This window comes from Motacilla alba, chromosome 1 (genome assembly GCF_015832195.1).
Source record: "Motacilla alba alba isolate MOTALB_02 chromosome 1, Motacilla_alba_V1.0_pri, whole genome shotgun sequence".
Lineage (NCBI taxonomy): Eukaryota > Metazoa > Chordata > Aves > Passeriformes > Motacillidae > Motacilla > Motacilla alba.
Window position 1 is genome coordinate 75,083,514 of NC_052016.1, and position 121,896 is coordinate 75,205,409.

At 39.8% G+C, this 121,896-nt stretch overlaps 2 protein-coding genes across 12 annotated transcripts; both read right to left on the reverse strand.

Moving 5' to 3' along the window:
* Positions 1–4,202: 4,202 nt before the first annotated feature.
* On the reverse strand, positions 4,203–103,371 carry TBC1D4 (TBC1 domain family member 4). 6 transcript variants are annotated; one of them, XM_038128869.1, is made up of 21 exons: positions 102,709–103,371; positions 46,356–46,958; positions 44,930–45,019; positions 41,598–41,702; positions 38,929–39,061; positions 37,092–37,183; positions 36,189–36,299; positions 35,378–35,497; positions 31,731–31,805; positions 30,535–30,761; positions 28,518–28,667; positions 22,337–22,497; positions 21,210–21,419; positions 19,276–19,278; positions 17,444–17,602; positions 15,928–16,086; positions 15,235–15,479; positions 12,297–12,456; positions 9,916–10,085; positions 8,046–8,222; positions 4,203–6,445 (listed from the first exon to the last, which is right to left on the reverse strand). In XM_038128869.1, the coding sequence occupies exons 1-21, from the start codon at positions 103,186–103,188 to the stop codon at positions 6,218–6,220; spliced, it is 3,858 nt and encodes a 1,285-aa protein (XP_037984797.1). In that variant the 5' UTR covers positions 103,189–103,371; the 3' UTR covers positions 4,203–6,217. The 6 variants fall into 6 exon arrangements, with proteins under 6 accessions (XP_037984797.1, XP_037985139.1, XP_037984970.1 ...); XM_038129211.1 differs by lacking the exon at positions 102,709–103,371 and adding an exon at positions 53,122–53,408; XM_038129042.1 differs by lacking the exon at positions 28,518–28,667 and having other exon boundaries at positions 102,709–103,370.
* Positions 70,568–120,342, reverse strand: COMMD6 (COMM domain containing 6). Of its 6 annotated transcripts, XR_005256057.1 has the most exons (9): positions 120,266–120,342; positions 120,007–120,065; positions 119,456–119,521; positions 119,214–119,290; positions 117,765–117,933; positions 116,533–116,685; positions 115,367–115,506; positions 96,669–96,768; positions 70,568–71,375 (listed from the first exon to the last, which is right to left on the reverse strand). XR_005256057.1 is itself a non-coding variant. In XM_038129407.1 (7 exons), the coding sequence occupies exons 1-7, from the start codon at positions 120,312–120,314 to the stop codon at positions 115,456–115,458; spliced, it is 624 nt and encodes a 207-aa protein (XP_037985335.1). In that variant the 5' UTR covers positions 120,315–120,342; the 3' UTR covers positions 112,709–115,455. The 6 variants fall into 6 exon arrangements, 2 of the variants coding, with proteins under 2 accessions (XP_037985335.1, XP_037985568.1); XR_005256062.1 differs by lacking the exons at positions 70,568–71,375; positions 96,669–96,768 and adding an exon at positions 112,510–112,682; XR_005256049.1 differs by lacking the exons at positions 70,568–71,375; positions 96,669–96,768 and adding an exon at positions 112,709–113,493.
* Between the last annotated feature and the right edge of the window lie 1,554 nt (positions 120,343–121,896).

A 121,896-nucleotide genomic window follows, 5' to 3' on the forward strand; every position in this document is an offset into this window, starting at 1 on the left:
CTTTTCAAATGATGGTATATTGCACATGAAGTGCACTGGCCCTGCTTTAAGCACCTTCAACCCATTAGGCCCATCTATAATTTGGTGCTTTTAGAAAAGCAAACGCATCATAGAAGAGCTGTGGTCTTTTTTGCTTATGCCCAGTGGTCCCCAGGGAATTGATAATTACCTGAGCATGGTTTGAACATGGGGCTCTGGTTGGGAGGTAAACATGACTTGTGATTGTTGTCCAGATGCATTTGGGAACAGCTGTGTCTGGGTGGTTGGAACATCACATTATCTAAACATGTCCTCACATTTCAGGGTGAGCTATGAAAGCAATGCCATTGGAGGGAAAATGTGTTAACTGGAAAATGGAAGCAGTAAATCACGTTTTTTCTGTAGATCTAGGAAAATTAGGAGCAAATTTTCCACCTTCCTTTTGACCACTAAAACCAGTAAGATAATTAAAAAGAAAACCAGGAAAAAAGAACTGATTAGTCAAGATTTAGTGGATATGGGGAAGCTTATTGCAAGGAAGCCTTGTTTTAAAAAGACAAAAACAGGTTAAGTGTAAAATCAGACAGCAGTTAGATCAGATCAACTCGATGCTGCTTTCAAGAAACACAAATTCTGCTCAAACAGAACAGGTGAAAAGAAGACACCTGGGATCAGATTGCTAGGAACAATATGTGCCTGTTTAAGGGTGAAGCGCTTCCGTAATTCTCTTACACGAGAGCGAAGATGAAACACTACAAGACATTCATTTCTGAGAAAGCCCGGTATGTCATTTAGTAAGTCCTCTCATTATAATAAAGCCTTTGACCACAAACATCACACTTTATTACAAACAGCATGCAAATAGAGCATCATGCTTCATCAGACAGAGGGCCAAGTTCATACTCCTCTCTAAAGTAAGAGCCACAGCAACCACCAAACTGACACACACACACACACGAGCTGCATGTACAAAACCAACAGTGACACCTCGTGGGCAATATTCAAGCACAAATCTAATAACTATGATTTCTTCCAGAACATCAACTTTAGGAGATTGATCATTAAAAAAAAAAACGAAGGCATATGTTCTTTTGTAGCACTGGAGAAAAAAAAAAAATCACCCTTTACTGAGTGCTGCAGAGGATAATGCAGACAGCCCAGCAGCTCCACACAGAACCAGTCTTGTATCCTGCAGGAGCAGGAGCAGTACCAATGGAGTCCTGACTGGCACTGGGGGCCTGTCCACAGCAGCAGTTTGAATTAGACTCAGGTGTGCATTTCAAAGGACATCTCCCCATCATCCTACTTTCTCCAGTCTGGTTTGCATCCCAGTGCTGTCCCAGCCTGTAACACTAAACTGGAAGACGACATTCAGGAGCACAAATTGCATGGGACAAATGGGCACGCAGTGTACAGGCCAGGCTTGGCCTCACCTGCAGCAAGGAGCCCGAACATGCAGCATGGAGTGATGGCCAGCCTGTCCAGGGCCTCCATAGGCTGCTCCTGGGTGTTTAGCAAGCCAGGCTTTGGTGTTATTATGGTGTTACTGTGGTGTTACTGTGGCTGGTTCTGGGCTCCAGTTAGCCTGGATCTGCACGTCACACTGTCCCCCAGGGTATCTCTAGTCCCCAGACTGCTGGTATCAGACTTCTGGTCTGCTGCTGGTATCAAACTAGGAGGAGGAGTGGGCTTCCTCAAGGGTAAAGAGATATCTGGATAGACTACAGAGCTGGGCAACCACTGACTGAATTAAATTTAACAGGAGCAAGTGCTATATTGTGTACCTAGGTTGGGGCAATTCTGGTCATTTGTACAAACTGGGGATGAGAGGCCACAGAACAGTCGTGCAGAAAGTGATCTACAGGTTTGATGGCAAGTTCAGTTTGAGCCAGCAGTAGCCATGACAGCAAAAGGGCCAACCCTTTTGAGACACAGCTAGGGTGTATCAGGCACACAACACTTTTCCCCAGCAAGTTCCAGCAAGAAATTATATATAGCACTTGTGTCATCTCTCAGCACACACTCCTATCAAAAACAAAACCTATATAATAAAAAAACTTCTTACTTTCCTTTATTAGAGTGAAGACTTGAGTAAGCTGCAATTTGAGCACAGAAACAGTCTGGATAAGCTCCAGAAGTTTTTTTAACGGTAAGACTACAAACAACAATTCCCAAAGCTCTTGTTAAAGGTGGCTGCTGAGCAAGAGCTCTGAAGAGAACAGTTAAGGACTGGAAGACTTCTGAACTCAAAGGAAACACCAACAGAACATTTTGGTAAAGGAGCACTGCCAGCTCCTTCATTTGCTCCACAGTTAAGGTCAACATTAAAGTAAAACCCAACAGACCAAGTGCCAATCTGTGCAGATTCTACTACACTGCAAGCCAGTCAGCACACAACCTGTCAGCTGCTCAAGGCACATCATAATCTTTGCTTCACTGCCCAGCTTTTTAGTGTTACTACATAGTTCAACACCCTTTCAGACAGAGTGAGCTAACATGTTAAACTTTAGGCATATAAATGCTCTCTTGCCCACTGGAGCAAGGATATAGCTAAACATTGGGTATGTCTTTTTTTCAAAAGAGCATTCATTTTTTCTAGTCACTAGAAAGACTGAGGACGGAAAAGTATAGGTCAAATTCAAGAGCTAACACTGACAGTAAAAGATGAAGCACAGAAATACAGAATCAATTACAATTCTTCCAAAGGATGGTATAAATCTTGACATGTTACAGCTTGCACATGCCTGTCAACACCCATCTGTGACTACAAAGACTGACTGGATAATCACTGTTAACACTGCCTAGGGTTATTCACCTCAGCCCAGAAAAGGCTATTCACACTAATACCTATGTGGTTTCAGGTTTAGATAAGGTGTCCAGATGCAGACCCCCTGGATCACAGTAGTAATATCAAATTCTTGGATAAACTGCTGGAATTCTTTTGTATGTTACAAATTGTTCAGCTTTCTTGTAGCGATACTGAGCTAAGAAGCATCGTCTTGAAGAGGGCATAATCAAATCACTTCAGATTAACTAGATTTGTGATTTCAAGTAAGGCCGATTTTCTGTAAAATCAGTTTTTTTTTTTTTAATGAAAGCGAACAAATGCAACATTCAAGCACCTTAAATAAACATTCCTGTTTTAAGGAGAGAAATAAATACTCTACTTTGTAGGAGAAGAAAAAAAGCCCCAACAAACAACTTTCTGGCCAGGTTTTCCATCCATAAAAGAAGTGAAAACCAGAGTCTCCTACATTAGCCCTGCTTACCAGACTGACTTATTTCAGCTCTATTCCTGTCAAGTGGTACTCTTACACTTACCAGGCAGTTTACATATGTGTTCCCAGACTGCAAAAAAAGCCCTCTACCAGCAGAAAGCAGTCTAAGTCACCTGTTTCTGAAAATAGCAGATACTTTTCCCTCAAGAGTTAGTTCTCCAGAAGTTGAGAGCAAAAACTAACAGCTCTGTTGTGCTTAGCTCAGAGAGAACAATAGCTTTGTTATGAAAACTTTTTTCCCATCAGAAAAACAAGATCTAGAAATAGAAGAACAATTTTTCTGATCCTGGGAAATGCCCCTTCTCCCAAGCAATTATCTTTGCAGGTCTGCCTCTGGCCCACTGCACCTTCAAGACCTCCCTCCTCACAGCTGCACAAAACAATTGTAAAGCTGTCTATATCAAACACACATCCAGTTCAGTCTTCTAGATCATCTTGCTAGTTACTCATCAGAAGATGGTCTGGAGGATACCTGCTGAAGTGCAGACTTTAAGCTACATGGCCTAGAGATGCCCAGTTAGGAGGCACTCTTGAGTTCAGCATACAAACATTATCAGAAGTGTCCTGATGCCATGAGGCACTTACCCCACTGTGGTTTTACTTCTGTAGTTTATTCCCATGTGTTGTTTCACTCTTCTCCCCCTTCAAAGCTAGATACACAAAGTTCATCAAATTACTATTCTCAACATGCATATATACTAACTGAACTGCTACAGAACAAAAATACCTTTGAAACTTTCATCTTCAATTAAGAATGATATAAGATTATTCTCCCCAAGAAGAATATCTGCCCTTGTACTCTTGTACTTCTACAAATTCTGCAGGTTTTCTTCCCCACAACTAGAAACTAAAGCCAGATCCTTTTCATATTTCATGTGAATGATACTATTGAGAATGAGATTGGTACTTGAAGTGTAGAAAAATAAAACTAGCCAGAGGCTATGGGAAATGCAGCAATGACATTTATTGGAATTTCTCCAGGCATTACATGAAAAAATTTTAAAGTGAAACAGAGGATAAAGCTCATTCAGTGCATCTTTAAAAAAAAGATGTATCTGAATAATCTTGGTTCTTTGTAACAGACGCTGCTGCAGTTCCTGGGATTAGATTTTTATGTACACATCAGCTAAAACTCACTCTGAACAAAACTGCAAAGAACTGCTTTTTTCACTTGGCATTTCCCCATCTAGTACAATACAACATTCTTGAAATATCTAGACAGATTCCACATAACTTTATACACAGTGTTAAGACCTTTCACCCCAAATGTAAAAAGAGAGACTGTTAAGTAAATCAGTATCTTTAATCAAATAAAACATCATGGAAGTAAAAAAAAAACAACAACAAAAAACCCAGGAGAGCCGAAGCCCCTGAGTTCCACAGCGGTGTGCAGCAAGTGTTGCTGTTCCTCACTTTTATGGTAACATATAGCACAATACTTAGAAAGCAGTGATATTCAGTCCTTGCTTTCTAAATTGCACAATCTGATGTGAAAAGACACTGCTGTATTTGGCACTTTGCTTAATTGTTTTTCTTACTAAAAAGAATAAGTGTTTCCTGAAATGCAGTATAAACGGAAAGGGATAACACGAGCCACTGTAAAATGCAATTAAGGGTTCAGACATGCACTCCGAAATACTTGTCTATTACACATTTGTCTAAGCTTTCTCAAAAATTCCACTCAAAAACATTTTCAAATCTATATGCAACTTTTTATACCTCTATAAACATAATTTCTCCCTTGAAATGATCAGAGTTTATCCCACCTTTTGTACAGAACACACTAATTAATGACTTTCATTTTAAAAAAAAAGGACCACAAAGTAGTATTAAAACAGGAATAGCCTGGAAAGTGTTATTAAAACTGTGCCTGTACTTCAGGATCCTCTTTGAAATGTATAGCCACTGTATATGTGAAAACTGAAAGGTACATAATATCTGAGACTTGCTTGGTCCTCTCTTGTGCACTCACACTTGACTTCCTGCAACCTACCTCAACTTTCTTCTCAAACAAAATTTAAAACGGCTTTCTGCATCCCAATAGAATTAGACAAGGCTTCTTGCAGCATTTCTTTGGTTAAATGAGAGCCCCTGACACACCTATCTCTTAAAACAGGCAAGTCTCCAGTGGAAAATTAACATCAGGATAAATCCCATCCCACTGTTGTGCTTCCTTTCTCTCCTCATCACCATCAACCCCAGGACAGGTGGAAGCAAAGAGGCCAGGAAGGAAGTGGCAGTCACTGCTAGCTCTTGCTTTGCAGACACCTATTCCTTAGCTCTGGGTTATGGAGGCGGAGCTATGACGCGATGCTTGCTTGTTTCCAGTCCCAACATGCACGTGGAATTACGCTGCTGACTGGCGCAGCCCAGCAGCCGATGGCACTACAGCTCTTTCTGTGCAAACTATGTCATGATACTTTTTCTGCTTATTGGTCTGTGCTCACAATGTCAGTAGAATTAAAAGAGAGGCACGCATGAGTTCACACAGGTTTTCCACAGAAGATGTGAAACATGCTGCTCTTTGGAGGGAAAATTACATTCTCCTTTTCTTTTTTCTTCAAGTATTATTCAACATATTCAATATACATATATATAAAGAAACACTATCCTCATTTCACTACAAGACAAGCACATCCAAAGTGAATTTGCAGATCACCGTTATCTTTGTGTACTCAAATTTCTCCTTTCCTTTAGGTCAACTCTAAATATACATCTACTCATCATAATTACATATGAGAATCCTTTATTTCCCCCTTGTGATTTATTTACATAATCATAAAAAAATTAATAGCCTGAATTTGCATTCTGACACTTGAAGGCCCATCTGTAGCTATGAGTGTCCCAGCACTATTTTTGGGTAATACCATTGCCTATTGCTAAGTAGCTATTGAAAGCAGCATACTCATTTTTTCATTCCCTTTTAGTTTTTGAAGAAATGCTGCCTAGAAAACCCTGGTTTATGGCTTACTCCATATTTTATTATTTGGGTTGTAGTTTACTTCCTTCAGGAGCAGTTCACAGTCAGACAACACTTCCGCTGGCAAATACTTCACTATCTGCTCAAGAGTCTTTTGATATGTTATCTTCTCCTGTTCCAGGGACTGAATTACAGTCTTCATTTTGTTCTCTCGTGTCAAAACAGTCTCCAGACTGGCTTCCAGACTCTGAATTTTAGCGTGAGCAACCTGTAAACAAAAGCATTATCATAAATTGATAAATTATGAATAATTTTCTTTTACTATTATTATATAGTATCATAATATTAAAATTATTTTGTTTTTACATAGCTACTTCTAAAAGACATCTGTGTGGGCAGGCAATACAAGGAATGCATACTGTGTATCATACACAAAATCTCCTCATAGTGACCAGATCAATCTGAAGAATTTCTCAAAGCTTTACAGAGGGAAGGAGACACACAGATTGCAGCAAGCAAGGGACAGCTGAGAGTCACAAGGAACTGAAGCCAGAGGAAGAAAAAGGAAATCAGCAGCTGAAGCAGCACTGGAAGACATGACCTGTCTGACAGTGATGGAACAAGGGGAACCTTCTGTGATAAAGTAAGTTAGAAGGATGAAGAGGTTGGAGGGAAGGAGAAACTCAACATTAAGTCTAGAAGCAGACTGTGTTCCCTATTCTCCAATTAAAAACCTACAGCTTCCTCTGACTAGTCAAAGAAACCCTGGACCACAGCAGGAGCAGTTCCATCTGTGGGTACTGGAAGAATTCTGATTGCTCCTAGGAAAGGATATAAGCAGAGGAATGAAGAAGTTATGCAAACAAAAAGGTGAAGAGGGGGTTAAGCACTGAGAAAGATGCATTATTGTAAGGCACTCTGAAAGAGCAGAAAGGCTTTGATAGAGACTTTCAAATCAGCCACACAATTATTCTATGCCTTTGGTCCATTTTCAGAACAGAGGTAAAACCCACAGCTGCAGTAAATAAATAAAGAAAAATAAGAAAGAAAATCAGTAATAGTAAAAAGTTCAAGTGATTCCTATTTTCAGTATCAAAAGAGCACCCTTAGCCCGTAAAAACAAAAATAGTGAGGACTTGATCTTCCCTTTTTTCCTTCCATTTTCCATTTCAGAAGCTGGAAGTGCTTTCTGAGCTCTTTGCAATGCTTATTCAAATTAACAAAAATAACAAGAAATAGCCCGATGATGAAAAAAACAAGACTTTATCTTTCAAGAAAATGCAAGACAATACAACATATTGCAACTTAAACAAGTCTTGGCCAAGCTATGAGACAAAGGGTAAATAGTGAAGGAGGAAGGGCTTTTTTAAAGCACAACTTCAACAGGCAAAGTCTGGTGGGTTTTCAGATGTAATCAAGTCCACTAGGAGAGACCACCTTCCAAAAATAGGACTATGAGTATCAGCAGAAGGAAACAAAACTACACTGCCTACAAAGGCCTGGACCAAACAAGTCTGCTGCACTATGGATTATTTCTTAAACCTTTCCAACAGGGAAGCAGAGAGAAGAAGGGACAGAGAACTCACTTTTCAGTAAGATAAACAAATTTTGCCAACAGATTTTATGGCAGACAAGGGTAGAGAGATTTTGAGAAAAAGTAAAACTAAATCAAGAAGAAGTTGAAGGAATGACAAAGGAGTTAGAAGTATGCCTAGCAGAAGTGAATCACTTTAATTAAGAAAACTGCTCAGCTACACAAGGTCTTGCAGTAAGAAGACTTCTCACATACACTTAAAACAATACTTTTTCCTCTATTGGCTGAATCACAGAAATGACTTCACCATGAGTTTGTAGCCTAAGTGGTTTACCTGTAGCTTCTCCAACAACTCCATATTTTGCCTCTTCAGATGATTGTTTGCCCTCTCCAGCTTCTCCAGAGGTTCACCTTCGTCACAGGGACTCACGTTTTCCTGCAGTTCATCCTGAAGAACGTGGTATTCTACTTCATAGGCATGGAGCTGTTTTGAAATATCCATCTCAAAGACCTGCCATGAGAGAAAAGACCATTTTTGATTACAACAGAAATTACTTATTCCATGTGAATGTTTGAGTAAGAGTCAACTCTTCTTGCTAATGCTTTTCCTGTTCCCTTCAAGAAAGTATTTTAAGGGGATGTCTACAGTAAGAGCATTATAACAGAGTTGTAGCCATAATAAATCATAGACTTCAAAATAAATTGGATCATGCCTTTCACAATTACCAAATACCATCTCTTACTACGAGATGTATCAGCAGAAAAGTCTTATTCAATCAAAGAATTTTATAATATGACAAAGTTTCATTGACTGTTGCTCAGGAATATTAAGAAGTTCAAGACAAAATTTTTAAATCTGAGATTCATCAGATCTCTGCCTTCAAAACTGGACGCCTTGCATCCAAGAAGTCATTTACAGACTTCTGTAAAAACATTCTTCATGGTTACAATTTCCATGTGCTCTATCCCTGCATGATGCACACTACTTTCTTATTGGGATACATTAGGGACAAAGCATTGTGAAGACCACAGAACAGAGCTTCTAACACTGATGGGACACACGACCCTGATCTGTTTACAAATCTAGTCACAGCCTCTCAGCTTTGGAAAATCACCAAAGATTTTAGACTAGGATTGCAAGGATATCCACAGTGACATCAATTTTCTGTTCCTTATCCTAGAGATCACGAACATTCCACCAACACAAGACACACACAGATTCCCTGACAAAACAAGTTCTGTATTACTTTCACTGTTCTATTGTATATAAATGTAGTGTTCAAGCTCACTAAGTACCATTTTCCTCTACATAGCTACCTGATCAATCATCTGTGCATTACAGATCTGCAAATTGTCTACATTTTTCTTTCATTACCCATTATAAGGTGATGGTCCTGGGAACTACAAGACTGAGCCAAACAACTGCCCCTGCAGCCAGGCTAGGTAGCAGCACAGGATGCAGGCAGTCTACACATGCATGCAGATGTGGAAGGCTGCTCAGCATGAGAGCACATCCCCGGCCAGCAGAGCTGAGCTGAGCTGAGCTGCCCTGCATGTAACCACACTCAGCTCTGCAGGCAACATAACCCATTCTTACTCTATCAGACCTGCCTTTGCACAAAGCCATTTCTACCCTGCCCACACAGCAGGGCTGCTCTGCAGCCCATACAGAACACAGAACAGATTTAATGTCTAAGAGTATTAAAAGTGTTAAACTACCATCTCTACCATTCCCAGAATCAATGAGTTGTGAAAGACACCAAAGTGCCTGACACAAGTTTAGCATGGCAATGACAGTCCATGCAATGAGGAAATGAAGATTCACATTGTCTAAAAATATATTCTTATCTAACAGCACCTGAAAGAGTCAAACCTGAACAAGCCACAGGAATGTACAAGTGCTTACTCCACTCCTGCACACGGACAGGGTTTTCTAGAGCTCTTCTGTTACCTCTGAACTACCACCTGCAGGGGGAGCGCTGCTCGCAGTTTCACAATTAAGGTACTAGACCGGCTCATTCTCAATTTGCAGCTTCAATGCGGAGGAAATTAAGTTACAGATATGAAGATTCCAGCCCCTGACAGCATTTCTCAAGAAGCTTCACATATCTTCTTCTGAGAAGACTTTTGCCTATAGTGTAGGCATGATCCTTTTAAAGTAAACTAAATACAGGGGGAAAACGTAAAGTGAAAAATATCCTTACCTGAGTAATAATTTTTTCCATTTGAGGTTTAGTCATATCTGGAATAGTGGTTTTAAGAAAATCAACAATGTTCTCAAAACTCTCACATCCCATTATAGATGTCTCTTGACTGCTAAGTAGGCTCAGTGCTACTTTAAATATGACTTCTGTTCCTTGAAGAAAAATTATGTCTGAAAGAGAAAATAATTAAAGTATCTTGAAAATGGGAGCTAGAGTCATTGGATTAATACATATATTTACTGGGATGTTCTTTGTAATCAATCACAGAGCAGATGTATTCAGCTCAGAAGTGCAATCTGTCTTATTTCAACACGAGGATAAAGCATGAATTTTCTTTCATCTTACAGACATGAGAGAGCATTAAGGAAAATACTGCATACTTATTACGTCTGTAGCACTTATCTGCAATAAGCATTTCATCACTGTCTGTCGGAGACTGTTAACCAACTGCTAACTGGTTTGAAGTGCTCCTGTGACTGAAAAGCAGCTGGGGGGTAAATCCCAACACAACTGTTTTCTACAGGCAGAAGACAGTCCTTAAAAAAAAGTTATTTAGATTCCATAACCAGTTATATTATTTCCAAAATTCATAGTGGCGCTCTTTCTGGCTACAATCTAAGCTCCAAACCCTTACTTTGAGGTATAATTACATGGATAAGAGAGCAAAGTCTGGGCTCTGCAGGTCAGTCGATACAGACTGTACAGAAATGGGAATCTTGAGGACAGTAAACAGAGATTCTGCCTCAGAATCAGTGGTGGACTAGAAGCTACTGAGATGAAGGCAGCACATGGGCATTTCAAATAAACTTCCTGAGCTGTCGGCTCTGTCACACCACAGGGTGTTTGTTCAGGGCTACACAACTGAAGAAATTCAGTTCCTGATCCTGATACTCAAGAGGTCATCCCTGGCCTATTCCAGGATCACACAGCAGCACAAGAACACTGATGAGGCAGCCATCTCCCTCAAATGCAGCTCCTGAAATTTTCCCTTCTCAAGTTTACGATGGACATCCAAACAGCATAAATGTAAGTATATAATTTGTGAAAGGCAGACAATAGCCATTTGTTCCTGGCCCATAAAATACTGAAAATCCAGGAATGCAAAGCATTAAGAAATAAAACAACACAGTAACTTCTCAATTTTAAAGCGGGAACATGCCTTGCTCAGCTTATTTACAGAGAAGTGATCACTGAACCTCCTTCCCATCTTCCCCATCCATAAAAAATTCATTTAGGAAAGAAAAAAAAACAAGCAACAAAAAAGACAGAAACATGAAATGCTCAAGTGTCCCAGAATTCAGAAATCCCACCAGGAAACAGATATTCACATGACTGGTACACCACTGAGAAAGAGATACACCAATCATTTCTTCACCCAGACAGCAGCCAAAAAGTGTTTGTTGTAAATGGAAAAAAACCTCCTGCAATTGAGAAAGCACTGGGTAAAAAAAATTTAAAAACTTAAAATCAAACCCAACTAACACAAACACTCTTCCTTCCCCCAAGCCAACACGCCACACAAATTGAGAACCTAACACACTCCAGTATTAAAACATGAGACAAAGTCAGGTTGAATTTCCTGAAAAAGGACAAAAGGTGCCCCCTGAAAACAGAAAGATCAAAGGGGGAAAAAAGTATCTGATTTATGAGGAAGTACCTTACACGTGCATTTAGATTCTTGGTGCATATACAAATACAGTGAGTTTTGCATTAATAAGTAAATTTAAATTAAAAAAAAAGGTGCATCACTAGAGATTTGACAAAGCTGGAAGTTCTTATGGGTAAGAAAAGAACACAAAAATAATTACTTGACATCCTGATACTGTAAACACTACCAGGAATAATCAATATTTAGGCTTCTGTACTGGATGTTACCTGAAGAGGAGTTTTTAATGAAAAAAACTATCTAAATAAAATCAGAGACATATTATAAATTAGAAACTGTTCAATATATAAGTTAATACTGAAGCCAGCCATTAAGTTCAAATTTGCTTGAATTTTTTTAGAAAGCACTTTAGAATCAGAATTCAGAAATGCATTTTCTTTTTTCAGTTCACAAGATGAACTTTTCTATTGATATAAACTGAATACATTTGCATAAAATACATTTGTAACAATAAACTTTCTGCTGTTTACACTTCAGAAGTCTCTTAGGTACTAAGAGAAGATATAATTATTTGCTCAAGTCTGATGTTTCAATAAATACCTTTTGGATCTTTCTTTTAAGAAGGAGCTGACATCCCACCATGAAAAGTGTTGCTATTTGCCACCCACAACAGTCACCCCAAATGTCCCCAGCATGTAGAAAACTACCCCTGGAGTGTTTCAAAACACAATGGATATTGTTCTGTTTATTATTTGAATAGGATAAACTTTCTTACCAAACACTCTGGCTACAAATCCTAATGAAAATTGAGATGCGAACAGTGTAAGAAACCACGGTGCAGCATAAAGACTGGGACTGATTTCATTCTCTTCAAGATGATTATACAGGTCTCTGTGATAATCATGTAGAAGCCTTGAGAGCTGATACATCTGAATCTACAGTGCATGAGGGGATTGGAGGGGGGAGAAAGTAAAGAAACAAAAGTTCAGCTTTACTCAGTTTTCCAAATTATTCTTATTTCATTCAAGGGAAATTAACTCCAGTACAGATGGCACAGTAAAATGAAGCTTAATTGCCTCCCGGGGCCTCAAGTGGTATTTACTCATGTATAAACAACCTGCCACTAATGAATTAAAACCAACAGGGCAGTCAATAACAAAGAACAGTTTGAACCTGATTATTAATGAAGTATATTTCAGATTCACAGGCTTAAGGTAAGAAGGGAATACATTTCTCAACTTTGTCAACAAACCAGAACTTTCAGTCTTGCAGCAATGAAAGTAGTTTTACCTCTTCCAAGATGTCCAAACTCTCCATGAGTTGTGACTAAATTTACACATTTCAGCTTTCATTCTTTGAATTTTGGCCTTATTTTTACTACATTTAAAACTCCAATGCTACAGTCATCACAACTTTAGACAGTTTCTGTGCCCTCAGAATACATTTTACACAGAGGTGTACCACATATATTTCCCAGCACATCTCCCAGTGGGTCCTGTGGAATTTAAGATAATGATGCAAAAAAGTGTTGCTGTCCAACCCATAAAAGGTTGCAAGGGAAAATGGTTAAAAGGTGCTCTTCATGGCTAAAAATATCACTCTGTGGTAAGTTATTTCCTTGCAACACTTCTCTCAGAAAGCAGAAAATGAGAAGCAGACATATATTGATTAGTTGTCAGGTCCAATTTTATTGTCAGTAGTGCTTTATGCTTAAGGTGAATCTGCTCCTCAATAAGAAAATTACTTTAGATTCAGCTATTTCCCTATTTCAGAGTTCATGCTTGTTCCCTACCGAAGGTGAGTGCACTTGAAGCTACCTGTTCATCAGCACTGTGCACAAGCAGAGATCACTTTTGTTTAGGCAAATCAGCTAAATTTGTGTATGCATTTGAGTTCTTGCTTTAATTGAAAAGATACCAATTAAGCCCAGTTTGGACAGTGTCAATACAAAACACATGTGTGAAGTCAGAATTGCATCACAGAGCAGTAAAACAATTGGGATAGTTCATGATGGACTAAGGATCTAGATTACTAGTTTTTCCAGACAACAACTAAAACATCTAAGTCTAATAAGTTTTCATTATCCTGAAGAATCATCCAACATTTTTCTTCTACAGGACTGAAGCCAATTCTGCCTATAAGCTTGCTTGTGTTTTACTTGTGTTTTGTGTAAGTCCAAAAGAATTTGCAGTACTCTATTCCTATTAGAAAACAACCCAAATATAGTAAGATCCTCTAAGTCTTCTTGCCTAGTTTGTCCTGAGCAGACAAAACTGTAACAGAAGAACAGAAGCAAACTGTGGGGAAAGACAGGTCATTTAATTTAAAAGGCAAACAGTACTACAAGTGGTAAACTTTCTCAAATTTAAGAGTGCTCTTACTAAGAGGTTCTGCCGATGAAACAGTCACACTCATTTGAACTAAAATGTCAAATCCTGGTATGTTAAAGCTCTCAAATGATCAGCTGTTGGAAGTCTACAACTGCAGTATAACACACATTAGCTCAGAGAGCATCTACTGGGGGAAAAAAAACCTCATAAACATTCATTTATCACACTTTTACCCTCACTGGTTTAAAACAAATTTGTGAGGTGAAATGGAACAAGAGGAGGTAAAACAATGCTTTTTATGGCTGTTCACTCTTAATTCATCAACAACAAACTTGTTAGAGCATACTTACATCCACAATCCTCTATTGTCTCTAGAGTAAGCACATACAGTTTTCTTTAACTACCATCTATTCCATTGCTCTGGACATTTGCCAAATAAAGCACCTGAAGTGATTGGCCATGAAAAGTGGGACTAAACTCTCCCTTTAGTTTTACTTAACTATAAGTGTTTGCTATGCAGCAGCATGGGAAAAAAAAAAAGGAGACTCTTCTATCTGCTGCTTTGTTTTCTCTTCCTCCACTGTGGATTATAAAAGCTTTAACTCATGAATGATGATGAGTCCTTTATAATATAAAGGGTTTATAGCATATTATAAATATTCAAATCAGGGGATGGTTGCATGTCAAGATGAAAGATTTCTCAAACTTTAAACACTGAAATTTAAACAGATCTGAAAAATTTTATGTCTCCCTCCTAAATTGTCTTCAGCATCTATAGCTAGCTGTTAAATAATATCGCTTCATTGAACAAGATAATTAAATTATTAAAGATTCATTTGTTTTCACTCTCTGTTGAGGGTGATGGAGTAGAAGGCAACGAGAGAAAAAGAGCTGAAATGAGGAGTCAAGGCAGAGCAGCCTCAAGTACAAACGCCTGCAGAATACACTGACTGGCCACTGTGTGTCACTATTGACTTGACTTGGCCTTACAAGAGAGAAATTTACATGCAAGTGCTCATTGACTGAAGAAAAACAAAATCTAATTAATTTTTAAACTCCGTCCGCACATGACAAAGCATATCAGTTTTTTTCTGGCATAAGGAAGAGAGAGCAATGAGGAAGAGAAAAAGAAAGGCAAAATAGCAGAAAGCGGAATTTCTGGAGAGATGACAGGGCTGTGTGACAGGAAAACCTCTGCAAATTTTAAACTTTTCTGTTTGCAAATTGAAACACAGAGAGGGCCTTGGCAGTAAAATATACGTGTACCTCAAAACTTCCAAAAAAGTATAAGAAGCTTCATAAGGCCCTGGAGAACCTAAGCAAGCCCTATAACGGTTCAAAAGTAATTTAAAACTCTGGTTTGCTCCAGAAGGACTGACTTACCTGTAGGGACATCATGTCTGGTCTGTACTGTTTACGGAAGCCAAGGTCATACATGAGGAATTTCAGCATTTCAAAGGCCTGCTCTTCACTCATATGTAGAAGCAGCACTCCAGCTACAAAACTTATACCTTGACAATAACCAACTTCTTTGTCCAGCAAAGAATACGCTTTCAAGAGATTAAACAGTGACAGCTGTCCTGCTCCCAGATGTGTGGAAAAGTAAGGATGTGTAGGGAATGTCCGTCCTGACGTAAAAAAGAGAAGAACAGTGGATATTCAATTCTTCTGAAGAAAAACCCCAATCCATCTGACAAACTGCACTTCTCCTCCCTCTGACAGCTTCTCTTTGCTTTCATATGCAGTTTGCCTTCAATCAGATCAATCTGTATCTTACCACTGATTTTGGACTGTACCTTTTGAACCCACTTAATATTCTCATCTGCACAGAACTTGCAGAAGCAGCTGCCTGATTTCTCTTTTCAGACAGATGCAGAAGGGCATAAATATGAATGGCATAGCCTAAGAAATCATCTGCTTACAGGACTCTAAGGGGCTTACACAGAATGTATCCTGATGACATAGAAAATAGAGCTCATAGAGCAGCATCTATCTTCAGCAGCAGCTTCTATTATGACCACTGTGTTTTTCACTCAAAGACCCACAGAACCAGTGGGAAAGAACAGACAGACTTACCTAGATCTACGAGGATGGCATGCTGTTGAGCAGTCAGCTGTTTCAGAAGTTCTTTGTAAGAGATGTCAGGAGGCTGCTGCTTGTTTGGCAGCCTGTGCCTGACTCGGTGTTGCACAGCCAAAAATTGCCAAATTTCTCCCCGACGACTTTTTGGTACACCTGCAGGTCAGTCAAAAAACAAGAGGCCTAAGCAGAGAGATGCTTTTAGCGCTTCAACAAAAGAATTTGCTTTTAGTGCTACAAAAGAATTTGCTTTGTCATAATTTTGGCTGAACCACTCTGGAGGATCCCTTACAAAGTGAACTCCACTCTGCAGTGTGTTCACTCAGTAGCCACGGCTCAGTCCCACAAACAAAACATGAACTACAAACTTAAGGGCAATTAGACTGAGCAGTATCCTGAGCAACTGAGGTACAGACATCCCTTACTTTGACACTTCTGAGCTGTTAGTCTCCAGCAGCAAAAGATGCACAACTGCACTCAGAATGTAGAATGACCTGTTTAGAAAAGCTGAATTAAATTCACAGGTGTAAAATTCAGGGAAGTCCAACTCCTCTTCCCGTTTGCAAAGGACTGCCCATGTCAGTCCATAGATGTGGGGAGATACATCCCCCTTTGGTATCTGACTCTGTAAACCAACCTTTGAAAGTCAAAATGTCAACTCTGCTAACACCTTCTAGCTAAACAATTATTTAACAAGAAGACCACTTAAAAACCATATCCTTGTTTCTGAACTGCAATCCAACAGCAGAAAACAGGGTATCAAGGTAAATAATTTGTTGGCAGACTTCTGCAGGTCACTAACAGGAACTGTTTTATATCTACAACAATTTACTTTAGTAGCAATTTAAACTTCCCTTCTGTACCACAGCCAGATTACACTGAATTATTTTCCAGCATCTGTAACACAGATATGAGATTCTGTGGAAGAGGGCAGAGCAGTGCAATCAGGCCCTACAGCTGCATTATACTAACAAGACCCTCTGGATACCCTCTTGGCCTATGGCTAGTCCACAGGAATATCAACTTCAGGACAAAATTCCCAGCCTTTTACTCCAGGAAATTAAATACAAAGTGACCATATTCCAGATTCTCCAAAACTTGGCTCTGATTCCTCTAGGTTTTGGGCACAGTCCACAGACATTATGGTGCAGCTGTCTCAGTAAGCACGTAAAATCAGAACATCTGACACTCAGAATTGGATCCACTGAGCAGAAACCAAAAGGTCATAGCTTTGGCTGCAGAGGCTCCAAGTTCAATCTTGAATGTAATGACATATGGAAACAAGATGCTGCTTTCAGGAGTATGACTATACACGTTTCTGCATTGCTGACATTGCAACCTGCAGACACAGCAGAACCTATTTTCTGTTCTGCAGGAGAAGGCAGCACCTTTGCGAAAAGAAGGCAACTTTTTGCTACTGGAAAAAGTATATTGCTGATTTCTGTTGGTGTCAGAAGGGAAGAAAAAATACAATCTTGAGACTTCAGAGCTAAAAGCCCTCCTACATAAATACCTTCTTTTAAAGTGGAATGAATATCTTCCATGTCACATCGGATTTTGGCTCTGCAGTTTAGTAACTTCTTATCCCAAATATTTATGGCATCTTTCTGACATGTGCCAACTTCATCATAGTCCAGTTTTACTTTTCTTGATTGGAGCTCATCTCTGCTTGCTGGAACACAGAACAAAAGAGAAGAGCACATGGAAAAGCAGAATATCAGAAAATTACAGGATAACAATAAATACACATACTCCAATCAAGTTAGATATATCTACCCAAAAATCTGACTGGTGAAAAATACATCTAGAATTCCTTAGTTTATAGCTTAGTTGGGGCCAGTTGTCATAAGATGCTGCATATAACAATTTAACTTCTCTTACTGGGTCATGAATATTAGCAATTCATGAAGAACATAGAAATATTTTTTAAAGCTTGGGGCAAAAAAAACCCACTCAACAAAACCTCACAGCACCTGCTCTTCAAAAACACCTTTGATTGTTTTATTCTTGTTTTTATTGAACATTACAACTGTTTTGAGTATGGAAAGTCCCAAACATATGAATGTTTGTATTAGAGATTTAGGCAAGCAAGCTAGGCAAGTCTTCTGAACTGCAGTCACACTGATTCCAGTTCTTACATGTCCCTTAAGAGAGTGAGAAGAGCTCTTGGCACTGGCTTCATCAGGCGGACTAGTGCAAACAGAATGAGCCAGCAGGAACCATATCCAGAAAGACACTTTTGTGCTGAAGCTCAGAACTCTAGCTGTTATAAACTTAAAAGCTTTGCTGCATAGGACTACCTGGTACAAGGTCTTTATTAAGCTACTTCTGAAATAAAGGTGCATTGTCACCCTGGCATTTCATGGAGAAGCAGCTTTCATTTCCATTATTAAGAAATTAACTCTGGGTATTTTATTCTTCATGATGCACATGCAGAAAAACACTCCAGTTCCTCTAACTACTGGTACAAAAAAACTAAAACCAAGACTTGAATATGTCTTAATTTAGAGAGATTTGTTTAACTGTCACTGGAGTGAACTGTACATTTCACAACATCACCTCTGAGCTGCAATTGAGTTTATCCCAAATTCACCTTGATCTGTGCACACTACTTCTTGCAGAAGCCCCCTTTCTCTTACAAATGTATCCCCTTTCCCACCATCACCTCTAGGTGAAAGCAAACTCTCGCTCACATTTTTATACATCCTGCAACACAAGACCATCTGTTCCTTCACCTACTCATCTCACTTCAGCTAGAGTCAATACTGGATCAATCCACATGACCATTGCCTAGCCCACTCCAAAAATGACAAATTATTTCCAACAGCCCAATGTTACACCTCTGAGATCTTACCCATTCAAGACTACAGGGGCCCCTGCAGAAGAGGTATTATGCAAAGTGCAGTGCACTTCTGCCATAAAAAAGGGAGTGTGATCTTACCACAGGAATTTGCAGTTCAGCTGGGGCAATTTCAAATGCTGCCCCACTGCTGTATGATTTCACCCAAGAATTCTCACTCTTGTAAGCAGCACGCAACAGATCCAAGACAGCAGTAACACATTTCAGTGTGACAACAAACTCCTACATTAACTGTGCAGTTAGCCCTAGTGAAAGCCAGCAAGTTTGCCTGTTGATCTGATCATACGTGCCCTCCCTACTACCCCATCCTTCGTTGTTTTCAACCATCCTTGTTAACATTTTTCCTAATCATTGCTAGGTGACCTGCTACTTTTTGCAACTCTTATATTTCTAGGTGACCTACTGGAAAAAGGATCTTCTAGCTTCCCTGAAAAACAGACAGGAAAAGATAAAGAAAGCAAGTTTGTGCAATTGACAGAACTTACCTTCTGTAAAATAAAGAACTAATAGCATTCAAGTCTCCTCGACAGCAGAAGGAATAGGAAAAGAGGTTCTATTAATATTTTGTACATAGAAGTCAACAAATGATTAACAGAAATCCACTAGAAACAGTTTCACAGCAATTTCAGTCTTAAACCAGTCTAATACATACTGATAATAAATTCACAGCTAGGAACCTGGCTTCAAGTAAAGAAATTTCTGCATTTGTGTTACTACATTTCCCTTTTCTGAGATGTACATTTAATTGTAGGCTAGGATGCAAAGAACCAGCTGAACCTACACTTGTTTGGAATGTATCAGCTCTGCCCATGTCCTGTCCATAAAATGGCCCATGTTATAACAGCCCACAGGAAGGAAACCTAGAGATAGGAGTTAGAACAATTTACTTTCCACCCTTTGAAAATAAGATGATGAATTCTAACTAGCAAGAGCAGCAGTTTCAGCAGGGGTACTCATGAACCTGAATACAAGAATGGAGACATGCTCCTGAGAGCATGAACCAAGAACGCTGGCTGGCAAATGTGTGCCAGTTTGGCATCTCCACTGCCAACACTCCTGTTTTCACCATGAATTATCAGGTAGGAAGAACTTGATTTCTACATAACTGCTACAGAATGGAAGCAACTTGAAACTGAGTCTTAAGGAACTGGAGTGATTTAACAGTTGTCAATACCCTCAGCAACACAGGGTAAGTATAGCAAAGAGTTTATCCCCCAGCAGTTTGAAATATCAGAGGGAATAACATTAAATTAGTCACCACAACAGATCTCCAGCTTCCTCACCTCACAAAAATAGACTATTTGCTAAAATGGTTTATGAAATGAAGATTTCAGCTGAAGTTCTCTCTAGATGTTCCCCATGAATCTAGGAGTTTCCACAGAACTGTGTGTCAAGAGGGAGACAAACTGTAGAGAGAAACAGCACCAAGAAATATGCTAAAAGTGTAGGAAAAACATTCAAGGATGTACACTTGTAGGGACATGGAAAGACTTCTGTCCTGATGCTTTTCCTTCCTCTCCCTGCCTTCCCAGTAAGCTAGCCTAAAGAAGGAAAAAGAGTTAACTGATCCTAACAAGATCATTATGTTTGAAGTAGTATGGTAGTGTGAAGAATCAGACTACCATATGGGTTATACAGCATAAAGGAGAAGATGAAGGCAGCAGCTGTAGAGAGGACACTTGGAATTTACAACTTGCACCAAAAGCTTGTTAGTCTATTATACTGAAGAATTATTTATGCTAGGATAGACATTGCATCTCATGTTTTATTTGTGTGAGTCTTGACCAGCCTTAATAAAATATCCTAGCCAGAAGCTGAGGCAGTTGACAATCAGAATGCTCAACTTTAGATCCCTCACTAACAGCACTCTATTTTCAATGTACAGTGCTCATGTTCCAAAAAAACCCAGAACTTTCTGACATACCTCAAGAGCCAGTTGCTCAAAAATCATATTTGGATTCAAGCATTAATAAATTACCACTGTGATGTGGTTAATGAAGAACAAAAAGCCTGGAGAGAAAGGCCATGAGCTGCAAAGGACTGAAACGAGACAGAAAGGGTAAGGTTTACTATATCTAAGTGTTCACACAGCACCTGTTCTCCTCACTCCACTTCAATTAGAACTCCTAGACTCAGACAGATAGAACACAGACTGTAGCATCTTTTGTCTAACAAGCTACCAAAAAGGAAAATTTATCACTTTCTTCTGTCACTAAGACTACTCATTTAAAGTCAGGTAGACAGAGAACCTGGTTGAGTGGGAGACAGGACTAGGAAAACACAGGTTTTTTCCTAGTACTGTTGACTAAAAAAATTACAGAACCACATCTCTGTTTGAGGCGCCCAACACCAGAACAATTTTCATCCTCAGGCAGCAGAATCTGCAACAGCTTTTAGGGGTATTTTCTAAATAGCTAACCTTCCAGCTTCTGGTTTTCTTTTTCCATTCGAAGTAAAAGAATTTGTTGATGGATGGCTTTTCTCCAGAGACTTTGTAGCTCTTCTGAGTTTCTCCTCTCTCCAGTTTTATCTGGACCATCCTCATTTTGCAATACTAGAACAAGAGGGTCTTCCTCCAGGGGTGGAGCAAGAGGGGATAAGGGTAGCAATTCACTTCCATCATGACCATCTGCAAAGAATCAGAAAGCTATTACAGCAAACTCAGATTGTTTGACATATCATGAAAATCTTATGTCATAGCAGAACAAAAATAGCTGTCTTTCACATTCAGCAGTGACTTGCTGATTCCAAAACCAGAGAAAAGGCAGTGCAACAGTAGAGAATTATTTTTAAGTGTTTTGTTTACATTAATAAAGTTATATTTAAATTAAGTAGAGTTAGATAAAGGGTCACCCAGTATTTCAAACCCTTCCCCTGCCAGCTCCTTCCAGTTACCACAAGACATTTATCCATAAAGCCTCCTTTACAGTTGAGCTTGTTTACTGCTATGATTTACCATGGGTTCTACATTAAGGCTACTTTTTCCATCTGCTAACCTGGACTACAGAGAGTGCCATGGCACTTTGTGGTCACTAAATATAGAGCTTACCATTTGCCTATGGTTTTGATTTCTGCCAAATGGGACTTTATGAATAGCATGATTTCAGCTATTTCAGGAGTTTCTACCTTAAATGGCTTAAAGTTGTAACACAGAGTTGTATTAACACAATCAACAGTTGCTATGTGCACAATAAGGACAAGATATAAAACTTACCAAACACTACTATTATGAACACAGGTCAGGGTAAAAATTTCCTAACTGTTAAAAATATTATCTTTTTCAGCAAGAGACCTGTCTTAGTTTCATTTGCTACAGTAGCTATGGCAGATTGCAATTCATTTGATTTTGATGCCAAAATTCTCTCTTCAAAGCAACAAAAACCTAAATAGTCTAAAGCCAAATGAGCACAACCGCTCTCTGGCAAGGTTCTAGCATGAATTGTACCACACTCACTCCCTTCTCCCTGTCATATTATCACATGTTGCAGTTCACTACAGTATTAAGTAACAACTGCTTGTTTATTTTCTTTAAAAGCACACACAGACCTGGATGCTGCATCTTGGAAGGAGATTTATTCATAGGTGAAGCTACCTGCAGGAATATTCTCCGCCGCCAGGAGATGCGGCGAGGTGTGAGCGTGGCCCCCGCAGCATTTAGAGATTCACTGCTGCAGAAGGTTGATGTTCTTTTCTTTCCCTCCCCATCACTGAAGGAAAGAAAAAACAGATGGGGTATTTAAAGTCAGTATTCCTTGTAGGGGAAAAAAACCCCTTTATTAACTCTGTCTAATGTATAACCAAACCTGCAGGAGCATTTGTGGGGAAGCTTAGGAAGGCAAAGCGTGCTGTGTGGGAGCTTCACCTTGAATGCTGAAGTGCCCAGTTGTTTTCTTGTGCACAGTGCCGTGAAGTTTGCACTATATACCACCGGGAAGCATTCACAGCATTCATACAGGGCTCAGCTGGAAGCTCAGAATAAAAGCTTAACTTTTTGAGAAGCTAAGAGAGAAACATGGTAATACTTTGCCTCTAACTTTGACAGCAATGGGTTTTGTTTTGCTATACATCAGTCTTCTGGGAGCGATCTGATGTAACACCCCTAAAAGCAGAGATGGTGCTCCAGGGGAGCACAAGACTCCATTTAGTGCCATTTTAAATGTCCTGCTGAGCTCACTGGTGAATGTTCCATTGGAGACAATGTTCTGCCTTCTCATACAGTCTCTTTCCTAAGCTTCAAGAAGTGGATGCTTCACTTGGATAAATGGGGACATATGTCCTCATGTTTCATCAGCTGTAGGAACAAAGACCCTGCAAAGAGAGGGCAGATCTTCTCCCCCGCTGCCACGTAGAAATATAATTACAAATTAATTTTAATAGCATCTTATGCTGCTGGAAGAAACAAGGAAAGGATACAGGAAAGCTTTACAGGGAGGACACACCAAATACACCCTTCTACTGGCTACGGCCAGAGGAAAACTTTAGCTTTTATAAGTACTTGATCCAATTTCAGAAACATTTCAGAATTTTGCATTTGTGGTAGTAAATGAGGTGCACAAATATTGTATAGAAATGGGCACATTGTTTATCTGCCACTAATCCTTCCATGTAACGCCAACAGCACAAGGCACAATTACAAGCTTTTAGGCAGAGAGCATCAAACAGAGGGAGCTGTTTCTACAGCTTCACTCACCTTCATCACAGGGAAAACTGCTATATCAAAACAGTAGCTACACTTAAACTTCATCCTGTAACAAATTTCAATGCTATAGTGCAACGATCCTAAAAAGTCAGATGAAAGGAAAGCCCAGCATGTTTGCTATGTTTTTGGTGGGAGGGCAGTTGCAGGTGATGGCAGTTTGCAACTGGAGTCCATCCCTCCACATCTGGCTTGCACAGGAGAGATCTGCAAGGGAGGACTATGAAGTTTCAGCTACACCAGTCTACCAGCTACACTATCTTAATCAGCACTTCATAACTAAAACTCTGTGCTCAATGAATGTGCTGAATTCACCAAGCTAGGACTGGCCTTTTTGGTCACCAAAGCAGTCACTACACTAATGATCTACAACAGCTCCCTGATACTTGTAAGCCTGAGTGACAACCAGACTCACTACCATACCAAGGTATCAGACCCTCCTTCTGTACCCTGGCAGAGAAATAGCCATCACTTCAAAGACACCTACCCAGCACAAGGCACCAACCCCTGCTCTCCTCTAAGAACAGCTCTACCAGCTGGGAGCCCTGAATGACACATTGTCTGAACTGTCCTCCACTCCTGATTTAGCTTCTGTAGTGCCCCAGCTCCCTGTAGCATCACACTATTGGTGGGTGGTCTCAGTGGATCCCCGAGTTGCACTCACCTAAACAGCAATTGTGACAATCTTCTTTGTCAAACTCTGTGTCTTTGGTGATGATTACCACTGCTTGTGGTAGCCAAACACAGACTACTTAGACTGTAACACTCATTCTGAACCTGTAGGTGCTGTTTTTCAAAGGTATTTCAGTCTAACAGCTCTTGGAAATGGGATACTGTTTGCATATATATAATTCTAACTTATGCTTCTATAAATAAATGTAACAGAGCTACTTCTTACTATTTCAAGTTTTACATATCATCACATGTTATAACACAAAAACTGAGTCATTCCAGGGCTTACTAAACAGATGCTATGTAACAAGGGAATGAAAAGTTCTGTTCTACTGCTATGTACAAAAATCTACATTCAGCTACTGTGCTTCTAGATAGTCCTAGGAATAGTGTTCAATTTACCATAGCAAAATTCTCAGAAAAGTCAGAATAAGAAGGTGGCTGGTTTAGGGTGTGAAACTAACCCGTTTACAACGTCTGAGTCATGGAGTTTACATTGGGATGAACTAATCACATACGCTACCTCGTGAAGCATGCAAATCATACTGTTCTGAAGACCTGTATTTCTCCTGTTAAATTCTCCCTCCACAAAAATCCCCTGTCACTTTAAGCAACTAATACTAATCACCTTCTCTTTCAAAGAGCTGTCCAGTAAGTGATTAGAGGAAAACTTTTGCAACGCTCAGAAACACACCTTGTCATAGTAACCCAGGAAACACCAAGACTTACAAAAGGAGGGTAGAAAGGGAGCTAAGAGGGTTTCCTCATTTGAAGACAGACAACTCCTAGCTTAGTATCAGATCTGAAGGTGTGAAAAAATACCCTACAGAGCAAAAGCAGGAAGAAGTCAGAGTAAAATGGTAGTGTCTCCTACCCTAATGAAAAGATTCAGGAGGTTGGTAAAAAAAAACAGTTTCTCTAAACAGGGTGGAGGCAAAGAAAAAAAAATAGCTATCAGCTCCCACAGAATGAAGAAGTTTATTAATGTGAGCGGAGAGACTAAGCCAATGCATCTCCAAAACAGGAAAAACAACTTCTTAAAGAAAGCTCAGTCATTGCCACCGAAAAGCAGAGCAGAGTTTTCACTACCACCTACACAGACATCTTAGGTGGACATCTTCCTATCTACAAGGGAAACATACTGCAAGGTCACCAAATGGAAGCAGCACTGTAAAAAGATAACAATGTAATATTCTGTATTTAACACCTATGCATCACAAGTCAGTCTGGAGAATAATGGTTCTCTGCAGGGCTACTTACCCTACACTTCTGAGCCAATACAGAAACCAAAACACATTTATCAGCTTGTATACAGTAAAAAGTGCGCAGCTGTAAATTCAGCATAATGCCTCAAATATTTCAGTCTCTACTTTCACCCTTAAGCTATTTGAAGCAATATCCCAAGTACTCGAGAGTACAGAGTACTGATCATGTAAGGTTTTATCTCAGGTAACCAACTCAGTTTCACCCATTCACTATTCTGTCAGGTAATGCACAGCATGAAGATGAGACAGCTACTTCAGGGGAAGAAAATAAAAAGGAAAGAAAGAAGAAATCTCAAAAATCTTTTCAGATTACAAATATTCTCATTTCTTGGTTTTAACTATCTAATTCTCTTCCCAGAACTGTACTTTAACATGCTCCCAAAGATTGATATTTTAAAAAACACAGTTTTACCTCCCCATTTCTTGTGAACTCTTTACATAATACTTACCTGAATTATTTTGATCTTGATTCCATGAAAGCCAAATGACTTGTGAATAAATACTGTTGTTGCTCATGCTAAGACTTGTACTTTTTCCAATTTTGCTTTCATTTCAGTATCTCTTCTTGATTGCTCTAAGTAGCAACTGAATAAATGCAACCTACTTTACAATTTGGAGGCTGAGATGGTACAAAATTCCCCAGATCAAGTACAGAATTCAACTTCCCAGCACTTAAGCTGGCAGAAACCTACACGTAAGACTACTACATGAAGCATTCCTCCCATCTGGGAAGAAGAAAAACCAGTTTCTATCAGCTTACATCCCTCTACTGGTTCTCACTCCTGTCATATATTTTTATTCTGAATAATTACTTTCTGCTATTTTATTTAAAGAATATTCTCAAGTATTTTACTTCCTTTATGAGACATGAAGCTATTTTTAAAAAAGGAATCTGTTCAAATTCAGCTTAAATTATCCTTGCACAACAACACAATGAACAGAGAAATTGTGGGCTAGTCAAATCTACACTGAAGATTGTTCCATTTTTAAAAGTGCTGCTTTTGTGTTTATATTAAAAGCCTTGTTTACCTTTATGTTGACCAGATTTTTTAATTCTTATCTGCAATTCTGTTCAATGCTGCGCAACACACTTGTCAAAAGTCAAGATTATGTGGAGGCCATTTTCATCCCAGCCTTCTCTCCAGAGAAATATATTGACAATGCCATAAAAACATTCTGAAGGCACCTATAAATATTATGTTGATGCCAAAATTCACTATACTGCTGATTTCTTAGGGGGGCTGTAACTAAATGATCTTATGGTCCCTTCTAACCCAAATCATTCTCTGATTCAATAAAAAAATGCTAAAAAACAAATGAAAACAAAAAACCAACCAAAAAAAACAACAAAAAATCCCATGCCATTCTATAACATACTCTTTGCATAAGCCCATCTGACTGCTACAATTCAAAAAAATCTTTATAAAATGAATTCCAACTGAAATTGTCCCTGCTCTTGCACATTGAAGTTTGCCAAACACCAAGAAAAGGTGCCTGCTGCATCATGTGCAATCTCAAAGCTATATGATAAAGAAGTGAGACTCTACTGAATTTTTCTCCTGTGCAATAGGAATTCCACACTTCATGAATGCATAGTAACCAGGATTATTCTGGAAAATGCACTGAAGTTTTAATTAGGGTTCCTAACAGTCAAACAGTTTATAGTCTGCAGATTGCAAAGCACCGACACCGTGCTAAATTCCAACCTATCATACACCACTCACATGAGAATGCCAAGAACACCTCACAGTGATCCTATTGGCATAGATGGTGGTCCTCTCTGAGAAAAAGAATCGAAAGGAAAAACCCCAACGAACCAAAGAAGAAATCCACAAGAAAAGACACACTGTAAAAAATCGGAACTTCCTCTTATTCCTAAACCTGATGGCATAACACACATTTGCAAGTTTTGGCCACTGTCAGTTGGACAATATATTTCATTCTCCATTAGCCAGTTGAGGTGATGGATTACCTCAGTGACCTTTATCACACCAGCATTATTCACGCAGTACTTCTTTCTAACCATATCTGTTGCATTCCCTTCATAAACCCAACTAGATGCTACCAGTGTACTCTTGCTATTGCAATTCCCTCACCATGACAGCTCAGGCCCACTTGCTCCCAGAAAGACCTGTAGCTAGAGAGATCCCATTTTCACAAGAGTCTCCACACAAATTAAAGATCAAATGGTATCAGAAATGTGCATACTGTAGACCTTAGTAGAAATATGGTAGTCTTCTGGGAATTACCCCTTGAAGATCTCCCCATCCCAAGAGTTCAAAACTCCACTACAATGAAACATAGCACATTGAACTGCCTGCATAACCAATTCCAAAAGCAGTATCTCAGGAATTTCTGTTTGTCATTAAAATACAGTTTTCATAAAATACTCAATCTTTCACTCCCCAAACCCGGAAAGCTGAGTTTAGTGTTGTCCATTGCCTGCCAAACTGAGCTGGGCATTGGTTCAGCTTGGACCAACTCTGCTATCTAAAGGGAACACAGAAACAAAGTTGGACTGGAACCCAAATTAGAGGTAGTCCGTAAGAGACGGGTTTGGGGGGTTTCTTGCCACGTTTCATACCTTTGCTTCTTCCCAAATCCTCTTCAGCTGGAAGTTATTTGTTAATTCTCTCTAAACATCTCACAGTTAGTATCACCCAGTTAACTTAGTGCTTCCCCTTCCTCATGCACAGGCATCCCACATTAGTACTGTACACTTTTCACATTGCTCTTTTCTTATTTTCACATGCCAGTGATCATGGCAACACATGCTGGTTTGCATTCAGCAGAGAAAGCATTAAATTGGCATAACACTCCTAAAATCCATTGCATTTCATGTGACAAACCAATGCAGCAGATTTGCAACACTGCAACAGAAATAGGGGACAGCTACTTGACGTCAGCATAGAAGCCTCTAGTTTTAACAGGCTTTTTGATCCAAAAGCCTGTTTGCCCATTTGCATCACGGAAGTCTGTTAGAAATGCAGGAGCACAAGGCGAAGTGGGAGAGATGCCATGTGCTGCATTCCACTGGGAATCCTGCTGTTAAGCTAGTGGCACTGGAGAACTAGGCAGGAGACAACGCTCTCACCTCTTGGAGAGGTCACTTTCTGAGGGCTGGAGCAACCTTCCCGAGCCCTGGTAAAAGGTTTTCAGGAAAGAAGGGGCAGAGAGAGAGGAGGGGAGACCAGGTGACGCAGATTCACTCTCACTGAGAGCGCGCCGAACCCCGACCACAGGACTGTGCAGGCAACAAGAGAACACAGCAGATGGGTCAGCACGGATTTGGATACAACAACAAAACCACCAGATTAGAGACACTGGCCAAACACCTCATCTGGGCTTACATTAACGTTGTTTCCCAGAAGACAAAATGTACCACGTACATTCTTGGGCAGGTTCCCTGGGGATATCGATTTTGCTGCTACAGCTGATTTCTATTAAAAAACTTTCCAATGACATTGCAGAACAGGGAGACCACCTTATTTCTTTAGCTTTATTTATTCCCAAAGCATATTCAAAAGAAGACTCTCTTAAACATTCAGAAAATATCCTTAGAAACCTTCTTCCAATGATATAAACCGCATTGTTCCTTCTCCTTCAGTTTTCTTTTACTTTTGTAAACAACACATTAGGATGTAGAGATTATGTAAATGCAGCCCTTCTGGATAAATTTTTGTGAAGTAATTAAATTAAGAAAGGTAGTTCTACTCCACAGTTAAACATTATTTAGTAGTAGTGACAAGTATTGGAGGGGACATAAAATTACTTCAGTTTCTTTTGCTTAACATTTATGACTAATCCTCAAAAGGAAAGAATGAAAAATCCTAGCCTAGAACCATGCTGCTACAAACTGTTTTGACTAAAAATCTGCTGATGCCACTCATCAGCGACTTCTTACAAGTTATTACAAAGTAATACAGTCAGCAAGTCCTTCACTTTGAACTGTCAGGGTTTCCTGTTTGCATACAACACAGTCAGTGGGGAAAAAAGTTAATCTCAGTAAAAAACACATTATTTATCTCTCTAGAAACACAGTGTAACAAAGGCTACTTTCTTACCCTTCACTCCCTTCCATTCTCTTAAAACAGAATAAAATTTGTTGCCCTCCTCCAGTAGCTGGTACAGTCTTCACACTGATATTTTAATGTAGACATCAAATAGGTGACAAATTACTATTTAGAGCCATTTTTAGAAAGAGCCCACAAACAACAGAATTACAGCCAAGCACTGAAAGAGACAACAGGTTGGAGAATGTGATCCTCCAACAGCAAAAAATTCAGCTCATCTGGACCTGAGTTTTGTAAAGGGCTTGGAGTTTGTATAGTCACTTACTGCAGGCAGCCAGCACAGAGGAGAAAAAGAAGGCACAACCAAAGAGGCCCACAATGAACTGTGGGGGCATCTTCTGCTGAGTGAGGGAACTCCTGAAGGAACAGTGTTCCATATGTTAATAGCTGGAGAATCTCCAAAAAGGAAGCAGAAAGAAGTTACAGAGGGAAGCTACAGAGAGAGGGAAGCTCTGGAGAAGGGCAAATAGGGAAATCACAGGCCTCAGAGTTCAGTGGATGTGTCTAATCCTGATGTCCTTTTGCAAGACTCCTCACCAGTTTTAATGCTGGACGTACTCTCTGTGAGATTTGACTAACACAGCTACAGACATTTGAAGCTGTTAGTGCCTTTTTCATCCTGGCATAAAAGTTTCAGGCTGCCATCTCTGCCACTCAAAGCACTGAGAGCCTGTTTTCCAAAAGGTCTGACTAACAAGCCTGCCAAAAAGGCTCAAATAAATAAATAAACAGATTGGTGCGGGCATCTGGCTGAATCATCAGTTTGATGGATTGATGCCTCCCCTACCACTAATTCAGGGACTATGAAGCTACTGCAAAGCACCAAACTTCTCCGAGGCAGAGAAGACAGGCTGAAAATAAATAAATAAATGAACAGACCAACCCTGCAGAAGTGCAGAAACCCACCTGAACTAAGCTCCTCACGTACTTTTTCAGAAGCGGGGCTGCTGCAGCCTCCCCAAGGAGGGAGGCGGGTGAGGCTGGAGCCCCGGGCGGGCAGGGGACGGCGGGCGGGTGGCATGGCGTGCCCGGACTCACCTGGGCGCATCCACGCCGTTCTGCCGCAGCAGCGGGGAGCGGGCGCTCTGCGACCTCCCGTTCTGGAAAGTTATCCTCCGTCTGGCACTGCTGGGCGGGTGGCTGAAGGTGTGTGCGCGCCTCCTGAACTGAGGCGAGTCCGAGCCTTCCTCGGGAAACGTCTGCCAGGCCGAGGACACGGGAGACGCTGGAGGAGTAGCTGGTGGGGAATCGCCCGGAGAAGTGTCCTGAAAGGAAGTGCTGGCGGAGTAAGGCCTGAGGCTCTGTGCCCTATGAGAGCTCTCACCTAACCCACAGGCAGCCAGCACCAGGGCACCAAAGCCTCTCCCCCTTCTGGGTCACGGCCTATTGTATGCTAATTATCACCCAAAGCAGACATCCTTTGAGAGTTCACTCAAACCAGCAGCGTCCTTCTTCCAAAAAGTGAAAGCGGAGGGAGGAATACAACCGTATACGCAACACGAACAACATACTAATTACTCCAGGCATCCTCTCACACAGACTGGCATTCCAGCTACCAGACTTCTGTCTCTTTCAGGAAAACACAGGAATGGAAAAGGCTAAACTGCTTTTAGCTAGTTTCCTCGACATATCGCGAGCATACTTCCTGTATCGTCACAGCGACATCCTGGAAGAGAGACTGTTATTACACAGCCAGTTTATGAGTAACTGTAGCAGGAAAACCATAACAGAATCTTCACCTCCTGGGAACACCAGCAACCAGCCCTCATGCGAGGTAAAACTTTAAAAACAGGAAATAAAAAGAAAGTGAACAGAGTTCCGCCCTCTTGCTACCATACAGCATCCCCAACAGCTGGGCTTAGGTCAAAAATTCTTACTTCCCTAAAGCAACTATTACTTACAGAAAGGATTCTTCACCTTCAGAGCACTTCCTTTTGTTGAGACATGACCTTACTTAATTACTTCACTAAAACAAGGCAGAAACCAGAAATTCCTTGTTTTTTGTAAAAGCAAGGGAAGTGTAGGAAAAAAGGACTGGCAATCAGACTAAAGCTGAAGCTTCGAGTATGCATAAAGCCCAGCTTTCTTAAGCCCTCTGCCTCCCACTGGAAACATCTTTGAATTTTGTAAGTTGATGTGCTTTGTTCTACTTCCTTCAAATTAAAGCAGAGTGCTTTACGCTCCATTGACAGCTGTGTATGAAAGTGCCAGTTTGAGCTGAGCTCCTTACGTACTCTGTCAGAAGCCAGGCTGCTGCAGCGCTCAAAGCTGTCCACGCTTCCCAGGCGGCCTCGCATTCTGTTGGCTCCCTGTGAGAAAAAAGGCAAGAAAGTTAATCTGGTCTTCCTCCTCTTTTTCTGAAGGTTAGGCAAAGATGGCAACACCAGCACAGGTGAATACAGGACAGTTCAGGCATGTGACACGTCTGACATAAGACCAAAGATCATGGGTCAAGCACTGGACTTTACAAGAAAGGGATATCTTTACCTGGCCAAAATGCATCTTCTCCCACATTGCTCCCAGGAGTTTTAACCCTGCACTCCATTGTTTGAGGCAAGTGAGTATTTCCTGACACTTCTGAGGCAAAAAAGCTAAGTCGGCTTAAACAGCTGAGTTCAAAAAGCTCCAGACTTCAGTACTGTGCAAGCACTGCTCCTGATGGATGCCTCTGACACACTACAGTCCCATGAGATACAGTTTATCAATATCTGAACATTTCAGACAAATTAAGTCCACCCGGGAAAAAGGAGTAAAAGTACTAAAACCAGGGAGAAACACTCTCTTGGCAGCAAATCCAGCCAAATAGCACCAGACAAGACTTTTCATTTATAATGCAGATAAACCTGATGCAAATGTGCTAGAAATTTATGCTAAAGGATCTTTGCTGAATTTTTAACAGTCCTTTAGTTTCACAAGAAAAGGCAATAGATACACAACACTTTTGACTAGCTTTCACTCCTAATGTTAACTCCCTGATTATGTTTGCCGTTGGACACTTCTGACTGCTGCAACAAGTTGCTTTCAGTACTTCATCAGGAGAAGAATAGCCTAGGTTTTAGGAAAACTTCAGACAGAGCTCCTCTTGGTATGCTTGCAACTCCAGGGAAAGTTTTGTCAACATCACCAGAATTTATTCAGCCTACTTTTTTCCAGTAAAAGTTATTTTCAAGACTTAGAGTGCCCTTTAAGTACATTATCCCACTTAAATGCATTACCAATAAATACTCTGCCTGAAGCATCTCTTCACTGAATCTCCCAAATAACCAAGAGCAAAGTATAAGTTGGAAGTTTCTCACTACCTTTGAAAAGGCACACTTTTGGCACTTTAGGAAGGACTTTTTGCTTAAGAAAGAACAACAACAGAAGAGGTTAGTGCAGCATGGAGTGGACGAAATCTGTTCAAGAGGTCAAAGAAAGGTTATATTTATTCTCTGAGGTACCTCATTAGGAAGGCTGTTTTTGGTTCAAACCTCACAAAAACAAGATGAGTCCAGCAAAACAAACAAGTGAAGAAGTGACATTCCTCTGGGACGATGTGAAGCCACAGCACAGAAACACACATGTTTCCTAAAGCAAGTAGTGAGTGGCTTAAAATATCACTTGATGCTATTTATCTAGCTAAGAAGCCATCCACTTAAATTGTTCCTAGTTACTGGTTACTACATACTTCTTTCTTTCTAACTTTCATAACACTGAGGCTAAGACTCTCCCCAACTTACACTGACTTCTAACTTTTATTTTAAAAGTTTTATCTATAAAAAGATGCTGAATGCCACTTAAAAAAATAAAAACAAAACTAATTTAAGTTCTTTCTTGGTGTCTCTGTTACTAAATGTACTTTTAAATAAAGATGGCAACTTATTCAATATAGCATATTAGCTATATATGCTATATTGAATATAGCATATGCTATATTATTCAATATAGCATAATTAGCTATATTGAATCAATACCATCTGCACCTGGCTTAAGGAGGGGAAAACCCACCACACCAATAGGTATTTAGTGCTTTAACACCTTTAAGAATTAACCATGATATGTGAGGCTTGCTGTAATAGCCTGAAGAAGAATAAGAACTACTGAAACAGTCCTTGTGTACCACATGTATGCACATAACACACAGCACGCCTGCACACAAACACTTGTATGTACCAGCTTTAAACAAATAATTCGTGGTTGAGCTGCACTCCAAGTAATTTTTCTTGGTCTTGTATTGTGTAACCTTTAGGTGGATCTGCAAGGATGAGCCCCTATGTGTATCATGACTCACTGCAACATACTGCTGTTCCTGATCTATTGCACTGTCAAGGTAAAGATGAGATGACCTTTCCCACCATCACAAATCCACTTCATAAACAGCAAACTTGAAATGGCCATAGCTCAGATTCAGATGTCCCCTTCTCTCAAATTCAATCATGGGCTGTGGTATAGCCTTTTATTATAACATGCAACATATCTCAGTGGCCCTAGTGAGAAGAAACATACTATACCAAAAACCCCCTAACATCTATTTATAAGAAATTTCCCTTCAGAGATTTTTCAATTTAATAATGTATTTCATCCAAATGACTATTCCTTGGCATGACTGGAGTGCCAGCATGGCTGTAAAAGCTTTATTTCAGTGATGACTTATTTCACAGTCACCACAGCGTTAGTGACCCACCACTAGAGTTAGATCACTTGCCAGTCATGTGTCCCTTAGATGTGGAAAAGAAACCAGACACATCAAAGGCATAATTGTAGCTGTCACCATTTGATGATATTCTAAACTGCTGAAATTACCCGAATTTTCTGACTGCCATCACTCTTTTGCTCTCTTTTACATACAGTCACCTTTCTCTCTCTCTCCATATTCAGACCAAGTTCCTAGTCTGTAAAATCTGCTATACAAGAGAGGTCAAATTTGACCAGGAGAGTTTAATGCTAGTTTCAGTCCTAGATCAAATTGACACCTACCTGTAAGTTCTAAGAATTCTCTCTGGTTAAGAGTATTCTGTTTCCTTTACAGGGAACATCCATGGCATCCTACATTTGTAGGTTACTTTATGACATGTCCATGTAAAATGCAGGACAAGCGCAATTTAGTACTTTCGAATTTACTAGCAGAAGGAACTTAATGTCACTGGTCCAAATTATCAATTATCCTGTAGTCAGCTCATCACATTTCCTCTGTAATGACACACACAGCCTTCTTCAGGTACTTCTCTATATGCCTCTTCTCTGACTCACCCTTCTGAGCAGAGGACACTAAGCAAAATTTGCCATTCAGAGTTCTTTACCAAAAGAATACTTAATGTAAGAGAGTCTCAGTGATTATCTGTGATTTCACATCATATCTAGCTAGGAACATTAAAATTAAGCAACTCACTTTTTAAGACTATTGCTTTTTTTTTTTTTCCCTGCAAAAAGAACTTTGTTACTAGTTTCTGAAGAGTCTTAGTGCCTAATATGAGCAACCTCAGCTATGAGCTGGAAGGTATTGCTTCTCTGAATAGAGAGATTTCCCATAAATGCAGGCACATTAATTTACACTTCACAAAACTAGTAACATGTCTCTTTATGGGATAATACAACCATTCTGATTGAAATCTATTCTGAAGCAACACATGCAACAATACTCAGCTAGCTCACTTGCCACCTACAATGAATGTTCATTATTCTGAAATTTGTCCTTTTCCCCCCCTCAATATGTGTGGCCTTACAGTAAACTTTCTAGTACAGTTAAATCACAATCAACCCAGCTGTAACTCTCAGATTTCACAACAGGGATATTGCTTCATTAAGCATTTATCATATTGAGGACAAAACAAAGAAAAATCTGATAGGTTTTTACTGTCAAGGATATCTGGGACAGCTGATGATAATGAGTTGTTAAACTTACCCTTGAGAAGATATTTTCCAGAGAGCTAGTCAAGGATTTCTTTGCCTTGTTTTTCAGAATGTCAAGTTTAAACCGGCCACCACTGGTGGTGCCTTCTGGAATGGCACTGTTAGAAATGACCTGTTGAAATGAGCAAGGACACCACTCAGCTTTGGCAATTCTTTTTTTTTAATTGTGAAGATTATTTCCAAAGACAAGAGCTGAACCACGTTACATAAGAAACAAAATACCCTTGGCCTTATTTAAAAAAACCACCACAAACACACTACCCTCCTTCCAAAAATAAAAACTCCAAACAAAAAAACAAAACAGTCTCCCAAACAAACAAACCCACAGTTAAAGGCACATTCCATCCAAAAGATTATATTGTAAAAACTTATCAATTTAACAACACTGTTGCCCATTTCCTTTGCAAGATAAGTTCATAGTTTAAACTAAAAGCAATGCCCTCTTCATTCCTATTCTTCCTAGATATTATTGCTTGGGTGTGCAGATCAAAAGGGAAAGAAAAAGAAGAGTTATCCTCACACTATAAGGCAATACAGACATAAAATTAATTGGCTATCTTTCTTCCTGTCGTGTCCCTTCAACCTATAAAACTCAGACAAGCCACTATAAATTAAATCAGACTTTTTTTCCTGTATAGTCCTTTCTTAATTATAATACCCAGCTTCAGGTACTCCTGAAGAAATTGAGCTGTGGTCCTACAAGTAATTAAAAAAGCACACTAATAGTCTGAGAAGGGGAAGAAGAATAGTAAAAAATATTACAGTAATAATAAAAAATATTAAATAATAAAAGCAAGCTTTACCGACGGCGCTTCACCAATGTGGATGTGCGTTTTCTGCTTAGTCTCACAGAGCTGACGGAGATGTGAGATCACAAGTTCATTTTCTTCCTGGTCATTTTCAGGCTTCCTTTTCTGTCAGTAACAGCAAAGAAAGGAGTTTGTCTTTCAAGTCATGATTTGCTTATTTTTCCTTCCTGTGTAGGTATTCCTTGAAATTAATATACTGAAACACCAAACACCAGAGTGCGCTGTTATTATGTCGAATTGCAATTCTGTCTGTGTGCCTTCACACTCCTGGGCAAGACAGAACAAAAACTGAAAAATGTTGCAGGCTGTAAAGAGAAGGGAGCCTTGGCCCATACATTTTGTTTTCTAAGCCTGTTAATATAAAGCCCTCTAATTGGCATAAGGAAACCAAGCCACTCTGTTCTTCAGGAATCCAGAGAGGAGCACAGCCTTTGGAAGCCTAAATCATTGTATACTCCATTCACTAGAGTACATCACCTTACATCAGAATGTTGTGCCAAAATAAGTCAAAAAAGACAAATTCTGAAAATGCCAGACATGTTCCTAATATCTGCATGTCCCTCCTGCTCTCAGCCTACTCCCACATCACTTTCAACCAGGAAAACTTGTTTACAGGTGAAAAACTAAGCTCAGAACAAAAAACATAGTCTACATAAGAACACAGAGTATCTAAGCAAATTTGGGAAACAAAACTTTTCCAACAGTGATGTATCACACATGAGTTTAAACTGGAGCATGCTATTTCAGTATGATCTTTGGTGGAAAAATAACAAATTCTACAACAACAAACTAAACAAATCAACTACACAACAAACTAAACAAATCAAAACTAAAACTATCTAGTCCATTTTATCGTGGTCTTTTTCAAATTAGGAAGAACAGCTTCGAAGGTACTACCTGAACACGTTCAAAAATGTCTGCTTGCTCATTGTCTGTTAGCGATGACAGATGTCTCTGAATTACAAGTTTGGCTCTTGGTGGATAGAGTCCTAGGAAAAGAGTGGACCATTAACAATTCTCAAATGAACTCTCAAAACACTTTTTCAGCAAAATGACAGTAGAAGATATCAACCTGCCTTTGAGTTTATACAAGTTAGATGTATGACAGTTGTATATCCAAGGTATACATGATACAAAATAATTGAGGTTTTGCTAAACCACATGGCTTTGTCTCCTTTCATTACCAGCAAAAATGTAACCAGCAGCAGCTAGGTGGCTGGCTCCTGTGTAAAAGGTTGTGCTCCCTACCCCACCAATGGCTTCTGTCCTAATGCCAAGAGATCACTGACAGCTGGAAGCCTGACAGCTTTTGGGAGAAGAGGAGGAAAGGAACAGATCAAGGTAATAACGGGAGATATAATCAATACATAGGATACTTGGAAGTTTTCAGATGCTTTTAACTGAAAAATTAAGAATAAGGGAAAAAATGAAGAATAAAAGAAAGAATTTCTGGTACTCAACAAAGTGCACATTTTGTCACAGAGGTAATTCTAGGAAGCAACAAAAAATGTGAGTGAAAACAAACCCCTTGAACCAGATGAAGATTTTTTCTATCTAAGGTAGATATCATTCATAGAAAATTGCAATCAGAACAAATAAAGTATTTTTTTCAAAATTATGCAGCTTTAGGTTTGATTTTGCTAAACTTCTAGACTCAAAGCAAATGGATAGAAAAAGAGACATTAAAATAAGTTTTTCAGTCCATAAGTAGAAAGTTTATGAAACTACTACTACAGTACTCTAGTTGCTGCCCCAAGAGAAATTTTATTTTGATACTGGGTACTTTTCAAATTACTTACACTACTTATACAGCCTCTGTAGTTTATCATTTACAGAAAACTTTCCCAGCTTAGCCTTACTACTTCTGAATACCTGTTGTTAAACCCAGAAACTGTACGACACAGCCTAGCAAAATTTCACCCCGCTAAGATTTTACACTTGACTTTCCATCCACCAGAGGGAAGCAAGTGGCAGCAGTGACTTTCAATGAATGGGAGAACTGTGAATATCAAGCACCACCATAACCACACCAGAAAATACAATCATTTGCTTTTTGTAAGATACTTGCTTTTTGTTTTTGCATACAATGCTTTACAAGGACACATAGCAGAGTGACTATAAAAACAGGATCTTAACATTTTTTTTTAAAAAATTCTATCTTGTAAGACTTTTTGCATGTGTTCTGGCATACTTCACTTCCAGAGACACTACAAAAGTTTGTCTATTCCTATCTGAACGCAGGGTGTTGTCTTAATTTTCTTGATTAGATAATAATCTCCTAACTTAATAATTTATTTTCCTATAATACAACTAGATCTTGAAGTGTGTGAGGGAAAAAATACAAAGAAGTTAAAAATAATCCCATGCAGGAAAGAAGGAACACACAGGAAAGAAAGATCCTTTTTGATCATGACTGTCCTTTTATGAGTCATTTTGAAAGTGTGCAACTTGAGGGGAAAAAAAACCAAAAACCCAAACAATGGAAGGTCAACTGGTGGGTTTTGCTGCTCTGCTTAAGAAAGGTATGATGATGAAAAAGTATGTATTTATAGCAAAAGCTACACTATATTCTGTTGCAGTATCATTACTGCTAACTCTCCACCTAAATACAGAGAATGCAAAGTGACAGTAAGAATTGCATACTGGAATACTTTTACCTCTGCTCTTATATTGTCTAACTTATTCCTCTAGAAAAATCAGCAAACCACAATTAGAAGATAAACTCAGCTGCTACCTTCGATTCTTTCACAAAGTTTGTGCAATGAATGCATAGGGCAGGCCTCACACAGTTTGATCTGTGTCTTGGCATTTTGCAGGGCTGCAGCAGTGCTGAAGGCTTGCTTCAGGGTCAGCATTACCTCATCAACCTATATGGGAAGGAGGGAAAAGAGTATATAAACAAAAAATACATGCCATGTACACAAAATTAGATTTATGAATCACATCTCAGACAGGTGCTTTACAATTAAAGGAAAAGACAAAACCATACAAACCCATTTGCTGTTTTTTAAAGAGATCAAGGTTGAATTCCCAGCTTTCTGCCTTTTTTGTAGATGATCACCATCTTTAAGTTCTGCCAGACAGTGTAATTTTGATGTCTAACTGCAGCTACTCAAGTTTACTGGGAAAGCACCCACTATTTTAAGAAGCTGCAAGTGAGAACTTTTGGCTTGAATATATGCTGGCTAAATAAAAAGTGTTAATTTCTTTATCTTCAAGTCTCTCCTGTAAACTGCACATGTTCCCTCTTAACCTCTGTCACCCCACCACTAAACCATTTCAACAGCAACCTCCACAGACCCATCCCTGTTGTCAGACAGGAGCTTGTCACAGCAGTTCACTTTTCTGCTGGATACCAGACTGCCTACCAGCTTCATCACAATCACTACATTGCCTTAAGCACTGCTGGCCTGCCCTGCAGTCTGCCCTGATCCTTCCTCTGCCACTCCCACCAACACAGCAGTGCTATGTTCCCACACACCAGCACTAGAAAAGCTCAGCTTGTATCTAACAAAGGTTGAGCTCACAGCATTTCTCCACATTCATTCAAATATGCTCCCAGACCTGGCATACAAAGCACTTGGAGCTCCCCTCTCTGTATTTCAGGGTAATAGAGTGCTTATTAAAAGCTGTTTGCTCAGTCTCAGCATTAGCAAGGAAAGAGGGAGACAGCAGCCTGAGAACAATTTTAGGAACAAAATCAGTATTCTACTTCACAATCAAGTCCTCACTCTGCTTGTTACTTTGTTTTGTGTGCAGGAAGAATAAAGCTGAAATATTTGCGACCAAAACCACGCAGTTTAACATTAAAAACATACAGACTTTTTTGAGGGTCTGTCACTTGGGGGAGAAAAACAAAAAAAAAAGTAGAAAAGGAACCTGAATATAGAAATTTGAACTAGTTTGTGTCCCAGTATGTGCAGCTTTGTTTTGTTTGCTTTAAACCTCACAGTTTAATAATTTCTGAGTGCTTTCTCTTCTTAGCAATAAAGCAGAACATGGAACAGTGAAAGTCCATCTTGCAGCATGGACTGGTACGTTTTTTAAGTTGGCTACAGTCCCTCTCAAATGCAAGATCCACAGAACAGTGCTAAGCATGCTGATTTACCACTATCCTAAAATCATAAGAACTGTAGCACAAACTATAAGTAGGCTCAGAGCAAATATACACAAGCCTCTCAACACAGCCTGCCTGGCAGTAGAGAACCTGGAAAGGTCTGCCCTGCCGCAGTCAAACTGCCACCAGGGTCCATCTGAGTGATTGCATCTGAAAGTAGCTCAGGAAGGTTTATTTCATATTGCAGCATGGGCATACACACACAAATCAGTACTAGAATAAGCAAAGAGGTTCATAAAAACATGGGGGTTTTATACACCACTTAAGCCTTTGAATTATGCATGGTCAGATTTATCAATAGGTCAGATAAAACATTTTCTGTTATTACAATGATAAAGCTGATTTCATAGCAGCTCCCATTTTGACAAAAATGCTGCCATGGTACATCTAGAACTGTTAGCTGTTTGAAGTTTTATTGATCTAATTCTATTCACTCTCAAGCTAAGGATTGTCAAAGGATTAACAAATTACATTTTCAGCTAGCTAAAAAAGTGATTTTTAAGTTTATCTGAGAAGGAGTTAGCAGCTGTTACCAGCACCGTCAAACAAACATGTTTCAGAACAGGAAACAACTTATTTTAAAGTGTCACAGTTTTAAAATAAAAATGGAGTAGTCAAAATTATTTCCTGTATGCATTTCCCGCTATTAAGCTACCTGTTATCAGTAAAATCAATGATATCTGGAACTTCAGTTAACTGATACATACTTCATACAATGTTCAATGTACTTTTTCATAGTTATATACATCCACAAATACTATGGTTTTCTTCTTCTGTGATGAGAAGCTGCTATTTTCTTCTCCTGAGGAACAAAACAGACTACAGGGAAAAAGCTAAAGCCAGATGTAGGCTTAAGACACATGCAGGGTCAGCCAGTAGTTTAAACCCTACCCTGAAGGGTATGTTTGGGTTTTATCATCAGCTTTGTTACTGATTCAATACATGTCTTTATATGTTTAATGGGGAACCAAGTCTCTCAACAGTTAGAATTGGAAGAGTTACAATCAAATACAGAGCCCAAACATGCTGACAGTCACACACCCGTCTGGATTGCTCTATTCGTTACTGATATCTGCATCAGCAGAGTAGCAGGATATGGCTGTGTATGAACAGAATGTTTGCATTTCCTACTGCAAATTTGCATACGCACAGCTGACATCTTGCACCTGAGCAGATGTGAGCAATGGGGCTCAGCTGACACAGCAGAATAACAGAGACTCCTATTGTTCAGGAAATGCCTTGGAAATGCTCTGATGAAATGGTTAGGATCATTAATAAATACTCACCAGAGACTCACTTGCACACTGGAACACATAGCAAACATACTGGCTTAACCCAGGTTCCACAGATTCTCGGCAAATAAAACCAAAGTGATCAACGTGTTTTATACCCTAAAAGAATTTTAAAACAGCATTAGTGGACTATTTTATAAACAGGTATAGTTTCCAAAAAATAACTATAAATGCATACCCCTAATGTTCTATTTTACAAGTAGTATAATTATTTTATATTGCTTTTTGTATTTAAGTTATATAAAGATCTTTATATAATCAAACCCAAAGTTATACAACAATAAATCTGGACCAGAATTTATTCCATCAGCAAAACTGGATTTTCAGGGAAGCAAACTAAAGACTGCTGGGCTGTATTTGGAATTGCCTCCACAGTGAAAATTTGATGTTATAAGCTGTGCTAAAACATGGGATTGGAGAAGTATCAGGAAGTATCAGGGTAGTAGCAGACTCTTACTTTCCTGTGCTAGGACTACACAAAAAAACAAAAACAAAACCAAAACAAACAAACAAAAAAAAGGGAATGAGTGGCAACCTACAGAATTCCAACCAAATTCTGAAATAAATTATTTGAGACTGAATTACATACCAGAAGTTTCAAGACTTACTACACATTACTACTGACACTTTTTTTTCTAAGATCTTAGTATAACAGCTTGACAGGGAAAGCTGCCTTGCTAAAAACAGCACTGAGAAGATCAAAGACATCTGCTTCCTAAGAAGCACTACATTCCCAGTCTCAATTCATGGAACATGACTCACTATTGTTAAAGCTTTTGCCAACGTTTTTATCATCTGAGTATGGAAATAGTAGATTTTCTCCAAATGAAAGCCTAATCCCTCAGATTCAAATACAACAAAAATCAGAACATGGCTGCTTGGATCCATCTCCAAAGAAAACATCTATATCATAGAAGAGAGGAGGAGGCAAAGCAACTTGCCTGTCACTACAGAAAACACTCTAGACAAAATTGGAAATCCAGCACATGACAGACTGAACATATTGTCACTACACACTGTTGTTTTTAAAAACAAAATTCCAAAAGTCACTTTTATGCCACTTAAAACTTAAGAGGTGCAGAGGGTTGCTAAGATGACACAAATGGCATTAGCTGAACCATAGTCCAACTAATCTTGACTTCATTTTCTCGTGACAGATGAAGTCTTCAAAAGCATAAAATAAAAAAGGTCAGATGTACATACATGTTGATCTATAGAACAGTGAAGCGTTGAGCTCTGTTTTGCAAGAAAACATAATTATTAAAGGTGGTTTGGTGAGATGCCAGTTCCCTCCTTACTGACAGTGCCTGAACAAGTCTACTGCTGTCTTGACTTCTCAGTCTCCACAGGAGAACATTTGAGGGGGGAGACAGATGTGACACTTGCCCTACTGAAGCACAAATAGGACAGTATGTTCCTAAATCAACAGCACTTCCATCACATTTCTTTAAACAGTGGCTTTAAGAGGTCATGACAAAAGAGCCAAGTTTTCTGCTGTTCTGGGCTCCCTCAAGGAGAAGGCTCCAACAAGAAAACTTGTAAAGCTATTTGATATCTGAGTTTAGACTGCACACACAGAGGTTTATCATCAATTATGTCTGCTGCTTGACAATTATAAGGAGTGTGGATAATTACATGAATGCAGCAACTCAACCATGCTTAAGATATAGGATAAAAAATACCTTTAGTAGACCAGACTAAGAGAATCCAGAATGCAAGCTGGCAATAACATCTCCTTTTCATTGTTTGTAAAGCTTGGAAGGACAAATATTCCTAAGCCACAGTCCCACAATACATAGTAAATCACTGCCCTATAAATCTGTGACAGAGGAGCCCTGGGGCTAGCACCAAGTTCTTAAAGGAAGTACTGATGAGGCTTATGCAACCAATGCTTAGTCTTGAACAAATTAATATTTTATTTCTATTCAATGCAGAGCCCCCTCGACTGCTCTAAAGTAACTGTTTCACATTAAAAAAAAAAAAAAAAAACAAACTAAAAAAACCAAACAAAGTCCTCAAAGTATTGGGACTGCCTCTGAGAGTTATTCACAGATGCAAAGTAACAGAAGCTTTCCTCCAACTGAAAGTGAAGAGGTGGAATGAAAAACACCTCCAAAGTCCAACACGTAGAATTACCTGACACTATTTACTGCACAAAGCTGTTTTCCTGAAGAAAAGCTGGGCCTTGAAGGTTTTTCATGGTCTTATTGGTCACCATACTTTAAAGTCAGCAGACAAAAAGGTTGTCTCCACTTAGGACTGTTTTGTTTGACTATTTTAAGTATGTACATACAACCTAGGAGCCTAGAACCTAAAGTTGAAGTGTCATTTCAGTACACATAAAAAACAGAAGATCCAAGTCATCTACAAATTCTGCTTTCCATACCTCTGCTTTAAGATCATTTTGATCTGTATTTTGATCTGTATTTACTATAGAACTATTACCACATTGTTTGATTATACCGTCCCATTCTGTATTTGTATTGGCTTTTTTCCTCTACCAAAAGCAATACAAATTGTAGTTAAAATGTAGAGTCAATTTAAGGGCCTGCACCTTTAGTTGGTAGCTCAAGACTCCACTCGAGTTTCAAGTATTGCCTAATGCTTAATTTGTCTAAGCATTGGTAGCCCAGTCATGCAAGAGCAGACTGGCTATTAGCATTAAAATGAAGGCATTCGGGGGTGAAATACAGGTTTAGAGAATGACAAAAGCATACTTTAAACTAGAATAATCATGTTTAAGTGTTGTGATGGTGTGCTGATGTGGCATAACAAATGAAGAGATAATAAAGCAAGACCTCAAACCCAAAAGCGTCACTAGTGCTGAACAAGAGCAAGATGGAAAGGTGAACATCTAAGGTGACATTTAACTTTACAAGAAATAATTAGTTATTACTGAACATAGCTAGGTACACCTATCACCATATTCTCCAGAAGAAATTACGCAGGTGAACTGCTGTTATTCTGAAGGGTTGATTTGATGCTCTCCTCCTTTCATTCTGAAGGTTTCCAGGAACTTGTCTGCTCAGAAAGAAACAGTACACTCGGAGCATTATAAATGGAGATTAAACTGCTTCCAAAAACTTACTTAATACTCTCCCAAAGCAGAAATAGTTTCTACTTTGTTTGCTGATGAGTGATTGAAGTTCTGCTATTAAACAGCTCAGACTGCTTATTTTGCACTCATATTTTCTGGACTTCTCTGGAAAAAGAATTCTACATTTCCTTTTTTCTCCTGCCTATAGACCAGCAAGGCAACACAGCTGAAGAACAAACAAAATCTTTTTCTCCTGATGATCTACATATTGCTTCTTATTAATGCTTACCTGAGAACATGAGGAGATATCTTTAAAATTCTTTTCAAACACAACAGATTTGGTATCTGGGCTGATGAGGTTAACTTCAAACCTTCCAACCTAAGGGAGAGAAAAATAAATCTAATTTATGACTGTCTTGGGGGTATAGCACTTACAGCAACAAAAATGTCAGAATCTTGCCCTTTCTTGCTCACATAGAGTATCTTTTGGCACAACAGCTTACTCAGCAGGAACAAGGGTGCCAGGGTTCTGTAATTCTGCCCATGTTGAGTAAGAATACTTCAGCAAGAACAATACACTCAGCTGAATAACAAAAATGACTTGGAAAAAACACAGCTTTTCTTCCCCTCCCCCACCTTTTTTCTTCAATTTATTTTAGTCCAAAGATCACATGTGTGACAGACAATACTAAAACCTTTAGGAAACAATATGGCTTCATTAAATTCTGAAAAAAAAGGGAAATCTTGGGTTTTTAAATTATACCATAGATTAGATGAGAAACTAAGATGATACTTTTTGGTTTGTAGTAATTCCAAATGAGAAAGAGAAGCTTTTGCAGCAAACTGCCTTTTAGCTTTTCCAAACTGCTTCTCAAGCTCATGGACTTTATTCTACAGACCTCAGAGGTTTTTTCAGCTAAATCCTGTTCATTACTAGTGATAAGCTGTGGCTTTCTGAAGGGCAATGCATTCTCACTTCAGATATCATTTCCCTAAGAGAATAAAAACAAGAATGATCCATAAAACAAATGGAAAGACAAAATCCAGGCATTTAGCCCACTGTTATTTTAAGGTCCAAAGATTTTTCCTTATATGGGTCACCTCCTTTATGTGTCCTTCTGTTTTCTCAAAACAAGTTCCAAAGATGTGAAAGGCACTTCAGGCAAGAGAAGAAATAACCATTATAGTCTAAAGGAAGAAGTCTTCAGTGCAGAGATGTTTGAATACTCATCTGGTAAAGAAGAGTCATTAATACAAATTATCAAAAAGAGACTGGCTCAAACACAAGGCTGCGGAAGTCTCATGTGAAGGTTTTTGTTTTTAAGTGCACAAAAAAGAGGTTTTATTTGCATGGTAGCCTTCACTGATTCTCTTTTTGAAAGAATATTCATGTTTTTCAGCTAGGTTCTAAATATCACCAAGACAGACAATCCAGAACTGCATATAAAATACTTATTTCACTAAAAACTCTGCTCCTTTAAGTGATTACTCCATAAATAATCACTTTTTCTTAAAATTTGCCTGAGCTCATGAGTTGAGGTGAAAGTTCAGCTACTTGTGTTCCAACCATTTATGAACAGACACAAAAATTTTTATAACAAATCATGAAGCCATACTGGATCCATATTACTTGTCTTGCAAAACTTGCCTCAAAATGCACAGGGGAAGAAGATACGGTACAAAAGCAACAGGAAATTGCTCATCCTAGAACACACCTGGAACAACATCGTCCTGTTCTTCTCAGAATCAGAGGGCTGAACGTGGCTGGGAGCACTTGCGTGCCTTCTGCGGGACTGTATTTTCAGGTTTGTGTCGTGAACCCTTCTCTGCATCACTGCGGTGACACTGCTGCACCGGGAGCGGAACTCCTGCTGCTCATCAAAGCCAGAGTCTTCCAAAATCCTCTCTGGAAAGAAGCCACGAGTGCTGGCCAGGTTGGCCAAGTTGGTCTGGCTGCCAATTGTAAACATTGCAGCACGCCCTGAGGTGCTGTTGGGGCTGTCCAGCTCCTCAAAAGGGCTGTCCAGAGGAGAAGCTGGCACAGTTTCTTCACACAGGGGCAAGTCCAAACTCGACTCATTATTCCGCTGCTCGTTTAACAGTTTCAGGCGCTGGCGCTCGTGAAGGCTGAATTTCTCTATGCAGTCGTCAATTAGTGTGGAGGGAGCTTTCTTGTGAGCCACTGTCACCTTTCCACAGTACAAGACCTCAAATTTTTGAGAGTCATAGAAGGCATCTTCACTATCCTTACTTGGTTTGGCATCTTCTTTCAGTGCTGCTTTAGAGACTTGTCTTATGCTGCTGATGACATCAGGAACCTAAGGGGACAGTGTGAAAGGCCTTTTTAGTAACCACAAATGAGACAGCAGAGACAGTGACGCATCAAGCATTTGTTAAGGTAAGTATTTACACAAGCTATTTCCCCAGGAGAGTGCCACAAGCTTCTTGGCAAAGAAGATAAAATCAGTAAAGTCTAAATTCTGTATGGACAATTTATATAGTGGAAGCAGAGCAAGTAATTTCTAATTTTTTTTCTGGAATGTCTCCCAGTACATAAGGTTTTAAATTACCAGAAGGTCGATTGGCAAATGTTCACATCCTTTTTTTGTTTGTTTGTTTGTTTTTACTGAGACTACTTTCTCTTTCCCATTGTCCTCTGCCCACATTGGCATGTTTTACTGCTGTGTTCTGTAAAGGGCCATCACTGTTCCTTTGTTTTTATTTTGCAGAGACACTTATTTATTCTTAAGACTGTTTAGGGAACAGTTTTGTGGACAAGATAACAACAGTCTCCATCAGTTTCAGCTGACAGTTTTGGAATAGAGGTTGCAAGAATACGGACATTTTACTGAAGTACCAAGTACAACTGCATTAGATCTCACTTACTATCAACTATAAAAAAACCTTGCCCCATCTATTCTGTGACACAGTTCACCTTAAGGTCACACTTCCCTGCTGCCTCAGTCATTGTGCCATTAAGCAGCACACACAAATCTCTCTTTTTTCATTTTGGCTTCCCAAAAGAAAACAAGGACTTTCCCAACTCTACTAACTGCAGATCAGAGTGGTAATAGTTGCTCTTTTGACAGTACCTACTCTTCTGAACCATACCCTCTTTCCCACATGTCCCATTTTCTCTAGGAGTAGAATGAATGGCATCACACTACATGCACTGGGGAAGTTACTAGTGACAATGAGACAAAGAGAGAATATCAATCCAATTTTCTGTGCAAGAGAAATCAGTTCTCGACATTCCACTAATCCAATCAATAATCCAATCAAATCAATCAACAGTTTTTGTATTCTATACAGCTTCCCACTATAATATTTGATCTTTTTCAAATAATTTTTCTATTAAAAGACGGTAACTTTAAAGTCACACCTTAAATAATCCATGCTCTCTATGGTATCGCTTTCTTTCAGTCACACGATACCAGCTGAAGCTTGCTACTGAGGCAGCAATCTCATCTACCAACACTTCTGCAAGTCAGAGTGGAAAATTACCTCATCTTAATCCCCATCTCCCATTACACACTCCTCATCCCTTGGGCATTCAACTCAAATCTGCTTCCAGTTCATTTATTGCAAAATGAAGTTCAATTACCCTAAGGTCTGCTGACCTTTTGGCTCCTATCCCTTTAGACGTCACCATCTTCTCAGTTTTCAGTGAGGCTAATAGCCAAGTCTAGATCTGACATAGATACCAGAGTGGAACTGTTCTTCCCTCATTTTCACTACCAGGCTGCTTTACCACCACCCGAGGTGCACGTCCTCCCAGCAGGACAGTTCAGCTGGACATGCAAAATCCTCACCTTGCACTTGCCTGTTTGTACTCCAAGATGCACCTCTTTTTCCACTGATTGGTCTCTTATTCTCTCTATGGCCTGTGCTTCAAGAAGCTCTAGAGTTTAAATTCCTTAGTTCTCTATTTTAACAAAATTCACAAACTAGCTATCTTTTAATTAAAATTTCCCTTTTTAGAATTCAGAAACTGTTACAGGGCAATTCACATATATTTCTATTCAAAGTACAATGACAAATGTTAATTCTATTCAAAATGCATACATTTTACACACCATCAACTACAGTAACCAATGTCAGCTGTTTAATCAGTAACATAATTTTTTTTACAAGTGCACCGTCACTTTCACTCCAATAAGTGGGTTTTGCCTTCTGCTCATGACCTCTAAGACAAAAAAACTGGATATACCTAAGTCTTCAAAAAATACTCAATAGCCTCCTAACACATCCTTCCCTCTCTCTCCCCCACCAGCAAATGTCCAAATAGGCTGGGGATAAGACACTACCAATTCTACCCCAACAGTAACACCTATCCATTCCCTCTTCTGTCAGAGATCTCCCTCACAAATGCACAGATTTTAAGTAATTGCAATTCTACGCAGAACAACCCACCATCCTAAATATCCTGCCATTTATCCCTTTTATTTCCATCTTTTCCAGATTGTGTATGCTCTTCAGACACTAGTATTTCAGCCACAATTATGATTTCAGTATCTCTGCTCCTTAAAAAGCTTTTGCAATACATAAATTGCTACAGTATTTTCACTTGTGCATAGAGGGATCCTAGCATTAGAGCAGGGATTTCAGCCCATACAGCCCAAATGATCCTTACTCCCTGCTTTGTTTAGGTAAACTGGTTTACAGGCTATGTTATTTTTTTGAGTGCTCCCTCATTAGCATTCACTTTTTTTCTTCTTTTCAACCTACAGACAGACTAAAATAAAATATCAAAAGTGAACATTTTGAGACTTTTTTAATCTCTGTAGTTATGAATACTTTTCTTCTATACAGATTAAGAGAAAAACAATGTAATGCAATACAGGGATGTCACAATTGATAACTAATATCTGTCAGACAGCCCAGAACCAGTTCCAAATGCTTGTTAGTTGTTTCATGGGTACTCTCACTAGCCTGGTATAAAAAACAGCTTAAACTAAAACATTCAAGACAGATACTAACATTGCCAGGTTATGACTTTTATTGGTCTTTAGTGTACAGGAGTAACTGTGTGCTGCTGCTGATGTACTCAATGACTGACAACGTGACAGCCTGTGCTGTTAGACCTGACCCTCCTCACTCCCAGAGTGACAATTTCTTATCAAGAACCAAGAGCTACTTCTGAGATGTACCTGATGAGAATACAGTATTTTCATGTAAAGATTGGACTTTGAGCAAAACCGTAAACGGGATCAAGTTGTGTCTAAGCAACATTTTGCATCTGTGTTTTCCTGAAATGCAAAATGCAGAAAAAATGACATAATTATCAATCACACATCCCAGTATGGCTTTTTACACAATTCGATGACATATATCATTGGGTTTTGACATCTTGCTCCTCTGTGTATCAAGAAACCCCAGTCAAAAGTTTCACCATCAAAGTTGTGTAACTTTTTTGGATTTGGATATTAGCTTATTATCTCTTAATGTCAAAATTGCAGGGCAAAGTTAGACAAGCTAATAAGCAGAAGGGAGCTTTTAAAATACTGAATTACCTGGATGAAAATCCTTAACTACTTTCAGAAATCAGTTTAGGAATATTAAGATGACAGACTCCTGAAACAGCCAAAATTAATAATGTGTTGCAAAGTTCTAGTATTTCCCTGCAGAAGACTCATTAAATTAAGCAGCTAGAGGGGAGAAATGGGATTCTTACTCCTGAAACCCACAGGGCCATTGACAATATTCCTGGACACCTACTACCAGCAGTTACAGAAGAGCAAAATTAAAAGGTAAACGAGTTATTGTATTGGTTTTCAGTACTCACCTGAATATAAAGAAATTAAATCCTTAAAATGTTTAAGCAATTGATCGATATACATACTCAGATTTATTTTTTTTTCAAGCCTTGACAACAGTTACATCAAGAAGAAAGACTGGATGAGACAGGGCTACACAGATTATTCTCAGGGTGAGAAAAGCACACTTCCAGCCCAAACAAACCCTATGGTGGGACAATTCAAGAACACTTAATTGTCCCAGATTTTGCCTCTCCCATATCCCAGAGACCTATCATCTTTCTCCAAATATTGTTGGACAGAAAAGGAAATGACTATGTTCCAAAGGGAGTTGCACAGGGCTTCTCAGTCCAGAAAGGTAGGAGCTGATGGTGTAGTGCTGGAACACCAGTTCTCAAATGCAGAAACATAATGTAGGGGATTATTATAGGTTTTATTCATGAAATTTCCCTATACTGCTGAGTAGCAGCAGACTGTTCCATGAATCAGAACAAGGAAATTAGCCCCCACCCCAATACACCTACTCAAATGTGCTGGAACAGCTCACAAAGCTTTCTCTAATGCAGCAGTGACCTCATGCTTGAACAGCAACAGACACACTGAACCTTCTCAGGTATTAATAACCTGAAACCAAACAAAATGGATCTGAGAGCTTCAGGTGAGCTTTCTTCCCCTCCAGGATGTCAAAAGCATCCACGTCTGTAAGGAAGAAAGAGCAACATTAAGCATTAAACTTTAAGACCCTTGAATCAGTGCTCACAGTAACTCCTCGATCTCTGAACAGAACCAAGAGAACTCAAGAGCAGAGATCCTTCCTCAGGGCCTGTTTCAAACCCCCAAATGCAAGAGGCCAATAAGACAAGGATGGACAGTGGGTACCATAAGTACTAAACTAAACCTGTGATACTAGTTTGGCTCTTCAGTGTGAACAACACTACAAAACTTGGTTGAGAAAAAAGAAACCAAAAAACCAAAAACCCCAGTACCAAAACCAACCAAACAAAAGTGCAATGTAAGAGGCAAGTAACAAGTGCTCTGTAAGGCCACTGAAGAGGCAATATTTTCCTCCAGGGAAATATATTTGATCTAGTAAAAGTAATTACAGAAAAAGAAAGAAATAAAAAAAAAAAACCATCAAATTTTTTATTCACATCCGAGTAGCCTAAGATTGTATGAACCAGTCTTCACCCCAACAGCCCAGATTCGATATATGGCAATTCAAAAAGGAAAAGTTAGCTGCACTCAAATGAGAACAGATGGCACTGGCCAAGCTCTGCATCACCTACAATTACATCCTGATCTGAAAAAGCAATGTAATAAATAAAGCATGACACTGACACAAAAGTAGTTTACCACAGGCAGTAGAATTTTGATAGTCGAAACTAACGACAGCACCGGTTTTAACCAGATAATCCCCAATCTCCTCTATTTGTACCACACACCTATGATCATGCTTAGAGACCTTTTGAGGTACTGCAGCACATCATCCATTTGGCCAGATACTGTAGAACCTTTTGAGGTACTGCAGCACATCATCCATTTGGCCAGATACTGTAGAATAAGGTGGCAGCACTCAGCTAATTCCTGCTCTGCAATTAAAGGGCTAGATTTAGTTCTGTCCCTTGTGACTAGACCTGCAACAGTGTTAATTCATAAAGGAGAGCAAACACCTTCCTCATGCATTAGCAGCACACTGCACAAAGGGCATGTGATTAGTACTGCCAAGAAATATTCTACTATACATCAAGACACTTCACTGTGTTCGACACAGAATAGTATCTTCATGTTAGAAAGGAACATCGCTTTAACTGATAAAAGGAATGCAAGGTCTTTCCTCTGACCAAAGTGTACATTAAAACCAAAAGGAGAACTGCAGAAAAATAATTACCACCAAATTCATCTCATGTCATGTAACTGAGGTTTTGCTAAAATTAATTCCAACTGCCACAACCCTTAAAACCTCAAAAACAGAACTTCAGTTATGAGTATTTATCACCAATATCTTTAAGTTGCAAAACAGAGAGACTGTTGAGCCTACTAAATCATGCCTGATGCAGCATAACAATAGAACATTTTGTCACAAGTCTAGAAAGGTCAGAGCATCTCCATTGTAATACTACATGCTTTCTTGAACAGCAGTGACAGAAGTGGAAGCACTAAAAACAACCAAAAAAACCAACCCTTTGAATTTACAAGAGCCTCCAGTGAACAAAGGTGGATGTCCCCTTTTGGCTGGAGGGATAACTTTCAAATGCATCCCTCCATAATTACTGAGCAGTGCTTCCAATTTTAATCCAGACTTAGAACTTGAATGCTATGGATATTGCAAAGAAGAACAAAATTCAGCATCTGGATTCCATTATTTCCACAAATGAACAGAATTTCACTGTGCAGAGAAGCTGCAGCTCATCCTAATTTGTGTCTAGCTTCCACATGGAAAACTTCAGTCTGGAATTTATTAACAAAGCAAAGCCCCTGTTCATAACATAAGGCTTATAAACATAAGTGTGACTGTGAAGTCCTAATCTAACAAACATGCCTAACAAATGTGGCTACTTAACGACAGCATTTCTAGCAAGGCAATTACTTTCAAGACAGGGAAAAAGCTCAACCCCTCTCACTCCATCACCACGCAAAGTGCAGTGGCAGATCCCTTCCACTGTACAAAGGGACGGGAGCTGAATGAATTTGCCCCCCACACACACACGACAGGAGCAGTCAGTACCTTCTGGTGCGAGATCCAGCTCAGAAGCAGAGGCATGTCCAAGCAGAGCTGTCACCAAACCTCAGTGTCATGAACACCAAGACTCAGGAACAGATTCTGGGATAAGAGAGTGCAGAAAGGATCCCCCTCTCACAAAGGGCTGGCAGTGCTGTCAGGGCATTTCCTCAGGCTCGTTTCATGATATCACAGCAGAGCCAGAGATCCATGCAGCAGCCGTTACTCTTCAAAAGTCAAGTATTTCCTGACTTGGAGCTGGAAGCATCCGCACTGCTGGATTTGAATAATGCACCCCACTCATCATCAAGCTATGTACACTTAAAAGCAAACAAAAGAGAAACAGGATACTGTTCAGAAATCAACACCCTGCGCTTTGCTAATTACTGGGAGTTTGACATCTATTAATAAGAAAGCAACACGATGTGAGAAAAAATCAGCAGCAATTGGAATGGGTCTGCTTTTAGTTAGTGTTAACTTGCATATCCACAAGATAGGAGAACCCAGCCACAGCAGTGAAACGTGAACAGAGACAAAACAAGCTGCGTATCATATCCTGCTATGTACCAGGCATTTGACAAGGAGGCAAAGTTCTTATCTTTAAAAAAAACCATAACCAAATGCCAGCCAAAGTGCAGATATCTGTAACTATTCTCAACTAGAAAAAAAGGTGGGAGAGAGAAAAAATTGTTTTCCTTTAACTGCTATAAATGTGTTTACGGCCATCCAGTGCTGGTCATTCAGACCTGCTGTACTTCTAAAACTGCTGCATTCTGCTGCTTTCCACTCTGGTGAAAGTGCTCCACTTACCAGTTTTCATCATTAAAAATGCATCTTTCTGATAAAAGGGATAAAGACCAGCTCAGCATGATTCAACTTACACAGTCACACAAACAATTTGCTGACTTTGTTTATGCTAGAGGTATTTAGAAACTAAAATAGAAGAATCTGCCTCCCTCAGCTGACTTACTGCTGAAGGAATACTGATATCTTTTTTTTTTTTTTTTATACAGAAATAAGGAGGACTTGCAGCCAAGAGAAATGCTATCCCAAAGAGAAAGGAGTAACAGCCAAATTACTAAGCATTTCTATAAGCCATCTACTCTTACTGTACAGTCTAAAAATAACAGTTTAGAAAACTCCAAGTCAGGTTCTCAGCAGGCAGTAATAAGCACCTGCCATCAACTCCAATTCATTCTGCTGCATGTCTGGGCCAACAAAACACAAGCCCAGTAGCAGAAAGCTGGAACACAGGGGCTGGCAAAGAAACTTTCAGTGAAAGCACTTTTTTGGAGCTTCAAGCTAACTGCCATCCCTGGCTGCTAGTGCATTCACATTTCTTCTCTACAGGCTCATGGATTTAGCCTAAGCTTAAAGCATCAGAAAACACATTAAAGGACTGATTTCCTAGAGAAAAATTAAAGGATTGCATAGAATAAAGTTTTGCTTTCACAAGACAGTCTTCCTCCTATTTGCCTGGCCTATATTTTTCCCAGATGATTGGTCAAGACCCAGCTAGGTTTGCTTCTAAAGAGCTGCTACAGAGCAGTGCTTGTATTTTACTCTGACATTCAGCCTCATGCCACACACTGGGGAGACCACATACTCCTGCCTAAGGCAAAGCTGAAGACTACTACTACACAACCCTGAAGAGAGATCTTTTTTTAGATAGGTAAGCTAAAATAAAATAAAATTCAGTTTTCAAAATAATTCTTATTCAAGACCAACCCAGGAATTACTTACACCGACGAGTTTTGATACAGTCAACAACAAAAGTACCAGAGTTGCACAGCATACATTTAGCAAACCATCACAGTAGCTAATTTGCAGCTGGAAACTTGTGGATCACCTAACACCTTCTGTGTGCTACTCACAAGGTGCTTCTATGCCAAATATCCAAATTTAAGTAAGCAGTATAATGATAGAAGGTGTATCAAGTTACTTAACAGAAAAGATTGTCTAAGAGTTACAAGACAGTTTAGATGCCTGAGGAGACAATAGGCGCCTTTCTTTATGCAAGCACTTGACAGTGGTGCTCAGATGAGAAAAAAGAAACCAAAAAACCAAACCCCAGTACCAAAACCAACCAAACAAGACTGCAATGTAAGAGGTAAGTAACAAGTGCTCTATAATGTCACTGAAGAGGCAATATTTTGCCTATCCAAGAACTTCAGGGATGACAGTGACAGTACAGCACAAGAGGAGCAGTGCTTAAGCAAGGAAGGCTCTTGCACTCAGTATTTTGGTCCTATGTTTAGGCCAGTCAGGCTCGATGCTTTTCCACCTTTCAGATACAGCTCAAATTCACTCAGCTTGAGTATTCTGCAACCCACAGAAGTGTCAGTACAGAGGTCTCATGACGATCCTTATGCTCTTGAATATGTAGATTAGTAAAACAATTCATCCACCAGTTTTATACTTTGAGCATATGCAAGTTTGTTTCCAAGTTTAGGACACAGTTCCCAGGGAAATCCTTAGCAAAGTACAGCTTGCTTGGAACAGCAGCTCTTCTTAAACTTCTTTAACCCAAGTTCTTACAAACTACTAAAGTAAAAATTCAGATAATAGCTAGGAATTTTCTCCTGAAAACTGTGTTTTAGCTTAGCTCGGCAGTTCTAGTAAAAGGTTTATTAAAGATGTTGTTTTTAAAACTCCATCATGTTTAACACATACCCTATTTTTAAAAGGGCTTGCCTGAGAAGATAAGGCTGTCACGTGGACAGTCCCAAACAATTAATGCATTCTCTACATTCATTTCCTTCTGGGGGGGTGGGGGGGAAAGTTGGAGAGCTCATTGAAGTATTTTGCCCATTTATGGTCACTATATACTTCTCCAATACAGATCAGAAGATCATGAACTTCATTTTAGCAGATTTAAAGTGGCAATACTGAAATAAATGCTCCATGCACCATGTTTAGGAAGGTGGTTATTCTTTGAATTCTGTAGTTTCAGATAGAAGTTCTCAAGATTTTAAATTTAAAATATTAACTAACATGCTGATTCACTATGAAATGAACACACTTTGGTTTGTTTATCCCTAGTCAAGAGATCAAGATTACAGGACTCCTACATGGCAGATCATGAAGACCCCAAAAGTGAGCATCATCCTAGATTTGGTTAAAACCTACCATGATACCTGTGGATGACGCTTTTATAACTCGTTCACTACAATAACCACCTTCTTCTACTATCACTGAAGAAGAAGATGGTAAGTGGTTAAATTCAGTGCTGGCTCTGGGAGATGGGAAAAGTTAGATTTTATTCAGTCTAGAAGATGTGGGTATGCTTGGTCCAAAAAGTCAGGCACTGCAATAACTTCTAGCCCCCTTAATGAGGCTAGAAATTCCTCAATGACTTGAAATCAAGGAGCTCCTTCTTTCCCTATTTGATGTTTTCCCACAAACTCTCAACTGCAGTGGGAGGTTTCAGACTACAAACTTTCCTTAAAAAAGGTTCTGCTTACAGAAAGTTGGACACCAAGAGCAGTGTCAAGCAGCAGGTGATACTGTGGCAGAGTCAAAAAGTGTTACTACTGGGTTCAAGGCTCCTTTTGTCACAAGAATATTCACTAGAAAACTGTGAAAGACAAACGCACATGATTCATCAAACAATGTGGACAGAGTATAAAGAAAACAGCTTGCAACCTAGCAGCATTTCAACAGCTTTGCCATACCTGCCAAGTAATGTTCAATAGTTCAATAGTTTTCTAGTACTTTGGAAACACACATCTGTACTTGTTCCAGCTTGTCTGCTAATCTCACAGTTCACAAGAGCAACTGCCTTCTCTTGTGACAGTATCAAATGCCTGAGCAACCAGCAGCACAATTAACTCTTCCCAGATAACAACCAGCAAGGAGTCCAAGCATAAACACAGCAAAGAAGGATTTCAAAGCCATACTCATCCAGATGCTGAATTACCAACTGCTTTGAAATGAGGCACTGGGAACTTCCACCTAACTAGACTTCCTTCAGCACTGAAGTCTTGAACCACCACTTTGCCCAGGAGTCAGGGGAATAATGAGTACCACACCTGAAGGCAAAGTTAGCACAGGACAAAACACTGAATACTGCTCTCCCTGGGAGTCACATTAGTATAATCTTGTCAATCTCTAACTGTTTAAAATATTAAGATTTCATCAGCTTGTTAGTAGCTGTAAAGAGAATTAAATCATTAGGTAGTTACGATGTTCAAAGGTAAATCCATACAGTCACAGCTGGATGGGGAAGTATTTCAAATTTAATTGCTGAAAGTAATTAAATGCATGGTCCTTTTACATTTTGACATAGAGAAATTCTAAAAGAGCTACAGATTTACTGTTGCTACTATTACTAATAAAAAAAAAACAAAAAACAAACAAAAAAAAACCCTCAAAAAACCAAACCAAACCAAAAGCAACTCACAAGACCCAGGGGGAAGAGAAAAGAAAATGCTTTCCCAGAAAGCTTTGATATAAAACAGTCAATAAAGTAAACACACAGTAAGGACCTTTCAGAGAAACAGCTTTATAAGGCAAGACTCTTGCACCAATAGTGGCATACATGAAGTAAGCTAAGGCTGTGATAGAGACCCATGAGACCCATCACATGTATTTCCAAAAAGCCTGTGAGAGCATTTTCTTTTGATTATGATTATGGGTTCTACAAAACTGAAGGGGAAAAGGGAGCATAGGGTCATTTAATCACTTACTGCGTAAGTAAGAAAGCACAACAGGTATATAGAGTCAAGATGGGTGGGAAGGAGCTGTTTCTGAGCTCATGAGGGAGGTTCTACTCATTTTTTAAGGCAACATTTTCATATCCATCAGGTAAAGCAACTTTTGCACTGCTTCACTAATTGCTACTGGTAGATGCTACTTATTTCAGTACTGCCAAACTTTATTTTCTGAATTTATTGTGCCTGGTATGTGCTAGGTATTTCTGCACCAGCAGCTGCACAGCCCTGCCTGAGAGCATAAACAGTAGGAGTTTTTGAATTGGCTTGAGACCACATAGGTAAGAAGAACAGCTAGGCTGCATTAAGTAACTACACCTATCTTTTTGATAACAATATTCACAGGAAGAGTAGCATTGGCATTATGAAGTCCTAGCAACACAGTGACAAATTAACCCAAGAGTTCTAGAATTTCAGTTCATTATTAAGGCAGAGCAAAGCCCAAACTGCTTCACCTTCCATCACAGCACCTTCATTTTAGCAGTTCTACTGGGTTTATGTGGCAAGGTTTTGGTAACAAAGGGGACTGCAGGGGTGACTTCCATGAGAAGCTCCCAGAGTTTCCCCAACGTCCAACAAAATCAATGCCAGCCAGCTGCAGGACAGACCCACCACCCACCACTGCAGTGATGGTGGTAGCCCCTCCAGGATAATGTGTTTGAGAAGAAGAAAAACCCTGTGCAATAGCAGCTAGGACAGCAAAATGAGAACACATGAGAGGAACAGCTCTGCAGACAGCAAGTTCAGCGAAGAAGAGAGGGGCAGGAGCTGATCCAGGTGCCAGAGCTGAGGTTCCCCTGTAGCCCGTGATGCAAACCATGGTGAGGCAGCTGTGCCCCTGCAACCCGTGGAGATCCATTCTGGAGCAGAGATCCACGTGCAGCCCTTGGAGAATGCTGCACTGGAGCAGTGGCACATCAAAGGAGACAATGACTCCACGGGAAGCCCATGCTGGAGCAGGCTCCTGGCAGGGACCTGTGGACCCATAGAGAGAGAAGCCAACAGTGAAGACAGATTGCTGGCAGGACTTCAGCAGGAGACCCATGCTAGAACAGCCTGTTCCTGAAGACTACACCCTGTGGGAGGGGCCCACGCTGGAGCAGTCTGTTCCTGAAAACTGCACCCGTGGGAAAGACCCAAACTGGAGAAGTTGGTAGAGAGCTTTCTCCTCTGGGAGGGGCCCCGCTCTGGAGCAGGGCAAAAGTGTGAGGAGTCCTGCTCCTGAGGGGGAAGGAGCGGCAAGAAGGTGTGATGAATCCCCATTCCCTGTCCCCCTGAGCTGATGAGGGGGAAGAAATAGAGAAAATCAGGAGTAAAGTTAAGTTCAAGAAGAAGGGAGGGGTGGGGTGAAGGTGTTTAAGATTTGGTTTTCTTTCTCATTACCCTACTCTGATTTGATTGGTAACAAATTAAACTCAAGCTGAGTCTGCTTTGCCCACGACAGTAATTGGTGAGTGATCTCTCCCTGTCCTTACCTCGACCCACAAGCCTTTTGTCATATTTTCTCACCCCTGTCCAGCTGAGGATGAGTGAGAGCAAGGCTTTGGAGGGTGTTTGGTGTCCAGCCAGGGCAGCCCCCACACCAGTACAATTTGCACATCTTAGCTGGATACCTGTGTAAGGTATGCTCCCTGCTTTTTAAGGAGAAGGGCAGCATAGTCCTAATGTCTAGGGCTTGGTAAAAATATACTTACTGTAACATGGCAAATCCCATCATGTGGCTCCTGTCTGGACTGGAAACAGAAACTCTTATTCTGGTCTGATGGGCGAGGGATGAGAAGGGAAGAGTGATTTTGTCACTGACGCAGCAGTGTTCTCATTAAATTTAAATAAGTTATTTGGAAGGGTAATGTAAATCCCATTCACTTCAGCTTACTACAAGAGTTTCTTTATAATTTCACCTAAGGTATTACTTGTCATGGTCAGCTGCCATCAAAGCAAGACATGCCTTCAAATAACTTGAAGTTTCAGAAATAAGTATGTGAGTTGTTCTCTCATGTAAGCCAACAGTCCCCTCTTCACTGAGGAAATTAAAACTCAGTTTACCCACAACTTTGTCCTTCTACAGCTTATTTTTTACTTCCAATAGCTCAGACTATGAAACATTTCTCTCTGCAACTGGAAGTCGGCTTGCTGATGAGAGTTTAGCAGTGAGCACACAAACTATTAACAGGAATCAGAAAAAAAGGTCCCCTAAACAGTGAACTTCATTCCTCCTGCTCATCAACTCTCTCCCCCCTGGGGGAGCTTAGTTGATCTGGGAATTATCTATGTTAGGAATCTATTCTTGGTCATGTCTGAATGTCCTGTTCTCACTGAAGACAAGCCTGAAACTTGTTTTGCAGAGCCAGAGAGGAAACATTGTATCATAAAAGTTAAGCATATTTCTCAACTATCTCTTCTGTGATTCTCTGCATCCAAACTTGGAGGACAAGGTGTGTCTCTCTCTGGCGGGATTCACAAGTATGCCTTCCAGTTTCACCTGTGACACCCACAAGGGCTTCTGAAACAATTCTATACATTTCTATATAGTAGATATTGGTAAACTTCAAGGAAAAACACCAAAAATCTCAACTTCAAGGGTAATCTCAAATGTGATGGAAATATACAACACTAGTTAGATTTATTTATTCTCTAGGGAATTTTTAAACCATCTGGCACAGTCCAAAGTGCTGAGGTTTCTGTTTGTTCAAGAGCTCTCAGGGAGCTGAAGCTAGCATAGGACACAAATTGAATAATTTCTGTGTTTCTGCTCTTGTAAAAACTTAACATCTTGCATAAATTAGGTAACTTCAAAACAGAGCTATGATACAATGAAGTGGGTTTAACAGATTCATACCTTATCAAGAGAATTTTATCAGAACTTATAAGAATTCAAAAATTATTCTGGACTTCAGCTAGAAGCAAAATCCAAAAAAGACATAATCCATTTGAGAAGCCACTATGGAACTCATAGACCAAGATGTAGTTCAAAGGGATTTACATGAACAGAAATAAAACTGAATATATAAACATTTCCATCTATATTTTTTCATAAAGAGAAGTCAAGTCAACCAGCATGTAATTTTTTTTGTTTGGGTTTTATTTTTTTAAGTGGAGAAGACCTTTAGAGGGGATTATGCACAATTGGGGCGAACAATGACACAATCGTAAGTGAAAGTAATAGGAAAATATAAGAACAGGCATGTTTGCTCCCAAATCTGGGTATGTACACAGTTTCAAAGTGACAATTCTCAGCAGCTTTGAAAACATCCCAAAAAGACATTTTTAACATCCTATTTTCCCTTATGGGAACACTGGGAATAACTATCTCAGACTTGGATGTTCAATTTAATATCACACCTAAAGTACTGCATCTCCTCTACCCAAGCAGAGGAGGTATGAAAGGAGCCATTTCATGTCATTTATGCTTATCACAATCCCTGTTCAATCTGTCTGACTCCTTCAAAGATGCATCACATATAAACACCAGCCTTGGAATTAAACAATTTGGAATTGCTACCAGCACATAACACTTAAAAAACTGTGTTCCTTTCAGTTAGTAGCAGATTAATTCCCAATTTATTTGGATGATGCCAGCTCTGAGGCTGACCATAACAGACAGGGGTTCTAGAAGGACACAATTAAGTAGAGTCACTGCAAGAAATTTGTAAGCCCCAACAGCATATGGTAGCATATGTTTGCTGTACTGAACAGCAAATTTAAAACTTGTGCCCTCTTTTCATAACCAGAACACAAGAGGAAAGCAATCCATGAGATAAGAGCTAATCAAAGGAAAAAGAAAGAAAAAACAAAAAAGACTTGCACACGAACGCAGTTAATTACAGGGACACCAAACAAAGCCTGTTACAAGTTACTGGATTGACAGGTCTGAAATTTTTATGTACAACCAAGGAATAACAGTCTTTTGAGTTAAAAAAAATAAAACTATCCCAAATGTCAGAAATTGTCACTTCTGGAAATCAGTCACTGGTTTAAGTGGATAAATTGGTACCTAGGAGGATGATTTTAAGGCAGCACTTCAAAGAAACAGATTAGGTAACAACAGAGGCATGTCATGTAGTAACATCCTGGTATTATACCTTGTTCCAACAAGTGGCATGAAGGTGAAATACAGGGTTTAAGACACCAAGAGTTTATTTGCAATGGCAAACATACAAATAGTGTAAGATTAGGACACTGGTGAAGAACAACTGGAAATCCTAGTATTTTATTAGGGTTTTCTTCTCTATCTATGAACAGAAGCAGGAAATTAGGATCAAAATGAGGTCATGTGGCTATAATAAATGCTGACTTCAAGTATTTTACCAGAAATAAACAAGGCAGAGTCATCTTTATAAGCAGCTTTTGTCAATAATCCTGTATTGTTTATAAGATACACTGACTGCTTGTTGTGAATTCCCAAGCAGATAAGAACTGTTCATAATGCACAGACTTCACAAATAGCCCCACCTCAATAAAACTTGGGGATGCACACCTGCTACTCAGAAATTGGGATTCCCGTCAAACTTTAAATTATGTCTTATTTCATAGTCTATAAACTTACATTAAAATAGTTGTCATTTATTCTTCTAAAAAAAATGCATTATTTTGCCCAGTTTATGGAATATCCTACAATTTCATTCTGAAGAAAAACCCAGACAGACATTTGGAAATGCATTTATATAATTAGAAGGATTTAAAAAGAGGATTTTAAAAAGAGTAAGCTGCTAAAAACACACTCGATGTCAACACTGAAACTCCCAATCATGTATCAAAACTATAGTGCACAGCCTAAATGTTTTTTAACGTATAATTATATGCAGCATAACTGGAAAGCCTCAAATTTACAAGAAGAACTACCCAAGTGGTGACAAGATGACAGAAGAAACTCCCACTGGAAAGGCAAACCCTACTCTCCAACAGCTGGTCCTTAGATGGGTTCATATGTGCAGCTGGAAAGGAAGAGATTCATCTCAGAGCTGAGATGCTGAAGAGGCTCCCTGCTGCCACCTCCCCAGTATTCTCTTAAGATATCACACCAAAAATTGTGGTGAACCTGGCAGTATGAGGTTAATAGTTGGCCTTGATGATCTTACAGGCATTTTCCAACTTTAACAAATCTGTGATTTATCCTGATAGCTGCCTAGAAATGGGATAGCAGACATCACTGCATTTCTATTAAGCTTGGTTGGATGCTCACAACTACAGAAGGTAAGAGTACTTTCAAACATTCATTTCCAAAAAACATCCCATTTTGTCACCCCAGCTTTACCCCAGCACTTTCACAGGCTTTATGAGCAGACTTTCAGTTGAATACTAAGAACTGAGGCTGCCACTCTACCCAGCTGGTGTTGCTCATAAATTGACTAAACTCAAGCTTCAGAGCTTTTAAGTTCCCAGAAAATTAAAAAATATTTAATAGACTGAGTAGGGGAGGGAGAGCTGCTGTTTTCAACACAAGAAGCCCCTTCATCACATTAAGAACAAAGGTGCACTTATATAATTTCACTGCTTATCTGAACACCACCCTGTGCTATCTACCAAAGCACACACTGCACTTTCCTGATAAAGCAGCCTGTGCTAAGGTAGCTGTACCTCCCGTGATGTGAACACGTGTCCCGAGCCCTATTACAAGCAGCACAGAAACAGATGATTTCAGCTTGGATTTAATCAGCAGCTGCATTGAGAAGCCTCTGCTCACCTGCAAGCCTGAGAGAACACTGGCTGCCTTACTTTATTTTTTATTCTAACTTGAGGTCATGTCATCTTAGCCTTTACCTTCTAATATCATCAGCCATATTAGGCTGAGCATCTTAGCCAAGAGCTTCCCACTTAGCCAGCCAGAAAACAGACTGCAAGACTTTTTTTTTTTCTTTCAATGAGGTCCTGAGGTCATCAAGGAAGGGGCCAAGCAACACTCACATCCAAAGGTGCAATAAATTAACCGTGCAACGATGCACAGAGTGCTTGGCTCTTGGAACAGAAGTGTGGCCAAGAGGCTGCAATGCTCACCTCCTTTCACACTGTTTTGCCATATTCTTAGGCTCTGAGAGGACCCTCTGCAAGTGCTTTAAATTTTAAAAGCAGAAGCTACTAAATTATTCTTTATTTTACTCTGGAGGGAAAAAAAAAGGAAATAATTTGTTTACTACAGTATTCATTATATTTACAAATGCAATTTCATTTCTTTGGTAGATCCCTCAAGTTTACCACTAAAAGGATAAGGTTACAATATTTAATTTTCTACAGTACAATTGGTTGGGGAGAAAAAAAGAACTTGCTTTTCTGAGACACTCAAGAATTAGATGAGAAATTGAGACCCCTGGCAGTAAACTCTCCCCTGCACCAGCACTGTCTCTCCATTATTGTAAAAGTGCAGCCTTTAATCTCTCTCCTTCCACGGCCATGCCCAGAAGAGTCCAGACAGACTGATCAATCATTTCTAGTCAGCAGGACTCTGTGAAAGGACAGAAGATTTTCCTCTCAAACCAACCTGCAAGATCAGTTTTAAAGCCTATGAAGGTTCATGATCTGAGGTATGTGGTAAGTTTTCTATGAAGTAAATACAAAGGCTATGCAGTAGAAAAAGGAAAAAAAAAGAAAATTTTGGTATGAGAATTAGTAGCACTTTTTAAAAGCTTTTTCTGTATCATGTTTAAACAAGAGCAGTTTATCTATAAAAAAAAAATTTAAAAAAAATTGAGGTTTTATTACATCTTGTAGCCATGTGCACAGAGAGGAGGAGGGGAGAGTCTCTCTTCCCAAAACTTGAACCAAATAATGAAGTCAATCTTTCCCAAGAAGATGACAGCAGACAAAGCTTTCCCTCAAAGTCATCTGTGTCATTTGTACATTCAACTGCACAGTGACACTTCCCAAAGCAGCCAGGTTCTAGCAAACAATACAAAAGCTCACACAAGGTGAACCAGCAGAGTCCATCTAGTATCTCGGTTAAGTGCTTCTGAAGTCACTCCTGCTAGCATCATTTTTCTACACACTCAAGGAATCTGGTGGAAGATGGAAGATTGGATGATGTCAGCCCCTCAAACTTCAGCAACAGGAAATAGCCACCACCAAATAATTTTATTTTTTTGTAAATACAGCAGAGTCTTTATGCACCAAGCAATCAAAAACACAGCAACAATGCAAGTTGAAGGTGAACTTGGACAGATAAGATTATAAGATATGCAGGTGCTTTACAGAGAATTCTGACTGAGAACACTTCAATGCAGTGCCAAGCACGATCACAAATTTGGTGAGAACTGCATTTAAAAAAATAAAAAGCTCTGATTTTCTGAAGTCATACTCAATTTATATCCGAGTTTATTTTTAGGCATCAAGTTCTATTCTTTTCATACTTCAAAAAATGAGATTTCAGATACTTCATTCCCCAGTAAAGCTGATTTACATTATACAGCACATAAGTAGCATGAAGAGCATAATCTGATTTGTGGTGTCTCATGAACGACAGACAGAACATTTATACATGATACTTAAAACTTCATCTCTTAGGAATGAAGTTATTTGCCTACCTATGGTTCTTCAGTTCAGCTCAGTAGGGCTGGGAGGAAATTCAGTTGTTCTCAAAAGCTTGTTTTCTGGATTCAGAAACCAGCCAACATGGTAGGCTACATCTGCACATCTTAACTTTTGCTGAAAGCACAGCCAGCTTAACCATTCCTACAAGGAAACAAGTGCTTGTAGCAGCAACCAGGACTTGAGAGATTTATTTTTTCATAAACCCTTTGGTTTATGTTAAATTCCAGGACAGGAAGCAGGGCTGAGTTCTGCTTATAAAACATTGTCATTTATCATTTCACGGAATGAAACTATCAAAATAAAGGTACGGTGTAACAGACCATAACAACGTGCTTTTTCTTACCTTTTTACATGAAACTAGTTTTTGGAAACAGGACTCAGACTGGAATCCCACATTGTGAGTCTTAGCTCTGCTCTTAATGAGCCTAGTCCATCACAGAGGTGAGTGTAGTCATTTTCTGGGGGACAGTCAGGGATATAAGAATGCTGCTCATGCACAGGCAGTTGCATTTCACCCCTAGCATCATGAGGCATGGCAGGAAAATGCTGAGAAATTGCATCCTCATGCACAGACAGAGCACACATTTAATGGCTTCCTTTTGCTGCACCCAACGTGCAGCACCTAAACTTCATTCCTTGCTTCAGATATTTGAACCTCTCTGGGAAAAGCAGAGCTTCCCAGTACCTAGATAGCATAAAGAAAGAGTGTTTGGAATGAAATGCCTACTATTTAGAAAATCAGAATGAAAGACCTTATTGGGGTCTCCCACAGCTAACCTGAAGGTGCCCAATCTGCCTTTGTAAGGGATCACAGTGTGCTAGCAAGCTTCTCACAATGAAAGAGGTGCATGTCCAGCCATGAGACTGGAAGAAATAATCACAGGTCCCTTGTGAAACATCAAGGACCATCTACAGGAACCTTGTACACCTCATTTCCTGGCTAAAAAAAAAAAACAAAAACGCTTCTGAAATTACATTCTCAGTCCCTTCTTGTCTTCTCCATTCTCGTAAGCACCTAAGGCTCATGCCTTCCACAGAGTTTAACTGCTTTGTCTACCTTTAGAGTAACCTCTGCTGGGGAAGGCCAAGTGGGGTGCAGAGAGGAGGAAGCGACCCAGTGGCTGTGGAAAGCACAGAGGCCACACAGAGCAGACCTGACAAGCTCCTACTGAGGGCATCTGTTCTGCTCGGCTGGCCAATGCACACACGAGTGTGTGCACAGTAAACATCGTAACACACTATTTCTTGCCCAGCAACTGCCCAAGGACATAGAATTAGCAGGAAAACTGAAAGACCGTGTAAAACAAAGAACTTCATAACCTGCTTTATAGAAAGCAGTTTCAAGAAATTCTTATTGTGCATTTAATTTGGGTGTTTTTCCATTCCCTCTTACTTCTGGCTCCACCACACTGGACAATTTCACGTCTATTTTCCAGGAAATGCTGAAGGCCTAGCTGAATCTTCTGAGGTACCCAGCATATTGTAATACATCTTTCTTATCTCTTTTAAACAGAAGGAAATGGATCAAAACAAGAAAGTCTGTAACTCATGAAGTGGCAGGAGTGTTTGTTCTGCAGCACTCTGGATTTTCTCAATTTGTGAATGAGAAGCTGTTTTACATGAACCCTAGCACAGTGTTTTTTTCAGGCATGAAGATTTCTTCACAAATGGAATCCCTCCTTCCTACTCCCTCTTAGCAATACACACATTGCAGCATTTCACCAGTCACAGTCACAGCTCTCTAGAGCACTAAGCTAAATGTTGCACATGAAGACTACGTTATTCATTATCTCCAATGCTACACCAATTTTGTGTGTTTAAGCTCAACCTGTTCCTATTTACACTTTGCAGCATGTCACTGAACACCACCCACTATTTAAGAACACTGGAAACATTGAACAACGTTTCCCTAGCTTAGATATTGCCTCTGAGCCCAAACTGACTTGACAGCTGAACTTTACAAGAGCAACCAGATGGAGCTGTATCCCCAGCAGGACAGCAGAGAGCCTAACACACATCCAATCAGCTTGTCTCACAGGGCACATCCAGAGCTTCCAGATGTTAAGACTTCAGGTTTCCGAAATGCATAAGAGCTATCCCCTCAGCTCCTTCCACAAAGAATTTTCAAGGGCATTATACTACCAAGCTGGAACATCTGTTACGTGCTTTCAAGGACTGAAATGAGGAAGTGTTTGAACTCAAGGAGTGTTACACAACCCTCATGCACAGAAACAAATCTTCAGCCTTGGAAGAGACAGCCAGGATTTTGCCATCCAGTAAGATAATGCCACAGCTACCTAAGCTATAATCAAATTCAATATTAAAAAATTATTAAAGTCAACTTTTAGGCATACTTGTTTTCAACAGAAAAATGAACTCTAAACAGCACATAAAATGCTACTGTAGAAGTACTGTGTTTGACTAGTCAGGAATCTTCAAATCCTAGGTAGCTATATAATATTTAACTATTTAGTCTGAGTCTTATACTGACCATCTTTTCTAAACTGAGCTAAAGCAATTCATGCATACATTATTTCTATTCCTGTCAATCAAAACACAACTTTCTCATGCTTTAGGCAAGAGTATTTATTGTGAGTGACCAGACCAGATTAATAATTTAGTGCGTGGTTAATAAAAGATGGAAAGGAGTTTTACTACTCCATGTGAATGAGCTACAATAGCCATCTCATGTAGGAGATGAGATTTATCCTGCAGCTGAATCCCATCCTGCCCTGTCCCATCCCCAAACAGCTTTGTGTTACCCCCCCCCTGAAACGAGCTGGACTGAAGAATCTGAATTCTCACAGTATAAACACAGACAGCAGAGTGCCCTGCATCTCACTGACATCTGGCCAGGCACCCCAGACTGATTTTGGTAGACCATGGCCAACTATAATGTGCCAGGTGTAGGTGCCTAAGAAAAAAAGCATGAAACAGCTTGAGAGAGAGAGAGTGATAATCTACTTACATGCAGCTCCAATTTTTAATCATCTCTTCATATACTCTTCATATAACCCCAAGGTTACTGTCTAAGTATCCCAAACTGGCAAGAGTTATCTCTGAAGAGAAAAATCACAGCCATCCACTTTCCAGTTGTCCTGGTTCCATTTAGGAGAGGGTTAAGTTCTGCAGTAGCTGGGAGGGGCCATGGCCAGGACACAGAGGTTACTCTATACCACTTTGTGCCATTGCTGGGGCAAGATGAAAAGAGTCTCCTCCAGGGAGAAGGAGTCCATCTGGTTGAGAAAATACAGTGGACAGAGCCATCCATTATTATCTATTACTAGGTGGGTTTTTTTCCTATACGAATAGTTTCTTCTACCCCCTGTAATTAGTATTGTTGCTGTTATGGGTCATTTTCTTATCTCATTGCTGTTTCCAATAAACTGTTCTTATCTCAAACCCATAATCTTTGCCTTCTGGTGCCTCCAATTCTCCTCTCCAGCCACCTGCATGAAGGAGGAGGGAGGTGGAGGAAGCTGCAGTGTGGGAGCACTAAATTAGAGAATACCATTCCTAAACCATGATACCAGTTTATTCAAATATCTAACAATAGAAAAAAAATAATCCAGTCTGGCTTCTACCCAAGTAATTGGAAATACTTGTTTATAATGAGAACCAAGTTTACTGAACCTGATCTGGTATTTCAAATTATACTGAGCAGATTAAAACCTTTTGTTTACTTACCATTCTCCTCCTAGTTATTTGCTATTATCTTTCTCTCACAGCCTTGTAAAAGTCAAAAATTAAATCTTACTTTTAAGAAATTTATTTTTCCTAAAACAAATCCTCCATAAATTCCTCTGTGATACCATTTAAAAATGGACTGAGGCAACAGGGGTACTTCCTAATATCCAACTACCTAATTATGACAACGTACATACTTCAATTTTGCCTTTATCCAGAACTTAACTTTCTTTTCCAGGGAAGAGGATAATTGCATCAAAAGAAAAACAAAAAACAAAAAAAACCCAAAAACAAAACAAAGCAAAAACCACAAACAAACAAACAAAATAACAAAAAACAACAACAACAAAAAAAAAAGGTAAGAAAATCCATCATAGCTTCTTCCTATCTTCCTAAAGAATCCTTTCCAAAGGGTTCTTTAACTCTCAAGCTTGGCTAAATGAGCAACTGCCATTTGAGCTCATTGACCAGGGGTACTACTTGTTATCATCCGAAGCATCAACAGCCAGGAGGGCAGGATATTTCTCATGACATTCAGCATTAACTGAGAGATGCATTTGAAAGGCTTCCACTTTTAGTCATGGGTAATAAGTACCTGCTAATAGAAAGAAGGTGACACATCCAGACTCCAGTCAAACTTTGTGCCCTACCACCTCCACCACACCCTCATGTGGCCAGTAAGAGTTTGTTCCCTTCTTAATCTGTAAGCCTGAAAAGAGGCATTGATTTCACAGGGAGCACGCTCCCTGCTCTCAGCTCTGGATCCTTTCTGGGCAGAGTTTATGGTTAGGAGGATAAATCCTAAGGAGGCTTATGCTGATTTGTGTCTAGCAAGCCTGGGATCCTCAGGGAGTCCCATCACAAGCTCCAGTGAGTTGCTATAGGATCAGCTCATGTGCATTTACTGAACAATTTATCACACACACTTTGACAGCTCTGGCAGCTGCAGAAAGCCCTTCCAGCCCTTCCCTTATAGCAGGGATTCTCTAGCTTCCAAAAAATCCTTGCTCAAGTTTTACACGTTAATCAATGTTTTCTTGACCTTTGCTAACAGACAGCAACTACACATTTTAAAATCAGTCTGAGATACAGACTCTCTTCTGCAAGGAAAGTGGCCCTGCTATGTCCAAATGGTTAACTTTGGGCAACAATATTGACTAAGAAGAAAGAAATTTAAAGAGTCTGCCCAAGGTTCATTATGACAGACCCTAATTCGTGGACCAGCTTTGCCAAAACTGTCTCTTGCACTGACAATTTTCTACAGAAGTGTATGACCATTCAGAAAACAAGAAAGTCTACTATAGAAGTAATTAGCAAGTTGGAGAAAAAACAAATTATCTAGAAAGTTGTAGAAAGAAATCCTCCTTTATCATTTCTACCATCCTATGATTTTGTAGAAAGACAACTTTACAATTTGGTTCATAGCAGTGATAAAGTTATGCATACAAAGAAAACATTTTTTGCACCCCAATGCCAATACTTCTGCTTGAGGAAGGCATACATAGAAACTTAATTTTTTGGGTTGTTGTGTGTTTTTATTATTTTAGACCAAAAAAAAAAAAAAAAGAGTACCACATCTGAAAAGAGAAGCTAAAATACTAAGACACAGAGTCATATGAAAGATAAATTCCTGCCAATTGCATGTAACCACTCTTCCAACTGATTTTGGTTGAACTACTAGAGCAAGAAAAGCTGATTTTTCACCTAAAAGGAAAAAAATTATGATTTTTCACCTAAAAGGAAAAAATAAGGAAAAAAATTAACAAATCTGTATCAAGGTTCAAATCATACAAAGGCCTTGCAGTTACCATACAGGAGAGATCATCTTCGGCAATTTGACTTCTGACACTGGAAAACTGTTTTTGGGAGAAATGATGCAAACAAGGTCAGAGAGTGTCATCTACAAATGTTGACAACAAACTGTAGGAAACAACCTGCTTGCTGGAAGTTGCATGGCATTGTGAGAGCAATCTGAGCACCTTCCAATGCCATCATCTGGGAAACAAGGTATTGCTAAAAACCAAGCTACATCATATCAGTTAATTTCTGGCTCATAAGGGCCATTATCAAAGTATTTCATCAAGTGTAACACCACCCGTACTAACACAGATTCTCCCTGCTTTTTTTCTCCTGCCCCCAGCTATGATCTAAAGGATATTATCCAAGAAATTACAATAGTTATAGAGACAGTTACAAAGTAGAAACAGTTGGATAAGAGTGAAGAACTTTAGCTTTAAATATGAAGAATGCTGTTGCAGTCAAATCTTATACAGATGTAGATCTTTCACATGACAGCTTTTCTTTAACTGTGGCAGCAGTCAAAAGACATTCCTGGGAAGCCTGAAAAAAATAGAAAGGGATTTTGTTCATAGTGACAGAGCATAGAAGAGCAGCAGCCAGCTTCTTTCCAGTGCTCTGGGGAGAGCAGCACAAGCAGTAGTGAGATCTGCTCTTTAGTGAGAGCCCAATCCAATGCTAAGTGGGCAGAAGTTGCTCTTTACAGCTCCTACTTAAAAGGACCGATAAAACAAACTAGGAATATAGCTTGTCAACCATACATCCTACAACGTAAAATCCCTTTATTTTGGTCATAATTGCAACTATCACACCATGAAATATTCCAAAACATGTCATGATTTTTTGCCAGACTAAAGCTCTAATGGAAGAATAGCATTGCTGTTTCTGATATGTAGGCAGACACTATGTGACAGCACATAACTCCCTATCTCGACTTTTTTCCTGAAAACGGCGTGGAGTCAAGGGAACTATCTTTCAGCATTATAAAATACTATTGCTACATCAGTGATTCAGTCTGGCACTCGCTCCAAAACAATCAACATAAACAGAAGAGGCCTTGTGCACCAAGAAGACATGCAGATAAAGGTACTGAACCCAGTGGTTCCCACTACAACATGCAAACTAGATGAATGCATCCAGAACAAAAATTGTTTTCTGATGGCCTGAGACAGGGCAAGTTTATTTTTGTGGGTGTAATATTTATTCTCAGGCATAAGGCTCAGGCTAGCAATTTAGCCAGATCCTAGTATTTGGAACCAAAAAGGCAGAACAATATGTCATCAGCCAGTGGATATTTTTAAAATCCTTTGAAACCACTAACTGAAAGGAAGCATGCAAACACTCTAGAGGAATAAATTACTAACTTGAAATAAATGCTTAAACACTCAAGAGATCACATTAGAAAACTTATGCATGTATTGGGTGATAAGTTCTACTATGGATCAATTCCTAATAAAGAAATCCCTCTCTAACCTCAACTCCAGTCCCTTTGAATCCAACTGTACTAGCACAGAGACTCAAAATCGTAATGGAAGGGAGACTTAGAAATGCTAAGTGTCTCAATGACCAGTCGAAGTCAAAACATACACCTAACACTGCACATTTATCAGGCAAATGCCACCTTTGCACCTGATGAGTGCCCACACCACCCCCAGCAGAGCACCACAAGATGCTCACCCGCTCTCCGTACAGCACCTCCCAGGCTGGCCGTGCTGACACCAGGCTGAGCTGGGAGGGAAGCGCTGCATGCCTGCTGTGTTAGCACTCCAAGTTAAACACAGCCAAGGCACAGCTACTGTGGAGCTGTCAGCACTTGAGCTCTTCTCCCCGCACCTTTGCTGCCAAGCGGACAGGTCTTAACAAGAGCTGGAACACACCTCATGCTCTGACCTGCACCTCTAACAGCCCCAGAGCTGGCCTGAAGACTTTCCACACCAGTGCCACAGTCCAGTGAAGGAGACCTTGGGTTTAGTGGAAATGTACTCGAAGGCACACTGCACCAATTTATGAGATACAAAATTCTCATCCTCCTCCACTTCATAAAGCATCAAGGTAACAACGTACCTTAGCATCAGAGAGTTTCAAATTATCTTTCCAAATGTAAAGAAATAGATTCCTTTAACTGGGAGCAGGGGAGACATCATCTTTTGCCTTCCTCAGAAATATTTTTGTTTCTCAAATGATCTTCATCCTCTGAAGTCAGAATTAAACCTCAAGTTTAATTAAACCCATTTGTCTTAGGAAGTGATGTTGCTCTTTCCAAGCAACTTGTGGTAAAAACAACATGAAGAGGGTACAGGATGGAAGAGACTATTCTGGACTTTTAGTTACTCTTACTGGGAAGAAACCAAAGGGAAAGAATCTGTATCTTCTTTTCTCTTGAAATGTGTATGCTCTAAAGTATAGGCTAGCACCACTGAATGCTATAAAAGCTTGATCTGACTACACAATACAAATGTATCACCCATCAAATGTACACTGACAGTCATTCAGTAAGGAAATTCAAATTCATACTGTCACAATCTGCCAGTCATACATTCCCTGAAAGTTACCCTCTTTGGGACAGTGATCAGAAAAAACACATCCTTTAAGAATTACATTTTTGCACATGCAGTGTAACTCAACACTACAAAGAGAGAAAATGATAGTGCACTTTAGTCTGAATCCACTGCTAGCATTCTCCAACAAGAATCCCCTTCCAGGCCCAGAGTGTTGCCAACATTCTGGAGTTTTGTTACACAACTGCAAGAACTGCTTCAGCTCCCACTGTGCAATTTTCCCCAGCAGCAATTGTTAAAGAGTGTTTTTCCCACTGTGTTATGGAACAATGGGAATGATTAATGTACCCAGGAGCAATACTTGAGTCGACGATTATTGATATCAAGTGTTGGTGCTTGGCATGAGATGAACTAAGTTCTGTTACATTAGAGACAACTCTCCTCTGCCAAAACTCTAACCTCATTTTTCCAGAGGGGGGAAAAAAACCTCCGCATAAGTAAGAACATTTTTAGGAAGGTTACCCACTTAAAAAGATATAGCTAGACCCATTACTTAGTTAGTATTGGCAGTAAAATATATAAAACTTAACCCTGACACATTTCATCTGAAAAAAGTCAAAAGCATTAAGATTTTAGCTTTACCCATAATTTGTCTCTTCTTGTACAGGGCAGTAACGACAGTCACTCAGTCCACTTTATTTTTAATCAAGGTTGTTTGTTTGTTTATTCAGCCCCCGTGAGCTGGGTGAAAGTACAGTTTTGCTTAGGTACACTTTGGTCACCTCAGCTCCCCCCCAGGAATTATTGTTCATGACCACAAAATTTGCTTATCTTAATATTTCAGTATATTCTCCTGTTTGTACTGAACATCCTTTTAATCAAAAGGTACAGATACCACTGGGTTCTTTGAAGCACTTCAAAGCTTCCCTTTTTGAAAGCAGCTACAGAAGCACTCACGCAGCCACGGCTCACCCCTGTGAGCAGCGGCTTAGGGAGCCTCTTTCATCCAGCATGAGAAATGTTTTGTGAGGCCAGGCCTCACACATTCAGCTCCGGACATGGATAGAAAGGTGGGAAACAGTGGGAGAAGCAGAAAAGAAGTAATACTTTTCTACATAAGTGATACATTGCTGTGCAAGTGTTTATTGCATTGATGATAAATGCGAGTGCTTGAGTAGTGAAATACTAAATACATGCAGCTTCTAAAAAGTGGATACAGAGAGAGGTGCACAAGTGTAGAATGTCTTCCAACTAAGGTCTTATGATTTCTGATAAATGAAACAACTTGAGGGCCAAAATCCTTCCATTTTTACCATTTTGTAAAATGTAAGCATTACAGTAGCTAAATTAGATCAAAATCATTTGTTTGTACATGACTGCACACAATTTCACTGGATTTTAATTTTCAAGTTTAAAAATGGAGAACATGTGGAAGCTTGGCACCTATTCCATAAGCACATTGTTTAAGTAACTCCAAAAACTACACAGGAATGGACATAAAACTTTTTTTTAAAAAGTAATCTCCTGCCTTAATGGAAATATGATTCTCACAAATCAATGGAAAAACACAATGGATTAATACAGGGTTACAAGGATGTAATAAGACTTGGGGGATTTTAAAAACGTTTTATAACAGAGCTCCAAGATCACAGAAATTACATAGAAGAATGCAAAGACACACTGATGCAGATTATTTTTTCTCTCCAGACTATTTCAACTCTTCCTCCAACAACAATTCTGTCCCTCTCATCTCCTCTAGCATTGTTCTAATGTGTGTAGTGGAAGCATCTTATCATAATTTTCACCACTGGACCTTTTAAACACTAAGCTTATGAATGGACTACTTCTATTTACATTCCTTTAAACAAAAACTGCTGGAAAGAGTTCATCATACAGCTGGGTCAATGAAACAATGAGCTTAGGTTAAAATACACACTCCTTAGGAAGTTGGTGGCTGCAGTTGTGGCGTACCAGATTATGGATGGCAGAAGCATGCATCCAGGAAGTTCATGTTTGGGCAATATTATGTGCACTCTTAATCACCAAAGCAGCATGAACTACCTCTGCTGTTGAGTGTAATTAAGTGGAAGAATAAACAGCATGGATGAGACATGTAATTTCTAACTGAAACAAAGCAAAGGAGACAAAAAGTCCCCACAAATGTTGCAAGAAATAATGCATGTTTTATCTGATTCTTCCCCCACTTCCCATTACTAATCCATTTTCTTAATCTATGTCTGTAGCTCATAACTAAGTGCAGTTTACATCATTGCTTGCACACCAGATTCTTTAGCTACATCTTGGTTTCAATAGCTGACCTTGTTATTCCTGCAGAACATTTGAGCCTTACCTACCTGCTTTAACAAGCCAGAGAAATCATAGTATCAAGACAGCACAGTAGAAAATTCCTTAAAAGCATGTTAAGTACCACTTAGGTTCTATAACTACTAGAGAACAATTTAGTTCTAAAGACCTGAAGATCTTAAATCCGTATTTTGCATTTGCTGTAATTTCATAATCAGTGACGCACACATTGCTTCTTGCAAGCTATGAGAAACATGCACCAGAAAACCCAGAGTATAAGTACCTAGCAGAACCAGAGCACATGGCTATGTTTGCTGCTGTTGGACAATGACATTTTTAAAGTCAGATACTAGTATTAAAGGAAAAAAAAAAAAGCTTTACTCCATACTCACACAGCAACCATGACAGAGCAAGAGAACATCAGCACTGTCAGCAAGCAAATCCCATAGTCAAAAGATTATGATTAGCATAGGCTGGCTCTCAATAGTTTGACACTTCTTTTTAGTCTGGCATGGAAGTGATTTCATTAGTGATATTAAACTGCAATGCAAAATTTCACAAATCCTGGCAGAAAAGATTACTATGGGTTTTTTTCATCATGACATTTTTAATCTGCCGGCAATTTGACAACCTTATTGCGGAAACATTAGGGAAATACTTCTTGTTCTGCAATTCGAAGTCAAAGTTTTTCTCATTAATTAAATACAAAGGCAGTGAAATCCAACTGTCATATAAGCATTCCATCATTCATTAAGAATAGCATTGGAAAACTCCTTTTTGGACACAAATAATAATCCAAGGAATTTACAGCACTTTTTTCATATTCCTGCATAATACTGGAAATAACTTACAATCTTATAAATGTATAGATAAATTTTCTTTTAGAATAACTAATTCCAAAGAGGCATTCTATTTTGCATCAATAAAAAAAGAACAATTTTTAATGACCTACTTCATGCATAAATGGAAAGGAAATGAGCTGTAAAAATGGATGCCAAAACTGCCACATTCATCAGAATGAAGATGGTCCAACCCAGTTGTTCTCTGCAGGAGCTCCCTCTTCCTAGAGAAACTGCCTCTTCATTTACAAAAGTAAGAAGACACTGTTCCTGTTAGATGCGACCCAACAACTAACTCTCCCTACATACCCAGAAGCTTTTCTGGGATGAGTTTGGTCATTTGCTTCTCATACTACCAGTCTGAGTGGCTACAGCTGCCTGTAAGCTCCTCTTGAGAAATGCAGCAGTCAGTCAAAAAAGGTCTCCTTGCACCTGCTTTCCTTTAAAAAACTCAGATCCTCAGCAGTTTATCAAGTCATTCAGCAGCTTTCTCTTGTTCACTGTTAAGTGATAAGTTGCTGGCCAAATATTTTCACTGGTGCTCTTAAGGCTTCAAAATAAAATCCCTTGAAAATGCTGATTGATGCCTTTCGGCCTGCCACTTGCTTTCAATTTCAGTCCAAAGTCTCATCCCTGCTCACCCACACTGTGCCTACAAACTCACTCCCAAGTACCCTGCTGGCTTTCACCATCTCGCCCCTTTGGCTAGCTCAAACATTAAGGATGGAGCCTAGCAGCACTTGCTTGCAGGGCTATACAGAAAACCAGCGAAACTGCATCAGATCTGAACCTTTCTCCCCTTATACCACCAACATTTACATGCAAGTTCTGTTTTCCACCCTCAGTACCCCCTACTACTCTTCGTGTAAAGAAAAGGTTCTTCACCCTGTAGGTGGTCAGGTACTGGAACAGGCTGCCCAGGGACATGGTCACAGCACCAAGCCTGACAGAGTTCAAGAAGTGTTGGAAAAATGCTCTCAGGCACATGGTGTGATTGTGTTCAGGGATGATCCTTGTAGGTCCCTTCCTGTTTCAGTAAGGTAGAAAAATTATAAAGAAAGGTCCCTTAAAATCAAGCCTGCTCTCCTGAAATCAGTGGCTAGCCTTGTCAAGCTAGCACTTTGCAAGTTCCCATGTGAAAGCAATCCTGGTGCGAGCAGTTCGTTAACATAACAATCTATTCCTGGGTGAAAAAACAATTAGCCACCTGTATAAACTGTTTTTACACCATTAGGTAGAAAAATGAAAACTATCTCTCACAAACAACTTTTCCTGCACATAAATACCGGGGGTTTCAGTGACCCATCAACACAGGGTAACAACTTGTTACTAACCAATAAAGTAATTGGCAAGAAAGCCACTAACCAATTGGAGTCACACACGAGGTCTGTAAAACTGTATAAAAATGAGTTATGTGAATAAAGAATGGGCTTTTTCCACCATGAATAAAATGGAGTCCATGTGATTTATTCCCATACCTTCCAACTCAGGATATTCTGCGATTCTGTGATTCAGCCAACTCCCTGGACATGATACAATCACTTCAACACCATGCCATTTTGTCATTCCTGCAACTGCCAACTCCAGCCTCTTGTTTTTATCTCCCTGAACCATGCAAAGTGTCTACCCATCCTTGGAGGTCCTGTGACCACAAGAAACCCAGATAAAACTCCAAGGAGATCCTGGCCAGTGTGGACAGAGCCAGTACCCTGTGGAGGGAGCTAGCTGGGCAAGTTCAAGCACAAGACTGCCACCTGTTTGGTGCTGGAGTCAAGAACCACTTCCCAGAGTAGATACCTTTATCAGGATATACATCAATTGAAATAGGAAGCTCTTCAAGGACAAGATCATGTCTTTATTTATACTTGCACAACTCCCTCTGCAATGCAGCGCTGACTTGTAATTGTTCAGCTGTGCAAGAGAGACTGCAACTGTTAATGCTATCAACTCCATGCTAATTAGATTAAATCTGCCACTCAAAACTGTACTTAAAACACTTTAAACATCCAGCACAGCACAAGCTGTTCATTGACATCATTATCCTCCAAGAATGTTACAACTAGCGATGCCTTCATATGCTTCTCGGTACCAATTAGTTCAACATTTACTGTTTCATCAGACTCTTCTGCAAGAAAGAATCCCCTCATAACACACTGAATGTAATGGGAGTGGACTCATAACACATCTAATACCTGCTCCTATCTGAACACCAAAGTGGTGTTTTGGTAAACAGATGCACCTTGTATGACTGATGGAGATGTCATTTCAAAATGGGAGTGTTTTGTGAAATACATGCACAGTCATAGGATTTTCCCTGTTATCTCTCACTACCTCTCAGTATGAAATCCCAGCTATAATGTAAAGGTAGCAGGCGAAGGCTTTTTGGATAGAAGATGGTAACAGCCTGATGCATAACATCTTGACCTAAAGCCTCTGTCTGTATAATACAGGGAATTTTTTCCCCCAGCTTCAGCTTTCTTCTTCCACAATGGAAAGAACATCATAATTAGACTCTACCTGAGCCCCCAAAAAGTCTGGGGAATAGGATCCATTGCCAAAAGCAAGTTTCTTTTCCTTTATCTCCCTCATTTTCATCGATCTCTGAAGTACTAGTTCCACAGCACTGATGTCTCAGCTCTACCAGGCACAGAAACACAATATACACTAGAGATCTCTGTCTTTAAGCAACTTGTAAATCTATAAAAATAGGCTATGATTTTTGTACTATTCCTCATCTCCATTCAAGCTTTTATCCAGTACAAAGTCCACCTCAAAATAATGGATGTCCCAACAATGTAGCTATTCTAATCAGAGTTTCCTATTGAAGGCTAAACCACTTTAGAATTTCTCTCCAAAGGGTCTATTCCAGATGACATATTAAGTACAACCCACAAGGCAACCTGTTCTGAAGAGCCAATCCTGTCATCATCATCCTAAATATTTTACTCTCATGGCAACACCATGGAACTCTCATAACAGCATATGCAGAAAAAGAAAGGCAAGTAGAGGAAAACAAGGAGTACTAGAACTGACTAGAGTACAGATTTTGCATGGGAAAAGAGGAGCTCCAATGCAGCAGATACAAATCATTTCCATGTGTTTCAGGACAGGCGCTTTTTTGTAGCTTCAAAAAAACAGCAGTTAGTTTACTTTCTGGTACTCCAATGACAACCTCCCTTTCATAATCCAATCACTTTTTACCTCCATTGGTTGTTCTGGTAACTCAGCTTTATATTAAAAAAAAAACAAGCCCTATTGTTCTGTTGTTTTAGAGGGGAAGCTGTATTTTTTTTGCTGACAAATAAAGTGCAACACTAAACTTTTGCCTTCAATTGCACTACTTTCTCCTACAGCTGCAAATTTTGTCTGGAGTTTCATCAGGATAACTGAGGGCAGAGCCTACAAGATGAATGCAGATAACCTTGCTGGGAGGCAGAACAGGTCCATGGGACACCTGCTCTGAACTAACATTTCAGTCAGGAACATGTAAACATTCCTGGTTAATGACAAAACATGCAAGGGCTTTGACTGTGCATGAGGAACATAGCAGCTGATTAACGTGTTGATTTTGTCAGTCACTGGCTCCCAAGGAAAAAAACCTAGCCAAAGTTTCCATTATCTAAAGTAAATGCTAATCAGCCTTTTCAAATACTCAGCAACATGAGTTGAAGCCCTTAGTTAATTTAAATTACATTGATTTTTTTTTTTTTTGTATCTGCCTGTCAAGACCTGTCTGATACGAGCTTTTCAACTCACAGTGAAATAAAGCATTGCTGTACCTACAACAAAACAAGATAAGACTACAGACCTGTTGTAAAATGATGTCCCATCCAGAATAATATGTTTGGCTGGAAGATGCTTAACCATTTAGCAGTTTTTAAAAAATAAATTTTAATTTTTTTAAAAAAATAAGTATGGGACACATACTTTATTTAACTGCAACATTTGCAACATTACCTGGGTGTTCCCAGCTAAGCTGAGCATATACTAACCCACTGGGCTTTGTCTTTCATAGGCTTTCCCCATCCCCAATGGCTCAAGACTGCAACCATGACTTCAACCAAAAGACCCTGAAATTGCAACAATGAGGTCTCAGCGCTGGATCCAGGGGTGGTCACCATATACCTCTCTACTGCTACCCTTTCCTGCCTTTCCCTTGTACCTTTTATAAAGTGTTATACTGTTTTTACGTTGTTGCACTTCTAACCAAAACAAATACACTTTAAAATTTTCCAAGCACCTTATTCTACCTTACTGTTCTAAAGTTTGCAAGAAAAAGTTTATTACTGAACCTCCCGTGAATTTTGTTGTTACTCCCAGACATCACCCAGAGTAACATCAAATAACCTTCCCCTAAGTCAGCAGACCAGGGCATAACACACACCCTACAAAAATACAAGAACATGTGAAATAATACTCTTAAATACAGCAAATTATAGCCACCCTAAAAGCTTATGGTTAGAGCTAGGGAATGACAGCATCTCTTGTAAATGGAGGTCTGGATTTCTCTTAGTCTGTAGCTTCCTTGTGGAAAGCCATAGCAGTTCAACAAATGGATACCCAAACTCAGCTATGAACAGCCCTTGAACTCTTCTCCCTTTAGCTGTTCCCAAGCTGTTTCTAGGAGTTCCTGGTGCTGTTTGCCCAGCTCTTCTGCAAGATGTGCTTCCATCCCCCTAAGAAACATAAAGGTTTATTTTAAAATAAAAGCATTATAACAAACACATTTAAAAAAAAAAAAAAAGCATTGTAACAGAAATAATAAAAACCTACCGTTTTCTTCCTTTCTCAAATAAATGTTTTCTTAGCTGTTTTTTTTAGTAACTAGCTAAATGCATGCTTTTGTAGATTGTTACCCACTTATCCTACTGAACATTAAGGAGCAATTAGCTAACAAAACTGAGAGTTACTCTTTTGCACTTTCTAATTTAAGAGGAGAAAAAATTCTCAAAATATGGAGTCTAAGAACACAGTCACAGGCATAGAAGGTGAAGAAGCTTTCAAGTAGCCTTAATTTGTAATTCATACCACATTTAATAATCTGCAAATCCAGATTCTTCAGCAAATATCCACATCTGCTAAATTTTTTTCCAACCACATCACTTCAAAGCTTACTGTCAAAATTAATCCTTCCTGTCACTTACAACATATTTTATTTAATATACTAATATTTTTCAGGAAAGAACAGCACAATGTAATTGCTTAAAAACAGCAGAATTTTACTCCTATATTTCTAAGCTACTGAAACTTAAATTGCAACACAATTAAATATAGAAGCAGATGAAGTATAAATAACTTCATCTGAATGACTGTAGCAGAAACATCTTCCCTGTTTATCTGTATTTTACAGGATTTGGGGTTTAAAAATTTAAGCTGCCTCCCAATGTATCTGGCTGATATGACATTTTCAGCCAGTTTGGGAACCTTTCTGACAGCCCTTGAACAAGGGAAATGTAAGTTAAGCAGCTGAGACAAACAGTTCAAGAAATATATCCAAGAGAGCTGGCAAAAGCTTTTGCTGAGAGGCAAATGTTTTATTGGTACAATTAACATCACTGTTATAGCAGATTTAATTTGTAAAAACCTTTGGAGGAAGCTTCAAATAACTGACATCCTTCCCCTTCAATTAAAATGTGACATCTTGAACTATACACAAAGTGAAACACCCTGGCTAGCAGCCTGCTGACCGCTAGAAGTATTTTAAACTGAACCAGGACAGTTTTACAGATTGCCTTTGCACAGGAAGAGAGACTGTAGGGAAGTAAGTCCAGTGATGCCACATTTGCAGCCTCCTCCTCCAGGGCATTTAGTGCCTTTCCAAAGGCATTTTTGTCCTAACACCCTTACCAGTACTTCACACTCCTCCAAAGGAGAAGCAGCATATGGCTTGCAATAGGAGAAGGTTTGAATGCAGGTAGGAGTAGGAAGCAAGGTAACACATGCTTGTTATGGTTTGCTCTTCTCCTGCCAGGGCAGGACAAAGAAAACATCCCCCAAGGCCCCAGCTTCCAAGTTACCCGCTACTCTCACTTGCTTCTGCAAACTAGCTCTTGCTGTGTTACTTTACATCTAAATGGGTAAGGAAAAGGTGGCCCTGGAAGTAACCAGGCTGTGTGTCCATGAGAATGAAAAAAATTGCAGAAGCAATAAAAACTTTCTGGCATTTAAGGGAGGCTGCATGTGAAAGAATGCAAGTCCTACCATTCTGGGCCAATGCGAAAGCCTCTCTCACGTATGCCAAGGAGCATTTCTCTTCCAAGAAACCTCTTGAGTGCAAGTTATGATCCCCTATTCCACTTCTGAGAGTTAAAAGCTTATTTGGACTACAAGAGAGCTTGTAGTAGCTAATCATAAAGCATAATTGCTGAGAGCTTAAGCAAACTACAGAAATAAGCACAACCATGGTTTCAGACTGATGAGAGACGCAGCCAAAAAAAGGTTCAGCAGAATCATGCAGTCTTGCACCATGTTTTCCCCAATTACATGGGAGCTTTTTGCTTTGGTTATGAACCGTGTGAAATACCTGAGCTTTAACACTGGCAAAACACTTGAAAAGTATTTGGAAATGTTATGACTTTGCTTTCAAGCTGTACTTAAATAAAACCCTTCAGAATGCATCACTGGAACTCCTACTGCTCATAATATCCTTATTGGTTTATGTGCTTTTATGGTATTTTTTGTGTCAAATTTAGATTGGGAATCACAAAATGCAAATTAATATTCCAAAATGAATAATGACTTTGTTTCTCAGCCTGTACACACGCTAGATGTAAAAAAAAGAAAAAAATTATTACAGTCAGTGCTTCCTTAGATTTTAGGTTCTTTTCTACCTCGATTTACATGTGCAACAGTGGAAAAGTTAACGAACAGATTTACCTTTTCTATTTAATAATGAAGATGAAAATTCAAAGGAAAAAATGTCAGTCACTGTAAACAACCCATTTCTTCCAAAAAGTTATATTCCTGACTGTCTACTCCACAGACCAATGTCTGGCTATAAAAAACCTCAAGATTTAGATCTAATTTAGGATCTCTTAAAAATAGGGGTATTAACAAATGGAGAATGATTTTTACCTTATCAACACAGGATGTTTATTCCTGATTAACTTTATACATCAATGTTAATCTTTAATACATTAAAAATAGCTCTTGCATAACACAATACTTGTCCATGGGGCCTGAAGGTTAGGTTCCTCAGAACTATTCTGGTGTTTCCAATAAAGGCTTACGGGACTGTATGTGGATTAGGAACCCTAAACTAGAAGGTTCTACAGGGTTGACCTCAAGCCCCTGTAAAGTGAGACTACATGTAACTTATTAAAATATTTTTTTAATAAATAGTATCATCTCAGTGATGGCCTAGATGGCAGGAACTCTCATGTTCTGATTTATTGTTTAGGGGACAGGACCAGTGCTTTGAGGACTAGCCTCAGCTCCAGCTAATCAACAGGTCTAGGATGTAGCTTGGATCTTTCCACACTGAGGATCAGCGAGCTGCCAGCAGCCAAATATCTGCTTTCAGAAAGACAGAAAGCAGCAGGAAAAAAAAAATTATTGTAAGAAAGCAGATCCAGTTTCTGAGGAAAAGGATTTTTTTAGTATGCCTGGTTTCCAGAGGCAGATTCTGACCCCCTTCTCTAACACATATCATCACCTCTGGTATGACAGAGGTGAGGCCATTCAACAATGCCTTCTGAACAACAAGGCAGTCTTGCTCTTCAGACTGAGGTGCCTTCTGGGGTGCAGCATGGCTCTGCTCCTGCTCTGGGGGCTCACTGTCTAATGAAAAACACCATGTAGGAGGTGGTGTGAACCTGGACCTTATGTCATGGACAGAGTAAAGCAGAATCATAAGCTGAAAACCATTCCCGGTCTCTCTCATACTACAAGTAGCAACTAAGGACCTAGTTTATTTTCTGACATCAAGAAACAATCCTAATGGATTTCACCTTGTAAAGACAAATCTGTCACCTCCCTTTGATCTGAAAACTAGAACAGTGCAATTTGTGCAGCTTAATTGTGCAAAACAGAGCAATTTTGCTGAACTTGTGTTAGAGCTATATAAAGCTTGCACTGAACAACTAAAATAGACTGGTATTCTGATGGGTACGTGAGGCAATCTCTCATGGAAATTTCCTTCCTGTTGTAATCCTAATTAAAACAATATGCTAGTAAATAACTGCTGAACACTCAACTGCTCCTATCACAGCATTTGTTTCAAAGCTTTCTGAACCTCATTGGCTCATTGATAGTCTTGGGGAAAAAAACTGTGAAACACTCTTAATGAACAGAATTTCTCCTCTCTTTAAATACTAGAGTTGGGGCGTTTGTATATACATGTATTTTAATGTAACAATAAGACTCATGACAATTTTAGTTCCCAGTCACTGTCTTACTCAAAAGTTGAGGATATAGTGCTCCACATCACCAGTTCCAACCTTCTTGAAAAGTTACGAAAACTGATGGAATATCCTCCATCAAGTCTGTATTCTGTTGTGGTGTTTTGGGGTTTTTCTTTCTAGTACTCACTCTTTGCAGGATTATGTCAAAGAGAAGTCAGACTCCATGACCCTCTCTCTGCAAGAGTTGTATTTCAGCTTATGTTCACATCTAGTTTGGCTGATTCTTAAAATTCTTTTGAAATGCAATTTAGCTGGACCTGTAAAGGTACATATTAAACTCCATTTGATAAAAACAGTTGACAACCAAAATCAAGTAAAATTGGCTGTTTCAGTGAACTATAATTGTTAAATAAAGCACATGGTCCAGCCAGCATATGCAGACCCTTTAAAGTGTTATGTATTTTAAGAGACCTCTGTCCCTGTTAGGCCCATTTGTCTCTGCCCACAGCTGGCAAAGAATTTTGATCTTCACATGTCACCTCATACTTAAAAATAAGATCTGTTTATTTTAAACCTATTACACAAGTTTGTAATACTGAATGGATACAGGGCACCAAATATGCTTTTGTCTCAAATGCAGTCTGTCCAAGCTGATTGTTCCAAATTCAGAAATACCTAAAAGTGATTTTAAAAAGTGCTGCAGTTTCTCTACTCTATAAAAAAAAATAAGAGACCAAGCAGCCATTACCAACAGACAGACCTGGAAACTTCAAAGGGAAATGGAGGTGTGTGTGGACAGATAAACCTGTCTTTAGAGGTAACCTTGGTGTTAATCAATGAAAACTCAAGGAAATCTGAAGAAATGCCCAAATTTTTTTTCTAAATACTCAATATGTGTCTCAAAGGTATCAATGAATTTCACATTTACATTTAAGATAAATGGTGAATTTTTAAGAGGTGACAGACTTTTCCTCTCAAAGAAAGCCACATCTGCCCTTAATACATGCTAACATTCTAAAAAGCAGTTGCTGTATATTCAGAGCGGTTACTAAAATTTAGGCTATAAAAGCCTGTCCTTTAAATTCAGTAAATGAGTAATTACTTCCCTTCTGAAACTCTATTTGATAAACAGATGCATTTATCAGGAAATACCTTCTCAAAAATGAGACCAGTCACTTTCAACCATGCACAGCCCAGTCTAACCATTGTGTCTCGAATTCAAATGCAGCTGAAAGCATTTTTCACAGATGGTAATAAAAAGGGTAATGCACTCTTTACTACAGAGGCGTGACTGAATTCATTTAAGCTGTGAAATTACTTCTAATGCTATTGGAAGGCCTTTCTCTTGAAAATGAAATTACTGTGACTGAACTGCACAGGGAATTTATAAAACTCTAATATTTCTTAACATCTCTGAATTCACAGAAGTAGCTAGATTTCTATCTACCTTTTCCATAGCATCAGGGGAACATCTATCACACACCCAGCTCTAGATGCTTATGGCTAAGATGTGCAATTCCCTCCTAGTTTACTCTGACCTGAAAATCATTTCCCCAGGGCTCTCTTCTAGCAGAAGCAGGCTCAGCACTGGACTGCACATGTGTGGGCTTCACCAGCTCTCCAGACTGCACACAACACATAGTCCATGTGTCCTGACTTTGCTGTCTGCTCTTAAGGTACAAGAGAGGACCAACAGGGCTGCTGAGGCTCACCTCTTCATAACCCTAAAACTCCTCTGCCAGGAAGATGCTCTGTCTCCTGGTGTTTGTTCAAAAGTAAGAATATGAGACCATGGGCAAAGGATGAGATAACTGCATCAACATCTTCCATCCTTCTTGAAGATGACCTTAAAAAGAAATCTCTATTTTTAGAGCTACCCCTAACCCCAAAGGCTAAGGTTTCTCTCTAGTTCCTCTTGTTGGTCTGTCAGTCCATCTGGAGGGAAACTACAGTGCTGCAGTGCTTAAAATACAACAGAAAACACAACATAGTTCAGCAACTGCTAAGGAAGAAATACACTTTTACTTGGGTTTTGGATTCTGTTAAAAAAAAAAATTCACCACAAGCAACTCTTTCAAGGCACCTGGAAATGCCTTGTGCAAATTCTTCAGTTTGGACTCAGTCTTAATGTCTGTGCCACATTTCTAATAAAACTGCTTTTTCCAAAACACCCTGAAGTTATCAGAAAGTCACATAAAACTGTAATCAAGTACAAGAAGTATATGGAACAAATTATCCAATAGCAAGTTCTTTAGTTCCTAAGTTTGTGGGAAAACAAGTAGCAGCTTATTCTTAGAATGTCTTGCAATTATTTGAAGCTGCTGCTGGAACAGGATAGGTGACATCTTATGCACTTTTCTATTAAAGCACATTGCAAACCAGCTAGTGAATAAATGAAAGAATTTTTAACATGCCTTGTTAAAAAACAAAATTTACAAAAAGCTTTCATCTGGAAACAAGATCTAACCACAGTGCTCTTCAGATTAACCTACCCAGTCAAATATTGGGCTTGCAGCCAATTTCAGCAATATTCATAGACAAGCCAAGTCCCTGAAGTCAGGCAGAGCTGTCCAAGAACACCTGAAAGGCCTGTGCCTTTAGAAATCAGCTTGGAAAGAATCAGCACTTGTAAGTATTTAAGCATGTAAAATCAGCAGAATAATGTAGTTCTGTGCAATAATTGGCATTTTTGTGCCAGCCCAGCTGTAACACTGGGCAATTGTGTTCAACCAGGAACTGCAGCTCACAAGGCGGCGGCATGACTGCAAGGCCACAGACAAAGGTTGTTTACAAGCTGGGAAACAACCTGAAGTAAGGTCCTTTCTTAGAAATTATAGATAGGATCCCATGTTCTCAGCAGGGGATCTAGAAGGAAGGGCTTAAGGGAAAGGAACTTATCTATGCAACAAAGAGAGAGCTGGACATTTAAAGATGATCAGTCCCACAGAGAGGAGGTCAATGTTTGCTGAGACAGGACTTGTGTTCTTCAAAGCAGCCATCAGCACCGCAGTTGCAGATTCCTTTATGTGAAACTGCAGAACAAGCTGCAAAAAATTCACTACTGCTTGAGGACATCCAAATTACTTCACAAGGTCTAAGTGTTCCCATGGATCATTTTTTGGGAGGCACGGATGTTTTTGCTTTATACCACTGTGTGTGGGAATTCTTGGGATACACAGTGAAAGATGTAACACATAAACATTAGATACTTAGACTCTGAAACAGCAAAGTGAAAGTCACTTATGCTTGAGAAAATATAATTATAGTAGAGGCTGAGGAAAATTTTATTGAGACACAATCATTCTTCACCAAAAAGCTGGAGAAATACACAAGCATTAAATCTCCCTAAAGACATGAAATAGGCATTTTTGTTAATCTGGACTGTTAAATATTGCAGTGACTCAATCTATTCTTGAAAATAACTGATCTTGTTTATGGTCCTAATAAGCATTCTGCACATAAAGTCGACCCACCTCCATCAGTACATTTTTAAATTTTAATTTACTAGTCTCTAAAAAAACTACATCTAATCTAATCATAAAAAAATTATTTCCAACTTATTTCTGGGGCACAAAGAAATAATGCTTTTATGAATGGAATTTCCATGCTTGAGCTATTCAAAAACAGTTTCATGCAACAGCATCTTTTAATGAGTAATTTTGATGTAGTTAACGTCCCCTCTTCTCTTAGCCAACACCATCTGTTAATTTATACTCTGGAGGCTCAAGCAAGAGGTATGCACTGATGTATTCTGTCATTAAATGCTGGGGCTACAGGCTGAGACCATCCAGGTTGTCAGAAACAAGCTACTGGCTAATGAAGAGCTATCAGAGCACTCTCAGCTACCTGGTCAAAAGACAGGGGGCATGTTCTCTGTGGGACTTGAATCTGTGAGTGGCTAGATGTAATATACTTGAAAAAGTTACTGCTATGTTTGGGGGTTTTGCCTTTATGTTATTCCAACTATGCAGACAGCTGGTCACATGGATAGCAGGGGGTATGATGCCCAGGAAAGTATTCAAATAGTTACTTATATTGTAAACTTGTAGCTGTAGTGCTACATCTCTGCAAGCAAACCTGCAACTAACTGTATTCAGAGTTAGAAATAATATGATTTGAGAAACAGGAGGAGTGTATTTGTTAGAGCCACTGGTTAATTATTCAGGAGCCTGATTATCATACAGGACACTAAAAGCTTCCCTCTCCTATGACTGGCCACTAATAACTCCTTCAGCAGACTCCCATGGAAGCATTACTATTGCCCCATGGAGCAGGGGAATTGCCCTACTTTTGCCCTTAGCTTTAACCTATGTTGCTGCCCTCTCCAAAATGGCACTCTGAAATTTTTTTATGTATTGTTTCAAGTCCCACCAATTCGCCAGTTTCTTTAAGACCAGTGAGAGAACTAAAGGATTGTTCAAAACTATGCCCTACTCATCCTTTGCCACAGTGCACTGGGGCAGGGGCTTGCAATTATTCTTGATGCTCAGTTTTGAGACTGCTTGCTTGTAAAAAAGCAGCTGGAAGGCAAAGGCAATATTAAGGAAGGTAGAAGCCCTCTTTATTTTACAATTGATTAACTAATCTGTCAAAACAGTCTTCCAATGGACATGATGTTCAGAGATAACAAAATGAATAAAAAGGTTTGATATGATTAATTTTACATAGTTGCATACTCTAGGTTGCATACTCATATTAAACACATTCAAATCTCATTAGATAAATACGACCATCAGCATGGGGACCTACAGTAGCAGCCTGGTACTGCATTAAGAAGCAGAGAAGTAATAGTCAGGAGACTTTCAAGGACAGATATTAACATCATAATTTGATATATGAACCCTATCTGTATTAACAGTAAAAGAGAATGTGTTCTCCGCTACTATTATCAGTGGATTGACAGAGAAGAATAAATTAGAAATTGACAATTATGTAATAAATGTAATAAATATGTTTGCACATTGGAAAACCTGAGGCACTAGAAAATGCTGTTGAACCAATTAAATGTTCCAGAGATTAAAGCATGCTTATCTGGAGTGTACTTTTCACAGCAGTTTTTACCAGGTTCAAGTTTACTTTGCTCTTAACCAGGCAATCCACCAGCTGTAGCAGCAGCTATGCAATAACAAACATCCTTCAGCAGCAATTTGTCTCTCTACCAGCTATAAATGACTCAGCTGTTCATATAAGGCTCCGGGAGTTATTTTGCTAATATTACAGACTTTTACCATACAGAACACCATCCCTTCCCTCTACAGTAGAGGCTGGGGTTTTTTTATCTGTTTGAGGCTTTTTTTGTTACTCATACTTTCCTCCTGAAACAGAATACATTTGTGTTGGTCACTGAGGAGACCAGCTTTCACCTCCCATCAGCCACTGGCAGTACAACTTAAAAATAAATTTGTGCCAGGTCATGTGTTTTAAAAAAAGGGTGTGAAGGTGAAACTAAACTTCAAATGCAAAGGAACTTTAAGCAAGTAAAAACATTAGAACAGCTCTATTAAAATTGAAATTAACACCATGCATTATTACTTTCATTTAAAATTTTCTTTTCAAGTTTCTATTCAATAAACAGCTGCTACCAGAACTTACACTTAAAAAAAACCTGTTAATATCAATGAAAAAAAAAAAAGAGCCAGTCTTGGTGATCCTTCTAAAATGCAGAACTTGAAACAAGAAATATGAACAGGATTAAAGTTAAAACTTTTATACTCCTGATAGCTGTATCTTAAAAGCTCAGCTCCTGGCAGCAAGCAACCAAAAGAATGAATGACTGCTTTTTTTTTCTCTCAAGTTTTAATTTGGGGCCAGTGGCTTGTGGGAAGCAGCAGGGTTAAAGGGATCATTATCTATTTTCCCCTATGGTCAGAATCATGACTTTCATGATTGATAGTACTGCATGCAGTACCAACAACTCCTTCAAAACCCAAAGATTATGATCCTGGTTTGGGACAATTTCAAGGAGATGAGAGAAAAAAGGAGCAAGAGATATGACATAAGAAAATAATAAGCAGAAACCTTCTATACACATAGAGTAAGAAGACTGGAAAAGTCCAGAAATTCGGAAAGTAACGCGTCTGTTGACAATCAGTAAGGGATCTCACAGGGATCTGTGCTCTTCACTGTTCTGTGGGCAGCTCTGATTTCTGTACCAGATTCCCAATGACCTTCATGGTGGGGTTCCTAATCCTACCTACACCATGACCACTCACAGGTGTCAACTAGAGACAACATCCCTTCAAGAAGTGTGCTCCCCTGGAAGAACACTCTGAGTGCATACCACAAAGTCATGCGAACTTCTACTGGCGTGTAGATTTGGTGTTTTCTTAGGTCTCTGTAATGTTCCAAATGACAATAGCAACCAATGCTGAAAATGAATTAGAAACCTATCACATCCTTACTCTCCTGTTTATTCAATTGTGCTGAAAGATATTTTGACGTATTAATAGGAACAGTACAGGCAGAAACAAAAAACTTCCAGAGTATTACTTTTATGACACAGTAATAGTAAGAGACTGCTGTAATGTTAGTAGAATGACACTTAAAGCAGTACAGAGCAGTGAAGCAGTATGATCTTCTAGCAGCTGGTGATCCTACAGGAAAACACTGCAATCCAGACAATGATTTGTGTGCCTTGGATCCTATTTCAGAGCCGGGCTCTCTAGACAGTCTTAAGTTGTTCACTGAATAGTCCCCTGAAACCAACCCAAAGCAATTAAACAGGGGATGAAAGCATGAAGCAGACCCTGCATAGTTTCATGCAGGGCTCTTGTGGGTGCATAACAACAGCCCTTCCAGGAGCAGTGATCCATCACAATTCACATACACTGCTCCCTGTTCCATGGCTGGGGAGCCCACGTGGCAGCAGTACGCTCAAGTGAATTAACTGACCTGTGTACAAGGACACTGTTGAGCCTACTCTTTATTTCTAACAGACTAGCCCAGGACAGGGCTGGGTGCTGTGCTTCCACAAGGACACCGACAACCTGTGGGACTCCACAGAATATTCTGAGCTTTCCACAGGGCTATGGTAAGAATTTTAAAATCCACAAAATGAGTGTCAAAGCTCGTGGAACTCTGCCAAACTTCTTCAGGTGATGGTAAACTACACGTATAACATCAGACAGTGGAATTGCAAAACTTAACAGCAGGACTAAACAGCTAAAAGAATCTTCACTACTAGAGGCAGGGTTGGCAAACAGTGAAATAGCACTGCAACATTTCATTTTGATACTTCAAGTTTAGCATAATAGGAAAGCTTATGATAATCCAGATAATAATGTGAGTCTTGCAGATTTGTTACTCAATAGGTAAGGAAGAGCAGCATATACATATAAATCCCTGCCTTGCTGAGGTCGACACTTCCAGAAGTAACATCCTAAAGCATCCAGTCTGTTGTGCTGGAAAAATACAAGAATCAATTATCTTCTCAAAATCTAACCTTTTTATAGTGGTCATGTGAGAACTCAGAGCAGAAGCATATCAAATAGGTTGTCAAATCTCAAAAATTTAAACTCAGATAAGAAATAAAATGGCACCAGAGCTAAGCTCCTGTTCAGCTCAATACTGATGGTATTGTTAAAATGGGGTTAACCTCTAATTTTCACTAAACATGAAGTTCCCTTTCAAACTTCCATGCAACTACAACCAGCAAGGCTACAATTTTAAGTAAAACAGATAAAATGCAGAACAATGAGCAATCATACAGAAACAAAACACTTGGTTACATAAAGAAACACAAAACTCAAGCAAACCTAGCGGTCTGGGCTGGCCTCTATGCTTCTCTACACTCCCAACTGTAATGCTGTCTATTTTAAGGACAACATACATATTGAAAAAAGGAAACCAAAATTCCCTAAAGAACTCCACAGCATTTATACAGATTGATTGATAGCTCTCTATAGGTATTTTTAATTTTTTTTTTAATATCAACTTCTTCTGTGGTGATTTCTGCAGACAGAAGATCACTATGGCAGAAACTTATTCATTTTGTAAACTTCACACTATCCCACTAAACTGCAGATATTATTTTTAGATCTCCCAAGCACTGAGCAGACAGGGAATCCACGGCACAGTGCCAGGATGTAAACCCACTCCTTCTGAGCTGGCTTTAATCATGTTGCCTTGCTCCTACTCGGCTCCCATGTTTAGGTCAGCAAATTTTCTCAAGGCTATATCTGAATACATGCACACATATGCCATGGATAATCTGGGTGTGTTTCTTCATGAATAATTTAAATAGAAGTATGGTGCGTTACTCCTATTGAAAGGCTCACTTGATTTTCTTTTGGCAAGGTTCACCCAAAAAACTGCTGCTGAAAAAAAGCCAACATCTTGTGTCTATTTATAATGTAGTTGGTTTACAAAAAACGTGTATCCTCTTTACAAGTTATTTTTTGTACTGCTAAAGTTTGCAGTCATGCTGCACAGAAAATTGAGGCCCTCAGTGAGTATGACCATAAAGTCAGGCCAGAAGTATTGTCTACAAAAGGGATATTTGTTTTAAATTGTTCTCCATTAAAAAAAAAAGGGGAAAAAAGTCTTGTACAAAAGCCTAAACCAAATTTTACAGAAAGAGCAGTATTTTCCACAGAAAGCTCGCTTATCAGTTGTTACGGGATTTGCACATCAGAGCAGCATTTCAGGATCTTAAATTATGTTCTTGGTTTTTTGTTTTTGTAGAGTATACTTACAGTAGTTTGTTTGGCAACTTTTGACCTACACACAATCTCTTCCCCTTCTAATCTGCACACAAGCAGGAATGAGTGTTTTCACCTTAGACTACCAAAGCTATAATTCTGCACGCTGTGACAGAGCTGAGGCAGGCAGGAATTGCAGACCTTTGCATTTGTACAGCACCTGAAGGTCAAACACCAGCTTTCAGCACGGGCTTTAGCTGGAGTTGGTGTGATGCTTCACTTCTGCCCTTCAGCCAAGCTAGCAAGCAAGCAACTGGTCCCTCCCTGGCAAATGCAGCACTGTTAAATATACATTAGCCTACTCTATTTTTATGTAGAAATCTTACCGTAACTTGAGATGGAGTTGTTAGGAATAATCAAGCCAAAGCCAGAAACAAACTATGAACAGGCACATAAAAATATGCTTCAACAAGTTGGTACTGCACGTCCCAGTCTTTCACTGCTCTGTTACTGAGTATTTACTCTATTTCAGAAATACTTAAGAACCCACAGACCACTGACTATTCCCAAAGTTCCTGGGACATTGCTGCTTTTTGCCCTTTTTCTGAATTAACATAACAGGAAACCCACTTCTGTGTCACATAAAACATGAAATATATTTAACATCAGCATTCTAAAAAAATAAATATTTATTTATCTTGCTAGGAAAAACAAAATCATGAACGGTCTGGAAGGCAGTCACTGCTATGCCCTGGAGGATAATATTCTGACTTCCCTCAACATGTTTTTCAGTGCATCAAGGATCTCTAAACAAGCGCTGTGCAGATCTACATGTTCCTGCCAAGAAGAGTAATGAAACAAAACATAACCTCAGTCACTTTAACAGAGCAAGCTCTTTGTTAAGGTTTATCAACCTACAAAAATGAACTTCATGACTGAAATACACCTTTAAAGTAATCTGTAATGGGAGAGAGAAAACCATAGAGCTCGGGATGGTAGAGCTGGAAAAAAGCCACACTTCTATGGTATTGGTTTTATCTTACCCAACAGCTTCTACAAGTCTTTCATACTGGCTTTGAACAACACTCTCTTTCATGTTTGCGTTTTAAATTTATTTAATCCTTCAGAAAAGTGCCATGTGTCCAAGACTGTAGAATCCTACCTATCTCCAGCAGTTCCAGAGATACAGAAGAAAATCCTCACCATATTACCCTTCCAAATTTCTAGAAAATATTATTTTTAAAAGCCTATCTAATTCCAAATACATACAATTATTTTAAAAAGGAAATGTTATGGATTCCATGAGAAAGCAACCAGATCTGAACACAGATGAAGACAACTCATCACTATAAAGTCAGGAAATGTGGTTGAATAGATACAATTCCTCCAAAGCATCAAGCAGAGTTTCTGAATAGGATTAGTCCAATAAAAATTCAACAATGGAAAAAAAAAAGTGTTTCTTTTTTGCAGTGGTTCAACTGAAGTGTTTTGCCACTCTTACAAATGATCCAAACTGAAAGGAGTTGTAACACAACTACGTAATTGTAAGCTCATGACATCTTTTTGAGGCTCTGAACAGAAAATTTAAGACACGTCATACATGTATTTACTATTGCCTTCAACCTTATCTATTCATGCTGTGACAGCCTTTGAGGTACATGTTGGAAGTTTTTGTTCAGTTGACTCAACTAAAAACACACAAAAGGACATAAAAACCATGTTTAGGCACTGCAGCTGAAGCCAAGACACAAAGTTTGATCTTGGGAAGGTAAAATGATACCTAATAGTCTTGCTGATGCCAAGCTTTTCCCTTATCCAGAAAGAGTCTGCTAAGGGAGCAGTGGAAATCCTGGCAACACCACCCTCTCCAAAAGAGGACCAAGTAATTAACTTCTCACTCTAAGTTCTAATTCCCTGCAGCAGGGAGAGGGGGCGGGGGACTAAGCAGCCCATTTCTCCTAAGAGGGATGGCTTTAAGCAGGATTTGCCTCAAACAGTGAGGCACAGCAGCTGCTCATTTCAAGCAGGGCGGCTGCTACGGAGAGGCAGAGGCAAGGAAGGGAGAGCGGCTTGAGATGACCATAGGCTTTGCACTTGTAGAGGGTGATGGCATTCAGAATAAAAAATAACTGGATTTTTCAAGAGACATAGTTAACTTTTATAAAATACAAAACTTAAAGACTTTAATATCAGCTTCATTGAGCCCCTTCAGTCAAATGTATGTAGTTTTGTTGCTTGTGTGGGTTTTTATGTTCTTTTCTCTGAAGTCTTAAATACACTACTGGAACTAAACCCATCCAGCACAAACACATTTACCTTTGACCAATGCCAAGGGGAAAACTGAAATAACAGAGTCATTTCAGACCTACAGGACCATCAAGAATATTTATTTGCCCATCTCACTGATCTACCAGATGTTACCTGATTAATACACTTGAAAAGGAGTAAAAAACCTCAACATGTTCATGCATGAAAACAGGCATATCCAAGACTTATGTGTATTCCCTGGAACCCAAAACAAGTCCCAAAATAGGAAGTCACATAGTTCATACATTCCTGGTGTAACCACTTCCATATTTTTATCCTGCCCTGTGACTTTCAGTATTGTCTTTTTATACTTTGACGTCTCCAGGGACAATACAGTTGTTAAATGATCATATGCTATCTTGCATTGGTGATGCCCTACTTTATTTTGGAACCCATGGAACTGCATATGGTCTCAATGTATGTATTTGTGTCAGAACGTAAGGTGGCAGATACTGTATTACAGGTGATACAGAACAAGAAAGCACAGAGCAGAGCCTATTTCTGAATTAAAACACTTCACTTTGCTGCCTTAAATTTGGTTTGCAGCAGCCCTAGAAACACCACATTATTTAATGACCTCTGCAAGTAGATTTTCACCCTTGCAAGGTCTTGTCTTTTCATCTCCTTGTCTCTAAAGAACAGCGCATAACACAAATGTGGAAGATGTTAGAGTTCGCATACGTGACAAAAGACAAAAGCAACACTGGAAATAAACTGCTCTTTTTTTCCTTGTCCCTGCACTTGAAACGGTATCTGAAACCACAAAGGAAACAAAACCAGGTGGCAGAGGACAGCTGGTACCAAGAGGGGACCATGCCAGTGCTGCTGAAAATCTGCATGACCTACAGACCAGACAGCAATCTCTGAACTGGTCCCAATTCACTGCGGCATTCATTCACCACTTTACCTCAGAGAAACTCAAGATGTTCAGGGAGCTCCAAATGGGGAAGATCGATGGAAGAGATCCAAGGAACGGTGAGCTGTGCACATCAAATGCTGTACCAAACCTTAGCAAAGAGCAGAGATTGATAGGCATCAGGAACACCACTATTTCATAATGGCTGTTTAGAAATAAAATCTTTTCTAGAATTCGCTTTTATAAATAACCACCTTCAAGCATCTTGGTCAGAGATTTTCATCACCCCTAAAAATCAGACTCTCCTTGTTGCCAAGACATACATATGCTAGCTAAATCTTTTTAAAGTCAGATTTTTATTTAATTGTTTTTAAAATAAACTGCCTCTACCTTGACAGACAGGACAAAAAAACCCCAAAAACTAGAAACAAATAATCAGAAGAGAAGTCTTGATTTGGTATTCTCAGATACACACAGCCTCCTTTCTTTAAGACAGCCCTTTTATCTGGTCACTGTTTATCTACAGCCACTCTCAGTGAAATACATAATTTCATGTATTTTATTCAGCCTTTTTGAAAATACAGTCCTCCAAGACATTGCTTCTACTCCACAAATAATGGGTGGTTTTCATGAACTGCAAAAGGAAAAATGAATTAATTCTTTTGACAAACATGACAGACAAGGGTGTTTAAAACCATTCTCTTTCCTCTCCTAAACACTGGGCAGGAATAAAAAGGCTACATATCGCCATTTACAAACACTCAACAATTTTAATGTTTTCATTATTTATTCTGTTTGTGATGTGGGAAAAAAATATTATGCACAGGATGTCCAAAACCAAAATTTGAAGATAGCTTTACAATCCTAAAATGAAAAGTACTCTCATTTTCAGAAAAGAAAAAAGTGCTAAATCTATTAAGGAAATCAAAAATGAAACCTTAAGCTCTGAACTTTCAGTTTCAAAAAAGGGAGTGCAAGACTTTTCATCTGAGGCTGTATAGCCCATGTAAGCAGGAGATAATAAGGCTGCTCACCAAACAATTCCACATTCATTGCAAGCCCTTAACATCCATGCTTTGTTCTGAGTCATTGCTTTTCAGTTTCTCAACCCATGAATGAAATTCTGACCCACACGAACTTAGAAAACATTCATTTTTTTGGTCCCTCCAAGACTTGTTTTCTTGGTAAAAACTGGGACAACCTATCTTTCTCATGGAAAATCTTTCCTCTGCAACCAAACTGTGCTATCAACCAAATGTCAACTCTCCCATTTGCTACAGAATCCTTCAAAACCTAGAGCGTATCTATTTTGTCGGGTCTGTTATAGCTATTCAAAACACATCTTATCAGACAACTCAACTGGTGCAATACTTTAATATGAATTCCAACAATGCTGTATATATATACTCCCTACACCTTGACTTTACTGCCACTGAGCTCATGCTCCTGTATCACATAATAATCCAAGGACAACAGAAATATGCATGTAAACTTGACAAACTCAGTTCTTCAAACATTTCTTACATTCTTCAGTAAGAAACTTAATGTAACATGATATTCATACAGCACAAAAGCCTCCTTTGACTAGATTTTGTACTGATGCCTTGCTTTTCCAGAACAATTGTCTTGCGTCCTTGCTTTACTGAAAAACATTATTCAACAGAAAAGAAACACATTCTTGGAATAGACAAGTGTTTCTGACAAGCGGGCTGTCTCTGGCTCTTGTCTCTAAGTTTCTACCTCTCCAGTTTTTATCACAGCTTTACACTGTCACCAGAAGGCTCCATTATTTCTGCTTCACCTTGAGAAAGCCTAGACCCTTAACACATAGGTGTAGCACAAAGACACAGTTATAGATTATACCCACAAGAGCTAAATTCAACTGAGGTCTGTCCACCTGAACATCTTTTTTTCCACAGCCAGCTCGGATTACTTTTGAAACCTTATAACAATACATTTTCATCATGCTTATAAGTTTGAGAAAACCAAAATGCATGAAATGAGTTTCTTCTTAACTGGAGGAAACAACTATTTTCACTAATAAGAATCAAGTAAAGTATAATTTGATTTAGGATGCCAGTTCATATTAAAAAAAAATCCTCTCAAAACAGGCTTAGTCATGTTTCAAGCAGGAAACACACACTCTAGATCAGCATGATAATAATAAAAAAAAAAACCTGCAGAAAGAGATCATACCATAAACCTCTCCCCCATGAACAGGGAACTCAAGGCAATTGTCAAACTGCATTGATTGTTCCACACAATTAAAATCTGGTTTACAGAATACAATCAGTATTTAATGGTAAGAAGTTGAGCTTGAAAATACTAATTAGACAGCCTTTTCTCAGTGGCTGCAAGAAGGGTATGCATGCCATATTTATAAACTCTAACTTTTGGGTAAAAAAAAAAAAAAAAATCTGTTCCCAGGATTGTAAAGAAAATCTGTCAAATATAAAATGAGACAATGCTGTCATCTGATAGTCGATAATTCTCAAATGAGAGCAACACAAAATAACAAATCTCTGTCTGCTACTCAAACTACCGGGCAACAGTAAATAGACAACTACCCTTACCCACTCCAGCTGGCTACTGCTTTGAACAGCTACAAGAAGCAGCAAACACTGTAGTAAGTTCTGAGGGAGGAAAAAAAAAAGGCAAACGTTTCTGTTCCCATCTCCACCAGTCAGATGGCTTCAGATGTCTCTGCTTGTGATTAAACAGCAAAAGAAAGAGACACACACTCACACTGCCCCTCCAATAAATGTATCTTAGCATCCACTTTCATGCCAACCAGCTCTGGGTTTGACATTCTGCTGAAGTACTGCTTCAGAACAGGAGTCACCCCACTGGCTCCTACTTTTTAGCTCTGCCTAAAATTTTTAGGCTTTCAAATAAAATATGAAGGTGTTTCGTACTACTAGCTCACTCTCTCATTTTTTTCCAGTCACAGCAAATAATATTAAAAGATGTTATCTTCCCACCTGATGTCATCAGAGCACATATTACATTGGCTTTTCACTGGCCATCTGGTAAAAAAATTTGCAGAGAATGGCAAGAGGCAGTGCTTTTTTCTATGAATACCAGCTGGTTTGTGATCACAGGGAATGCACATGCAGCCTAAACATTGTGCAGTACAGCTGGTGGACAAAGCTACAGGCTTGAGGCCAAAACTTTCATTCTCACCTATGTTGTTTTTTGAATTATCATGGTAGCACTAGTTCCTCGAAAGTCAATCATTAACCTCTCACTTTTATAATTAACATCCACCATTCAAAATTATGGCTAGCTGTCTTTTAACTCAGAGACCCCAAGACATCTCCTGTACCTTTCCTTCATTCCAGAGCTACTTAGCATGCTGCTGAACATAATACTGCCAAAGTGGACAACACCATGGCTTTGCTCTGGCGAATCTGAAGTCAGCATAAGTTCCACAGAATCATAGAATGGTTTGGCTTAGAAAGGGTCTTAAAGAACAGCTAATTCCACCCCCACTGCCAGGGAACACTTTCCACTAGACCAGGTCGCTCAAAGCCCTATCCACCCTCAAACAATTCCAGGGATGGAATATCCACAATTTCTCTGGAAATTATCTTCTCTAGAACTTCTGGAAAGGCTATCTGACCCTTCCCTTTCTTGGCCACTCATTGATACCATGTGCCTCCAACCCACCTGCCTTAATGTAAACAGTCATTAGGGTTGCATAGTAAAGCAAATGAGGGAAGCAGTTTGGAAATACTCCAGAGAAGGTAAGGGAAAAGCAAGCCTGACACCAGTCAATTCCCGGATCCTCTTTGCTGTATGGCTGCACAAACAGTTGTGCTGCCACGAGGACAAAGCTGAGAGGAAGAAACAAGGGCTTGAGGCTTGAAGAGTACAGGATCACTTTTCTCAGTAGCAGTGCCAACTTAGGTTGGCTGAAAGTCACTATAGCCTAAGATGGAAAATGAGGTTGTCTTAAAATAACAGCTGTGAAAAATACTTTCTAAGTTAATACACACCACGAGGCTCATACAACCACTACGAAACAGAAGCGCATAAAAATCTTGAAAGCATGCAAGGATATAAATTCTATAATAAACAATTAAGAGCTTAGGAAGAAGACTTTTAGAGCTAGTAATGTGCCGCTTGACTTTACCCACTCAGGATTAAGCTTTAGCACAGACCAACAGCTAGATACCTGCACAGGCTTAGCCAACAAAGCCTGAACAAACTAATAACAAAACTTCGGGGCGGGGGGGGAGAAGAGGAAGGTGGGGGGTGAGAATCCACCTTCTTTTCCTTTTGGTATCTTAAAAAAAGGTTAATCAGACACTTGTGAATCACATCTCTAGCTCTGCATTTACTACCCTCACTGTAGTGCAAAATCATGTGCTGAGTAATGCTCCTGGGAGGGATATATTCTTTATTAAAGACAACAAAAATTTAAAAAATCTTAACAGGTATAACTAAAAATTGAACAAGATACGTTCACACTAACGACTTCTTTCAATAGGGAGACTTTACCTACAGTATCAGTTTGATTTAATTCAATGCACATAAGGGCATTTTCCCCCTGAGGAAAGAAGGAAAGATATATGGATAGAGCTGTAGTCAAAAACAGCCTTCCAAATGTAAATGTACGTAGTAGTTTGCACATTCACTGGAGTACTAGGGATTCATTATCTTAAAGCAAGATTGTTTTACAAACTCATGGTACCAGTACAGACCTACCCCAGAAATAAATTTGATTCAGCATCTTCTGCCAACAGCATGAACCTCAGTTTGCCTCCGTCCATACTGCCAAACTCCTAAAAGGACATTCGGGCTCCTCCCCAGCCAGATAATGATCCCCTCCACGCTCTTGCTTCGTGCTCTCCTGGCAGAGCAAAACCCACAGCAGCTGCCAACAAGTTAAGCGCAGTTACCTCCAGTTGGGACACTGCCTGTCCTAAGCCGGTCCTTAAGGAACAGCTATGAATGCAATCTAAATGCCTCCATGTCCTTACTGGAAGTATGCTGGCTCAAATAAAAGTTAATATACAGAGAACTTTTCAGTAGTTTTCTTAATACTTCCTACCCTCCCCATTTAAGAAAACACAAACAAACAAAGAAACCCTAGGAGCTGTTCAGTACATGCAGTAAGCTATATTCCAACTGCAAGAGCTCTTCCTCCAGTTTGTGAAAGCTGAGGAGGTGTTCTGACTTACTCAACCAAAGGACTATTATCAAAAGGCCTTTCTCTTGCTGTCATCTTGCTAAATTGATTATCCAACCTACTTGTCCACCCGCTATTGCTCACATACTCTAAACCAGAGAGAAAGAAGTCTGCTGCACATTTGATGTGTCAGCCAAAGCCGGCTAGATAGTCAGGAAAATACAATCTTACTGTTAGGTCTTTTTTTCCAGTTGGCACTTTATCAAAAATGTCCCCACCCAAACCTAGCCTTGTTTGTAGCACTACTGCATACTCCTGAGCACGGCCAGGTGTCCTTAGCGTGACCCGTAAGCACAACAGCACCCGCTGGTCACGAACGATCGTTTCTGTACCACGGGGGTCTGAGGAAACCACCATCCTCCGCTATTCCGTTCCCGCCCAACACTGACAGCACCGCTGGGACGCTTTAACACAAATCCTGCCTCCTGATCGTAGAGCAAACCGTGCCCTTGCCACCGAGCTGCTGCAGGATGCGAGGCCTCCCCACGGAGGGTGGCCCGGAAAGAAAGGGGCTCCGTGTCGCCGGGCACTGCGTTCCGCAGAGGCTGGTACCTGGGCCTGGCAGGGGCTGGCAAGGTCCCCCATGGCCACGCGGGGCTCCGTGTCCCCACCACCCCTCCTTTCCGCGGAACCCAAGGGCGCCGCAGCCGCCGGAGCTGCAGGGGCACACCGGGACGAGTCCCGCGGGCACGGCCGGCCCCGGGCGGGCTCCCCCGCGCCCCGGGTGGGCGTGCGGAGGCTGCGGTCCCGCAGGGTCCCGCAGGCACCACCCTGCCCGGCCCGGGCACACTGGCACCTCCACGGCTGCGGAGAGCAGCGCCTGAGGTCCCGCCCGGCGAGGAGAGGAGACAAGCGGGGAGATCCCGGGCAGCGCTCCCGCCCCCTGCCCCCACTCGCCTGGTTGGGGTCGGTGGCCCGGAAGACGTGGCAGGCCATGGGGGAGTCAGGGTTGTCGGGCTGCGCCTTGATCAGGTAGGCGAAGTAGGTGAGGTCGTGGCTGTTGTGGATGAAGCGGGCGATGTGCTGCGCCTTGTGCTCGAAGATGAAGACGGCGGGCGTGGGGCTGGCGGGGCGGCCGGGGCCGGCGGCGGGGCCGGGGCTGGCGGGCACGCAGCGCAGCGTGGGCGAGCCCAGCAGCAGCAGCACCTCGCGGGCCGGCACCCCGCTGCCCGGGGCGCCGCCGGGCTCCTGCCGCTGGCCGCGGCGGCGGATCTCGGCCACCAGCCAGGGCAGCATGGGCAGCGTGGTCCGCCTGTCCAGGCACGACGAACCCACGTACCACAACCTGAAACGCTTCTCGCCTGGCGGCGCCGGCTGCGGCTCGGGCTCGGGCTCCAGGGGGTGGGAGAGCGGCTCGCCCTCCCCTCGCTTCTCCATGGCGGGTGTCTGGCGCAGGACGCGGGGTTCCGCGGCCGCTCGCCCCGGCGCCAGGTGCAGCCGGCGGGGCCTGCGCTCGGCCGGGGCCGCCGCTAAACGCGCATCCCGCCGGGCACGTCCCCGCCGCCGCGCCGCCTCCTGCCTGCCCGCGCGGGGTCAGCCCGCGGGGAGGGGAAGGACGGCCGAGACACCCCACTCCTCCTCCTCCTCCTCCTCCTCAACGCCCCGGGGCGGAGCGGCGGGGCTACACCCCGGGCGGGCTCCGAGTGCACAGCCCCGCCAACCCGGGCCCCAAAGGAAAACGCAACGTGCGCTCCGCTCCCGGTTCTGCCGAGTGCTGCCGGCCTCCCTGCGGCCGCGGGTGCTGGGCTTTGCCTGCGGCTCGCAGCGTGGCTGGCCGTGAAGGGAGAGGCAGGAGGAGGAGATCCGCAAGGGGAGGAAGGTCGCCGAACGGCGGAGAGAAGGAGGTGGGGAGGCTGCCGGGTCCGCCCCCCGCCCCGTTCGCAGAAGCTCCCAAGCGCTGAGTTGCTTTTGATTCCGACGAGTCGGGGAATCGCTGGGCAAAAGGGTCTCGGAAAGGAGTCCCGGGGCACCTCCCGCCTGCGGCGGCTTCGCTCCCACGGCCACCCCTGCCCCGGCTGGGTCTCCCCTGCGAGGAGAACCAGCCGTGCCTACGGCAGCCTCCCCCCGCGCGCTGCTGAGTCAGGAGTTTCATTAGCGCTGATTTTAACTCTGCTTTTTTCCCCTCTAAGCTTGTGTTTCCTCCTTGCGCTTTTAATCGGGAGGGAGGGGGGGGTTTCCTTGTCGCTATCGCGATAACATCTCTTGCCAACGACAAATCCGCCACATACTGTAGGTGTTAGTAACTAGTCTCCTCCACCTGAGAAAGTAGCTGGACAAGGCTTTGCCAGCCATACAGCATCCGTATCCTTTCGGTAATTGCCAATTGTAGCGATTGTCCGTGCCCCTGTTTAAATCTGTAGCAGCAGCGGTGGTAACTCCCAGTACACGTTGTTAATGGCCACCGTTTTAACCCTGCCTACAAATAAAAAAATCTGTATCTTGAGCTGAAAAGCTGCTCTGTGTAATTTGAGACTGCATGATTATTTGTGTAGAGAAGGGTCATGTAGCGCTCAGGTCACAGCCCACAGTAGTCTGAACTGACAAAAACTGTCGCATTTGCGGTATTTTCATACTGTTACAAACCACTCTGCTCATTTCCTGAGCAAACAATTTTGCTCTTTTTTTTTTTTTTTTTTCTCCAGTTTAACCATCCAGTTTATGCATTCTGCTCCGTCGGTTGTAATTTTTAATTTAATATTGTTGTTTGGTAAGACCTCAAATATATATTCTCTCATGGCATCCTACAAGCTTCAAGGGACATCCTACAATGTCCCTTAAGAGAGGGGAGCTAATGCAAAAAGTCTTCTGCAGGCTGAATATGTTCATATGAATATGAACCACCTTTAATATGTGCTACAGTGGTACAAGTCAAAGCCGGATTGGACTTGCTTTCCCAAACTGACTGTTTTCATACTTGATCATCTGAACTACATTGTTGTACAGTAGATTTTACAACCAGGGTATTTAAAAGTATAATGGCCAAATTTTGTGGATCACAAACCTAAAAAATTTCTTCTCCCTCACCCCACACAGTTAGTATTAACCCTTTGGAAATGGTATTTAAGATTTTGTGCAACAGCACTGCAGAATGACAATTTGTGAGCCTCTCACCAGTGCACCTGGAAGAAGAGCTATTTGGTTTCTGGCAGCAGCGCTGGCACTGGTTTAATGCTGCAGTGAGCTGCTCCTTTTCTGCCAGTTCAGTTCTGTGAGCCGCCTCTAATTTAAGTGACAGCGCTTACACAGAGAGCGCTGTTGGCACAAAGGGAGCGGGAATTACTGCTCGGGGGTGAAAGGAGCAGCAAGGCTACTCGCCCCTGTGGCTACGCTTGGTTAGACCATTCATCTAGAGCGTGAGGCTGCACTTCAGTCACTTGAGCACAAAGACCAATTTAACCTACCTGGGAAGTGAACTAAACACTGGGCTTGCCCTAGAACAGCTACAAAGCCCCCTCATACATTCTCCTGCAATTGTTTCAGATGGGATAATCATTAAATGGCTCCAGTGAAGCAGCCTAAGGGGGAGACTGCAACATACTGAATAGCTGCAGCTGCTCACCAACACCATCTCTGGGACTACTAGATCTCTTCTGGTTTATGTTTGTATATGAACTACCAAAACCAGTTTGTGGACAGCCACCTAGGCTTTTAGGTGCTATGGCAATACAAATATTTAATAATAATCAGGAAACTTGAAGACAATCATGTAAACACATTAAAATAGCAAAAAAATTCTTTTAAGCTATTACAGATGCCTTGATGTTCTCGCATCATACAAAGGGAACAAGAAATCTTCACTTGAAGATGTTACAGAGCTGTGTTTTCAGCTGATAAGGAGGCAGTTCAATTACTGCAAATTATCAGGTAGAAATGAAATTCTAAAATGTGAAAAATGAATGTGAAATTCTTCAATTGTCACTATTTTGCCTGTTTTGTAAAGCTATTTGATTATGCCTTCTGTTGGGTGATTTGCATAATATGGTATGATATCGGGTTATTTTGACTTAATTTATTTTTATTACTGAATTCTTTATACAAATCCCTTAGAAGATAAAATTAGTTTATATAAATGCTACCACTAATATTTTAACTACCTTCAAAATCAAATTCTCAGATGTTAATCCAAAGTTTTCATGTTTTTCTTGCTTCAGCTTTTTATGTCTCTATGAATCAATTCTTCGTAGTAATCCCTTTTAGCTGTGCATTACTTTTATCCATTTACTTCATCATTTCTTATCCTTTAATCTGCCTAACACTTTTTATCCCCTCACCTCATTAACAGTGTTTCAGTAAAGTCCATCCTTTTGTTATGTAACTTTTCTTCTTAAAGTTGGTCCCCTTTTCTCATTTCTTTTCAGTTGTAAGATTTCATGTACCTTTAAGTTAAAAATTCCAATTTCTCCCATATTGAGAACAGTACTCCTTAGCCCACGACATCCGACATGACTCTCATGTAATTTCTAGTGTTTAAACTATAATGGTAACAAAAATATCTTTCTCTAATTATTTGCACAATGTAGTTAGGAATTAGCATAAAATATATAATCCTTATAGCCCAATTAATGGAAATAAAAAATTTTGAAACAGAGAAGAAAGCAACTTTCCACAGTCCTTATCCAAAGAGCTTTGAAAATACATGTCTGTTCTTGATGAAAGAACACTTTCACCCCAGATCATTCCAAACAGAAGAGTAAATGCAGCACCCATGCTAGAGACATGGCAGACAAAGTCACTGGTGAGGAGCCACAGTTTTTTTAACAATTCCTTTTTTTATTATTATCATTATCATTAGCCTTGGCCAAGCTTTTTGAAACTAACAGTAAAATCCAAAGGGAGCACTCTATCGGAAGATCTGAAGTACATAAAGTACCATGGGCAATAATTGCCATAGCATGTGCTGCAAGTGAAACCAACCACAGAACAATCAGACTTCTCTGAATTGTTGATAACTTGGCACTGTTTTTTGTTCCAAACATAGACATAAGATGCAAAACCCCTTAAAGTAAGGGATATTATTGAAGTGACCAAAACCAGATAAAGGTAACTAAATGTAAGTGACTCTGAATATTTTGGATTTGATATGCTTGTCAATGGAGTACTACTACATGTAAAGGTTATTTTTCCAAATAAAACAGAGAATGTATTTTCTTTCTGTTTATTAGAGGAAGTCTGTTTAGTTCTCTAAGACCATACCTTGATAATTTATACTTTTTCTGCACATGGCACCACAGCAGCCATTTCATATGTCATATCTGGGTCTTCAGTTCATACTCAGTGTTAAAGGATTTAGACCTGCAAAACGGTAAGCAACCACAGCTCTCAGTAACTTCTTAAGCAGCAAAGAGACCTCAGCATCTCACATGATCAGACTGTTAATTGCTAGTAATTATCCATCCCCTTAAGCTTTCTAGCCACAATTTTAATTGCAGAAAAAATATTAAGTTATTAGAGGAGCTGTAGGCTTGACTTTACAATCCCATAATTTATGCATAACTTCAGTCACCTTGGACTATTATTTCAGTAATATGCCCTGAAGCTAGAATTGCTTCTGATTCAATTGCTTTTCTAAGAATGATCGCACTTAACTGTCTGGGAATTCAAGGTCCATTTCCATATTTACATTATTGTTTTAGTTTAAACTAGTCATATTTTATTTTACTTTCAGATCACCTTTTTTTTTTCAGATCTGAGATATAGGCATTTTTACTTTAAAAACCATTTAATTAATTTAAACTACCTGGTCTTATTTGAAGACTGTAATGAAATAACTTCTGGAAACACAATTAAAGTACTAGAAAGTTCAGTAGACTGGACATATTACCAGGGCTTTAAGCTTTGGCTGACAGAGAAACTCCAGTGCCTCTTCTTTTAAGGTACATAAAAAACATCACTAGAAATAATGAAAATTGTGTATTTTGCAGGATGCATAAAGATTACAATAGTTTAAAATGCAATGCCAAAGTTTTGAGTAAGACATATTGGTCTTGCAGAGATATGTCAACAGCAGAGTACAATTGCTGCAATTTGTAAACAATAAAAATGATGAAAAATTAATCTGATAAGAGGTGGGTTGGTTTTAGTGTTTTCTTAAATGACACTAATCTTTTTTGATCAAAATGACAGACTGAATTTGTTCTGCCAACAAGACCCACTTCAAAATAGATTTAGGGGAACTGGAATGAGCAAAGTTCATAAGAGAATAATCCCTAGCTAGAAATTTTATAAACATCTCTAGAGCTTAAAGCAACCTGGCACATTTTATGTCTGTGTTCAGTGTATTGTTATTCAATTTAATGTAGCACTTATTAAGAGAGACAATTCATTAAATTATTATTATATGTCTCTTCAAAGAAAAATTTGATTGGGGAAAGATTTTTACTAAAGTAATTTTTTCACATCACAATCATCCAATGAAACTTTCCAGCACAGCAGACATTAATCCCGTGAAGAACCACAACACATTTTCTTTAAAACTAAGTTTTAATCTGGAGTCCTGTGGGATCACAGCATCTTTCCATGCAGAAGTATTTGAAATTTGTTGGGGTTTTTGGTTTTGGTTTGCTTGTTTTCATTTTTTTTTTAATAGGGTCCCTGCCCCCCCAGACTGCATCACATCAGCTTACTAGAATCCCTGTTGTTGAGGTAATACTGAGTTTGGTAGCTGTCAGCAGCTCAGATCAGCTGCAAAGCTAGTTACTGCAGGACATAGAGCCAGTTCTGCAACAAGAACTTCCATATTCCCTATTGTTTCTTTTGTAAAAAAGGAGCCATTTACTTCTCTACTATTCCCCAGCCACTGCAGTAACAGTAACATATAAAAAAGGAGGAAGAAGAAATGAAGTACTGCAACTGCTGGAGCCTAGGTCTCTCCCTAATAGTGCCTGCTACATCTACCTCATTTGTGATTTGGAAGAGATCCTGGTCTGCTGCAGTCCTCTTGCAATGGAAACTAAAACCAAATTTCTTGTCTTTGCCAAAGCTAAAAAGAACACATTGATATTATGTCACAAATATATTATTACAAAGGATGAGCCACAGGCTAGAAAGGTTAGCAAATCTGGAGTAGAGTGCAGAAATAACATGGAGGAGGGGATGCTTTGGAAGCCAAGAATACTCCAAAGGGCACAAATTATGTCTCTTCAAGAGGAAAATGCAAATACCATTATGACTTCAAGTGTACCACTACTGAAGTATTATTGCAGCTTCTCCACTTCGTACTATATGTGTAGTAAAAGAAGGTACAGCTTAGCACAAACAGCAGGGCACTAGGAGGCCCAACACAATACCAAGAATGGTGCCAGTGTAGCTGCTAACATTAAAAAAAAAGAACAGATGGGAACTCCTTAATCCTCTTTCTCATCGTCCTTGACTCTCTCCTAGGTAAATCGACATCTGTTGTCTTGACTCTGTTGACTGCTGAGTATCTCTCATCTCCCCACATTCCCAACTGTGAGAAGCAGCGTGGCACAGCACACCAGTGATTCATGCCAGACAAGCACTTACATTCCTCATTTTAAATGTAAACTTCAGTACCACTCTCAAGCTTCATGTCTGGTTGCAGCATCCAGGACTTCCCCGCTCAGAAGCATCACTAGGAAGGAAGCCTGTCTTGCTTTAATTTGGGCAAGCTCTCAAATGAATATTTTTTTACAAACACCTGTAAACTGACAAAGACTCAGCAGCATTGACATTCAGGGAGAACAGAAAAATTCTTTTCAGCTTCAATAATACAAAGAACATCTGGATATGACTTTTCAGATTCACAGGTAATTCACAGGGGAATTCAGCACCCAGACCACTTTCAGTGGTATTCCTAAATGTGGCACATATACACTGATAACTAAACTGCATAACAGAATATGGAAGAAGAATTTTAGAGTGGTCAAACAGCATGAAAACCTTGGACAGAGAAATGCAAATGCTTTTTCTATTATCAAGATACAGATCTTGAAAAGACTCCTTGAGAGATGTATAAACAGGGAAAAAAGTAAAATGAGAACAGGCTCCAAATGCAATATACTATTTGAAAACAAAGTCATAATGCAGAAATGTTAGTATAATTAAGTGACAGATTTAAACTGCTGCAAATATGCAGTGTATGGTATATATTCTGTTATCATTAAAATGCTGAATGTTGTTTATGTAACTGGAAATCTTTGTGCTCATCTTGATAATAATTTTAAAAAGTTAGTTTGTTTCCCTGCAATGTAAGAAGTGGGATGGAAGTTATGGTGACATGAATTTATAGTGCCAGATCAAACTACAGAGGGGTGGACATGAATTTATAGTTCCAGATCAAACTACAGAGGGGAAGAAACCAGAGGTCCTTATCCCATAAGGTAAGGGTGCTTATCAAAGCACCTTTAAGCCAGACATGCTGTCAAGGGATTGCTGTGAGGCAAGACTGTATGTGGCACTGCCACCTGGTGACTGATGCTGGGACAAAGTCCTCTGGAATTATTATCCAGCACAGAGACTTATTGTATGAAATGATTAATTTTCCTCACTTTTCCAAAGCTCACTACATGAAGTGAGAAACTAACATTGAAACTTCCAATTTATATAAATGTAACAATATTTGTAATGTAAACACTGACAGAGTATTTGGAAACTATAGTACTTACACAAAGGGTTCTCAAAGTAGGGCAGCTTTGTAATTAGCCATAGCAGGTAAATGCAGTTTAGGGAAGAGAAAACTCAGAAATACTAAAATTAGGCTTCCTTCATGGAGAAGATCAGCCATCTCAGCTTCCTTATTTTCTCAATGACACAAATTCCTACATAATTAAGAGACATATCCCAGTAACTCAACTAAATGCCAGGTCATTTCTCCACCTTCTCTCAGAAAAGCCTCGGAAACAAGAATCAGGAAGTCTTTCCAAGCACTCAGGACTGGGTATGAGGAATGCTGAGTATCATCCTTCTGACTGGTGTGCTGGTATTGGCTAGGAAATAATTCCTTTTCTTTACAGGAGCTAGAAGGGGGCTTGTTTGAATTTGTGCTGGAAACATTGTTAAAAATAATAGAGATGGCTTTTTTGTTGCTGAGCAGCGCTTACACAGACTCAAGGCCTTTCCTGCTTCTCACACCACCCCACCAGTGAGGGGGCTGGGGGTGCACTAGTAGCTAGGAGGGGTCAGTTGGGACAGCTGATCCCAACTGACCCAAGGGACATCCAATACCATATGACATCATGCTCAGTCTATAAAGTGAGGGGAATAAGGAGGGAACAGTTGGAGTGATGGTGTTTGTCCTCCCAAGTAACCACTACACAGGATGAGACCCTGATTCCCTGGGAATGGCTGAACACCTGCCTGTCCTTGGCAAGTGGGGAATGAATTCCTTGGTCTGCTTTGCTTGCCTGTACAGCTTCTGCTTTACCTATTGACCTGTCTTTATCTCAACCCATGAGTTTTCTCACTTTTACCCTTCAGATTGCCCCTGTCATCCCCCAGCAGGGGGACTAAGCCAGCAGCTGTGGGGTGCTTGGCTGCCAGGTGGCGTTAAACCACAGCACCTCATGCACCAAAGAGCCAAGAGCAGATCTGTATTGAGTGAGTATGGACACCGCGCAGTAAAAGCAAAAGTAAGGGAAGTATTTGGCCAAAATTTCACAGTGACAAGCAAATCCAGTTATGAGCTGGCTGAGCCTCAGGAAGGAAACACTGCAACAGCATACCAGGCAAGCTGAGGTCAAGGCACTCAGGTCAGGTACTGACTGACCTGCACCAATCCAGCTTCCAAATGAAGTGAATGCCCAGCAAGTTATCAGCCCAACCAACGGGAATGTAACTGTACTAAAAATCCATCTGGGAAAGGAGCTCTACCATCAACCACAGAATCTTGGAGACGAGAGAGACTGCTCAGTTTTAAGTGTTTCCCCCCCACAGTCCCCAGCCATTAGTAGAGATATGGCATATATCTCTACTAGCAGAGATATCTTCAGAGATATGGCATTTTTTTTCTCTGCAGGTAGATCAAATGACTCAAGACACATTTTTGTGTTATTCTAGTACCCACAAAGTCTTAACAGAACCACCCTGCATGCCTCTGCAAAGGAGTGGAAATTACCCCCTCATTACACCTACAGCCAAGAGGGTAAGACAACGTTCAAACAGGGCAAACAGGAAAAAGAAACATTCTTCCCCCAATTTATCACCTCTCTACCTTTGTTTTTAATTTATCCAAGTCAACATGTCTTCAAGTGTTCAAATAGAATGCAAAGGCTTAAAAGGTTCCCCCTTTAAGTTAAAAAATAAAGGGGGTAGGCTCACAATAAACAGGAAGGTCACTTATCTTCAAAATGTGGTTAAAGAAAGGCAGTACAATTTTATGGAAGCATAAACAGCGACATGCTTTTACTTGGCCTAAGTGTGCAGAAGCTAAATATATAAAACACTAATGCACAGACATAGTCCAGCCATTTGTGCACTCCTTCTGTGGAGCTTTCTACAAAATAGCTTTCTGCAAGTGTGCTGGTGTGTTTGAACTGCATGGGGGGAAAAAAAAAGTCATGTAACGAAGACAACAGTCATGGCTAGGACATTCCTTCATTATTTCCTCCCCTGAATTTGTTGACTGTGCAAGACCCCACCCCCGCCTTCCTTCCTCCTGCTCTGTTCTAGGCAAATGTTGAAAAAAAATAAAATGTTTACTTGTCTCCTAAATACAGTTAAGGAAAGAAAATCACTTGAATGTAATTTCCTGCAAAATTTCATTTATCTCACATGTCCTCTGTCTTTTCCTGGTTCAATATAACATTTTGTCTAGCTTTCAGTAATTGATACAAAGAGTCCTTGCAGCCCGCAGTTACCCATTAACTCCTTGGTACCCCATCACAGAAAAAGACTGCACATGTCTGATCTTCATCCTAATTTAATAAGCAAAGAAGTTTAGTCATTGTCTAGTCCTGAACTTTACTCATTGCAGTATTTACAAGACAGATTTCCATGCAGTAGGCTTAAAACAAAATACAGACCAGCTTTGTCTTTATTACCTACATGTTTAATCACTGTCTGTGGACTTACAAAAATATTCATGTTATACAATTTCTATTAATCAACAATTAGAATTAGGAACACATAAGGAGTCCTGATTTTCTTTGAAAAGATCCAGTTTCTGCACATAGAGACAAACAATCACCAGCTTGTTTGAACATATTAGTATTGCTACCCTTAAAACTTAAGTTTTTTGTTTGGTTTCCTTTTAATAAAATACTTAATTCTTCCATTACTCAGTAGAGGAACTCCTACTGATAGTGATCAGGACACATTTCAAAAGTTTCAGTACACAGCCAACTTTAAATCGTAACTCCTCTGAAAATTTTCAAGACAGTAAATTAGTATAGTATACATGTTCAAACATCTTCCAGCCAGAATTACAACATGCTGGAATTCAGGGACATTTAAAAAAATATTCATCAATACTCCTAGAATATCTGACTTGACAAAATAAAAGTCTTTACAAAGGCTGACAACTTTCTCCTCTTGCTGATGGAGCAAGCAAAAATGGTAACTGGGTGTTTCCTCATTACCCTCCAACCATCTACTGAATTGATAAGACATGATTAATTAAATCTTCTTTTCCATGCAGTTCCAATGAAGGCACAAGTATTTCCAGCTATATGAAGAATTTATGTGCATTAGAACACAGAGGAAGTTATTTGTAAGGCTCCAGCTTTACTAAAAAAAAAAAAGACAACCTTATTTTTTTCTGGAATTCTTGCATTGATGTAAAACAATTAATTCACTAGACCAAAGCATGGCAATGTTTTCCAGTTATAGCAGCCTTACACTCCAACTTCTGCAAAGTAAAAAACAACAACAAAAGAAATCAGCTGCTCACATCACTTTTCCATACACATTTGTTTGCTCTATCCTTCAGCCCTGAGCCCTTGCAGAGAAACAAGGGAAGAGGCAAACGGGAAGTGTGCTCCCAAGAGCATTTTGGGACACTACACCAGGAGGGTGCCTGAAACGACTATTCTGCTTTCCCCAGCCACAAAGCAGACACCTCAGACTTCAACCAGCATAAACAAAGTATTATCCAGATCCATGGTCATGGCCAAAAATTTTTGTCAAAGCCAACACTGTTTCACTTATTTGGGCTTCTAATAAATTCCAAGTACTGTTTTAAGCATCATGCATAATGCCTAAAAAAGGGGCATTCCTGAAAGGATTGCAGCATATGCAGCATGCAGGATGTGCTGCAGTTCATTTTCATAGCACAAAAAGGCAGGCATAACCTGTATCAGTGACTTTCGGCCAGCTCTTAAAAATGCTAATTTAAAAAACAGATTTGACTTAGAAAGGTAGAGTAGATGTTCACATTTTAAGTGGACCTGAAATCATTTGAGGATCTGTCCCAGCAAAGCTGGTACTCAGTCCCTGCCAGCCTGAAGTTGAAGCAGAAACTTCAATTTGCTTATCAGTGTGAATCATCTCTCTTCAGATTTACTTGTTCTACTACACCACCAGCACATCTGGAGATGCAACAGTATTGCTTTCATCACATCCCACAATATTTGCAGTGTGTTTTGTTTTATGGAATATTCAGGAAAAAAAATTAAGAGGCGAGCATGCAAGCGCATTGGATTAATCACTCCCCTTTAGAAATGCTCCCATTCTTCAACATCTAAGTCAAAATTCTGTTGGTTTGGACACCTTCTTAGGGCAACATGCAGAACACAGTCCAGTGGCTGCCTGTTACAATGCAACATGCAAAGAAAATCTTTTGGTGTGGTCCTTTCTCTGATGTGCTTGGCTACCTCTCCAGACTGAATTTTCAAGTTTTCTCTTGACTTTGCTAGTTAAGAGGTTGAAGTGAGGTAACTAAATCAATATTTTAATTTAATTAGAAAGAAGACTGCTGACCAAAACATCAAGCAGAATGCCACAGATTAACAATGGATGAAATGAAAAAACAGAAACCCATTAAAATACTTTTGAATTAATTTGCCTTTCTACCTTTATGTAAAACTAGCCTCTGGGCTTCATTTGTGAGAATTTTGGGTCTCTGAAAAAACTTACTGCATTAATTCAGTCTTTATAAGCCTAGGTAGTGGGAAATAAATATTTGAAATCAACAAGCTGTTAGGACAAGTACAGTCTCCAGTTATTAAAAGATTGGAAGCCAGATCTGCAAATAGGTGCAATCAAGTACCCAGCAATGCTATTCTTCAAGAGTAGCTGTATGCTTGTATCTTCATATTCTCCTTATAAGTAATACTACTGTTGAGTCCAAGCCCATCCTAATTTTACAGATAAAAATATTGCCATGGGATTTATGCTTCCCTCAGTATCCTCCCAGTCAACATTTTCAGGTGTCTTTACACACTACAGAATTTAGTGTGTAGTTCCTTATGTGGGTATTAGGAAGTCTACAGAGATGCTTCTCCATACACATCCTGATCTTTTGTCTACCAGGATGAGCAAAGCTGGACACGTTTCCACAAACACTGCAGAGTTGACTTCAAGTAATCAAAAGCGAAGAAATCTTCACTGCAATGCAAGGGTGATGCTGACCAACTCCTGTCAAGAAGACAAGGATACATACCTTGCTGAACAATGCCACTTTATTCCCTATGCAGAATGGAAAGTTTACTTGCTCTTCCTCCAAAATGTCACTGGAAATATAAGTTCCCTTCAAACTGTTTCAAGAACAGATGCCATTTCCTTGAACTGTCTGAAGAAGTTCTAAAAAGTAAGAATTGGGACAAATTTCAGTTTCTTGAAAAAAAGCTCAAACTGCAGTTCAAACTAGTGTGTTAGACAAAAAATACTCCATATTTCTCACTTTCAATGTACGGCTTGAACTGAAAATATCTGCTTTTTTTTCTGTGGCTGATTGGCATTTGAACACATTAACTGTGAAACCTAAAAAGGTGATGCCTTATTAGCATGGGCTTGCCTATTAATAGGAAAAGATGCTACAAAAGAAAAAATAAAAAGTAGCTGCTCTCATGCCATAAAAAATAATAAAAAAATCCCTTTCTCACACTAATGTTTCTACTCCCAGCTGGAATAATTCAGACGTCTCAAATGTAGCATTCATTTCCTGAAGTAGCTGAACAACAAATTATTAAATAGGCTTCAACCAAAATAAATACATTTCACAACACCCAAGGATTCAGAATATCCTACTCAAATTTCTGCCAATCAAATTCCAAGGATCTATTTAAGTTCATATGATATTCTAGGTGACATATTGACCCTTTAAACAGGAATGACAGTACAAGGGCCATGTTTATGCAAAACTAAAGTTACATAAATTCATAGATGTAGATATAGCAATTAAGAGTCAGTGGTTATAAAGCAGACTGATCTCCATGCCTAATCATTAGCAATTGTTAGGCTTAAGCCAAGTTTTAGATTTTGAGGCTGGGGAACAGTTTCATAGATCAAAAACATTCTATCAACTTTTAGTATGGCAGGATGATAGCTGGCAAGCTCTGAAAGATTTTATGTCTTTGGTTGTTAGTTTATTTGTAAGAGAAATGATCCATTACTGTTAAATTAACATTTTCAGCTAAGTGAGGTAGAACTAAATATTATTAAGTAAGTATTCTGTGTTTTAAATAGTTATTTAATGCTTCCAGTTTGCATGACTGTACAAATAAACAAGCAGCACAAATATATGCATCAAGGTATACAGCTGACCCTCCCAACAATGCCACTGTTGTTTTTAGGAGACTGAACACTCAAGTAACACTCAGGACAGACCTTGAACTGTGGAATCGTCATTTCAAAAGATTTGTCTGTCATTTGTCCTGAAGGGTCTGCCACTGTTAGTGTCACTGTGACATATGGGTACTTCAGAGACCTGCAGGTGTCAGAGCTCATGGCAACTCCCAGCTTCCATTTCATATCTACAAACTACAAAGATGAAAATCATTGGAAATAGTGTCACAGAGATCTACCCCTCGCTCCATCGCTTTTCACTTGGAGGGCTAGTTCACAGATAACACAGGACATCTAGAGATCTCATCCAAATGAAAAACATAAACATTCAGGTATTACTGTGACTACAAATCATCTGCCCTTCCCTTTAATGGTGAATAAATAAGTAATATAATAAGTTATTTCACTTCATCTGTTTTTCTTATTCAAGTACAATCAACAGGCAAGTACACTCTTCTTAAAATTCTGGTGAGAATTCACCCAGCTTGTATATCAGGCATGCACGTTTTTGTCATGTTTTCTTTTTTCTAGAAGTTTCTAAATCAGAAGTTTCTAAGCCTAAACCAAATAATTCAGAATAGCAATAACAGAGAAAAATTATGGCATTTCATAACTACATTTTAGATAAATCAAAGTACATAAACAGATACGTTTCAGACAAATTATAATTTTTAGCTTTTCGTGAAGAGCCTCTAGAAGTTTATAACAAGCCTCAGAAAAAGATTTCCCTTTCCCAATTCTATACACTTTTAAACTCCTGTCAGAAAAAAAAATCTTAAAATGTAAACAGATTGCTACTTTTTCAAGCAAAAAGGGAATGCTGGAAACTAACAGAAAGTTATCTTTAAAAATAATGTTTAAATTTAAGGGAGACAAAGAATGAGCAGTCAATGCTGGTGTTAACAACTTTAAAGAACAATTTACACTTAAAACAGATTTACATAATGAGCCAATACAATAGTCTGCCAGACTGACTGCCATTCATCTTCCCTAAGAGTACTACAAAACATGAATTTTTAAAAAGGTAGAAAATGGCACTTTATCATCCAAACAATAATACCAGAAAATTCTTCAGCATGCAGACAACCTTTATTGTATATGCTGCTTTATCTGAGTAGGTATTTGGCAACATGTAAATGTGCACATGGGTAGGAAAGCTTTCAGCAGCCTATCTATCTCTGCCTGCCTGACAACACAATACAACAAACACAGTGAAACACTGACATTTCTGAAATGTTCACCATCAGCTCAGCTGCACTTTGTCCTTGAGTTACCTGCCCCACTGTGGCCGTAGTTCTTGCATCTTCTGCCACAGCAATGTCTTTGCCCTGCTCGTTCCACACATGACGAATAACCTGAACTGCGTGTTTTGGCAGAGTGCTGATGCCACTGCCCAAGGTGGTGACAAGTTCTTCTGTAGAGAGGTTGTTTCTGGCTGCTGTGCTATAATAGATACATCCAGAGATCACTGCATCAATTTCATTCACCACCAAGTTAAGACAATTCCTCATTTCACCCCAAAGAGACAGCTTTTATTTCTACTTTACATGTACTTTAAAACAATCCAGAAGCCCGTGATTACATTTTTTTTCAGAACGTTACTGATCTTCTGTATCCATGTGCAAAAAACAACATGACCTTAATATGTCTTAATATGCAGAGGCCTAGCTTTGCTGGGCTTGCACAACATCCAACATGAAACCAAAAATAATCACAGCCTCCAAGTGCTGCAGCAACTGCAGGAAGGCTGAAGTTACTGAGGGACGTGTGCAGGGAGCAGTTAAACAGTATCACTACTTTAGAAACAACTCAACCTAATTCAACACTCAGCAGGTGGAATTGAAATACCACCAAAAGTAAGGACTTCTAGGTCACGGTATAATGGGTACTAACGGGAGTCAAATGATGCCTCGAACCCTTCAACTGAAAAAGCAGCAAGTCTAAAGGAAAACTGCCTCTTGATTGCCTCTACAGAAACAAGCAAACAAAAAATCCTACTCTATGTTTGCTCATGCAGGTTCCCTCCTCCTAAAGAGGCATTAATACAAGAGAAAGTGAGCTGGTCCTCCAAGTAGCATGGCTGAATATAATTTCAGATGTTCTATTTTATAGATGGAACAGTAGCATTTTAAATTTCTACTGGTATATTTTCCTGAATTGTATTAATGTTACATAAAACGTTTAGATACTAGATATTAAAAGAACAAGCAAGATCTTGAAAATTTTATCTTTCTAAAAATAGAAAAATTTATCAATTAAAAATACTACCTAAAAACTCAACTCATGGCAGAATGCAGTATTATAAGCTCTGTATCCTTTAAAAAGGCACCAATGCTGTTTTCTGATCTCCAAGAAACAAGTTTTAAAAACACACTTTTTCCAGGCAATGGCCCAGCTGACTTAGCTTTAAAAATGGGCTTAACTTCCTCTATCTTGCCACTAGTTCTAGAGCTTGCAGACAGCATCTCAGAACCATTTCCTCTTTTTATTGCTTTAATTACAAAAAGTGATACTATATATTAAGTAACTACGCTTTTTAATAACACAAACTAAGCCCAGGTGTTCTTTTCTGCATACTGAGACTTATAAACTTTTGCCCTTTTCCAAATGAACCAAGATCAGTTCATTTCATACTGACATTTGAGATAACTTTCCAATACCACCATTAAGTTGTGATGGAAGGAAAAAAAGACATGGTGCAAAGTAAATTATTTTGTGCTTACCTAAATAGAAATGAAAGAGTGTTAGCTACCTTTGCCAGGTCACCAATATTAATGTCAACCCCCGATGTTTGAATTCTCTAGAAACAGAATGTTCAAAGAATTACAAATAATAAGTTATGCATTAGTAAAAGCATCTTTGTATATACAAACACACAAGAAACCCCACATCAAGTTGGGAATTCTATCCTTAACAGCAGATACAGCTACTATTCTTGCTTACAAGGGCTGGTGTGCCAACTTACCTGACACAATTCAGCTGTATTTATACCTGGGATCTTATGGTTCAGATGTTGAATTATTTGTTCACACTGTGAAAAAAACAGGTTTGAAGACATTGTTGATAAAAAAAAACGGACAAAAAGAGTGAAGAGTGCCGAGTAAAGATTGAAGTAATTGAAATTACTGATTTTAAAATTCCATCAAAGCCAAGGAAAGAAAACGAACCAAATCAAGACTTTAGTTTCTACCTCACTATTGCTAATTAACACACCAGTTTCATATTAACTGTTTAAGAGCAGATTACAATAAACAAGCAGAATTTTTTTAGACCAGTTACCTTGATATATCACTTAACTGATAGACAAAAATAGATGTTTAGAAGTCTTCTGTGATAATAACATAAATTTAAATCAAACCCACTGCTCTTAGCAGGACTGATCTGCTTTATGAGTCAAGTCAAGGTACCACATACCTAAGGTTCCCTTTAAATCACACAAAACCTTAAAGAGCTTAAATAAAAAGGCTTCCTGGAGTGCTAGAAGCCCTTCCTCATCCCATTTATCGCCCTACTTACCAGCTCTGCAAAAAAGTCTTGAGGTATTAAACGAATCTTATCTGCGGCACCACCACCATCTGAAAAACAGCAGCAATCAGAAGCAAATACCTACATCAAATGTTACAGTAATAAATCCCATCTTTCTCTGAAAAATACCTAGGCCATCATGCATGCATTTCCCTTCACTGCACTCAATCAATTTTAACCTACACGTGCCTAAAGCAAGCCCCGGCTGCCCGAGCCCCCGCTCCCTCACCGGGGCGCCCCCCGCCCTCACCCAGCGCCACCAGCGCCCTCGCGAGCGCGCCCGCGGAGCCGCCGGCCATGGCGCCGCGCGCCCGCCGAGCCCCGGCTTCCGCCCCGCAGCGCTCGCCGCGCTGATTGGCTCCGAGCGCCCCCAGAGCGAGGCAGCGGCAGCGGCGCCGCGCTGATTGGCTGCGGCGCGGGGAGCACGCGCTCCTCCCGCCCCGCTGCTGCTGCTGCTGCTCCCGCCCTCACGGAGCGGGAACCGCCCCGGAGCGACGCACGCTTGGTTGGCGCCACACGCTGTTAGCTGAGATTGGCTGTCTGACTGGGTTTTCTTGGTGCTCGTTGTCTACGCAAATCATAGAACCATAGAATGTCAAGGGGTTGGAAGCGGCCCTAGAGATCATCCAGCCCCAATCCCCTGCCAGGGGCAGGGACACCTCCCACTAGATCAGGTTGTCCCATCCAACCTAATCTCGAGCATCTCACGGACGGGACATCCACAGCGTCTCCGGACAACGCATTCCAGTGCCTCACCTCCTTCGCAGTAAAGAATTTCTTCTTAATATCTAACCTGAATTTCCCCACTTTCAGTTTGTACCCAGCCATTCCCCCTCGCCCTGTCACTCCATTCCCTGACAAAGAGTCCCTCTCTGGCTTCCACGTATGTCCCCTTCAGACACTGGAAGGTTGCCATGACGTTTCCACACAACTTTTTGTTCTCTCTGGTTCTCTCTGGTTCTCTCTGAGGAAACTGTTCTCTCCAGTTTTCTCAGCCTGTCTTCTCAGGGGAGCTGATGCCTCTTCTGTGTGCGTGTTCCACATAGGGTAGCTCGGTACCGAATGACCATGCTTTGTACAGGTGCACTGTGGAATCAGCCCATATGCCTTCAAATAAACTGTGTGGTTTGGGGGCAATTTGTGTAGGTAAACTATGTGTAGGTAAACTTCAGCTTTATGGGGAAATAACCACCTTTTGTAAAACTACAAACAGTACTGTGTTCAGTAAGCATTTCATACTGATATTAATGACGTTTAGACTGTGGCTGGAGTACTAAGGCAACACTAACCCCTTCAGCAGTTTCACTTGTAAAAATAATACTTTTACACTCCTCTAGTATCAGTTTTACATTTGCTTTTAGCCTTTTTAATACATATAGAGAGAATAATGTTATAATCTCAGTAGATCTATTCTGAGGCTGTGACAGTAGTAAAACATAACTCGTCCCACGGTAGTGCTGACTAAATCTATGTATTTTCAGTAAGTGTTCATGAAAGAATATATGCCTATATAACTTTGATCTAAGTTACCAAGTGCTTATATAGCTTGAGTTATGAGATATCAATATAACCTAAATTATGACTTTTTGTATATCAATATAACCTGATATACCTATATGACCTGATATATCTATATGACCTAAATCATGACTTTTTTTATATCTCTATAACCTGAATTACAGCTTTTTTTTTTTTTTTACAATGTAATGCTAGTATACGGTTAACGAGTTGCTTGATGCTGAATAGACAAAAAAAGAAGAAAAAACTCACCAAGTGGGTAGCTTTAGAGATTGATAAGTATAGCATTAATGAAAAATTGGCTAGTACAAAGCCAATTAGGCACAAAACAAATAATTTAGGCCGGTTCAGACCAGACAGACC

Excerpts from the sequence above, each read along its gene's own strand:
- TBC1D4 (XM_038128869.1), bottom strand. The coding sequence starts at position 103,188 with ATGGAGAAGCGAGGGGAGGGCGAGCCGCTCTCCCACCCCCTGGAGCCC. Across the intron at positions 36,300-37,091 it reads ACATTTTTGAACGTGTTCAG|AAAAGGAAGCCTGAAAATGA; the intron begins GTAGTACCTTCG and ends TGTTACTGACAG. Across the intron at positions 16,087-17,443 it reads TCATTCCACTTTAAAAGAAG|GTGTACCAAAAAGTCGTCGG; the intron begins GTATTTATGTAG and ends ACTGACCTGCAG.
- COMMD6 (XM_038129407.1), bottom strand. The coding sequence starts at position 120,314 with ATGGCCGGCGGCTCCGCGGGCGCGCTCGCGAGGGCGCTGGTGGCGCTG. Across the intron at positions 120,066-120,265 it reads GAGGGCGCTGGTGGCGCTGG|ATGGTGGTGGTGCCGCAGAT; the intron begins GTGAGGGCGGGG and ends GCTGTTTTTCAG. Across the intron at positions 115,507-116,532 it reads TGACGATTCCACAGTTCAAG|AACTTCTTCAGACAGTTCAA; the intron begins GTCTGTCCTGAG and ends CTTACTTTTTAG.